A 144,179-nucleotide genomic window follows, 5' to 3' on the forward strand; every position below is an offset into this window, starting at 1 on the left:
AAGCTGTGGAATTGGCTAAGAAAATTCGCAAACTTTGTTGCGGTGGTAGAAGAAACCGTTTGGCGATTTTGAACTTGATTGAGCCATGGAGTGCAGATGATGAAACTGCAGCTGTTTTAATGTCTCATATGTCTGATGAAAGTGAAGCTGATGAAAGTGATTGGCCAGCTCATATTTTGTGCTCTATAGTCCTCCCTAAGTTTCTAGTCCTGAGCGAACCGTCTTCTCGTGTACTGGTGAATGCAACAATAGAGTACTGCAGGGCTCATCAAAGGGCTGCTGAATATGCCCTTTTGTTTCCATTAGTTCTACGAAAGGATGGTATGAACAACCCCGTCTGTGATGTGATCACTCGAGTAGTTAGAGAATGCATGCATCCTGCTCATGTTTCTGCGTTTTGCCAAAAACTCCTTACCCAAGATGAAGATGAGTGGAGATTCATCTGCCTTCCTTGTCACCGATGTTTGATTAGTGAGGAATTGGTGTGGACCGAGTCACTATTTAGCTTATGGCGAAACATTTTGGATCATAATGTTCATTTGATGCAAGATTCAGTCGATCAACTTGTTAACCAGGTTTGCAAGTATAGTAGTAGGTATTCAAAATCTTTAAAGTTTGCTAATTTTCTGTTATGCCTAGTTAACAAGTGTACTCCATTATTGAGGTCACACAAGCTTATTTTAACTGCGGCTGTTGAGAACTCTGACACCTTGGTTACCAAATCAATACTGTCAAAACTGTCTGCTTTGTAGTTCCTCTTGCTTTTGTCAAATGTTAAGTTACGTTCTTTGGGCTTATATACTCGTATAAAGTATGACAATTCACTGAGTTTAGAATTTGTGGTAAAAAATCTAAACTAAATTTGACTCAGTTTTAAACTATGTACTGTGCTTTTCCAACCTGCTTACCTGATGGAAACATCTTGGCGATTTTTCCTTTTGGTTCAGTTTGAATCCAATGCAGCCAAGTTTATTACGTAATCCAAACATGAATTGTGAAAGCCCATTATTTCTTCCATTATGAAAAATAGCCTTGCTACGGTTTTAGTTTTAAAGGGCAATTTTCTTCTTCTTGCTGAGGATCTGAAGAATTATTCCTCCACATTAGTTTAAAAAGTTCTATTAGTGGAGGTGGTGGTTGAGAATGGTCACAGGATAGCAAAAGGATAAACCTGGCAATTCATTTTCAGTAAACTCTTGCATATTTGTTTCTATGGAATGAAGATGTGTGGGTACCAATGAGAAGATAAGGAAGGATCCCTTAGTCAATACATTTCAAACTTCTTCTCTTGCATATAATCCATCATTAACTTTAGGAGCTGAAAGTTAAGGCATAGTGGAAGTAGCTTCTAGAACTTCGAGAGAGAGAGAAAATACAAAAATCTGATGCAAGGGAAATACAAGCTTGGGTTGTAAGTTACTCGACTGTATAATATGAGTAGCTATCAGTTTGGGCAGGGTTCCAAGTTCCCACTAGCCAAGCTCTTAAGGGACTGAAACCGGATGAGCTTGTCCTCAAACTTGTTGAGCTTTGGAGCGGGTGATATTATGGCATCTCCTGCGGGATTGTAAAAGGTTGCAACAGAAAGCCTGCTTATGTTCTTCATAGCCATACACGTGCAAGGTACTCTTATATTCTCCATTACTTAAATTTTTTTACCTAATTTTTAATTTATTGTAATATTTTTATTTATTGTATTTTATTTTAATTAATGTAATGTTGGAATTTAATTTTAATGAAATGTTGAATTTTAAAATTGAAGAGTAAAAATTAGATAAAATGAAAATGGAGATTATTATAGCGCGTCATTATAGAGTCAATGCACTGAAAATGGAAGGCGCTATGGTGGGGACCACCTTATAGCGCACCTTTCTAGCGTCTCCCACTGGAGATGCTCTAATGAGACATAAAAAACTAGGTGACAAATGATCCGAAACTCAACCTAACTGGCTAACACTGCACCCATAGTGGATGGGTGGTAGTGGTACTGTCACGTGGCTACGAATGCGACAAATATCGAAAGATAAGCTTATCTAATGTTGTTCGTCTTATTTATAACATACCAATCAAATATTATCACACACACACACACACACACACTTGCTTCTTCTGCTCTATATATCCGCAAAATCAATCAACGTATAACTTGTTCTCTAAAACCTATTTTGTGATTTTTTTTATGACTTATGTTGTATGCAAAATGTACCATAGCCTAGCTAGGGTCTAGAGCTCCAAGACCCTCCCAACATAAAAGGTCTAATTTATTGAATAACAAACATTATTCATTTTATAATTATTTGGTTTTGAGTGATAAGATATGGTTAATTTAATTTAAGTGTTTGATTTGCATGATCCAGACATGTGATGAATAATTCGGCCCCGCACCCTACTTATGCAATTGAGTTAATTATTTAATCATCCTCTACTCCTATTAATTTTATCGATCTTATCTGCATTATCCATTATTTTATGTATTACTCTCATGCATGTAGCTATTTTTGAAGTGATGAGACAGAACAGAAGGAATGCTATCACTCTATGTGTCCATTCATTTTAGGTGGAACGAAGGGATTGCTACTTTGCTTGGGCCCAGCTAATAGGCCTCGGACAAATATGATCTTATTGGAAAAAAAATATTAGAAGCTCTAGTGGCGCATGAATAGCCAATGAACATCTTTCTCTTTCGAGACTTAGAAAATTTAACATAAGTTTTTTTTTAAAAAAAATGAAATTTAACATGACTTAAAAGTGCTAGAAGCAAATGATGTTTTATTTCTTATTTTATATGTAAGAACTAGAAATAGAATCTATAAAATATTAGGAAGGTGGCTGATTGTGTGACCCTAGAAATTCTTTTTTGACATTGGGGGCGGGGAAGCGGTGGAGTTTGAACTCTAAACCTCACTGTTTGTTCGTAGACAGGAGTGCGCACCGCTTGGTGTCCCCTTGGAGAAATTAAAGACCTCAATCAATAAGAAATTGTAGTTAAACGGAGCTACTTATTAGCTTGCCTATATGTACGTGTGCAGCTAGAAAGAAACTGATCCCCCATCATGCAGCTCAAATTAAATGAGTTTAAGCCATCATTTATTAAGAAACTCGTACAAATACAAGTAAAATAATAGTTTCTCCGATCCCATGGCGCTGATAACATTTCCAAGAATAGTAGTAGACTAGTAGTTGCTCCAGCTAATAAATCTTCTTCATCATTTTATCCTGGTTTTCTTCAAATCCTGCCTCCTTCCTCCCTTTTACCTGCTCCATCAAACGGCAAATTACAGGTCATATATATATATATAGATTATATTTTATGATTATAACATTAGAATAGTAAATATTCTTACACGTGTGTTTGAACAGGATGTGATGAAGCTAGCAGAAGGGCTGCTGATGCAGCCGGAACAGTGACGAGGGATGGGAGCGTGAAGAAGATGCACAGAAATGGAACGTGGGAGAATTGGTGGCATATCGACAGTGATAGTTTGTTGGGGATAACTACTACTGCAAACGGTGATCTTATCGTTTACGATGCTCTTCAGGTAACTTGGGCTGGACCGGGCCAATGATCGATCACAAAGATACTATAGCTATAGGGCGTGTTTTGATCTGAAGCGTAGGGATATTGTTTCAGTTGATATTTCTTGAATGAATTTTTGATTTACCCCTAAAAAAAATACATTTTCTGCCCATATAGATCTCTTTCATGACTGAATTGCATTGCATGAAAATTGCGTGGGGATCTTTTTAATCTACTTGTGTGTTCTTTTTGTTGATAAATTTATCATGAGAAAATAAAGGATAACAAAAATTTCTCCTTTTAAATGTTTTATTTATTTTCCCTCATTTTCTACAAAAATGAATTTCACCATTTCTTATTCATGAACGATGGAAAAGAAAGATTGGATTTAAAAAAAAAATTAATACTCCCTCCGTCCCTGAAATAAGTTCATCTTTTTCCATTTTGGGACGTCCCCCAAATAAGTTCTTCTTTCTTTATTTCTATTTTTGGACAACTACCCCACCACTAATAATACTTTATTTATTCTTACTTTTCACTTTTTCACCACTCCCAATACTAATTATAACACTTTTTCACCTTTTCACCACTCCCAATACTAATTATAACATATTTTTCTCCACTATCAATACACTTTACCATTTTCCTTAAAACCCGTGCCGTCCCCAAAGAGGAACTTATTTTGGGGACGGAGGGAGTATCTTTTTTGTATGATAAATTTATCGATCGAAGAGAACGTATCTAAGTAAAAATTTATTTAAAAAGCTTCGCAGACGATGTGATCGGATCATCAGACGGCACATTATACTTTAGCGTTGGGAGCACGAAATTCGGGTTCCATAGTTGGCAGCTGGATCTGCTGGAGACGGAGCCTCATGGACGTCTCCTCAAATACGACTTCTATAATTCTCGACGGTCTTGCGTTTGCAAACGGCGTCGCGCTCTCTGCGGACCAACATTACTTGCTCGTCTACAAAACGTGGAAGTAAGTCTGCTTCATTTTCAAAAAATAACACACGCTAATTAGAACGTTTTCATAATTGGATCAGGTATAGATGTTTGAAATACTGGCTGGAAGGAGACAAGAAGGGAGAAACAGAGATTTTCATTGCGGAAGGCCAGGCAACATAAATTTTTCTCCATATGGCTCCTTTTGGATCGCATTGCTACAAGTTTAACTTAATTACTTTTTCTTTCTTTTTTTCTATAGTTGAAACCTTATTTATGCATTGCAGAGTAATCCCATGTGGTGTACAATTTGCCTGGGTTGCAATATTTAACAGAATTCCTTAGCTAATGAGTGATTAATTCAGTTGAGAAAGCAATGGTGGTGAATGTAAGAAGCAATGGGAAGATGATTAGATGGTTTGATGATCTAACAAGAAAGATGATGAGGTTTGTAACTTCAGCGGTACAGTTTTGTACTTTGGCACTCTCTACAATGACTTTGTTGGAAAATTACCCCTATAATTCTCTATTGCTACTCTTCAATAAACTATTTTCATACTCATATTTTGCACTTATCAATGAATGAGTTAATCGTACTTTATGTTTACAACTTTCGTCCTCTTTTGAAAAATGTCATCAATTTAGTTTTCATTTCAAAAACTCACAATTTTGAAATAAGTTTGCCCTTACAGAATGCAACAAAAGAATAAGTTATCTCGCCGGACTTTGAGATGGATATTAGGTTTAGGATTTTCTTTTTCATATAATTTTATTGAATAATTTGATTATGATGAGTTGATTCATTATTCCATCGTCAAATTATGTAGAGCGATATATAATTCAATTTTTTTCTTTATTTCAATTAACCGGAATTGTTTTTTATATTTATGTATTTATATAATATTGATACCAATTGTATTAACTATTATCATACTTATAAATATAAAAAAATAATTGAATATGTTTGAATTGAATATTGAAAAAAATAAAAAAAAATAAAGAAGAATTTAAAATTATAAAAATTGATATTGTGAAAAAGTAAAAAAAGTTAAAGAATTACAATAAAAACAAAGAATTGAAAAATAGATTTAGTTAAAAAAATGGGAGAGGAGATAGAAATTTTTAAAAATATACTTAATATTTACATTTCAAATCAAACACTTACATAAAATATATATCAAATCAAAAGCTCTTATCGTGATCTTTATTTTGATATACATATTAAATATTTTATAATTAGTCGAATTTCATAATTTTAGAAAAAATTAAACAAAAAAATAAAAAGAAAAAAAATATAATTTATAAGAAAATCTTCAATTTTAATATAATTTCATTATATATGCTATAAGTAATTTGTAGTATTAGTTTAACTAGTATGTGCCCGCTCGTGCGATGCACGATCATCATCGAAATTGAACGATAATTTAAATAAATAAATAAAAATGTTAAACATAATATATATATATATATATATATATATATATATATATATATATATAGAGAGAGAGAGAGAGAGAGAAGGGTTCAACAGAGAAGCTAAATATTGTGGAGAATAGAGAAGTCGTAAAATATAAACGAACAGATCTATAATTTTAATGAACAGATCAATGTACCGCATGAACAACAATTTGCCCCGGGTTCGAATCCTGCTGGTGGCGAGTTTTTCTATATTTTTACTAAATACGTCTGTTCATTACTTATGTTGATCTGTTCGTAAAATATATAGATTTATTCGTTCTCTCGAAAAAGATAATTCTTTGTTGAACTCAACCCTATATATATATAAGTAAATATAAACATAAATGATCTCAATAAAAAATAAATTATTCACAATATAATCTCAATAAAAATATCAATCTGAAAACATTCGAATTTTCAATTATTGAAATAGCAATTAATTGATTTAATTGATAATGTGTATAAATTTATAAATAAATAAATTATGAAATATCAAAAGCAAGTATAGATGATAATGAGTATCATTATGGATCATATAATATTCTAAGATGTACAAAACTATTTATTTACATATAGTATAACTGTAGTTTAATATAGTTTTCGAATGCATATTTATGAGGTCATTTTGTTTATGCTCAAATTTTAAAATAAAGTTACAATGTATACATTTTTTTTTCAATTGGAAAGTGAAAAAATAAAGGGTTTAACATGAGATATGTGTCGTTCATTTTCCAAAATAAAATGTATACAATTTACGTAAATTTAAATAAATGTGCTACTAAAAAATTAAACTCTTCAATTTACTTTTATTTTTTATTTTTAAAGAAAATCGATAATGGTTCTCTAATTACTGATTTTCCAATGAGTAATTTTGAAGCTTAAAAATTCGATTTTTAAGATATACTATATAGTTATTTATCTACAAATTTATATTAATATAAAGTTGACCTTTAAAAAAATATTTTTAAGCTAAAGATTTCTAAAATGAACAAATATAAGTTTCATCATTGTAATTGCATTAAACTGATATATTAAAAATATAAATAGTAAAATATAAAAAATACTGATCTATAGTAAAAACATAAAAAATAAAATAAAAAAATATGGAAAAAGGAATGAAAGAACCGTGAATTTTAAAAAATGAGAAATGAGAGAGGAGAGAAGAGAGAGGAGAGAGAAAAAAATTATTTGGTGACTTTAAACTATAATAACTTATTGGTTTTAAATTTATTTTTTATAATTTTTACATCAAATTAAAGATATCGTCATTATCTTTAATTTAACATCCATATTGAATATTTTTTTATAAATTAAAGTTGATGAATTTAAAAGAAAATCAAATTGAATAAATATATTTGAATAGTATTTGAATAGTATTTTAAAAGAGAGAAGAGAGAGGAGTAATATATTTTGTTGAATTAGTGTGAACGTGTGAAATGAGTTAGTGGTGTTAATAATTTTTTGTAACCTTCATATTAAAAGTATTATCAAAATTGTCATTCAAATCAATTTCAAATTGATTTGAAATCAATTTCTAATTGAAAACTGATGTTTTAATATAGTATAGATTTGTTCTAATTTTTTTTTGTAATACATCTTGAGGTTGACGATATGATGTAGATTTTAGTTTAGTGGGCCAATAACAAAGCAGTCCAGTAGTCGTCGAAGTATAATCTGCGCTTATAAGCCTCTGTGTGTCTTAAGCCTTAACTTCGCCTCCACCAAACTAGGGTTCTCTATATCATCGGCGCCTCTTCTCCACAACTCTAGATTTTCAGAGAGAAGACAGAAGAGATGGGTCACTCTAACATATGGAACTCGCATCCCAAGAACTACGGCCCTGGCTCACGCACTTGGTCCGTTCAATTTGCTTTCTAATTTAATTTCCCTTTTTCTGAGTTCCTAACCCTTATATTGTTGTGATGCAGCCGGGTTTGCGGAAACCCGCATGGAATTATTCGCAAGTATGGTCTCATGTGTTGCAGGCAGTGCTTCCGCAGCAACGCCAAGGAGATTGGCTTCATCAAGGTCGCTTCTTTACTTCCTTTCCCCCTTTGTTGTTGTTCTGGAATTTATATTCTGCTTTCATGATTTTTTTATTTTTTGTTAATATATTGTATCCGTGTCTGTCTTATGGTTTCTTAATGCCTAGTTTATCGATTTTTTGTTGAATGTTATCCCGTTTTAAAGTTATATTGATTTGAGTAGGTTGTTTAGATTTTCGGATTTAAGGATGAACATTCTATGACGATTGCCAAGATACTCTACCTGTTCTGTTCGACTATGAAAGAGTCTTTCATGCTTCTAAGCATTTGATCAAGTCCACATATAATATAATGATGGAAGTTGTAGCTTTTTCACAGCACAATTAGCATAATTTGATCAACATGCCAAAGTTTGTTAGGAACAGACCATATTGGTATGGATGTTTGTCAATGCTGATGTTTTGCATGATATTATTTTATATTTCAGGTGTTATGGAATTGTAATTGCCTAGGTTTCCTTGGCTCTGAAAACACTGCTTATTGGTTAAGCTGGCATTTGCCTAAAGTTTTTGTGGTGGAATGAATCTTATCTATGGATCTCATCTCCCCGGATAATAATGTTGTTACAACTATATTATCCAAGTGATATACTAATATCAACTCAAGAGTGTTTCTAACTGTGTTGTGTTGTCTTGTAAGTTGCATATATGTCGTCTGAAACGTGCTAACCATGACGCTTTCTCCTCCTGCAGTACCGTTGATGGTGCATGGATGTTGAGGGCTTGAAGAAAAATTGGAGGTTTTAGGAACTTGTTTGTTTAAGATAAGCATGGATTCTTCAATTTTTGGTTTTTGCTAGTTGAATTCTTCCAGACAAATTATGTTTCTATGTCAACTGTAACTTGTCACTTTTTTTATAGTACTTGCAGTCTTTATATTTATGGTCTTGTGAGATTGAATTCTTCTAGATAAATAAGGCGATTTTCAAGTGAGATTGCTTGTCTCTTGATATAAAAGAAATACTAACTTGGATGTTTCAAATGAGACGAGCGTTTAATAGGAGCAACGCAACTTAAAATATTATATCTTGAGGAAGTGTTTATAGACAATTGATGTGGTGATCCAGGTATTGAATTTTTATATATTCCGTCTTTAAAAAATGATCGTCTTTAAAAAATGATCTTATTAGGGGATGCTTATTTTGAAGGATATAGATAAAAATAGAAGATTAATCTTTTGTTTACTTTGATGTATTAAAATTTTGAGATATTTCATGGCCCTTGTATTTTTATCATTTGAGTTAATTTTGTTTGATTCTTATGAAAGATGTAGTATTGGAGAAATCTTATCCTTGAATGATAAAAATAAGATAAGAATTAAACAAAATTAGTTTAGAAATATTTAAGGATTTTGAGATATTCTAAAGTTTCAATTGATATAAATAAAAGATGGGCTAATTGCATGTAAATTTATAATGTTTTTCAGAAATTGGTTATTGATCTGAAAAATTGACTTTTAAATTCATAATGTTTCAAATTTGTTCGGTGATCGATTTTTTCTTACGCTGATGCTGGAAATGATATGGTGGCAGTCAGAATTGACACCTAGATACATTTTTGCCATGTAAAAAAAAATCCCCATCCCATCGTCCTCCCTTTCCCCCACCCCAAAACCCTAATATCCCTAACCTTCACCCGCCACCACCGCCGGTGTCGGTGCCCCCCTCCCACAGTTGCCCCTTGTTATTCACACATGGTGAGATGCACGACTTTATTGTTTCGACCATATCTTCCTTGTTTGAATTTCGATTTGCGATTCGTTTGCACTCATAAACTTGTATCGAGATGATATACAACTTTTATTTCAGACCATTCTTTCAAATTCAGACTCAATGTTTATGTAAATTCCATTAAAGTTCGAGAAAATATCATATTTCACAAGATAAAGCAATATAAGCACAAATCAATCATCCAACACTCAATTTCCTATAAAATTGATATCATATGAACATTAAAAATCATGGAAACATGAGTGTTATCAAAGAGTTTATAAATTTCATCATATTATAAGATATTATAACTTTCAAGAGATTATTAAAGTATTTGAATAATCGAGTTCATAAGCTCTATAAAAATGTACCCCTCTGTCCACCAAAGATATGCCACAATTTCTTTTTTTGTCCGTCCACAAAAAATATGTCACATCCATTTTTAGTAGTAGGGTCTACACCATTCCACTTACATTTAAAGTGGGACCCTTACTCTACTAACTTCACCCACATTTTATTAAAACTCGTGCCAAAAGTAAAGTGTCATATTTTTAGTGGACGGAGAGGAGAGTAACTCAATTGCCTCATTTAGCCTCAACATAGAGTATAGTACTTTTCTTTTTGGGACAATCCCATACTTGGTCCTTATAATTCAATCTCACAATCACTACTTCTTATAAAAAAATCATCCCTATCATGATCCACACTCAACCCTTACAGTATACAAGACGATATCATTTCTCTATTAAAAAGACATCTATAAATTATTTTATTAAAATTCGTGTAATTCACAAAGAAATACAATCTATATATTATATATAAAAGATGAGTTTAACGTAAATTTTTTCTCACCAAAATTTCTATCTCCTCACTTTTCTTTTCTTTTTATTTTGATTCTCTTTTAAAAATCATAAACTTCGATTCATAAAAAAATATTCAATATGGAAGTTAAATTATGACAAGATCTTTAATTTGATGTAAAAATGATAAAAAAATAAATTTAAAATAAATAAGTTATTATCGTTTAAAGTTACAAAATTATTTTTTTTCTCTCCTCTCTCCTATCTTCTTTCTTTAGATGATACGGTTCTTCATTTTTTTTTCTATTTCATTCATTTTTCTATTTTTATTTTATTTTATTTTTTTGTCAAAAAATATTTTTAATATTTTCTATTATAAAAATTTAAGGCAACTAAAAAGATTAAACTTATATTTGTTCATTTTTATCAATTATAAATAATTAATTGGTAGTTCAAAAATTGAAAATTCAAATGTTTTCAGATTTTTCATGTGTTTATTGAGATTATGTTGTTCATAACTTCGATTTTTTTATTGAGATTTATGTTTGCATTTATTTATATTTAAATTATATTTAATATATATATTTATTTATTTAAAATATGATTCAATTTCAACATTGGGCGTGCATCGCACTAGCGGGCATACTAGTTATGAGGAAGTGTGAATTTATAGTACATGCCACTGCTTTCATCCCTTAGGGTGTGTTTGATACACAACCTGAGATAAGGGATGATAAATAAAACCTAGATAAATAATATAGATTAGGTGAGACTGTTAATATTTTATAGGTGTTTGATAAATAAGATATAAATATTAAGATAACTAATATTATTGTTTGATACAAAAGATACAACTATAGATAAAAGAGTAAATTACAATTTTAACCTTATATTTAAATAAGTAAACTAAACAAATAAAAAATATAAAAATAATTATCCCAACCCCAACACCAGTACCCCCAACCCACGCCCCTTTCTTCTTATCTAGGTAGAGAGATAAGTTATCCCACCACTTTGGTGTAATTAGTAATCTCACAGTAACATTGAAAAACATGCGGGCCTGACCTTTATTGCGGGCTTGGACTACTATATAAAATGCCTATCAAACGGAAGGAAAAGGTAAGAAATACAATTTATCTAATCTAATAGCCCCTATCAAACGGACCCTTAATATGCAATTCATACATGTCATAGCTTTTATCCCTGAACTAAATAGTGAGTATTCGTCGAATTTCAACTGGTATTATTTAACGTGATAATTTTAAACTTATGATATAATATCAAATTCTTAAGCAATGTTATCTCTACCTTAATTCTATTAATCTCACAAAATAAAAATGAGCTCCATCATTTTTAATTTTTATATTCTTTAGTAATTCCCACCTAAATTCTCGCGTCGAAAAAAAATAGATGCTTATTAGGGGACCGAGGGAATAATTATTTATGTTATCTGAGTTTTCAATCCTATCTATCTAACACACAAAACATAATATTAATCTCATCATATTCACAATATTTATTTTAAATTTAGTTATTTAACTATATCCTTACACAGTGTGCGTATGTTGGCCAAGCGATAAAGGGTTAATATCTAAAGCAAAAGGTCTTGAGTTTGAGTTCTATGTGACGATCTTTAAATTTCTTTATTTAATATTATTAATTTATCATATATATATATATATATATCCTTACACGAATACAAGCACATCCCTTCCAATAAAGAAATTCAAGTCATAATGACATAATTTTGGCGAAATTCGATAGATTCTTCAACTAATAAATTTTGACAAAAGGCCGGGGGGGGGGGGGGGATGGTATATATATTATATTTATACAGACAAAAAAAACTCGCTCCAAGTTGGAACACTTTACGAGGCAACAAGCCACCTGGAGCAGCCACCGCACTAGACGGCGCGTCGCTCACACGCTCCGTGTCCCGCGTGGCCCCAACCTACTCTCTTTGGTAGATCTCAATCGCCGAGTATCTGGGATGAGTAAAGTTGAGAAACTCCTTTTATGCAATTCACTCCACCGCCACCGCCTCCACCTCCGCCGTCTCTGCTAACTTGCGCGGGGGCCTTATTTACCGCAATAATTTCCCCCTCTCCTTCCCGAAACGGTTTGAAAGTAAAGAGAAAAGATGCGAACATTTTTTGCTCTCGTGATTCTCTTCTATTTCATTCTGTCGCCGCTCATCGCCGGCGACTCGATGGCTGAAACCGGCGGAGTTAATGGTACGGCCTCAAACGATACGTCCTCGCGAAAGGAAAGCACTCTTGCCGATATGATTGATCACGCATTGGAGAAAGAGTTCAACGAGACTGATGAACTCGCCGACGGTTAGTGTAGATCTCTGATGATTGTACACTGTGCTTTGTCTTGTTGTACATTGTCAATTAATGCTAACTTTTTATGCGCTTTGCTTTTCCTTGAATTATGTGTCCTGTGTTGTATAGATTAGGCTTCTGTGATGCATGGACTAATAATGGAGTTTTTCCATTTGTGGCTTGTTTATTTTTATGCATTTATGTTTTTGCCATAATCTTCAAAGATTAAGTGTTTGTATATATTCTTTTGCAATAGAATTCATGTTAAAAGAATTGACACTTGAAAGATTCTTTGAGTCCTTAAGGTTCATAATATTTTGATGCCAACGTTATCAATCACCAAAAATGTATAGCATATCCTAAAGTTCAATTGAATATAGTTAGAATGATTTCGGGTGCACATTAATTAGCTTAAGGACGTGGCGATGAAATTAATACAAGATGGAGACATGACACAAGACTTCTCTTTGACAGACTGGTAAAATCTTGGTTAATTTGGTGATTGGGGAGAAGTGTATCCTTATATGATGTTGGGTTTCATGAAATGAGGCCTAACAACAGTTGCTTGATGTGTTTTAAATCGTTGGAGTTGATTAAACTTAGTATAGTAGGAATATGCATTTCTAGTTGGAAAGGAACATATAACTTGAGTTGTGATTGCACTCTATCTCTCTTGACATTTGCAGTCAAAGATCATGGAAGCTTCAACAACAGTGTTAACGAACAGCAGGTTTGTCTCTTGCCTTAGAAATTCTTCTTATGTTGGAACATGCTTATATTTATAAATGTAGACATATTTAGCTATCTGGAAAGGGAACGCTTTTAAAGATTTTAAGTGTTCTCTGGACTAATATTGGGTGAGCACTAATTTCTGGCATCCCAAGAATTACGTGTGCGTGTTGGCCTAGTGGTTAATGCTTGAGGTCAAAGGTCAAAATTATCACGCAGTCAAAATTATTTGTTTCTTCCCCCCTTCCCCCAACAAAAAAATAAAAATAAAATAAATAAATAGATAAATAAAATAGATTTGCTATTATAGAGCATTGAATTGCTCATGTTCTTCTAAAGCAAAATAATCACGGGTTCAATGGTGTTTCGGTCATATAAATTATTGTGTTATGTGTAAGAAGTAAAAATAACTTAAATCAAGTTCATTACTTCAAATATCTAAACTTCACTACACATTAAGGGCATTATTTAAAACATATTCTTTGCAACTATTCCGCCCCTTTTTTTGGTTTATTAGTTGGTTCTGAGCATGTAATGTCTGCACATGCGCCTTCAATTGCAATTTGGTTGTCTCTACTGTCCCTATTGAAACTCTTAAAATCTTCAGGCAGTTCTGGAAACTGTTGCCAGGGTTAAGCCCAAGAAGAATGAGACAAAAGATGAAAAGTATGCTTCCTAAACCTGTATCCTCAAAATTCAACAGTCTGCTGTGTTCTGTTACTTTGACTATTTATTATTTCTGTGACTGTAATAAATTCAGAGATGGATTTTGGTTGATACTTTTCCTGACTTTATATTAGGTCATTTCAGTTCCATGATGTTTTTAATCTTGATAATGAGAATCAACCTGAAGAAACTCCAACCTTGATAGATAGCAAGGTGCTTATTACTTCAGCCACTATTAGTTTCATTAGAAACTCCAACATTTGTTTTAGTTATGTTGCTCCAGGGATGCAATAAATTTATTTTCAATCATTGCAAGTTCTACTTTCTAGATATGTTTGAACTTTGAAGTAATTGATTCCAGCTATATAATATTATGCACAGGATAATGTCTTCATTATGTCCAATCGCAAGTCAAAATTTCCCATCTTACAGTTGGACCTAAGGTTAGACTTCTGAGTTTCTCTCCAAGGTACCAGTATTCGTCATTCAAATCTTATATAAGCAATCCAACATTATGATTTTTTGTTTCGCAGGTTCATATCTGATCTAGTTGTTGTAATTGTTTCTGCAACCTGTGGTGGAATTGCCTTTGCGTGTGCTGGACAACCAGTAAGCTTTCCAAGAGGCTATTTTCTATTTTTGCTGATTTTGTCAACTTTCTATTAATTGATTCTCCTTGTTTTGGTTATTCCTGAAGTACTGCTGTTGCTTTATTAAAAGTTGATATTGATGATCTCTGGATTTCTCTGATGATCCGCGATTTTATCTATGCAGGTTATAACTGGATATTTGCTAGCAGGATCCCTTATAGGACCTGGAGGTTTTAGTATTGTTAGTGAAATGGTTCAAGTATGTTACTTTTTGAATCACCTTTATGTTGTGAGAATGTGACCTCTTTCTTGTGAAATTTGTCATGTCTTAAAGATAATATTTGTGCCTAACTGCGCATAGTACGTGCCTGCAGGTTGAAACAGTGGCACAGTTTGGAGTTATTTTTCTTCTTTTTGCACTGGGACTAGAATTCTCTGTTGTGAAGGTTGGTCATGTTTATATCTAAATTTACATGCTCTGTTATCCTGTTATGTGATGTAAACGAAACATAAAGAAAGAAATTGAAAGCTTGAAAGATTGATAGTAAATTTAACTGATAATGCAGATTCGTGTTGTGCGAGCAGTTGCTTTCTTCGGCGGATTGCTTCAAATACTTCTGTTTATGTGTTTGTGTGGGATAACAGCCTTGGTATCCTCTCTATTCTCAGTTTCTTAGATTTGTGCACCTTTTTAATCACAATTCTGTTTTACAAAGTGTTGACTGAAGCTAGTTTCCTTTGATATTATTGACTTTCGTAATTGCCATCTTGCTATAAAACGTATTAATGTCAACTGGAAGTTTAATTGATTAATTCATCAGCTGTATGTTAAGAATTGAATTTGATCACTTTTTACGTTAGATGTCAAATATGTGGAGGGTCATTGAGCGATGCTAGGAGGTATATAAAAAATTCAGAATCGTCTTTCACCTTCTCCTGCCATATCTTTAGTGCTAAACTTGATCCTTTAGAGGATGGCATTCACCTGACCTCTAGGATTTCCTTTATGATCCATTGCTATTCACTAAATTATCTTTTCTCGTCTAGTTCTTTCATTTTGTTATATTATTGATATGTACAAGTAATATCTTTGCAGTTATGTGGCGGGGAAGCATCTGAAGGTGTCTTTGTTGGTGTGTTCCTCTCAATGTCTTCAACGGCAGTGGTACAATCTCCATCTGATTTTTTAATCTTAAGCCTAATCTAATTTGTGAGATTAAAGATGACTTGGCTATGAAGTGCCAATTTTGAGTTCTTTTTCCTCTCTGTGGTGGAGTATTTTTTTTCATGCTCTGTGAATTTCATAATAATTATTTCTTTACTCGCATGGAGCACCAACCTTGAAGTTATATTCAAGATAAAAGAACCGAATTTTCTATATGTAACCACAAACACAAAACTCCTCAAAGACAAGGGGTTAGATTCTCTCATGAGAAAATAATCAGAATGTGGATATAAAGAGATTAACTTTATTTTGGAGGAAGCTGAGCTATCACTAAGTTTTATGTCAGAAGTGAAGTTGACTTTTATGAAGTGGTTCAAGGAAACTTCATCACTGACAATAGGCGAGAGGAATTACAAATATTCAAGTACTTTCTTAGACACTGTAAGGAACCTTTAAAAGGGGTCTATGTTATTGTACATGGGTAATCCTCCTCACTGGTTGTTAGCTTCTTAGACACCATAAGGCACCTTTAAAAGGGACCACATTATTTTACAAAGGTAATCCCCTTAACTGGCGTTCCTTACAACACATCAAGACGCAGTTGTGTCAATCAGATTACATCTTCCTATCATAAAAATATTCAAAATATGCCTCTAGTTCCTTATGAAGATGAATTTTGTATTATTGTGTTCAAAGTATTGTGGCTGTTTATGATGAAAAAGGGATCTCTTGCATCACTAAAATTTGCCTACCAAACCACTTAGTACTTGCATTTACGAAAGAAGGCTTAACTTCTTACAAGTGTGGGTATGTGTATTAATAATGAGTGTGTGTGGTTGGTGTCTATTTTCACCTTAAAGAATCTGGACATTGTCTAACTCGTGCCATGAATATAACATAACTCATGTCTTTTTTCTGCTGATCGTTTAACGCAAGCTGATTCAATATCTTGCATGCAGGTTTTGAAATTCTTGATGGAAAAGAATAGTATCAACACATTATATGGGCAGGTCACTGTTGGAACCCTCGTTCTGCAGGTTTGTGTATACTTAAGATTGTTTCTTTGATATCTATGCATTTGAAAGTTGAAGTTTAATTACTCTGAAACCTGATCAGTTCTCACCAACATACAGATCTTCATATCAGTCTTGTACATTAAGTTTATATTTTGCACAAATTATGCTTTGTGAAAGTCTGAAGGACACCTCTGTTTGCCAGGACTGTACTGTGGGTTTGCTATTTGCCCTTCTTCCTATCCTTGGTGGTACTTCTGGTGCTCTTCAAGGAATGGTTTCCATGACAAAACTGTAAGACAGTAGACCTTACACTATGATTTCAACAAGTTTTGTTTATACTCAGAGACAGTGTTGCAACTAATTTTTATGCATTGATGCTACTAATCTTTTCCTGTTTACCTGACTTGTACTTACGACAACTTTTGTAACTGATGTGCTGAAAAGATATTGGTTGGTAACAAGTAGGAAATGATGAAACTACCAGCAGATGTTCTGTTGTTGCCACAATTATATACTTTTTTAATCACCAATATCAAATACTATCAGTTATCAGTGGTGAAATCTAATATTCTCTCTTACTTCTTTAGTGGCAAGGATATGTTATGTCTACTTTTTGTAATTCTTAGAAACATTTGAAGTCTTCTACTTCTTCCTGTATGAAACTGGGGTTTCTTTTCAATGATTTAGACTGTCATTTATGGGATCCTACTTTACTTTTACAGGTTGGTGGTGTTAGTTACATTCCTGACCATTTTGGCAATATTGTCCCGTACTCTTATACCTCGGTTACTGAAGTTGATGATTAGTCTATCCTCACAGGTGCCTTTGAGTTTAAGAAAATATGTTGCATGCACTTTGTTCTGATATTTGACTTAGTATTTTTTGCAGACTAATGAACTCTATCAATTGACATCTGTTGCGCTCTGCTTGCTTGTTGCTTGGGTTAGTTGCACATCCCAATTCGTCTTGTTTTACCACTTATTTGGCATTTGGAATTTTTATTTGATCAAGTTATCTACTTCTGTAATTTGCAGGAAATTCTAGTATATTGCGATTTTACTCCTTTCCCAATTCAGTTACTAGTCCAGACAATTTACCTTTTCAATGCAAACTTATTGAATATATATGTATGTAATGTAAACTATGCTGTTCCAGTGTAGCGATAAGTTGGGCCTGAGTCTTGAGTTAGGCTCCTTTGCTGCTGGACTGATGATATCAACAACTGATCTTGCTCATCATACTCTGGAACAGGTATGCTTTTTATATTGTTGCATGGTATTCTATTCTACCTTACATATCTTCCTGCATGTTTGCTTGTGTAGTGTGTGTGTCAGAGAGAGCTGATGTGGTATTGATTTATTACTGAACTGTAATTTCCTGTATGGTTGGTTCTATTGCAAATGTTTTTCTTATTTTTGTTGAGTCCCTTACCTTTTGCTTTTCATACCTTTTCTATTATCTGGGAGGAAGACGTGAATTTCAAATTTTAGTAAAGCATACATGGAGGGTTAGGTGTATGGTTGGTGGTTCTGGAATTTTTCTTCCGCTGCAAGTGATGAGTTCATCATTCTAATAAATTAGAGATATAAAGTTCTACCTCTTTTTTCGATAAATTGAGGTTTTAGATGGTTGGTTTTCTTCAAACAAGTGCAGTTACTGGCAGTTCAAGTAGATGATAAAGATGCACACATGCCTTTTGCCTAAGCTATGGCCAGATGACCTTCAGGGTAGCCAAAATTTGGAGTTCTTTTGTCTGGGCCTTTCTCTCTTTGAACTTTACTAAATGCTTTGATCTGTATGAAGATATTATTTTCTCTGTTTCCTGAAAGAAGAGTGCCAACAAGCTTGAGTGAGAGAATATCACATTTTTTTCCCTTTTGCAAGAACTGATTGAGGCCAATTAGGTTGTCTTGCACCTAATGTTTTTCTTAAAACTAATTATTGATCTGTTGATGCTCTTTTGTATTGGAGATCCTCCAATGGGTCTTTCTTTAAGTTACTTGAGATTTGCCTGCAAATTTAGACTGTTATCCTGGAAGAAAATAACTTTGCTATTAGAACTTTCAGTGTGTATGAACCCCTACCTTAGAGGTCATGTTAATTGGGTTCAAAGTGATGTCAAGTTGAGCTAATTTGTTCACACTTCGTCAGCTATAACATTTTCATCTAGGCTCTAGGTATCAAATTGTGCTCTTACATGTCACTAAGCAAAGGGTTCTTTAATCTGACTCTTTGTTTTGTAGGTGGAGCCAATCCGGAACTTTTTTGCTGCCCTTTTTCTAGCTAGCATTGGAATGCTTATTCATGTCCAGTTTCTCTGGAACCACATTGATATTTTGCTGGCAGCTGTTATCTTGGTGATTATTATCAAAACAATTGTGTTCAGTTTGGTCGTGAGAGGATTTGGCTACAACAACAAGACTTCCCTTCTTGTATGCAACTTTCCAATGCTATTTTCTGAAATGTTGGCAATCTTTGTTTGACCTGCAAAACTTGATTAAATGCACTTGCAGGTTGGAATGTCTCTTGCACAAATTGGAGAATTTGCTTTTGTTCTTCTTAGTCGAGCGTCAAACCTCAAGTTGATTGAGGTGTTTCTTTATTTCTGAGTTTTTATAAATTGTGAAGTGTCAATATATCCATTATGTTAACCTTGAACGATGGTATCTTTTCTCGATAAGAAATTGGTGATCTATTGCTCAATACTCTTGTTAAGTATGATCAACTTTCGGTAATGGTCCTGATTTTGTTATGTTGTCCTTTTCTGAGCCACCACTAACATAGGGTAATGAATTGCAGGGTAAATTGTATATGCTGCTTCTTGGGACAACAGCTCTCAGTCTGGTATGCTAGACTTTTTAGTTATGTGCCTTGGCAATATCCCGTTAACTATATTTCTTCTCATTCATCGACAAATGATCTTTATTAGGGTCTCTACTACTGTCTACTGTTTATTAAGCTTCATGTTAAATGTTCACGCATATGAATTATATTGGATAAATATAGACTACCTTTATTAATGTAAAGGTTTTAAGAAAAAAACCAAATTTATTAATACTCTGGAGAGAACTGTATCGTCACTTAGTTTTCAAGATCCATTGGTTTTCTTTTATTAGGTTTTCCAAATTTGTCTTCCATGCCTTTCTTCATCATATCTTGTGCAGTCAGATTTTCTCATCCTAGCTAATAAATATTATACACAGGTAACCACACCATTACTGTTTAAGCTAATACCCGCCGTGGTACATCTTGGAGTGCTATTACGGTGGTTTTCTCCCGACTCCACGTATGAGGTATTATATTACAGAAACTGTAATCTACGGATTCATCACGTCGTACGCAGTTTTTCTTTTCCATGTCTGTGTGCATAAAGTTTTATGGTTTGTTGGATATGATCTTTGTTCCAGATTAGAGGAGAGAGTTTGCGTGCGGACAGTGCTAAGCATATAAGTTTGATGGTCCACAGCTCTCATGATTCTTGATAATTAGTATATATATGAGCCAGAAGTGCAAATATCAGACTTGACCTGATGGATGGTCTTCTTGTTGGGGGACAGGTGATTAAGAGTGCAAAGGAGGTTGACTGACTCCACCCCTCGTATGCCATGCCGTTATCTGCCGGAACTTGTTGATGCGGCAGGTGCTACCTACAAGTATGTCCATATAGCAATTCGTTTATTATTTCACATTACAACTCAACTGGATGTCATTAATCAGCTTGTAAAGTGGATAGCTGTCTGTACATCTTGTACTATAGGTTGTTAAATGTACAGATTGCCAATTTTGTCTTTCAATCTTTTGATTTATTGTTATAGCTTGGATTTATGGTTGTTTGGGAACTAGTTGGAGCTGCTGATTGCATATTTCCACTAGATTTTCTTTTTGGCCTTAGATTCATAATTTATTCTCTCTCTCTCTCTCTCTCTCTTTCACACACACACACACACACTGCATTCATTAAAGGATAAGCCCCGAGCTCCCTGAGATTGTATTGTCCAATTCAAACTAAGCTAAAAAAAATGTGACGCGGCTTAGATCGTTGCGTTGGACCTACTTGATTAGGGCCCATGTTTGATTGGGTGTTTTTGGAGGTTGGAAAGATAATCAATTAATTGAATCCATTACTTATTGTTTGGTTTGAATAATAAGATAACCATTACCCTTACTTGGGGTTAATTCAATCATTCAATTTGTTACCCCTCAAAATAAAAGGAAAACAAAGAAAAAAGGAACCCCTTATTAAAGATTTATTTCCATTGTTAAATCAAACATTCAATAGAAGTAATGCTTATTGTTACCATTCCATCCCTTTATTTGATTCTAGGGTTAAGGTGCAGATAGGCCCCTGAAGTGTGAGCCCTTAGAGCGATTTGCTCCCTTTACTAACTGTGTGTGCAACTTACCCCCTAAACTACCAAAAATTGCACATTTAACCCCCTCCGCCCTAACTCCGTCAGTCCACCGTTAGTCAAACTTTTTTTTTTTTTTAATTCAATCCCTTCCTCCGGTGAGGCCAGCACCCTTTCTCCGGCGTCCGATGTCCCTCGAGAACGGCCAAGCAGCAGAACCGGTCGTCGAAGCTGCGCTGCCAGAATTCGGCCGTCGAAGCCGCGACACCAGGAGCAGCAGCTACTGTGACTCCCAAACCAACAGCAACATACAATCCAACCTCTCTCTCCTCACCCTCTCCTCCATCTCCCAAACCGGCCGCCGAAGCCGCGCTGCCAAAATTCGGCCGTCGAAGCCGCGACACCAGGAGCAGCAGCTACTCTGACTCCCAAACCAACAGCAACATGCCAACATACAATCCAACCTCTCTCTCCTCACCCGCCCCTCCATCTGCCTTCGTTTTCTCAGTTGGATTTGCAGCGGACTGGTTTGGAGATTCTTGCTCACCAGTTCTTGAATCTTGAGAGGGCAGATTGGATCTTAGTCCCAGTCCCCCATTGGCGTCATCTGCCTCTCCGACGCCCTCCTCCGCCGCATCCTCTCCCTCCCCACCCCGCGCCCATTCCACGCCCTAATCTTCTTCGACGTGCACCAGCTCTACTCCAAACCCGAGCTCTCCTTCCCCACAATCAAATCTGAATTCGCCCTTTCCAATCTAATAACCCTGATTTCAAATCCAAACTCTTCTTCTTCGAAATCGATTTCCAGGAATCTCAATCTTCCTTCGCCCTATTCGGCGTCAACTCCCTTCCCCACATCCGCCTCATCCCGTTGTCCGCATCCGACGCCAAGACGGATTCCGTTCAAATGGACGCCGCCGATTACTCGAGACTGGCCGACTCCATGGTCGAATTCATCAAATCCATAGCTAAGCTCACCGTCAGCCCCATTTTTGAAATTAAAATAAATTTCTATTAAAAAAAAAAGTTTGACTAACGGTGGACTAACGGAGTTAGGGCGGAGGGGGTTAAATGTGCGATTTTTGGTAGTTTAGGGGGTAAGTTGCACACACAGTTAGTAAAGGGAGCAAATCGCTCTAAAGGCTCACACTTCAGGGCCTATCTGCACCTTAACCCTTGATTCTATTTCCTTTCTATTCCTCTACTCCTACTCGAACCAAACACATGGATGAGATTTCTAAAATAAAGTGCTAACTTTGAGTAAAATAGAAAGGTCTGTATTTGTCATTTTGTGGCAAACGAGGAGTTTGAGAAGAGAGATATTTTGTCTCGTAAAAGACCCGTGTATGCTTATTAATTATGAGAGTGACGTAACAAGTATTTTCTAAAAGCCAGTCATTGAAGAATGCAGATAGTTACCGGCTCGTCACTTCTCTAAACATGAATTTTATCAAAAACACGTGAAATACAATTAAAATTTCATGCTTGGCTATATACTTTAGATACTTGAAATGTGCATTGTTGACGTTACACCAAATTACTCTACATTTTGTTATGTCTGCGGGAATAGAACCAATGCAAACGATACAACTAAATAATTTCAACTAACTGAAGAAACATGTACAAATCACAGACATATTTACATGAATAAAAAACCTTTGAACAGATCAACGTGTGGTTCAAACTAGGTCACACAACTAGCAAACTGCACATAATTTGGCCTTGATAGTCGAATCAGAGTGAGTCACTGATGCAGCTCAGAAGAGCTTTGAGATAACATCACATGAAGTCCAGAACGCAGTCGAGGCAACCCTAAATAGGGCTGGATTTTGATAGATTCTGTTCCACCAGCACAAAATCTCAGTTTGTGACAACTTATTATACTAGGAATTGTACAATAGAGACATGGAATCATAAACCTAAATCAATATTCTACAGCAAGACCAAAAAAGACTGTTAATCACCACGTACTTGTGGGGAGAAAACAAAAGGGGGTGAGAAAGAGGAGAACAATGTAAGAGCTAGTTTGACTGACCTTATAAGCTCTTTAAAACGGATTATAAGTTGTTTAGAAGCTTATAAGCTCTTGAAAAGTTTCTCATAAAGAGCTTATAAGTCATAAAAATAAGCTCAAAATTCAAATTAGAACACATGATCAGGAATTATGTTTGTGCAATTCAAATTAGATCAACTAGAATTGTTTAAGAGAGCTCACCCAATGGCAGTAGCTCCCCATGATGCTACATTATAGACGACTTTGCTTCCATCCCATGCCTTTCGAAGCTTACCCTTCTTCTTCTTTAAAGAGAAGGTCTTGCTCAGAGCTGAAACAATGTTTAATTATTAGAGCCCTTGTGTTCTATCCCAAACTAAAAGACCCAGTGAAGGCCACGAGTCGGAAACCAACAAACAGGTAAATTCTTCGGAGGGAATAAAGTATTTCTATTTTACTTGATCCTTTTAATACAATAGAAAGAATAAAATGTGACAGACGGATAGAAATAGTTGAACTAACCTGCTTGGAGTTGGTTGGGTGACAAATCCTGCAAAACAGATTAACACATCTCAATGGAATCAATATATACGTCAAATCATTTAGTTTATGCCTAACTTATTTGAAATTTATGCATGGAAAAAACCAGCAACTATTTGTCTTAACTAGCTAGATTAGGAGCTTATTTTGCACATTTAAAAAGCATTCCCTCTAGATGCTTATACTACATAATTGCTGGAAGTCCAGCACCATATCCCTTTACATTAGTCCAGTCAGGGATCATGAATCGCACCACATCTCGAGTCTCTACGACAAAGACAACAAAGAGTTGTGGTACCTGGGCTTGCATCATGTCAAGTTGTCAACCCTCTTGCTCTTCATCTCATTGTCAGCCACATAGGTCCCAACCTGGCTGGACATATACCCCACACAGGGAAAACCTCTGATTTTCACAACCCTAATTCCATCGAAAATACTAATTCATAACTCTAGTTTTTCACTTACTTCAATCAATTAGAAGCTATCATAATTTGCAATTAAGAGATGCAAGCTTATTTTGGATTAATTTGATCTGAGAATTAGTGCAAGTTATTGTATATGCAACATAAATTATGACATGCACATCAAAATACATTTATTCTTTTTCGGACTCGGAATGCTTTGTTTCTTTGATGTTTCTTAGTTGAGATTGGCAGTTCGTGAGTTTGAGTTGAAAATCTTAACTATCCAGTTTTAGCACGGCATGTGCTGAACGACCCAAATACTACTTTGTCAAGGATATATGGGCACAATCTTTTTGATTCAATTAAAGCAAATAATTTTTTATATACTAATTTGGCCCACTATCCCAAACAACCAAACCATGTAGAATTTCAACTTCAAGTACAACTTTACTGAATGGACATCCCTAGTTTCCCTATCTCAAATAAGTACAACTTTACTGAATCATCCGAATGAAACAGATTTAAAATTATGGAAGCAAAATAACATCTGACTCGCTCAATAATTGTAGGACACATGACAGATATCAAACAATGTGGGGCATGTATGCAGGAAAATGAACATTAAGGAAAACAGGTTTCAGCAGGTACCTAGCAGGGGTCAAACAGTAATGAGCTTCAACTGACAAAGAATCATTACCTTAGTTTGCTTAAGGGACAACAGATATGCAGCCATGAATGATGCTATACCATCCATTATATCTTCTTGCCCAACTAAAACATAGTCTTCTGAGTCCAACTCAACATTTCCACCATCCCAAAGGTCATTTTCATTGACCATGTCCCAGGAACTGTGTTCCTCTGCATCCTTTCATATGTTAAAAACAATGGTGATAGTACCAACTGTATTTGTTGAGAGAATATACAAAAATTTCTTAATAGTGAAATGCTAGTTTTCTTTTCAGCAATTTGTCATAGCAAATATCCAATTGAATGTACTAGAGGCAAAACATGTATATAGTTTTCAAAATCCACACCATCAATGTACATTTAACATGTGAGAGAACTAAACCTCTTCAGTCTATTTGTATTGCAATTCTTTCTTCCATATATGCTTAATTTCTTTACCTTATATAAAAGGGATTTATGAGTTTTCTGACCATATATTAGAAGCATATATATGTCGGTAGAATTTTTTTTATATATGCTTACAATATAGGATCTTGCTAAAACATAGATTTTTATATTGTTTATTAAGATGCATCACATGCCCTATACTTATAAGTTTCTAGTCACCAGTACTTATAAAATCATACCAGCCATGTTTCCTGGAAGAGATGCCTTGGCATTTTCTAGTTTCTTGATGAAATCAGCACATTCAACTCCGGATTTCAAGAGGCCATAGAACTGTAACAAACGAATCAAATGAGATTTCGCAAGTTCGAAGATTTATCTGAACTCCTTTTACCCACTAAGGCATGAAAAAATAAAAAATCATTAAGGTAGTCAATTCTCTCAAAGATCATTACCATAAATTTAGAGCACAAGTTTAGCTAGATAGAGCATCCAATTTATGCTTGCTGTTATTAGCCTATTTTGAACAAGCTATCTAACAGTATTCCTTTAAAGAAAAGAAAGGAAAATAAAATCTACCTCATGTATGAGCAGCATTTGCACACTTGATAATAATAAATACTGGAAACCATAAACATATATAATGCAGTGAGCAAAATTTTCACCTCAGTTGTGTCGGTATCATAATTGGTGGGAGCAGACGTTTCCGCAGAGTCTTGGTGAACCTCTTGTTCACCATCAACACTATCATCATTGTCGTCACCATCATCACATCCAGAGGCAAGCTGCTGAAGGGCCCATTGGCATTGTTGCAATACTGCTTCCAAGGTTCTCCTCTTCACCCGAACCTTATCTTTCTGGGCACCCATCACCTCTGCTGACTCCATTAGTTCTAGCGATCCTTCAAAATTATGTGTAAAAGCAGAAACCAGCAGGTGTCTCTTTTACAGTAAAATTTACCGACTTTGGGTTATAGAAGTCTGAAACACAGCACTACGAGCTTATAAGTGAAAATGGATTTGAGTTCCCAAGAAAATGCATAATTAGCTTGAAGTAATTAAAAATTATAAAAAGTTGTTTGATTGGATAGCAAACTTTTCTCGAACTAAATAAAAAACTCCAGTCAATTTCTGCCAACTTCACTATCAATGTCACTCTTCTTAGCCATCATCAATTCCCAATTTGAAACACTTGTCTTTTGTTCCCCTCCCCAATATTACTTAATACTTATAGTACTGAAATAGCAAAAAGTACAAGCTAATGAAGAAGGACCATTCTGAAGATTGCCCCTATAAATATGGGCGGAAAAACTAAAGTGACATTCCAAACAAATAGTGTATAATCAGCGTGACTAAACAAAGTGAAATTATTACTACCAAAAACCCAGTTTTAACTGAATCAACAGACACGGACTAGACAAGATTAGAAGTTGCAAAAAACTATTCACATTCAAACTGGAAAAGCTTGATAAGCTTTTCTAGAATGCATTAAGCTTTCTGAATGCATACATTATCAACATCAACTTTTATGGTCCTTCAAAATTTCCATCCCCGTAATGCAATCCAGAGCTCAAGCAATTTCATCTTAAGGATCCGTAAAATTCTCTTTGTAGGGAGCTCAGAAATCATCACTTGCAGCAACAGGAAGAAGTGGAGCTACCTTGACCAGGGTATTTATTTCTCGCCTTCCGGTTTTACAAATTGGGTTTGAAAATTCTTTCTTTTTTTTTTCTTTTTTTCTTTTTAATTGTACTTATATGACCCGATGAGTCAAATCTAAATATGACTATAAACTTAAGCTTGCAGGTTCATTTTGTATCGACAACCAAGATTTTGTTCAAACTAGCTCTAATCAGCAAAACTAGCAACTTCTTAATTGAATTGGCATTCAACAGCTGCTCTATTCGAATATTTCAGATAAAATGGAATACATTACTGTGTCCACGGATGAAGCATTATCACCCATTTTTGTACCGATCATGATAGCCAAAACCATATCTTTTCCACCATCCACGACTTCCAAACCAATATGACACAACAAACAATTCCTACGATCAAATCAAGCTGCAGAACTCAGAGGGCATGCGCATCATCCAAAAACCACAGCAACCTCAACAGATTGTCTAGATGAGAGAAAATAATATCAAACAGTCATGGCACATAGTCCCGCCCGTGGTAACATATTCAGTCTAATTCACAAATTTCTCAGCTAAAATTCAACGCTTTCGCCGTCGGATAAAGCCTTGAGTTCAGTTCACCATAAGCTTGAGCAGCTAATGAAAACTAAATTGAAAAAGAAGAAAAGCGGCAAAATTCTCATAAAAACTTACCCAAACCGCACCCTGATTCTCATACCAATATACAATTTTCAAGCTCTCGGGTAGAAAAAAGCAAGTTCCAACCATAATTTACAGCAAATAAAAAAACAAAAATATCTAAGCTTTACAATAAAGTAAATCCAACATACCGACAGCTGAAAAAAGTTGTCCGTGAAGATTGTGAAACAATTACCTGTCGGTGGGCGGCGGAGGCAGGGCGGCGATGGCGAGTTGTGCGTCCAAGTGGGGTTTGGAGGCGATCGGGCCTCGAATTACCGGCTTTCTTCCGTCATGAATATCGGGCCGGGCCGGTTTGGAGGCCGGGCTAAGAGTACGATATTTGGGGATTTCAATGAAGAGAAGATGCGACAGCTTTTAACTTATAGATAGATATATATATATTGTGGGTGTTTGCGTGCGACTATAAAATAACACTATGTTGTAGTAATATAGTTGGAAAATATTCAGTTTTTTAATTACATGGCACGCCCCCAAATATACGATTTTGTATTCTAAATTATTTCAGCTGCACGTTTCGTATTGGGATTAGTTTGTTAAAAGAATATTCTATGAAGATACATCAACGTATATCAGCAAAATAATTAAAATTTTAAATTTAAAAAATTCGATTAGGCTCGATGTTGTATTCGACTCGATTAAAACTTGATCGATAATTAAACAAACAACTCGTTTAACTAAACAAGCTAAGCTTGAGTAAGACAATATTCGACTCGGCTCGATTACACCTTTAGGTGGGATATGCATAGCCATTTTTGATAAAAATATGAATTGTACAATTACTTAGGGTTATTAGCCTATAAATACACGAACTTTTTATATTTTCTGAAATTTAACATGACTTTTATTTTTAGCCCACAAATACACGAACTTAGTATTTTTTCTGATTTTTGACATCGACAAGAAAAAATTCTAATTTACTATTAACGTGAAGGCTGATATACCATATCATTCACTCTCTAACCAAAATAATGAATCAAAATTTTCGATTCAATTGCATATTTCGTAGTCCACGTCATGTATTCTGACTTCCACCTCAACAATAAATAGAGTTTTTTTATGTCGATGTCAAAAATCAGAAAAAAAATGCTAAATTCGTGTATTTGTGGGCTAAAAATAAAAATCATGTTAAATTTCAGAAAATATAAAAAGTTTGTGTATTTACATGCTAATAACCGAATTACTTACATAAAATTACTCCCTCCGTCTCAGCTTTTTGTATCCACTTTTAGTAGTATTTAATACTAAAAGTGGATACAAAAAGCTGGGACGGAGGGAGTATATGTTTTCTAGTTACTTTTTTACCAAAAAAAAAGAGGTTGTTTCTGAAATAAAAAATAAAATAAAAATTATGACTCTCCCTATCCTATTTTACTAACATATTCTCATTCCGTTTACGAAAGAACTTCCTACTTTCAATATACTCAACAATATTTTCTCCACTCTCAATACACCCAATAATATTTTTTCTTAAAACTTGTGTTACACCCTTCTAGGAAGTTCTTTTGTGGAAGGAGGGAGTATTTCTTTTTGAGTTGTCCTAATTAACTTGACTTATTTATTTTTCAGGCAATTATTTTACACAAAAACTTGGGTACAATCGAGTGTTTTTTGAGTTGTCCTAATTAACTTGACTTATTTATATTTCAGGCAATTATTTTACACAAAAACTTGGGTACAATCGAGTGTATTGTACAATCAGGTTGACCCACATTCAGAATAGTGTCATTTACACGATTCCAGTCGGAATGCAAGTTGGAATCATGATGCGGATTAAGGTCTGAGTGTGAGTGCAATCCAATTGTACCGTACACTCAATTGTACCCAAAACTACCTCATTATTTTACACTACATTAAATATGAGTCTACATACATTTATGCTATAAATAAATATACTAAAAAGAAATAGATAAGTCGACTGAGACTGAGGGACTTCTTTATTTCGTTTATTGTGTTATTCGAGATAAACACCAATTGTGAGAAGTGTAGAGGCTAAAATCTACAATTGAAGATGACGTCTGGATGTCCGGATTGATCGGGCACTAGCAACCTGTCAACACAAGAACACATAAGAGCCCTAGGTTGAGCATCGAGAGGGGGTGTCGACCGTAGAGCCTCCGACGCTCAAGTCAGTAACGGAATAGCGAAGTGAAATAAAGAACATGATGAAATAAAAGAGGAAGACAGACTGGAATGCGTGGTTAATCCAGGCTGTAAGCGGCGTCGGAGGGTGGAAACGGTGACAGTGAGTTGTGATAATGAAACTTGTGAGGCGGCGGTAGGCCAAGCTGGCTATTTCCGGTTTGGAAGAGCGATTAGCGTAGTGGCGGAGTAGAGAATTCAAGGAGTAGAGAGCAAGTAGAATTTTTCGTGTCCATTTGATGACCTAGTCGGGCTGTTTATATAGTGGACATCCAGCCGCTAGGGTTTCTACAGTTTGGCCTCGTCAAGGCCCTTATCTCCCGGGTTGTTGCGATTTGGACGGGATCACAAAGATTTACCCGTCTGATCGTGTCAGCTTGGTGGGAAACATGTTTTAGGGTTTGACGGCTGGGCCTTGTAACTTTGTCTTTCTATGTTGTCAATAACCATTGGGCCGCATGCAATATATTCAACTTGGTTGTGGACTCAAGTCGGTCTATAGCTTTCCGGACTAGTTGGACCAATCTGTTGGGCCAATTTGACTTTTTAGGGTCATGCCAGGTTGGCGAACTAACTTGATGGGTTTGGGCTAAGTGTGAATTATTCAACCGGACTATTGAGACAAGTTGGACTTAAAGTGGGATAATCATCCTGGGTCGATTCAGGTTGATCTCGAGATAAGTATAACTTGACTTATCAGGCTGGGCAAACAAGTTTTCTTAAGTAAATGGGTCAGCCTCGTTATTGATCCAAGTTGGTTCGAAGTTTGTCGGGCTGGACTGATCGGGCTGTTTAGCTCATTGATCCAACTTGGAAGGTTAATTAGGCTTTAGCCAAGTTGACGAATTTTGCCCACTACAAGAAGAAATTAAAATTTCAATTCAATGTGACATATGCTTTGATTTGATGAATTATAGGCTTAAATTACATGTTATTATTGTTTAATATAATTAGGAATTCGTTCGGATGTATAAGTGATTAGGATGTATTCAGGATGTATAATACTTTATGTCACTTTAATATTTTATTTGATACATACATCAAAAATTCAAAAATATTATAAATTTGTGTTATTTTGTATACCACCTCTAATGGTACACTCAATCCAAATCAAAATTATTACAAATATTAATTATATACTCCCTTCGTCCCAATAATCAAGTCTCGTATTCCTTTTTTAGCCGTCCCATGTAACAAGTCTTCTTTCCCTTTTTAGCATTAATTAGGCAAGACTTAGTAAATTAATCACCCCCAATTTCATCCCTCTCTCTCTCTCTCTCTCTCTCTCTCTAGTCTTCCTCCCGTCGCCGAGGTCTAGGGGTGAGCAGAAATCGAACCGACACTGAAAATCGAACCGAACCGAACTGGATTGGTGCGGTTCGATTCCAATTCTATTGGTTCAGTTTTCGGTTCGATTTTGAAAAATAAAAATCGAAAATTTTCGGTTTGGTGTCGGTTTTCATTTTTTGGTTCGGTTTTAAGCCGAACCGAACCGATACATATTAATATTTTATTATATATAATTATTTTATAATATATAATTATTTTTCTAATTTTTTAACCTAAAACTAAAACCCTAATTCACAGTTATAATAAATAATTATTTATCATGTTCATGTTGTGGAGATTTGACATTTGAAATTTGTGTATTTTACATTATTTTAAAAATTTTAATTGGTATTTTGGAAAAAAATAAAATAAAAAAATTTGCATTGTGAACCGAACCGAAACCGATGGTTTTATCGGTTCGGTTCCGAACCCCCAATTGGTGCGGTTCGGTTCCAATTTTAACCATCGGTTCAATTTTCGGTTTTGAATTTTTGGTTCAGTTTTGCACCGAACCGAACCGATGCTCACCCCTACCGAGGTCCTTCCCTCCGCCCTCTTCCTCCCACCGCCGCCACCACCAACCTCGCGCCTCCACCGCGACGCCGACCTCTCCCTCTTCTCACCGCGATGCCAACCTAACAGCTCTGTTGCAGATTTGGGGGAAAATGGTGGCCTTGCCGGCAGTGCAAAGATGGTGGATTTTGGTTGCAGATTTGGTGCAGTGGATTTCTGAGCTTGATTTTGGGTAGCGCGGTGGTGCGGTGGATTTCTGAGCTTGATTTTGCAGATTTGGGGGGAAATGGTGGCCTTGCCGGCAGTGCAAAGATGAGACGAAGGGTGGTGGCTCCGGCGGCGGCTCTGAGATGAGACGAAGGGAGTTTAGGGATATGAGTATGTAGCTCTGACGACGGCTCTGAGATGAGACGAATGGAGTTTAGGGATCTGAGTATGCCGCTGCCGATAATGCTGGAGTTGGTGGAGCTGGAGCGATTACAGCCAGTGGATGAAGTGGAGGTGGTGACGGTCGGCTGTAAATTGGGGAAGCCGGTGGCGGTGGAATTTGTGGAACTGGAGGAGGAGCTTCTGATTTCTGGCTGCCGGTGGAATTTGGGGAAGAAGGTGACGGCCGACTTCTGATTTCTGGCGGTGGAACAGCTGGTCCACTGTTCCTAGGTAGCATTATTAGTTAATTTAATTAAGAAATAAAATAACATTAATTAAAGCACTAATTATGTGGTCCCTACAATTTTTACATCTACTTTAACTCTCCTAAATACTCGCATCCAAAAGAAATGAGACTTCAATATTGGGACGGAGGGAGTATAAATCTAATACATTCCGACAAATAATGAATTATATATTATAAATATTTTAATATATTATATCAAATATGAGATTGATACGTTATATAGTAAAAAATATATCAATCAAACATATAACGCCTTATCATATATTCCCTCCATCTTTAAATAAGTGTCATAACGTAGAGTTTTTTTTTTTTTTTTTGTCCTCTTTTAAATATCATATTGTGAAATTTTAGAATAAAATTGAGCTAAACTTCTAATTTTATCCATGTCTTAATATTACAATTAAATGAAATTTTGAAGTTAGGAAATATAATTAAGGGTATGCATGTAAAATTATACTCCTCCTTTGTATGCATAATTTTATGTCATATGACACTTATTTAAAGATGGAGGGAGTATTATGTACTAAACGAGCTTAAAAGCAGAAAATTTTAGGGGTAATTGCCTATAAATCCATAATGTTTGCACGGAATTGGTTTTTGCACCTATTTTTATTTTTCTTCTTTTAAATACCTAACCTTTAGTTTTTGTCTGAAATTTGTCCGGTCACCGATTTTTTCCTACGCCGGCGCCGGAAATACCACTGTAGCAGCCGGAATTGATGAAGTGGCAGCCATAATTGACACCTAAATATATTTTTTTACATGTGGCAAAGAAATAATAAAAAAAAAACAATTTTTTTTTTTTCCAAATCATCATCTTCCCCAACCTAATTCACCTCCCTCTCCTTTCTCCCCCCTTCCCCCAAACCCTAATTCCCTTGCCAGCGCCGCCCTCTGCCGCCACCATCGCCGGCCCCGCCCTTTGCCGCCGCCACCACCGATGCCACACACACACATGATCACACACACCACACGCCGACGACGGCCCCTGCCCTCCCTTCCAACACAGCTCTGGGATCGCCATAAGAAAGAAACGAGAACACACCGATGCCATCCTTGCCCTCCCACAAATAATTCTCAAACGGCAGCGCCGCCCTCCACAATTCCCCTGTCGGCCTTCCCCTATCACCTCCCACAAACAATTCCAATGAAGAATACATAAAACTCAATCTCAGCAAAATCAATAGACCAAAGTGCAAAATCAACAGACAATTCCAAACGCCACAAATTCAACCAAAATGCAACAAAAAAATCCAATCTTTATCTCTTCAAAGCTTCGAAGCTTCGTCCCCTCCATGAGCGTTCTGAAGCCCAGATCCGCCCAGAGATTTGCAGAGATCGGTGTTTTGGGGCTGGGGTTGCGTGGCTGATTTGCAGAGATCGGCGCGATCGCTGGGGAGGCGGTTCGTTCGCAAAATTTAGGAGCGTTCGCGGGTTTTGCACTCGGCCGCTGCAAATCGGGCACCGACACTATGAGCTCGACTTGACTGCTGAATAGGCCTCGATCGCCGGAGGAAAGAGAGCTATGGCTCGGCCGCAGAGCTACTCATGCGACGGCTGACCGGTGGGGGAGGAAGAAGACGATTGGGGGGGGGGTTAATTCCAATTTCCACATGTCAAGTTTTTTTTTTCAATTATATTCCACATGTCAAATATATACTTAGGTGTCAATTCCGGCTACCGCAGTGTAATTTCCGGCGCCGGCGTAGGAAAAAACCGGTGACCGGATAAATTTAAGACAAAAACTAAAGGTTAGGTATTTAAAAGAAGAAAAATAAAAATAGGTGCAAAAACCAATTCCGTGTAAACGTTATGAATGTACAGTTAATTACCCCAAAATTTTAAAATATAATGTTTGTTTTATGCAATTAGCATGGTTGCTCGATTGACAATTGTTTTTAATAATTACTTCCGCAGTCCACGAAATGAGTACACATATTTCCTTTTTCGTCCGTCCATGAAATAAATACTCATTTTTCTTTTTGGCAAGTGTACCCCACAAAACTCTTTAATTAATACATTCAAAAAGGTGAAATCTTTATTCTATTCACACTACACTCAATACATTTCTTAAAACTCGTGCCGTGCACAAATGAGTACTCATTTCGTGGACGGAGGGAGTATAAGCTTAAATTATATATTGTGTTAATAGTGCGGATTGGCTAAAGAAGAAAGTAAAAATCAATACTTGTTAACTTAATTTTAATAAAACATAGCCAACTTTCTGCTGAAGAAATCGAATCGTCCTTACCTCACAACTTTTGAATCAAAATTCTTTTGCTCTCTTCTTGATCTCCCGGTTTATCTCTATCCTCTCACTTTATATGTACATTATTTTCTGGCACGATGATTTTTTCTGGTGGTAGCCAGGGTGGGTGATTTTCTCTGTCGAAGATGACATTATGGATGGTGTCATTGTACACAGTACCATAATCCATTCTTTAAGTTTCAAGATCTATTGCGCAATATCGTCATCCATTCTTTAAGTTTCAAGATTTGTTGCACATATATGTGGCACGAACATATCATTCATGCCAAGTGCGGAGACAGAGACTTATTAGGGTGAAGAAGACAATAATCTCCAACCATCCCAAGATTCACCTCCACCGTCAGACGACACCTTCTTCTTCTCTTCTCCAGTGAAGCAAAGTGTAGAAATTTATGAAAATGAAGATTTAGTTTAGGGATTTAGTTAGATTTGTGAAATTATGTGCCATTTTGTGCTGATTTGGTCATTTTATTAGTAATTAGATTTAATGAAAAATGAAGAAAATGAAAAAAAAATTGATTCAAATTTTTATTCATCTATCGTACTTGGATTTGTTGGAAGAAACTGCAAGGCTACATTTTTTTTTGGGAACAAATTGCGGAATTTTAGTGTGACGAAGGATGTGAACGGATTATTTCATACAGTTCGTTCGAAACATTGGTGTGACATATCTTGAGACAAATGGTAACAATGTTATTATGTACCATTCGTTTCAAGCGTTGGCGCGACATATCTTGAGACGAATGGTACGAATAGGACCTTTCGTATCATTCGTTCCAAGTGCGGCGCTACAAATATTGGGATGAATGGATTCTTTCGTACCAGTCATCCCAAAGTCTTTATCGGCAATACTTGGAACAAATGGTATGAATAAGTCACTTCTTACCATTAGTTACAAGCGCAATAATGACATATCGTGGCACGATTGGTATGAATAACCTATGTTCATACTGGATCTAAAATACAGCTGCAAAAATAATTTTTTTAAATATATTCAGAGAAGATGATAGGAAATTCTTAGAAGATGACAAGAAATTAGAAGAAAATAAACAGAGAAAACTACGTCGCCGATACCACATAGTCATATTTAAATGGAGATATGATGGGTAAAATAGATATATATATATATATATATATATATATATATATGATAAATAAACACATCATAAAATTATTCCTCCAGTTGGTACGACAGATCTTGCAACGAATGGTATGAATTCGTACCATTGCTCGTAGATCTAGAACTCATAGATCTCGTAAAGATCTGGCAATGACGGCAAGGTGGTGGAATTCACTGAATTCTTGAGAAAATGATGGCGACGACAGCGTTCGATTGAATTTAGAGAAGATGACTAGATTTGTTGTTGGTGGAGTTCACCGAATTATTGAGAAAATGATGGCGACGACGACGTTCGAATGAATTTAGAGAAGAGGACTAGATCTGTTGTCAACGACGATGTACAGATAGTCGTCGAGAAGAGAGAGAGGAGGAAGTCGCCAGCGACTGAGAGAGAAGAAGAGAGGTGTTAGCGATTTAGGGTTTGAGAGAGAGATAGTGAAAAAGTTATACTCTATAATTGGATTAAATCTATGAAATATTGACTTTTAAGTCTTAGTTTTTTTGTTCTTAACTTGTTCCTTTATTCAAAACAGATGTAACTCATCTATAAACAACCATGGCTAGTGAGTGACCTACTAGTTGTAGGTCACGAACGTATTATAGTCCTGTGTCAGGAGGATTCAAAACATTGGCTGCTTGGAAGGAAGCATGCGCACTTATCCGTTGAACCAACCCATCTTTTATGTTTAAATACAACACAAAATTAATTTATAAAAAAATATAATTTTAAATTATTATAATTTAGTTAATTAATTTTAATTGATTAAACGAATTTTAACCGAATCTAATGCGGATAATCGATAGACAGCAACAGCGAGCCCGTCTTCACATTGAAGTAAGCAAAAATGGTTAATAAAATCAAATTTCTTTTGGAGCAAATTATAGATGAATTGTCATCATCTAGAATCAATCGAGCGAACACAGACATTTAAATTAGTCCAATATAAAAAAAATATAAATAAGTAGAAAACAATTAAATACTACGTAGCTATATGGTCCCAATTCCCAAATTCGATAGCATAGAGATCCCAAAGTTGTTTCTTTTTGCCTACGAAGTGTCATCTGTCCTTAAAAATATTAATTCAGCCTTAAAGAAATATGGACCCCTAATTTTATGCTACGAATAGGTTCGAGTAATTACTTTTCAGTTTATGTTTGTTTAATTTAATTTAATACGAACATGACTTAATCTCCAAAATCGAAACTCAAGACCGAAACTTCCGTTGATTCTTGGGTTAAGTCACTGCAATCCAGACCCAAAGTGAGTTGGTGAGATTTCGTCTCCGACAGTTGTGTAGGGATCCGACGCTACCACCGTCGGAGTTTGGCCGAGGGAGAAGGCCATGAGGCCAGTGGCGTTGAGGGCGGAGGCGTAGGGGAAGAGAAAATGAGAGGTGTATTTTCCAACGAGTTTTCGGCGACTTAGACGAAATTAAAAAAAAAAAAAAAAGACTCTTAACGGTGTTAAACAACCGTTAGGTCGGAGGGCCCAATTGTAAAAAATTAGGTACTTTGAGGGTTTAGTTGGCCCAACTTCAACTATAGGGATTTAAACGTGATAAGGGTCACTATAATAGGAGTTTATTTTATACCTAACCCATAAATTTCTGAGCATGATGGGCTAGCCTGAAACCCAAACATTTAGAATTAGGGTTGGAAATTTATAACTCAAATTTTTTTTCAATCCGATTAGCTCGCACTCAAATAATCCGTAACTGAATAGGGCTAACCCGAAACCCAATTGATTGACCCGATTGACATCCTTACTCATGATCAACTACAAATTACTTTTGTCTCTTTCAGAATGGCAACCACAAGAGGAATCAAACTTTGCAGAGTGATTGTTAAAGACTATATCTCAAATATTTGTATGGTTTTAAGGTTCTAACAATCAATCAATCAACAAATTAAGATAATTTTTCAACAACTTCGTTGGGATTCAAGGTGTGGTAAGAAATATTGGTGGGTCACCATCTTCATCATGCAAACAAGGCTTTGATTGCCGAAAGGCGAAGAAGGGAGTGAATCAACGCCCCCACTTGCCTAACTCTTGGAATTATCAAGTTTTTTAATTTTTGTGTGGGTAATGTTCTCACGTTGTGTGGTAGTGATTCCGTCTGCGTGTAATTATTTTTTCATCTTTATATGGTGTAAAGGTCTCGTTTGCGTGTGAATTACTTATTTGATTATATTTAGATATCTCTTGTAATTCTAATTCAGAAAAAAAAAAATCATTCATAATTTTTAATTTGAAATTATGTATCATAGAGTAAATTGGTAAATTTCTATTTATTTTGTATCATTATTTTAAGGGTAAATATCATATTAAACCTTGAACTATGACCGCTTTATCAAAAATACTGTGGAACTTTCGAAATGCTCTCTAAACCCTCAAAGTATCAAGGTTTTATCAAATATATCCCGCATTTCTTTTCCGACCACCAGAAATGTGACGTGACTTGCCGGATGCCACAGTGTAGTTTAAATTCTATTTTTTTAATGCATGTCATTCTATAAATTAAAATCCATCCTGAAAATTAAAACCTATTCTACTCTTTTTAAAATACACGACAATGTTCCCTTTTTAAAATCTCAAGCCCTAATTAAAGAAAAAAAAAAAAACACGCTGACCTCTCTCTACCAGCTCAAATTCCCGATCTCTACCAGAGAAGAAAAATCAGCGATTACAAAGAAAAAAATCATCGGCAATTACAGAAAACAAAATTCTGCAATTACAGACCTTCGATCTCCATTTATTTAACAAACTGGTTACCACAACCTATAGCTTAGAATCCCACACCAAAATGAAGCAATTAGAAATGTTGACAAACCTACCATCACACATCATCATCGACATCCTCTCCAGACTCCCCATCCCAAACATCATCCGATGCAAGTTCGTCTGCAAGCCATGACTCCATCTTCTCCGATCCCACCAATTCGCCACCCACCATCTCTCCATATCTGCACCAGCCCTCGCCGTTTTCAGTACAAGATCACCTCAGAGTTGTACGAAATCTACGAATTCGAAGCTTCTCCCAGCTTTTTGCGGAACACCCAATTTCCCTCGTCTTCTTTCCCCCAAAACCTTAAATTTCCTTCATTGCACAATCCGCCTCCTATCTCGGACGCCACAGACCAAAATTATCCTGAAAACACCAATAACATGTCGAATTTGCAAGTAATTCCGAATGGGTTTCCGACGAATTTGACGAACGAATCGGACGGGAGTGTTTTCATTTGGGTTTTAATTTTGGGAGGGTTTTCATTTGGGTTTTAATTTTTAGGATGGATTTTGATTTATAGAATGACATGGATTAAAAAAGAGAATATAAAATGACATGGATTAAAAAAAAAATTCAAATTACACTGTGGCATCCGGCGAGCCACATCACATTTCTGGTGGCCGGAAAAGAGATGTGAGATATATTTGATAAAACCCTGATACTTTGAGGATTTAGAGAGCATTTCGAAAGTTCCAGGGTATTTTTGATAAAGCAGGTATAGTTCAAGGTTTATTATGATATTTACCCTTATTTTAAATAGAAGATATAGTGGGTAAAATAGAAGTTATGATTATAATTTTCTTTAACTTTATTATTTTTATCTACCAAAATTACCCTCCTTTCAAAAAAGAATTCTTCAATTGTTTAGGATTGACGGAGCAAAATTGATTGAGAACTCATACCTAATTAACACAAAAACTTGGGTAAAACTGGATGTATCGCACAATCGGGTTGACTTACACCTAAAATATTGTTATTTATAAAGTTCGGATCATGATACATGTTCGAATCAAAGTATGGGTTAGAGTCTAAGTGAGAGTACAATTTAATTGTACGATACACCCTATTGTACCTAAGAGTCTAAGACCACCTCCCTAATTAAATCTAGATGGTCGCACAACAGAGAGGAGATTATGGCCGGACTCCATTTGATGAGTTCTATAATCAATCTTAAATTTTGGAATTAAAGTGATGCCTAAATCATGCAATTTAAAAATTCTAACCGCATTCCCAACGCTATTACTCTGCCTCCACTCATAATGAACTTTAAAAGCCCTTACATAAGTTTGAGACTCAAGTTTGAATCAAGGTTGATATTTAGACTTGAAGCTCAAGCTCAAAATCAATCAATATCTTCTAATTGCAAATTATTGAAAATGTCATCAAAACTCTGTGCACCCTTACAGATATGTATCGTCACTTGTTACATTACAAATTTACAAGCTTTTCAGCAAATCTTCGCTTACGCATATCCAAATACAACATATCCATCAATGAGACGCTCACAAAATTATAAATACATATCTGAATATGGAGTTGTATGAATTCAATCCCATCAACTTTGACCACACAGACAGTCTACAACTCTACACAATTTTTTGTTAAAAAAATATAGTATCAAATTCTTAACAAATGAAATAAAACGTTTTTCAGTAATTCATCAAATAATTAATAAAAAATAGAAATACCTCATCACGAGTAGCGGCAACGTCATTCCTAGAAAAACAATTTACATATTAAAGCCTACACTAACACTCCTAGAAGAAGCACCAACAGAATCAACCATATTCTAATTAAAAAAAAAAGTTGTAAGGCTATTTACCAAATTCCAATCAAATAAAGGAAAATGGCCTTTGAACATAGATCATAGTCTATTTTAACACTAAGCTTCTTTCTGTCTTCAATCATCAATAAATCCTCATTCCAACACATTTTATGCCATTGAAATGTCACCTTCCAACAACCTAAGTAGCTGCAGCACACAAGCAAAGCATTATAAATAAGAGCAACTCTGTTTATCAGAAAACGGAAAGGATAAGTTGAGCAACTAAACCAGATTAGTTAAGCACTTGAAATCTGAAAACTAAATCTAGTAAAAGTTTTGCATAAACAGCTCCACAAATGATGTAAGAAAAAGGAAAGAAAGGTGCATGAGTAATGTTTGTACCTGAGACATAGAAGGCCTCAAGTGAGGGTCTCGTTGCAAGCAGAGCGAGGCGCAGTGCAGCATCCCCTCCACCTCCCTCTCCGAGTAGCACTGCTTCAACCACGGATCCACATGCTTGGCGAGGCCATTGTCTTCCAGCAGCGGACGCGCCTGCTCCATCATACCATACAATGTAATCAAATATAATTATACAAACAAAGTTCCCAAAAATATGGATAGATTAGATGTGTACCCATTCTGTAAGGCACTGCTCGCCCTTAGGCCGGCATATATCCACAGCTTTCCTTCCAGTGAGCAGCTCCACCAACACCACCCCAAAGGCATAGACGTCGGCCTTTTCACTGACTTGCCCTGTCTGAGCATATTCTGGAGCTATGTATCCGAATGTTCCGATTATTCTACTCTCTCCACTACTTGAATCCGACTGCACCCTTGCTAGTCCGAAGTCTCCAACCTTTTCCCATCCAACACACTTACTTACTTAGTGTCTCATATATGTTGAATTCAAGAACATGACCAACCATAACATTAACATACCAATGCCTCAAAATCATGTGTGAGCAGGATGTTGTTCGGCCTCAAATCGCGATGGACTATGCATCCAACTCTACACTCCTCGTGGAGGTACCTCAGCCCTCGAGCTGCTCCAACTGCAATTTTTTGGCGTGCACCCCAATCCAGTGGAATTTTATTCCTTCCTGCAATTTTTGTTACTATCATTTTCAAGAATACAATGTTTTTTTGAAGATAGAAAGTTGCAGAAATATATATATTTCACCATATAGATGGTAGTCCAGAGAGCCATTGCAGATGTACTCGTAAACCAGCAGGCGTCTCCTATCCTCCACGCAGTATCCGATCAGCATCACAACATTCCGGTGCTGTGCACAACTCAAGGCCTGCACCTCAGAGCAGAACTCCCGGTCGCCTTGACTGCTAGCCAACTTATGCTGCTTCACAGCTATAACCTGGCCATCAGGCAACACACCGCGGTGCACTGAGCCATATCCCCCCTCAGCCAAAAAGTTTGCCTGCTGAAACCCCCCCGTGGCTCGTTCCAGCTCTGCATATGTGAACAGCCTAGGAGGTTTCCCAACGGATGGTGACTTGTGGCGACACACAGAGCAGAGTGGAGGGGGATCCGGAGGTGCATTCCTGTCGAGTGATATCATCTCTCTCACATTCACATCCCTCGAGCCACTAGGTTGGCGCATTACAGCCTTGCTGTTAGATCTTTGCAGACATTCTTTCAAGAGCTTCCCACCTTCATCAGCTGAGCTAAGGTTGTCTTCCATCCATTGCTGGGAGCCTATGCTTGTCGACACAGAGCTGAGGTTGTCACTGTCTGACTCAGAATCAGATCCATCATCATAACAGTACTCCCCTAGCATTAATGGTGAAGCCTGCTTCACCTTTGGCTCCCAATCAATGTCGGACATGAATGATGGAGAGGCAAACATGTCTAAGCTTGACATCGAGGAGAGCCTATCAGGGCTGCTCGTTGGAGTCACGTTTGGGACCTTAAAGCAACGTTTCTTAGTTGATTTTGAATGGCTAAGCATCTCAGGTTGCACCCTTCTTTGCTCAATCAAGTTCAATCGAAGGACCTTTGTCTCCGAGTTCTTAACAAGTACAACGTTGCAGTCGAGCTGATCAGTGCAAGAGCTAGCTTCTTTCTCCATTCTCCTGTCAAATGAATCATATCAATGGTACTGAAACAGAGCACATGATCAAGAATGCATTCAAATTTTCAATGACAAGAAGCAAAAACTAAAAAGTGCATTAAATGTATTACTTGTCCAATACAACCCAATGTGCTTGAGTTCTCTTTGCCTCAGCAGCCACTACTCCATCTTTGGATTCAAAAACGACTTTCATCTTCACCGTTACCTACAGAAGCAGCGCGTCTCAAATGTGAGGCACAACCTCATGCAGCAAAGAGAGAATGACAAGACTACAGAGGAAATTAAGCATAGAAGAAACACCTTTTCAGGATCATAGATATGGTGTAACTGCTGCATCATCTGGTTGCATATGCCTGTAATATACTCCTTCTGTTCTAGAATAGTTCCCGACATGAATCTCCAATATCTGGTGGCGCAATCACTATGAAAATTTGGGAATCCCCATAGTCTTTTACCTATATCAAAAAGAGCTCAATGATTGAGATAACAATAACACTGTGAACAAATGCCATTATGGGCTGTTTTATTTGATGACAACTTCTTTGAATTCCAACACTCTAATTAAGAGGAGCTTGCAGACTTGCAGTGCAATGATCCCAATGGATGGATGATTCAACTTTAACGAAAAAATATTCATTCTTAGATATAACGAACATTCGTACATGTTATCTACTATACTACATTGACTACACACATCTCTCACACCTCAAATTAATGCAGTCTTGAACTGATAAATGCACATTGATTTCCAACTCAATCATAAACACACTCCCAAAAATTGAGCATTTAGTTATAGAAAAGAACATGGTAAAATGCTAAAAAAGGAAATATTACTTGGGGTATGAATTGGAATGACGACGAGGAGCCTAACACAGTCCCCTGGTTGCACTACATTTGTCAAAGCCCAGGTTAAAGCAGTTCTTGAAATTTCCTTAGCAGCCCTAACAACAACAACCACAACACCACTGCTTCTACCTATCCCACTCTTTTGCCTCACACTCATCTCAATCACAGCAACAAATTCATCAAGTTTTGATTTTTCTTGCTCGAGAGGGACTTTGCAGCATCAAGAATCTTGATGGCCTCTCTCTTTCAGTGTCTCAGAGTAAAATAAAAGTCAAGGCTCCAGCTTTGAGATTGTTCAATGATTATAAGAGAAGATAAGTAGGCAGAAGTAGGGCCAACTACCAGCAAAAAAATTCAACCTTTCTGGGACTAAGAGAGAGAGATGGTAACATAAATCAGTATGATGAAGAAAGTCAATAACTGAAAGTGATTTTTATGGAAGAGTTGTTGATGTTCATGTAGGAAATGTGACAGTAAGGGAAAAAGTGAGTTTGGATTATAGTTAAAAAGATGCGAAATTGGCGCAGAGGCCTGCAGTTTTGGTTTTGCAGGGTTGTTTTAACGTAGCACTACAATTATTTGAATTGAGATTGCAGTTATAGCTGAATTTGATGTGGAGAAACCCCAAACTCGGATAAGACATAATTATCTAATTAACAAAGCCCACAAAAGCGCATAACAACAAATACATTCACTAATCATGAAAGCTTTCTCTCACCTACTCAAGAATTTGTGATGATTTATTGACTCTACATACATGGGGAGAGAGAGAAGTTTGATAAGTCCACATCGGATGACATGTATTTAATCCTATTAATTCAAATGTCTGATTTCAATAATACGCTGATAATTTCTACCCATGGCCCATCATTAGCTGTATCGTATATATTGAATCGGAACACCTACACTGCTGATAAAGAAATCTTCCATGTTTCAAATTTTGACAATTGTCAATAATGTTTACTATATTCGATTACAAATCATTTTCTTTAACATTATTAAAGATTCCTTAGGAGAATTTTGTGTTACAAGATTTCAATCCAAATAATTAATATTTAGCTTCGAATTTTGACCAATCTCATGAAGAAACGCTTTACATACGTTTAAGTTTTTGTGTTATTAATTACTAATTTATAAGAACACTTGAATAATTTATCTTAGAATGATAATTTCAATATACTATTTATTTATTTTAGCATAGGTTGATGGATGAGATTTAAGTATATCCATTCTTTTTTTTTTGAGAAAGATTCATTTCTAATTTGTATTCAAACTTTCCCTTTTTCTTGTAATGGTTGAAAAAGAATGGCTCAAACTTGCTTGTTGAATTTGTCTTGGCTGCAAAATCGACGACTCCAATGGAATTTCTTTTTGGCACTTCAATTTCTTGTTGATATATAAATGGTTCAAACTTGCATTGAAACGTGTCTTGTCTGCAAAGACTGACTTCTAATGGAATTGGGTTGGTCTCCTTGAACAACAGTTGCAGCTAGTGCTTGCTGTCTTAGTGACTCCTCTTCGGACCACATTGGAATTCAACTTGACAAATTAAAATAAAAATCAAAATTAAATAACACAATTTCACAAAAAATCTATATCTAAAATGATTAGACAAATGACAAAATACGTCTTATTCTTCCTTTTATTTTCTTTTTTCTTAATTTGGTTGGGTTGGGGGTTGTACTTGTATATATTAGTGGGAAACGTGGGAAGTCTTTTAAGGAAATTAAAGCACTTGGAAATTTGTTTCGTACGTAAAATGTAAGTATAAAAAAAAAACAAAGAAAATAAAACAAAAACCGCCCGCCAGAATCTCCCTTTGGACGGTTGTTTTTCTTCAAAGCATTTTCATTCCTCATCCTAACCATTTTGCAAATCTTTCCCCCATTATTCTCTCTTCCCTTTCTTTCTCCATCAAACACAATCTTTCTGTTTTTTTTTCTTTTTTTTTCCTGTCTTTTTCAAGATTTAAATCTCCATTTTCACCACATTATCGTGTTGATTGATGATTTATATATGGTACTTTTCTAGGGTCACTTTTTCTTTGAAATCTCGAAATTAAATATATACTCCATTACTTAACTAGTATATAATTTGACCGAATATTATTGAAGTAAACGTACACGAGATTTACACCTTGCTGCATATTGATGATGAGTCTGTTTGTTTCTAACATATTGTGATATTGTTTGCATATTTTATGTGAAACTTTATTTGTAGGTAAAGTAAGAAATATATAGATGTATGTATATAGGAGATGAGTAGTTTGAAAATGATGGGAGCGTATGTAGTTAAGAAAGGGTGCAGGAAATGGTATGGGCAGGGATGTATGTTGAGCTTCACATGCAAGAGGCTTCTCTCATCTTCTTCTATTCCAAGGATCAATAGAGAAGACATCAAATCTATCTCATATGACTCCTCTTTCTCTCCATGGAAGGTCAGCATCTCGCTCTCTCTCTCTCTCACACACACACATTTGTTTTTTCTGTTACTAGGGCATGCATATAAGTTTTGTCATAACTAACTCATTAATTAGGGCATGCATATAAATTTTGTCATAATTTTCTTTATTTGTAAAATTGAAAGTTGTTTAGTGATGATATAATTAATTCAAAGTTAGGGTATATAATTTTTTAAAATTACAATTTTTAGTGATAAATATTAGTTAGAGTTCATTATCTAATAATATTTTTTATTTTTATACTAAACAATTATAACATAGAAAAATTAAAAATAAGAAGGGATAAGAATCCATCCGAGCCAAAACACTAGCCAAATAATGGAATGAGATTCAGTGTACCACACTTAATTTATGTCCCACTTTGTGTTCCACTTTCAATTTTGTTTATTTTCTTATATATTTTTTTCTTCAATTACAACTTTGTATGCTTTAGTTTAATTTTGTGATTATTAACTAGGGTTTATTCCATCAATTTAGAGTGTATAATTATTTTTTATCATTTAATTTCACTTTTATTAGCTAACTAGCACACGCCCACTCGTGCGATGCACGATCAATATCGAAACTGAACGATATTTTAAATAAATAAATATGCATATTAAATATATACTATAATTTAAATATAAATATAAATCTAAATAAAAAATTTAAATTATCCACGATATAATTTCAATAAAAAACACGAATTTGAAAATATATAAATTTTCAATTTTGTATTTTTAATTACCAATTAATTGATTTTTATTGATAATTAAAAGAAATTATAAAAGAGAAAGGAGAGATAAAAGATGAGATAGAGAAAAAATAATTTTGTAACTTTAATTGATAATAACTTATTCGTTTTAAATTTATTTTTTATAATTTTTATATCAAATTAAAGATCTTTTCGTTATCTTTAATTTAACATGCATGTTGAATATCTTTTTATTAATCAAAATTGACGATTTTTATAAAAGAATCAAAATAAAAAAAGAAAAATGAGGAGAGAGAAATTTTGGTGGGAAAAATTAGCCGTTATACTGCTCTTTTATATAATCTATATAATATATAAAAGAGGAGTTTTTCCCTCCGTCTTTTCCCTCTCTTTTTCTCTCTCTTCTTCCATCAATTTTTTCATTCTTTTTTTCTTTTAGTTTTTCATAATTTAATTCTTTTGTAAATATTGTCAAATTTAATTCATGAATTTTTTTCAATATGCATCTTAAATATAATACTATTGTATAAAAACATCAAAAATAAATTTAAAATGAATAAGTTATGAAAATTTTAAAATATTTTATTTTCTCTCTTTTCATTAAAATTTTATAACTTTTTATTTATGTTTGTATATGAAAATATTTATTACAACGTGTAACTCTATAATAATAATGTATAAATGCTAATTTTTGTTATTGAATAATTTTTATTACACTTTATACAAAGTTGTTAATATAATTTTTAAATTCAAGATTTTATTGAATAATTGACATGAATTATTTTATTTTATTTTTAAAATATATTTTATATTTATTTAAATATATCGTTAATTTCGATGTTCGTCGTGCATCGCACGAATGGACGTTCTAGTATATAGATAATAGGTTGATAAATTCAAAGTCATGGTATATATTTAAAAAAAAAAATTGAAATAAAAATTAAATATAATTCATAGTATTATAATAAATTTTATTTTTATTAAATTGTGGTACACTGTTACCATTCAAAATCATCACTCCTATTTTGATGGTGTTAGTTTCATTACTTTTTAACGCCACAACTATGACAGTTTTACATCCAAAAAATAAAAATGAAATAAATGAACTTATCGCCAGCAGGGCAGCACCTACCGTACCAATAAGGCAATAATGCATTAATCCAAATTTCTTACTCAATTTGAAAGTTGAAACAATTAAAAGAAAAGCTACACTAAGTGTCACACATCCTCTATTACCGATCATATCATATTTTATATTTCCGCATTATCTATATATTTCACATGCATTGCACAACATTATAATTTTACTCTCGTCGATCAGTTAATTATCATGACATTTAATGCACTTGAAGTTGGAATGTGGTATTTGCCCAATGATACTAACAAAATAATTTAATGCACATAAAGTAAAAGTGTGGTATTTCCCAATAAGATATCATATTAATATTTAGGGATGTTAATCGATCCATCGAATTTTGGGCCAATTAATTTATCAAGTTGTGTATAGTATATGAGTTGTGGGTTATTTGAGTTATAAATTTTTAGTGTTAACTCTAAACTTTCAGTATATATAGGTTAATCCGTCGAATTAGTCGGGCTCCAAAATTTAATTAAAAAAAAATAACTATCACTCTTTCCGTTGATAAAATTTAATACTTTTTCTTTTTGAAATGTCTGCAAAAATCCATGTCAGTACCTTCTAGAAAGTTTTATCATGGATGAATGAAATATATTTTTCTTAATAATTTTATATTTAATAACAAATAAATACACACATAAATAAGTGATATTTTAACATTGACTTACATAAAAATTAATATGTAATTCTTAGAGGGATTGTGATGTATGTACGCACTTTTTTCTTAAATGATTATTACTCCCTCCGTCCACGAAAGAACTTCCTATTTTTCTATTTCGGGACGTTCACGAAAGAACTTCATACTTTTTCCTATTTTGGGACAATACCCCACCAAAGACAATTCCCACCACTCAAATAACATTAATTAAAACAACACAATAAATTATTAATACTTTTTCACAATTCCCAATACACTTTACATCCTTTTCTCCACTCTCAATACACTATACAACATTTTATTAAAACCCGTGCCACTCCCTCCTAGGAAGTTCTTTCATGGACGGAGGGAGTATTTTCTAACTTTTACATCTAAAACACAGAAAAGTAAAATGATGAGTATAACTTTTGAATATTGAATCAAAATACATTTCACTAACCTTTGTACAAAAAAACTTATTATACTAACATTCAAAGTAATGAAATTGGAAAATAAAAAAATAGATAGTCCTACTAATACATTGCTTTCGGGTCAGTCTTATAAGACCCGGGTTATTTTAAGTTGCCAGATTATTTGGGTTCGAATATTTTTGAAGCCTCTTTTAATTTTATTATCAATGCATTCGGGTGAGGTCACGGGTTTGAAGCTGAATTGGCATGTATTACTCCCTCTGTCCCGCTTCAAATGTCTCCTTTCTTTTGAACACATAGATTAAGAAATGTGTATAAAGTAGATAAAGTGAGTATAAAATAGATAAAGTGAGTTGGTGGAAATTGTTTAAATATTAAATATAGAGAGAGAGTGTATTGCAAAAAAAAAAAAAATGAGACATTTGAAGTCGGAGAACCCAAAATAGAAAATGAGACATTTGGAATGGGAGGGAGTAATAATTAATAATATCAATATAGAAAATGATAAGAATGGAATTATATAAAGGAAGCGATAGTGGTGATATATATGGTGCATGGCAGATTCTAATAGGAGGTCGGGATTGGAGAGAGCATTCATCCGGAAAAGAAGGAGCAGAAAGATACAGAACTCAAAACCTCCCAACCCACACCACCCCAGGAGCCTACGAGCTCGGCATCGCCACCTCAGCTGCGCCAGCCCGCAACCTTGAGGCGGCCTCGGTGATCCCCGTGTATCTCGGCCATGCCGGCGACGTTAGGGCTAGGCTTCAGAGGTACGGCCGCAGCGGCGCTCATTTAGGGCATCACCTCTTCTCCGGCGTATTCTCCACAGACTTGCCGATCGTATACCGATGGGCTCGTGTGAGTATCACGTGCTCGTCTTCGTGTTGGTGTTGGTGTGATTGAATTTTGGTAGGTATGTATAATAGATGGAAAGCAAAGAGCGCGCAGAGAGGATGGAGGATGAGCTGCTGGGGTTGTACGACTACGCCTGGAATAAGAGAAACAACGCGCATCGTCGCCCTCACCATATACTATCAATGCTCACCCACAAACAATCACAATTTCATTTTTCCACTTTTCTTCTCCTATATTTAAAAACAATCAAATGCTCTATGCTTACATTTTGCACGCCTCCTAAATGAATTCAATACTTCCTCCACTCATCATCATCATCATCATCATCATATAGGATAGGATGATGTGTTGTAATTTTATAACCATATATACATAATTATTTTCTAATCCTAAATATCGTTCCTTCCTTGCGATCTTCTAATAATTAGTGCATTAATTAATACTCCTACTTGAATTCCCCCGATTTATTTATATTTGAATCTCATCATTTCGATGGTTACAGCCCAACTAACAGTTGAAGCCATCCCATTTATTTATATTTGAATCTGATTTCGATAGTTACAGCCCAATTCAACAGTTGAATTCCTGTGATCTTATCCATTTCATACTTCATCTATATAATATACTACTGTATTACATATTCATTTTCTAAGAACAAGCTCCAAAAAATAAAATATAAATTACTAGGAACCAATATATATACATTTTGCCTTTAATTCCAGAATGATAGACATGTATATATAGGATAAATCATAAATGTACAATACTTTTTTTTTTTTTTTGAGAACCTTCTCGTAAATGTACAACACACTTTATTATATATATAAGAATAATTAGACAAATTTCACTCAAAACAATCGTGAAATTAATACAAAATATGCATGACAAAAAGTAATACATATGCAGAAAAAAGGTAGGTACAAGTGTGTGTTTGTGCAAGTCTATGCAAACATGAAAGCAAACAAGAGGGAGAAAATGTGGATGGAATAAGCAGATAGTAGTGGTGAGGAATTGGATCCGGCGCCGCCTGCACCACGAGCTCTCCTCTTTATTTCGACATTAATCATCTTTCTCCCAACGCACATTTGTTCCCTACAGATTGCCACCACGTGACTTTCGTCAGCGTGGGTTTTCAATGGAAAATCGGATACCAACAAAAGCACTAGTAGTATTGCTACACAGACTGCGCGTTTCATTCTATCAAGCCTGCCTAAGGTATCTAACTAGGAAATCATAGCCTTATATATAAGGACACCAATTAATGCTTTTTATTTAATATTGTAGACGTATTCAACATTATGTAGAGATCATCAAGAGCTGGCGTATACAACTATATATCACTATAAGTGTACATGATGTGACACAAAGTAATAATGTTACTTCATACATTTAGGTTGACTGGGAAATCCAGCTGCATAAAATAAGGAAATAAGGTTGATCATATATATACGTGCGAACCGCCTTGGAAAACTACCAGGATTACATTAATGTCATTTTATACGCTCGACAGCCCTCGGCTCGATTCAGTCTAAAATGAAACGCTGTCGCGTCTGAAACTAGGGCAAAGCTGAGATGATTGAATAGCATATAAGAGAAAGGAGAAAAAGACGTTCCAAACGCTGCCGTTCTGCCCCTATTTTCAATTGCATATAAAATATAATTCCAGCTAGATTAAAAGAGTCCACATGAATTTGTCATATTGTAACTCCGACAATCCATGTCAGTTTCTAATTATCGAAAAAAAATTGCAGGACACGGACGATATTTTTGTGATAGGTTGGATACCGTTTTGATATTATCATCAGGTTAGGACATTTTTGAGAATTCGTTAAAACGATGGGACAGAAAGTGACATTTACCCTAAAATTATTAATGAATAAATCAAAATATAATAAACTAGTATTAATAATATATGTCTAAATAAACCTATGAAAAATGTCATAAATTATTTAAGTACGAAGAAAAACGAACTTTATATTTTTTCTTGTTTGATTTTTTTGACGATTAGGGAACTTGTCTTCTTATTTTTGGTTTGCGACAGAATGTTGTTCAGTGGGTCATCAAATTTTTTCTTGACTATTATTTTTTTCTTTTGCAGTTTAGTAGGTTGCAAAAGCTTAAAATTAAAAAAAAAAAAGATCAGTAATGGTTCCCCATTCCCCCGTGATGATTTGAACCCTCGATGATTAGAAGAGAAGCTTCTTACCAACTGAGCTGCGCTTCATTTAATAATTTTTTAATAACTCACGCTCATAATTTCTATCTCCGAATTCCCATTTCCGATGGCCGACCAGCCGCTCAAACCCCCAAAACGACCCCGACCGACCTCCGAAAAGAAATGGTCTCTCTCTGATTTCGACGTCGGCAAACCCCTCGGCAAAGGTAAATTCGGCAGGGTGTATGTCGCTCGCGAAATCAAGGTGAATTTTCATGGCCCACTTTCACCTTTAATCACGACCATCACCTTCAAGAATTCCAAATTCTCCAACAAGCACCCTCATAGGTTTTGCAGTTACAAGTTAGGAGGCTGAGAAAAGAAGAATTAGTGATTTCAAATTTGCTATGCAGTTTTGCATCAGAATTTCTAAATGGAGATCTGGATTTGCTTCTGTCTTTCAATGCAGTGGTTTTGTCTTGGAATTTCAATAAATGCAGTTTCTGAATCTTGCTGGTAGTATATCTTTAATGCTGTCTTTCCTTTCATGGTTTGCTACATTATATGTCTTTCTTATTCTATCAACTAAGATAAAGGGCCATTTTTTAAGATTTTGATTCGTCTTTCTTGTGTTGCATTGTTTTCAGTAAGCGGTTTCAGCCCTGAGAAGTCTGATCATAGCAGTGTGATGGATTCTGAACCAGGAAGATGTAGGAGAACTGATGGAAGAAAGTGGAGATGCAGCAAGAATGTGGTTCCACTCCAGAAATACTGCCAACGGCACATGCACCGGGGTCGTCAATGTTCAAGAAAGCACGTGGAACCTGTTCAGAGAGTACCGATTCCTAATAATCATCGAACCTCGGATGCCTATAATGTCTTTAGTTGCATCTGATGTAGATGATAGAGTTTCTGTTTCTATCCAGAGTGATCTCGGTCCCAGCCAACCCCGTTACACCTATAGAAGTGGTTTCCCAGCTGTTTATGGGAGTCATGATGCAATATTAGCCAACAATAGCATCGGTCTCAACTATGCCCCGAGCACCTGTTCTAGTTCGAGGGCTAACTGCTTGATCAGTGGGGTGATCATGGTGATGGCAAGTTTATTCTTGATGATGCCGATCCTATAAACTTGAGTTACAGGAAGCAGAATGTAGTCGGAAACAACTACGTGGGCTTCAATTCTCTGAGATATGGTTTGTCTCCCAAGAGTGTTCTTAATGCTGCAGGTTTGTTTAGAATGAGAAGTAGATACTTACTTTACACTTCACATAAGATTGCTCCAATCTTAGGCTTCTTGTTGTCTGTCCAAACAAACTGTGTTGGTGGTTGTTGTAGTCATGCTAAGTTTGGGATCCTTTCCTTGCTAGGCAAAATCGGGCTGGGGTCGGGAACCATGGAAGGCGGAGTACAGAGATGCCGGAGAACAGATGGCAAGAAATGGCAATGCAGGCGAAACGCCCTCCACAACCACAAGTACTGTGAGGCACACATGCACAGAGGGGCGAAGAGGCTCGTGGTGAAGCCTGAATATTCGAGGTGTTCTAAACCGACTCCTGCTTCGAAAGCTCAAGCATCCTGTCTCATAACTAGAAATCTTGACAGCGGCATCAACTTGAACACAGTACCAGCAAGCCCTCAGCGTGGCACGAGCAATGATTCTAATAGCAGCACCAGCGACGCCACAACCATCACAGACGAAAACATTAGCTATTGTCTCAGCAACAACTCCCTTCACCATGGCTAGAGATCAGTGGAAAATTTGCAGTAACAGGACATTATATCAACCCTAGTATTGAGAAACTGGCTGATTTAGATTGAATAAGGTTTTGGTGTATGTATTTTGGTAGTGCTTATTGGGATCCAAGGATAACTTATACCTGACTTGCTGGGTTTTTTTGTGTTACTTTGTGAATAAGTAGAAACGCACTGTGGCCTGTGGTTGTTACATGGAGTATTTCATTTCCATAACTCTTGTCAATAGATTTAATACAGAGAGAGAGAGAGAGTTAATGAAACCTTTTAGTAGCAACTGATGTATTGAAGCATTGAAGGCAAAGACTAGCGCTTTATGTACATAGCAAAAAGTGAAACTGAATCCAGACTTTACAATGTCACATTCAAAATAGATAATACAAGCCAAACATTAAAGAGTGTCATATCCTATCTCTTCAATTCAATGAGTACGAAGATGACAGGTTGGTGATTTTATATCTTCTCATTGAACTTGGAATTATGTCAGTTGAGTCAAAATAGCAAAAAGATTATTGCATAATGCTAATTTGGGCAGATCCCCAAAGGATTGGCATTCTTCGTGATCCAAGGATGTTCCATGATCTTCTCAAGAGACAGCCTTTTTGATGACTCCTTCACAAGAAGCTGCACGAAAAGGCTGTGCAATCAAGAAGCGAAGAAAAATAAAGAAACCATCGTCCTATGTGAAAGTGAGAAACAATATTACCTTGCTAATGAGATCTTTAGCTTCTTCTGAAACCTCAGGGGTGGAAGGAAAGGTTAAATCAACCTTCAATATCCTACAGGGTTGAATATAGTTCATTACTAAGTTTTGAATGAAATCTGCTGAGGGTAAGAAAAGACAGAAACTGTTCCATACCTTTTGAATGTATCCCTCTGGCTTTCAGCCTCAAATGGAGGGACACCATATAAGAACTCGTAGCAGAGAACGCCCAATGTCCAGTTATCAACAGAATAATCATGCGCTTTGTTCTCCACCATTTCTGGTGCTAAGTAGTCCAAGGTTCCACACATAGTGTGTCTTTTGCTTCTGGACTGTACAGACCAACCAAAATCTGCTATTTTCAGCCGACCCTACAAGTGATACAGAATTAGGTATAATTTCAAAGACATAATTTAATTTGTTTATTGAGATATTTTTTTTCGTAAGCTCATTTTTCAAGTTGTTTTACTTCTCTCACAAACATATCATGCAACTCTACACTTTCCATCACCACATGGAACAGAGAGGAAGGAGCAGTTCAAAGAACTCAACTTTTTCTGCTTGGATGAAATAAATACTAGTTTTCTCACAGCCATGAAGCAGGATATTATGATTTTCTTGCACTGTATAAGGCTACATTATCCTCTTTTATGTATATACGACTTCAGAATATGATTCAACCCATGAGAAAGCTTCACAAGCAGCTAGAAAATCGACCAAGCCAAAACCGATTTTCATTATAACCTCTGGATTGCGCTTAAAGACATAAGAATATTATGATCAGTTTGTTTAAGAACTAAGCAAGGCACGGTTTCGAATGGGTGAAGTGGTAAAGTAACAAACAAACTCACAGTAAATAGATTAACTTAACATAATCGTGATGATTTAGCTTAGTAAATGCCAATTCATGCATCCATCTTTGAGAGCAAGCCATACCTCATGATCAAGCAACAAATTTTCTGGCTTGATGTCTCTGTGAATAACATGCTTTTCATGACAGTACGCCAGAGCGTTTGTGAGACTAACTATGTACTGATTTAACAGAATTAAAACACCAAGAACAAAAGGCAGATTAGTCAACAAAGCTTCAAAAAAGTAATAGAATATGAGCAGCATAAATGCAGATGCGCACAAAAACAGCAGAGCAGGGAGCGATAGTTTTACCGTAGCAGCCTGTGTCTCGGAGAGGTGCCCCAATTTTCGAAGCTCTCTGTAGAGCTCGCCGCCGTGAGCGTACCCCAAAATCAAGAAAATCCGCTCGTCGTCGTGAAACCATCCGTGAAGCCTCAGCACATTGGGGTGGCGCAGGGCGGTTTGGATCTCCATCTCCCTCCGTAACTGGTGCTGCAAGTTATACTTCTGAATTTGCTCCTTGAATATCACTTTTAACGCCACGATGTACTTGCTCTACCCAAAAAAACAAACACAGAAGCTAAATTCTCACGCACGATGAGGTGATGGTCATGGTTAAAGGTGAAAGTGGGCCATGAAAATTCACCTTGATTTCGCGAGCGACATACACCCTGCCGAATTTACCTTTGCCGAGGGGTTTGCCGACGTCGAAATCGGAGAGAGACCATTTCCTTTCGGAGGTCGGTCGGGGTCGTTTTGGGGGTTTGAGCGGCTGGTCGGCCATCGGAAATGGGAATTCGGAGATAGAATTAGGGATGGGGGAATGGGAGGGAACTGGGGGGATAGAATTCTCAGGCGCACGCGACGCGAGGGCCGGCCCTGCTGTGTATTTGGTGGGGCAATTGCCCTGGCCTCCAATTTTTGGGGCCCCATAATATTGGCCCAATAGTGTTAATACCTAGTAAAAAAAAATTACGAATCCGATATGCTGCCAGCAATTAGAGAGTGAGAAAGAGGAGGGATTACTGTCTGTACGTTTTTTTGATGTAGATGACAGGTGTGTCGAAGCAGAAGGAGAAATGCTTGTGCTTTAATGGATAAATTGTTTTGAGTGTTTGTGGAATCCAAGTAAGCTTATTTTGGTTGAATGTATTTATATAACTAGTGTATAACCCGTCGAATTTCGACGGGATTTTAAATTATAATTTAAATTGTTTATATTTTTGTATATAATATAATTAATTTTTAATCAATTTAGTTTGATGTAATAAAATTTACATTATACTAATCTTAATTATATTCGTCAATTAAATATTAGTAATTTTTTGTTAGAATAGTAAAAATACCCGTTTATATAAATTTTGTACATTTTTAATATATTGATGGATAAGAAATAATTTAAGATCTCATTTTTTATCTAAGCATCATCTCATCTCATGATCATCAAGAACTCGAAAGACGATATCTGACTTTTGAGCATTATCTCGTCTAGACCCTAAAATACTATGCTTGACTTAATGCGTCAGTCATTTGAACATCACTATCTAATGCTTTAAATATCATAATTCACTTCTAAACATCATTTTCATTATGAGCTTGAAAGACCAAGGCTGACTTGTGAGATTATAACTAACTTCTAAACATCATCTTGTATAGAGCTTAAAAAATCACCATTTGTGCATCATCTTATTTAGAGCTTAAAATATCATAACTGAGTTTCAAGCATCATTTCGTTTGGAGTTTGAAAGAATAAAACTAATTCGTGAGAATCATCTTGTTTGAAGTTTGAAAGACTATAACTAAGTTATGAGAATCATCTCGTCTAAGGCTTGAGAAAATTGATGTGATATTCAAATTATATAATCAATGTGCTTATTTATGTTTTTTTTCATGGCAAAGTTCAATAAAGATCAATGTGAGAATGATAAAATATCAATGTGGGAACGATGATAAGCTAATGTATGAATGAAGATTAAATATTTTATTTAGATATATCATTATGTGATTAATGTGGAAATGAAGATTTATTTCAAATTATTTTATACGACCTAATTAAATTGAAGAATTTATTTATTTTATATATATCTTGGTATCATTTTCTTTATTTTATATGATCAAATTAAATTGAATAACTTATTTATTTAAAATATATGTAAGTATTATTTTATATGATCAAATTCAATTGAAGAACATATTTATTTCAAAAACATCTATACTTTTATTTAGGTTAGCAAATATTGAAATCTAATTACAATTTTTTTAGACCTTGAAAATTACGAAGTTTAACATAAATATAAATTTAATGTGAAATACTATTGCAACTATAAAAAATGTGGTAAACTATTTTTTATCTGAAATACATATTATAAGTATTTCTTTATCAAGATTTTCTCATGATTAAATTTAATAGAATATCAATGTGGGAAAGATAGATGATCTAATATATTCACGAAGATTGAGCCTTTTATTTAGGTACTGAATTGATGAAGTTTAGTAGAAATTCAATGTGGGATATATGAAAACAAATGTAAAAATATCATAAAGTGTAGAATTGAGAGTGAACAATACTAAATTGTGAAAGTGCCACTTATGATAGAGAATAGTGAAGAGCTCTTCAATGTGTAGCTCTTTATATAATCAATAGATTATTTATTTAAAATACATCTAAGCCTTCAATTTTCCTACTCATCTCTTCTATGCGGATGACATCATTATCTTCTGCAAAGCTACGGTTCGGAATGCCCGAAAAGTCCAGGAAATTCTTAGATATTATGGTTCGATTTCGGGCCAGTACTGCAGTCAAGAGAAGTCGAACCTTTTCTTTGCTAGGCGTGTTCCAACGGATAGAAGGAGAGCTATCCGTCGTGAGCTGGGGTTTTCTCTTGGCAGTTTACCGATGACTTATTTGGGGGTTCCTATCTTTGTTGGGCGCCCACGGTCTTCGTACTTTATGCCGATCTTTGATAAGATTGTGAACAAGTTTGCTAGATGGAAGGGGCTCCAACTTTCTATGGCAGGAAGACTTTGTCTTGTGCAATCGGTTATTCAGAGTTCGATTGTTCATTCTATGATGGTGTACAAATGGCCGAAGAATCTGCTCCATTCGCTTGACAGGAAATGTAGGAATTTTGTATGGACTGGGAGCACTGATTTAAAACCCAATTGTTCTGTCAGCTGGGGTCGAGTGTGTTCACCGAAGGAGGAAGGGGGTCTCGGTGTTCGTTCTTTCACTCTGATGAACCAGTCCTATCTTATGAAGTTGGCTTGGCGTATGATTATTGGTCAGGATTGGGCTCACAAGATTATTCGGTCTAGATATCTTAATAACTTCGGTTATGCTAAGCATTCTATTGCGAACTCTGCTATTTGGATTGGTGTTAAAAGGGAAGTGAATAAACTGGTGGATAATACTTACTCTTGCATTGATAGGGGCGAAAATACCTATTTTTGGAAGGATGACTGGCTTGGGTATAAGTTAGTTGATAAGCTTAAAATTCCGCATTACATGCATGATTTTCTTAATTATTCGATACAAGATTATTTCTATGACGGGTTGTGGCATTTCTCGGCTTCTTTTGCCAATCGCTTCTCGGAGGTTGTTGCCGATATCCTTTTGCTTCCTATGACGGGAGATTCTGACCGTAGATTTTGGAAGCCTTCGGTTAGGGGGGAGGTGACTGCGGCTCTGGCTTTTTCGAGTATTTGTCATCGGTTTCCTCAGGTTACATGGGGTAAATGGATTTGGGATTCTTATATACCGGTTCGGCGCTCTATCCTGTGTTGGAGAGTCATTCATGGACGTCTTCCCACTTTGGACACTTTGATTCGGTGTGGCATGATTGTTCCTAATGGTTGTCCCATTTGTCTTTCGGATGAAGAATCGATTGCTCATATTATGTGGCATTGTGAGAAGGTGAAATTTATCTGGAAAGAGTTTCTTTCTTGGTTCGACATGGGACCTCTTGGGGAGTGCATGGATATTTACGCTTTTCTCGTTGCGGCTTGGAACTCTTCTTTTAGCTCGCAACTTCAGGCTTTCTGGAAAGCGGGTATTATCACTATTATGTGGAAAATTTGGGATTGTCGAAATTCGGCGGTGTTTGACAGTTCTCGGTTTGAGCCTCGTGCGATTCTTGCCTTTGTGAAATCGTTCTTTAGAGAGATTGATGGCAATTTCAGTACTCTGGGAAATAGCAGAAACACTTGGTCTGATTATGTTATCACTAGAAATATTGGAGTCTCTACGCGTCCGGCTCCTCCTCCTCGTATGGTTGAAGTTCACTGGTGGCCACCAGTGAATCACTGGATTAAAGTCAACACCGACGACTCTGCTCGGGGTGCTCCTGGCGCCATTGCGGCCAGCGGTGTTTTCAGGGATAAATGGTCTGTTGTGAGAGGTTGTTTTCACATTAAAGGTGGCGTTGGTTTTGCTTTTGAAGCTGAGCTTTTGGCGGTGATTACTGCTATTAACCTCGCGCATGATCGTAATTGGTTACACTTGTGGATTGAGGTTGATTCAATGTATGTGGTGCATCTTTTGCAGTCGAAATCTTTAGATGTCCCGTGGCGTTTTATGGCGTTATGGAAAGGTGTTATCGATCGGCTTCGAGATTTCAATTTAATTGTCAGCCACATTTATAGAGAGGGCAATAGACCGGCGGATATTATGGCCAATGGTGATAGGAATGAGGGTTGGTGGCCCTTTCCGATTTCTGAGATTGAGCATGCTGTGGCTACTGACATGCACACGCATAGCCACGTTCGTGTGGCTTGATTGCCGTTGGTGGGCTGTTTCGATTTTGACGTGTTGGTGGTTGGGTTTTTCGGATGTTTATCTCGGTGCATGGTTTTTGGGTGAAGAGGGTTTTTGGTTGGCTGTTGTTGGAGTCGAGGTGTTTATAAAGTTTGCGTTGTCTTGGAGATCGGGGTATGTTGCTGATGATCTAGACGACGTGTTTTCCAGCAGGGAGGTCCTCGTTCTTGGCCTTTGCGGGTGGTGCGTGCTGTTTGGGAGTCTCGGCGTCACTCTTCCCATGTTTTTGGCTTTGTTTCGCTTTTCTGTTATGCTTTTTAATTGATAGGTTTCTTCTGTTTTCTTTTAGTTGGAAGGTCTCTTTTTCGATTTTTGTTGGTGCCTTTTGGAACCGTTTTCCCAAAGCATTGAAGCCGAGCAACTTAAGGGTGATGGTCAGGCCGGAATCCTTGAAGTTGTCTCACTTCCGCTTTGATGCTGGGGTTTGGTTTTCTTTTCCTTATAGACGAGCACTCTTTTTCCTTTTAAGGTTTCTCCCTCGCGGGTTTACTTAAAAGGTTTTAACGAGGCTCGGCCCGTAGTTTGCTCTCTTGTGCTCTCACGGGTTTCTTTGGTTCCTTTTTTCCTTTCTTTTTAATAAAAGCTTCATTTAATAAATAAAATACATCTAAGCATCATTTTATTTATTTTATATGACCAAATTTATTTGAATTTATTTTTATTTGCATTTTGAATTGTGAGATTTAATATAGATTCAATATATGTTAGAATGTTTTAGATCAATTGGGGAATGATAATGTATTTGAAGTAATTTTTCATGAGTAAACTAAATAGAAGAATCTATTTATTTTCCATACCCGTATTTGTTTGAAAATTAATAAAGAATTATTTACTATACATTTTGATTGAGGACCAATTTATAGTGATGCCTACTACTACTCATACTTATTTAAGTTATTGAAATATATAGATAATGAAATATAATTTGTTACATTAACTGATCATCCGTCTCAACAAAAACTCGAAAAATGAAAGGCTAATATATGAATGAAGATTATGCCTTTTATTTAGATATATCTTTATGAGATTAGTGGGGGAGTGAAATTTATTTCAAATTATTTTACTTGATCAAAATTAAATTGAAGAAATTATTTATTTTGTATATATCTTAGTATCATTTTCTTTATTTATATGACCAAATTAAATTGAATAACTTATTTATTTAAAATACATTTAAGTATTATTTTTTTATACGACCAAATTCATTTGAATAACCTATTTATTTCGAAAATATCTATACTTTTATTTAGGTTTCCAAATATTGAAATCTAATTATAATTTTCTTAGACTCGAATTATGAAGTTTAGTATAAATCTAATATGAAAAACTATTGCAACTATAAAAAAAATATGGAATACTATTTATTTGAAATACATATCATAAGTACTTCTTTATCAAGATTTTCCCATAATTAAATTTTATAGAATATCAATGTGGAAACGATAGATGAGCTAATATATTCATGGAGATTGACCCTTTTATTTAGGTTATGAATTGATGCAGTTTAGTATAAATTCAATGTGGGATAGATGAAAACAAATGTATAAATGTCATATGGTGTAGAATTGAGAGTGAAACAAATATAAATTGTGTGAGTGCCACATAAGATAAAGAATAGTGGAGACCTCTCAGTATGTAGATAATTGATATAGTACATAAATAAATAACAAAATATAAAAAAACAAAAACCAAATTTAAGGTACATATTTGGATATTATACAATTGATTAAACTCATTTTGAATTTATAAATTCACACCTGTATTCGTTTGAAAATTAATAAAGAATGATTTACTATACATTTTGATTGAGGACCAATTTATAGTAATACCCATGTTATTATGAGATTATTTGGAAATAAGGATTTATTTCAAATTAATTTGAAGAATTTATTTATTTAATATATATCTTAGTATCATTTTCTTTATTTCATATGACCAAATTAAATTGAATAACTTATTTATTTAAAATATATTCAAGTATCATTTTATTTATTTTATATATTCAAATTCAATTGAATGTGGAAAACTATTGCAATTATAAAAAAATATATATGAAAAACTATGTGCTTGAAATAACATAATTTAAGTATTTCTTTATCTAGATCTTCAGTGATTAAGTTCAATAGAATATTAATGTGAGAATGATGAAAAGCTAAAATATGAATGAAAATTAAGTTTTTTATTTAGATTACGAGTTTAATGTGAAAATGAGGACTATTTCAAATTATATACATGATCAAATTAAATTGAAGAACTTATTTATTTAATATATATCTTACTATCATTTTCTTTATTTTATATGACCAAATTAAATTAAATTACTTATTTATTTAAAATATATCTAACGGTCATTTTATTTACTTTAACCAAGTTCAGTTTAAGAACTTATTTATTTCAGAAACATCTATACTTTTATTTAGGTTTGCAAATATTGAAATTTAATTTTGACTTTTTACATTTTGAATTATGAAGTTTATTATAAATTCAATGTGAAAATCTATTGGAGTTATAAAAATACGTGAAAAACTATTTATTTGAAATACATGTTATTTCTTTATCTATATTTTTCAATGATTAAATATAATATCAATGTAGAAAAAATAGATGGCCTGATGTCTACATGAAGATTGAGCCTTTTATATACATTATGAATTGATGAAGTTTATGATAATTTCAATGTGGGATGGAGGAAGAAAAGATATAAAATGCCATATAATATAGAATTGAGAATGATCAAAATACTCACTTGTGGGAGTGCCACATAGGATAGAGAATAAAGGAGAGGTCTTCAATATGTATTCTATTTAATAATAGATAGATTGACTAAATTGTGGCTACTACACAAATGGCTGCATTATAATCTGACTACTACACCAGCAGTTCATTATTTGCTTTAGAAAATAGTATGTACTGTTGAATTCATTCAAAAGAAATGGCTAAATCCGAGGTGATAATAGTATTTTGGCGGGTTCCTGGGTCGGTTCTCCCTTATAATTTGGTCCGGGTCGGTCCATGATTTGAAAATTTTCGGGTCGTCGGTTCTAGCGGGTCGGTCCGGGTTGGTCCGGGTCCAACCCGATGCTCACCCCTAGATATTTGAATTTGTGAGGTATGATTGTTCAATTCAAACCGGGTCGCAATCCAGATCCGGACCCCGACACATTCAAGCTTCAAAACTGAAGATGGTCAACCCAATTGCTATAAATATAAGACCCGTATGCACTATTTTTTTTTTTCATTTTTTTCATTTTAATTGCTTAATGTTCATTGTCAACTAGCATGTTGACTCGTGCCATGTACAGTGCAATATAAATAGTCTTCACTAACTTGATTAATATTCCTTTTTAAACCGTCTTAATTACGCTGATCAATTTGCTTATAAGAAATTACTTTTTTACTTTATTCATTTTATTATCAAACACACTTAAAATACTAAGGCAATGTTTGATACCCTGGATAAAGGTATACATTACAAGAAAAGGTGTCAGACACAGACAAAATTTACGACGAACAAGAGTCTGTCGTAGATCACCGACGACATTAACGACGAAACAACGATGGAAAGTAAAATCTCAATCGGCTGACTATTTTACCGATGGAATGCCGATAGGTGGCTTATCGACGGACGAAAATCGTCAACCTATTTTTTTAATTATTAATCAATTATTTTAATTTAAATCACCAACGGATTGTGTTCGTAGGTACTACCGACGAAAATATTTCGTTGTTAATTTTTTTAAATTAATAATTAATTATTTTAATTTAATTTACTGACGGAACAGACTTGTTACTGTCGTTATTTCATTTTAAAATCAGTAAATGAATTTATTTATTTAAATTTACCGACGGACTCTGTTCTATCGGTGAGCCGTAGGTTGAGGAGATTAATTAATCGGGCTCCTTTGATTTTTAGATTTTCAGAACTCCCTTTATTCCATTTTCTGAACTCCCTTAATTGGATTCTCAATCTTCGTCGGTAATCGGCCCGTCCCCCCGCCCGACGTTGTCTTTTCTGCCGTCGAAATTGCCTCCACCGTGAAGAGCCCCCACCGCACAGGCCGCCTTGAAGAGTCATATATGGTACTTTTCTAGAGTCACTTGAAGAGTCATATATGGTAGTACTTTTCTAGAGTCACTTTTTCTTTGAAATCTCGAAATTAAATATATATTACTTAACTAGTATATAATTTGACCGAATATTATTGAAGTAAACGTACACGAGATTTACACCTTGCTGCATATTGATGATGAGTCTGTTTGTTTCTAACATATTGTGATATTGTTTGCATATTTTATGTGGAACTTTATTTGTAGGTGAAGTAAGAAATATATATATGTATGTATATAGGGAGATGAGTAGTTTGAAAATGATGGGAGCGTATGTAGTTAAGAAAGGGTGCGGAAAATGGTATGGGCAGGGATGTATGTTGAGCTTCACATGCAAGAGGCTTCTCTCATCTTCTTCTATTCCAACACATCAAATCTATCTCATACGACTCCTCTTTCTCTCTATGGAAGGTCAACATCTCTCTCTCTCACACACACACACATTTTTTTCTGTTACTGGGGCATGCATATAAGTTTTGTCATAACTAACTCATTAATTAGGGCATGCATATAAATTTTGTCATAATTTTCTTTATTTGTAAAATTGAAAGTTGTTCAGTGATGATATAATTAATTCAAAGTTAGGGTAATTTTTTAAAATTACAATTTTTAGTGATAAATATTAGTTAGAGTTCATTATCTAATACTCCCGTCGTCTCACGAATGTTGACACGTTTTTCTTTTTGGGCCGTCCCATGAATCTTGACACATTTTCAAATAAGGTAATAATTATTATATATTCTCTCTCTCCTACTTTATCACTTTTATTATTTTATCTCTCCTACTTTATCACCTTTATTACCTTCTCTCTCATACTTTATCAATTTTATATTTTATTAATTATACACTTAAAACACTAATCTACAACTCCTTAATTCTCGTGCCGAAACCAAACGTGTCAAGATTCGTGGGACGGAGGGAGTAATATTTTTTATTTTTATACTAAACAATTATAACATAGAAAAATTAAAAATAAGAAGGGATATGAATCTATCCGGGCCAAAACACTATCCAAATAAGGGAACGAGATTCAGTGTACCACACTTTATGTCCCACTTTCAATTTTGTTTATTTTCTTATACATATATATTTTTGGGATCCTTTCCTTGCTAGGCAAAATCGGGCTGGGGTCGGGAACCATGGAAGGCGGAGTACAGAGATGCCGGAGAACAGATGGCAAGAAATGGCAATGCAGGCGAAACGCCCTCCACAACCACAAGTACTGTGAGGCACACATGCACAGAGGGGTCGGGAAACCATCCGTGAAGCCTCAGCACATTGGGGTGGCGGAGGGCGGTTTGGATCTCCATCTCCCTCCGTAACTGGTGCTGCAAGTTATACTTCTGAATTTGCTCCTTGAATATCACTTTTAACGCCACGATGTACTTGCTCTACCCAAAAAAACAAACACAGAAGCTAAATTCTCACGCACGATGAGGTGATGGTCATGGTTAAAGGTGAAAGTGGGCCAGGAAAATTCACCTTGATTTCGCGAGCGACATACACCCTGCCGAATTTAAACGGACATAAACATAAAGCACACACAATCATACGGGATAACTCACTCCCAACCTTCGTATTACTCACAACTTCGTACAAAGGAATCAAGGCTACACACACGAATCTCTATGTTAGATTCGTCCCAAAATTGCCTATCTATGTGATGGACAATCCCCCATCACTAGGATAACCGTCGGGTCAGCCAATCGAGAGCATCCACGTCGTGGGTAGTTTTCCCCAGCCAAAACTACCCACTAACTCCAGCCTTCAGCCCACAAACCGCCTCATAACCGTAGGGACCATGATCCGCATGTTTGCTTTGTTGGCGCGCATCGCCAACTTTCGGCCGCGTGTCTGCCAGGTGGATTGGCGCCATCTATGTGTCGTGGCGGGAGTTCGTGCGCCCGGCCTGCGCGCCCATCACTTGGCGCGCGCGCGCGCACTCGTCACCCCGCGCACGTACTTGCCCCATCGGGTACTCGGGCTGGCATCACCCATCGCCCGTGCTCGCCCGACACGCCTCGCTCGCCCAACACGCCTCGCGCTCGCCCGACACTTGCGCTCGGCGCCCCGCACACCCGACGTGCGGCGCCCGGCATCACCCGGCGCGCCCACTCGGCAGTGTGCGTGCCCGACGCACAACACATCCGATGCCCACCACCGAACCAGCCAAGTTGCCTAGGGCGGGACAACTCGACACCATTATGCCGAGGCGTGCCTCTGACTCGACACGTCTCGGCGCCAACCATCAAGGGGCTAACAAACCACCCCCACCGAAGCTCGACGACGCCCTCGTCGTTGTAGAGTGATCTCCTCCCTTAGACCTCCAATACTCAGCAATTTCTTTCTCAAACTGCCACAAGCCAACAGCCTTTTCCCAAGTTGCATCAGCCTCTGATTCTCCGCCCCATTGCACCAAGTAATCTGTCCGTCGACTTTTCTTACTCTGCCCCATGGTGCGGTGATCAAGGACTCTCTCCACAGACTTGGAATACTGCTGCCTAATCACGGGTGGCGCTGTTTTCTTGAAGCATCAAGTAAATCAGCATTGAACTTCTTCAAGAATGACACGTGAAATGTTGGGTGTATCTTCAACCGATCCGGCAACTTCAATCGATAAGCAACTCTCCCAACCCGTTTCACGATTTCAAATGGCCCATCATACTTTGGAATCAACCCACGATGCACGGACTTGGAAGAAATCTTCTTCCAAATTTGTGGTGTCATCTTCAACATCACTTGATCACCCACATCAAATTCTACATCACGCCGATGACGATCTGCATACTTCTTCATACGGCGCTGGGCTTTGGCAAGGTTGTCTCTTGCCTCATCCATCAATTCTTGCTTCTCACGAGCAAATCTGTAAGCGGCTGGACAATTTCCCCCACTCCGTTGCACTGCAATCTCGTGTGGGGCTAACGGTTGTTGCCCATACACTATCTCGAACGGACTCTTCCCCGTAGCCGAGGAACGATGTAGATTGTAGCTAAACTGAGCTACATCCAGCAAATCGACCCAATCCTTCCGACTCGCTGATACATAGTGTCTCAAATAATCTTCCAACAGTTGGTTCATCCTCTCCGTCTGCCCATCGGTCTGAGGATGATTGGCTGTAGAGAACTTAAGATCCGTTCCCAACATGTTGAACAAGCTGGTTCAGAACCGCCCCGTGAACCGAGTATCCCGATCACTAATAATGTCTTCAGGAATACCAAAGTATTTGATCACATTCCTCACGAACAAGTCAGCAGCTACATCAGTGGGACAAGCTTTTGGGCAAGCAATAAAAATCCCATACTTAGAAAATCTGTCCACCACCACAAATATAGAAGCCATTCCATCGACTTTCGGGAAGCCCGAAATGAAGTCCATCGATATAGATTGGAACGGCCGTTCTGGAATAGGTAGGGGCTGCAACAACCCGGCCTCCTTCTTCCTTTCCAGCTTGTCTTGTTGGCACACAAGGCAAGTTTTAACATACGCCTCAACGTCATCCTCCATCTTTGGCCAATAATATCGTCGGGACAGCAAGGCATACATGCGCTCAATGCCGGGATGACCAGCCCAGTGTGGGTCGTGGGTCTCCCTTAATAGCTCGCGTCTCAACGCTCCCGCTGGCACATAAGCTCGGCCTCCACGAGCAAATAATACACCATCAGTTAGCCAATATTTCCTCACTTCCCCATCATTCACCTGCAAAACAAGTTTTTGATAAAGGGGGTCAGATTTGGAAGAATCCCGGATTCTCCCAATGAAATCGGACTCCACAAGAGTCAGTGCTGCCACGTATTCATCCACGATCTTCCGGCTCAATGCATCAGCAACATCATTATGCTTTCCGGGACGATGCACCCAATCGAAATCAAACTCCCCCAAATACTCTTGCCAACGTGCTTGCTTTGGTGAGAGCTTTTTCTAGGTTTTGAAATAAGTGTTGGCAACATTATCCGTTACCACTGTGAACTTGGTACCCAACAGATAATGTTTCCACACCTCCAGACAATGGATCACGACAGTCATCTCCTTCTCGTGAGTACTATAACGATACTCACAATCCTTCAGTTTCCGACTTTCATAAGCAAGAGGGTGCTTATTCTGAACTAGCACGCCCCCAATGGCACGGTCCGAGGCATCAACCTGTATTTCAAAAGGCTCATCAAATATGGGCATCCTTAGAACGGGCTCCGTGGACAACTTGTGCTTCAACTCATCGAACGCACTTTGACATGCCTCGGTCCACTTCCACACAACATCCTTCTTGAGCAAGTCCGTTAAGGGGTTGGCAATTTTTGAGTACCCCTCAATGAACCGCCTATAATAGTTTGCCAAGCCAAGGAAGGATCTCATCTCAGCAACTTTGGACGGCGCGGGCCAATCTAGCACAGCCTGTACCTTCTTTCGATCCATCTTGATCTGCCTTTGGCCGATGACATGGCCAAGGAAAGTAATTGAGTTCCTGCAAAACTCACATTTCTCCTTCTTTGCATATAACTTATTCTCACGCAATTTCAAGAATACAGCCTGCATATGCAACAAATGCTCATTCAATGACTCCGAATATATCACAATATCATCAAGATATACCACCACAAATCGATCCAAAAACTCATAAAACACGTCATTATGAGATTGCAGAATGTAGCAGGGGCATTAGTAAGACCAAACGACATCACCAAGAACTCAAATGATCCATATCTCGTCACACAAGTGGTCTTAGCTTCATCACCCGGCGCAATTCTGACTTGCCAATATCCAGACCGTAAGTCGATTTTGGTGTACAAACTTGCCCTCGACAGCTTGTCAAATAGATCAAAGGCATTTGGAATAGGATACTTATTTTTGATAGTAACCTTATTCAAAGCCCGATAATCTATACAGAACCGCAATGATCCATCTTGCTCCCTTTTGAATAACACCGGCGACCCGTAGGGGGCCTTAGATGGCTGCACGAGACCTGCAAGAAACAACTCGTCAAGCTGCTTCCTTAGCTCCGCCAACTCGGAAGGCGGCATGCGGTAGGGGGCTTGTGCAGGAGGTCTCGCACCCGGCTCCAACTCAATCCGATGATCCGTTGCACGCCTCGGCGGCAATTCCTTGGACAATTCCGCAGGCATCACATCTTTGAACTCATCCAACAATTCTGCCACAGCATCAGGGACTTCTTGGGACACACCGGGTTTGATTTCAACCATCGCAGCAAGATAAGTAGGCACACCCTGCTTCAAGCCTTTCTTCAATTGAAGGGCTGAAATCAACCCGTAGGATTTCCTCTCGGCCAAAAACTCACCCTTAACGAACGTTGGGCAGCGTTCATCAAGGATCATGATCCCACCCACATGGGGCATCACAACAACTTTCGCCATCTTCAATAATTCCATCCCAAGTATAATCTCGAAGTCATCCAAAGGAACCGCCATCAACGAGCACGATCCCTTCCAAGCATCGATCCGAAGATCAACATCTCCCACGCCTAGAACAGGCTTCGCCTCCGAATTCACGGCGTTGATTCGGCTAGCATAAGGCTCCAACTTAATACCGAACTTACTCACAAGCCGATCGGACACAAAGTTATGGGTGGCTCCGCAATCCAACATGGCCAACACATTATGACCATTCACAACACATTTCACATACATTAATCCATAATCGGACTTAGCATCCCCTTGAATTGCAGATAGCAATTGCAATGGGTTCATCCGAGGGGCTCCAGTATCACTCTCTTTATCGCTTTCCGCCACAAACGCATTCAACTTGCCTTTCTTTGGACAATCCCGCATACGGTGGTCGCCATTGCATATGAAACATCCACGCCTCTTCTCACCACCATTCTGTTGGAACGAGTCCTTCGAACCACCGGCATTGCCATTGTTGGCTTTCTTCTTTTTCCAGCCATCTTTGCCTTTCTTTTCCTTCTCCTTCCCTTTGCCCGTCTCTTTCTTTTTCTGACCGGACTCGGTGGAACTCATAGTCTTGTAATCAACGAGACTATTAGCAGCAGCAATGGCGGACGGCAAATCTTTGACCCCTTGCCTCCTCAATTCAGTTTGGGCCCAAGTTTGCAATCCCGCTAAGAAGTTGAATAGCTTATCTTCCTCGGACATCTCACGTATATCCAACATCAAGGAACTGAACTCCTTGACATACTCACGAACGGATCCACTATGCTTGAGTTTCCTCAATGCATCCCTTGCAAGCCACGACGTATTGCAAGGAAGGAATTGTTCTTTCAATTCCCTCTTCAAATCTTCCCACGTTTCGATCCGATTCCGGGCATGGTTCTCCCCGGACTGTCGGGAGCGCCACCACAATTTTACATCACCCGACAAGTACATAGTGGTGATCGAAACTTTCTCCTCATCAGCAACATGAGCCGCTTGAAAATACGACTCCATATCCCAAAGGAAGTTCTCTAACTCCTTGGAACTTCGAGTTCCCTCAAACGGTTTCGGGTCAGGGATCCAGACCTTTGATGTAGAACGCATCGCTTGCTTCATCACGTGCATCTCATCAAGGAGGCGTTCCACTTTCAAGGACAACTCATCCACCTAATTATTCACGTCTTCCTCGCAAGACACAACTCGGCTTTCCATAAATCCGGGTAAATCCTCCACAGACTTCCGCACATCCACAACCGATGCTTGAATGGTGTCAAGCACGATCTCCGCTTCTCGCATCCGCTCAAAGACATCAACCCGTGCGGAAGTTTCAGGAGGCGTCCCCAACAAGCTTTCCAACCGATTCACCCGCTCCTCAAGAGCGATGAACTCTCGATTTTGAACCATCTCGGTCACAGCAACGCAGCAAATCCGATAAGACCAAAGCCAACCTGGCTCTGATACCAAATGTCACAAGTAGGGCTGTAAACGAGCCGAGCCGAGCCGAATACAAGCAGGCTCGAGCTCGGCTCGTTTAAATATTCGGGTGTTCGAGCTCGGCTCGAGCTCGATTCGAGCTTTTATCTTGATGATCGAGCTCGGCTCGTCACCCACATACCAAGCTCGAGCTCGGTTCGAGTTCGGCTCGGGTGATGCTCGATAATGTCGAATTCGAGTTTGAGCTCGAGCTCGGCTCGTTAGATGTTCGTATATATGATGTTCAAGCTCGAATTTGTTATAAATTTAAGAAAATCTTCTTAATTAATATGTTATTCGAGTTCGTGTTCGACTCGTTTAAGGCTCGTGTACTAACTCGATTGAAGGCTCGACTGAAGGTTCGTGAACAGGCTCGCGAACATGTTCGCGAACAATCGAATTCGAACATGTTCGCGAGCTCAACGAGCCGAGCACTGTCAGGCTCGAGCTCGGCTCGATAAAAATTTCGAGCTCGAAATCAGGCTCGAGCTCGGCTCGTTTATTATCGAATCGAGCTCCGAACGAGCTTTTTTCGAGCCGAATCTCGAATAGCTCGCGAGTAGCTCTGTTCATTTACAGCCCTAGTCACAAGGTTTTCTTTCGAGCCTGAATTTTTCGTCTTGTGCGGCGCCGTTCACGCACAAACGACCAGCCACTCTCCATCACCTACACTCGTGTATAGTTTTTAGGTGAGTATTCGTGTACTCGTGCAAGCCAACAAGATCACAGAACGCACAGCGGACATAAACATAAAGCACACACAATCATACAGGATAACTCACTCCCAACCTTCGTATTACTCACAACTTCGTACAAAGGAATCAAGGCTACACACACGAATCTCTATGTCAGATTCGTCCCAAAATTGCCTATCTATGTGATGGACAATCCCCCATCACTAGGATAACCGTCGGGTCAGCCAATCGAGAGCATCCACGTCGTGGGTAGTTTTCCCCAGCCAAAACTACCCGCTAACTCCAGCCTTCAGCCCACAAACCGCCTCATAACCGTAGGGACCATGATCCGCATGTTTGCTTTGTTGGCGCGCATCGCCAACTGTCAGCCGCGTGTCTGCCGGGTGGATTGGCGCCAGCTACGTGTCGTGGCGGGAGTTCGCGCGCCCATCACTTGGCGCGCGCGCGTACTTGCCCCATCGAGTACTCGGGCTGGCATTACCCATCGCCCGTGCTCGCCCGACACGCCTCACTCGCCCAACACGCCTCGCGCTCGCCCGACACTTGCGCTCGGCGCCCCGCACACCTGACGTGCGGCGCCCGGCATCACCCGGCGCGCCCACTCGGCAGTGTGCGTGCCCGACGCACAACACATCCGATGCCCACCACCGAACCAGCCAAGTTACCTAGGGCGGGACAACTCGACACCATTATGCAGAGGCGTGTCTCTGACTCGACACGTCTCGGCGCCAACCATCAAGGGGCTAACAGTAGGGGTGAGCAAACCCAAACCTAACCCGCTAAACCGATCCGGACCAACGGGTTCGGTCCGGACCGGACTGACCCAATAGACACATACGGTCCGGTCCGGGTATGATTTCTAGGACCGAATAATTTTCGGGTCGGTCCGGGTCTTAACCCGCTCGAACCCAATGAACCCGGACCTATAATATAATTATTTAATTTATATTTTTATAATAAATAAATAAAATTTTATCTAATAAAATTAATATCAAACCCTAATATCTAATATTCCCTCCGTCCACGAATCAACTTCCTGTTTGCCTCTAAAATTTTGTCCACCAATTAACTTCGTACTCTGCTTTTTGGACATATATATACCCTCCATTACTTTTTAAATTACTACACTTTACCAATTGGACCCACCACACTTTACCATTACTTGTCTAATTAATCCAATTTTGAAGTTAATTAAATGGAGTAGGATCTTTCGAATTTTTCAGTTTATTTATTTATTTTCTGAATTTTCAATTTATTTCTTTTCTGAAAATTTTATTTCCAATTTATTTATTTATTTTTGAATTTTAAAGTCTATTTATTTATTTATTTTTGAATTTTCAATTTATTTATTTATTTATTTCCAGTTTATTTATTTATTTTCGAATTTTCAGTTTAATTATTTTCCAGTTTATTTATTTATTTATTTATTTTCTGAATTTTCAGTTTATTTATTTATTTTCTGAATTTCAAGTTTATTTATTTATTTATTTTTGTATTTTCAGTTTATTTATTTCCAGTTTGTTTAATTATTTATTTATTTCCAATTTATTTATTTATTTTCCTAATTTCAAGTTTATTTATTTATTTATTTATTTTTTTATTTTTGAATTTTCAGTTTATTTATTTCCAGTTTATTTATTTATTTAATTAATTATTTCCAGTTAATTTATTTATTTTCTGAATTTTCATTTTATTTATTTATTTATTTTCGAATTTTCAGTTTATTTATTTTCTGAAAATTTATTTCCATTTTATTTATTTGTTTATTTATTTATTTTTGAAATTTCAGTTTATTTATTTCCAATTTATTTATTTATTTTCAGTTTATTTATTTATTTCCTGTTTATTTATTTATTTTCTGAATTTCAAGTTTATTTATTTATTTATTTTTGAATTTTCTGTTTATTTATTTTCCAGTTTATTTATTTCCAGTTTGTTTACTTATTTATTTATTTATTTCCAGTTTATTTATTTATTTTCTCAATTTTCTGTTTATTTATTTATTTATTTTCGAATTTTCAGTTTATTTATTTTTTGAAAAATTTATTTCTAATTTATTTATTTTCCAGTTTATTTATGTATTTATTATTTATTTTCTGAATTTTCAGTTTATTTATTTATTTATTTTCTGAATTTCGAGTTTATTTATTTATTTTCTGAATTTTCAGTTTATTTATTTATTTATTTTTGAATTTTCAGTTTATTTATTTTCTGAAAAAATTATTTCTAGTTCATTTATTTTTCAGTTTATTTGTTTATTTATTTATTTATTTTTGAATTTTCAGTTTATTTATTTATTTATTTATTTATTTAATTTCTGAATTTCAAGTTTATTTATTTTTTGAAAAATTTATTTCTAATTTATTTATTTCCAGTTTATTTATGTATTTATTTATTTATTTTCTGAAATTTCAGTTTATTTATTTATTTATTTTCTGAATTTCAAGTTTATTTATTTATTGAATCGGCAGTTTTGTTTTCATGTTTTCTCATTTAAATGCTTTCATTTAATTCACCTAATAAAATAATGCCAAATAGTTAGTGCAAGATTAGTAAAAGTAACCACAATACATTAACACTACCCTTTTAGTCTTTTACACCACATTTACACTACCTTTTTCAGCTTTCTTAAAACTCGTGCCGAACACCAAATAGGAAGATGATTCGTGGACGAAGGGAGTAACTAATATCTCAAAACTCAAATCGGTACCCTAGTTCCTAGCGCCGCTCACCCTTCAAAGTTCAAACCCGCCGCACAGCTCACCCCCTCTATCTAGCGCCGCACGGCCCGATTCCGGACTGGACCGCCGCCCAGCAAGGCAGCAACAACTTTCTCGCTGGAACGTCCTCCGCCTTCGGCATTCTCAGGCGCACGCGACGCGAGGCGCAGGCACAGCAGCCTCGACGCCCGAAGTTTAAAAGTTTTGGTTTTCTGAATGTTTCATATTTGGATTAAGTTTGATAATGGATAAATTGTTTTGAGTGTTTGTGGAATCCAAGTAAGCTTATTTTGGTTGAATGTATTTATTTAATTGACTAAATTGTGGCTACTACACAAATGGCTGCATTATAATCTGACTACTACAGCAGCAGTTCATTATTTGCTTTAGAAAATAGTATGTACTGTTGAATTCATTCAAAAGAAATGGCTAAATCCGAGGTGATAATAGTATTTTGGCGGGTTGGACCCGGACCGAACCGAACCCGATGTTTGGGTTCGGTTCGGTCCTGGGTCGGTTCTCCCTTATAATTCGGTCCGGGTCGGTCCATGATTTGAAAATTTTCGGGTCGTCGGTTCTAGCGGGTTGGTCCAGGTTGGTCCGGGTCCGACCCGATGCTCACCCCTAGATATTTGAATTTGTGAGGTATGATTGTTCAATTCAAACCGGGTCGCAATCCAGATCCGGACCCCGACACATTCAAGCTTCAAAACTGAAGATGGTCAACCCAATTGCTATAAATATAAGACCCGTATGCACTATTTTTTTTTTCATTTTTTTCATTTTAATTGCTTAATGTTCATTGTCAACTAGCATGTTGACTCGTGCCATGTACGATGCAATATAAATAGTCTCCACTAACTTGATTAATATTCCTTTTTAAACCGTCCTAATTACGGTGATCAATTTTCTTATAAGAAATGACTTTTTTACTTTATTCATTTTATTATCAAACACACTTAAAATACTAAGGCAATGTTTGATACCCTGGATAAAGGTATACATTACAAGAAAAGGTGTCAGACACAGACAAAATTTACGACGAACAAGAGTCTGTCGTAGATCACCGACGACATTAACGACGAAACAACGATGGAAAGTAAAATCTCGATCGGCTGACTATTTTACCGACGGAATGCCGATAGGTGGCTTATCGACAGACGGAAATCGTCAACCTATTGTTTTAATTATTAATCAATTATTTTAATTTAAATCACCAACGGATTGCATTCGTAGGTACTACCGACGAAAATATTCCGTTGTTAATTTTTTTAAATTAATAATTAATTATTTTAATTTAATTTACCGATGGAACAGACTTGTTACTGTCGTTATTTCATTTTAAAATCAGTAAATGAATTTATTTATTTAAATTTACCGACGGACTCTGTTCTATCGGTGAGCCATAGGTTGAGGAGATTAATTAATCGGGCTCCTTTGATTTTTAGATTTTCAGAACTCCCTTCATTCCATTTTCTGAACTCCCTTAATTGGATTCTCAATCGTCGTCGGTAATCGGCCCGTCCCCCCGCCCGACGTCATCTTTTCTGCCGTCGAAATTGCCTCCACCGTGAAGAGCCCCCACCGCACAGGCCGCCTTGAAGAGTCATATATGGTACTTTTCTAGAGTCACTTTTTCTTTGAAATCTCGAAATTAAATATATATTACTTAACTAGTATATAATTTGACCGAATATTATTGAAGTAAACGTACACGAGATTTACACCTTGCTGCATATTGATGATGAGTCTGTTTGTTTCTAACATATTGTGATATTGTTTGCATATTTTATGTGGAACTTTATTTGTAGGTAAAGTAAGAAATATATATATGTATGTATATAGGGAGATGAGTAGTTTGAAAATGATGGGAGCGTATGTAGTTAAGAAAGGGTGCGGGAAATGGTATGGGCAGGGATGTATGTTGAGCTTCACATGCAAAAGGCTTCTCTCATCCTCTTCTATTCCAAGGATCAATAGAGAACACATCAAATCTATCTCATATGACTCCTCTTTCTCTCCATGGAAGGTCAGCATTTCTCTCTCTCACACACACACACACATTTTTTTCTGTTACTGGGGCATGCATATAAGTTTTGTCATAACTAACTCATTAATTAGGGCATGCATATAAATTTTGTCATAATTTTCTTTATTTGTAAAATTGAAAGTTGTTTAGTGATGATATAATTTATTCAAAGTTAGGGTATATAATTTTTTAAAATTACAATTTTTAGTGATAAATATTAGTTTGCAGAAGCAATGACTCTCTCCAAAAAACCCTAGCCGCCGTCTTCTTCATGGCTACGACGACAATTGTTTACTCCGGCAAAACTATCATGACTCCGACCAGCACAGCCTCTCCCACCCTTCCGAAGGTCTCCACCAATTTTGATCCACCTATGCCACGAAAGCAAACTTCCAGCACTGTTAAGGATAACACTAGGGTTTCTGAAAACCCTAAAGCAGCCATGACACCTTCGAAGATACATACGATTGTGGAGGCTACTGATGTCGCCGGAACTTCCTCCACGACTGACAATCCTACGTCGACTCTTAAACCAACATATGTTGCTGTTATGGGTCCACGTCCGGCACGCAAACCAGATATTCCAGCGCATACTTTTTTCACGTTAAAACCAGAGCAGCAAGGGAATGAGGTTGCTTTTAATATCCCTTCGTCGCTGTACCAGAAGCAGGTTTCTGAATTTCAACACGCCCTCATTGGACGGCTTCTTTTGCGCAAAGGGGATAAGCCGAGGCCAAACTTGGTGCTCAAGCAAGAGTTGCAGCATACTTGGAATATTCAGAAGCCTTGGAGCCTTATTCCCATGGGAAAGGGATACTTCACTCTAAAATTCTCATGCGAGGAAGACAAAATCAAGGTGAAAAAATAGATGATTTGGGATCTTACGACAGGTACTATTCGGATACGTGAATGGGTCAAGATGTTTGATCCTTATAGGGAAATTTCATCGCTTTGCCATGTGTGGGTCAGAATCTATTATCTTCCTGTAGAATGCTGGTATCCGGAGATTATCACGGGAATCGCACGGCATATCTGTCTTCCGTTAAAACTGGACGCTGCCTCTGCTTATGGGGAATTTGGCCATTTCGCTAGAATTCTTATAGAAGTCGATCTAGCTTTACCTCTCCCTGAGACTCTCTTAATCAACTGTGATGAAGGATCTTTTTACGTGGAGTTTAGTTATGAACAGCTGCCCCTTTTCTGCTCCCGATGCAAGATTACGGGCCATACTATATCTAAATGTAAGAAAGGAGAAACCAAGGAACATGGCGATAAAGCTACTATTGTCAGGAATAATGAAAAGGAGAATAAGAAGGCAAAGCAACAACAAGTTAAGAAAGACAATCAGTGGAAGGCCAAAGATATCGAAGTGGAGGGTCAGAATAATAATTCTTTTGGTTGTTTATCCCAGGGATGCAGAGATCAACAGGATCACGATGACATATATGGTCCGGATTTTTAAAAGTCTGAAACGAATACCTCTGGATTTTTATAGACTTTTAAAAGCCTTGAACGAATACCTCTAGATTTTCATAGACTTTTAAAAGTCTTGAACGAATACACCCACATTTTAAAAGTCTGCAGAAATCTATTAAAGTCCTGAACTAATACACCCCCCTTAAACGGGGGATATCTAATCTCAACTAACCATGCAAAAAATATAGATATAATACTTGCCATATTTAATTTTTTAATTAATAATTTGATCTATTTAATTCTATAATTATAGTAAAATATCTTTAAAATAATACTAATATTAATAAACTCTATAATATACATAATAATGATTTATTGTTATTTTTATTTATCTAATTAAGTAACTAGATTATATAGGATATTTATCTTTTTCATAATTTTAAAAAGAATTTCAAATATATACCAAATAAATTTGGATAAGATAATGTAATTAATTAATATATTTTATAGTATTTTAATATCTAATGAATCAGTATATTCTTCTAATTATATAAATATAATATACAATTTACATAAGTACCCCTAAAATTAAATATGTAATATAGATATAATAGCAATTTATATTTTGTACAAATAACTTTTTATATTAGTAGACTTTTAAGCCCAAATTCTATCACCTCCTTTTAGTAATTTTCGTATTTTTCTATTTATAATTTTAAATATTTTTTCAAGCTTTTTTTTTTTTTGACTTCGGGGTGGAGAAGCGGTTGGGTTTAAACCCTAGACCTCACTATTCATAGACAGAAAATCGCACCGCTTGGTGTCCCTTAGAGACAATTTTTTTCAAGCTAGGATTCGCTTTTAAATCCTTATTAATCTTTTGAGGATTAAACTTTGATAGTATTATATTGAGTTTTCAATAAATAAAAAATTCGTTCAAGGTTTGTATTCTGCATTTATCCCATGTCAATTTGTGGGCGGTTGTTTCAAACTTTCAACCATATAAATAAAACAAAAAACAATAACAAAAAAAAAAAAAAAAAACTCTGGATAGGGAATAACAGAACCAGTCCAGCCTGTACATCCAACTATCTAACTGCTCAAATTCTTTAAACTAATATTTACAAGCAAATCCTATTATCAAGAAAACGTTAAATTACCAAAATGGGTTTACAGTTAATTTTGGGCCAAATAGACTTGCAGCCGTAGTAGTTACCTTGGATCAAAATTTACAAGTGAACTGACTATCCATGCATAATTGAATCCATTGACATCACAAATATTTGTTTGCAATTATAAGTATAATATCTATCATATAAAAGGTATGCAGTAGCTATCAAATAACAGTTGCCCACAAAAACTCAAAAAAAGCATACTGCCAGCCCAGCTCCATGTGCTTGCGAACCTAAGGGAATAAGATCAAATCTCTATTCTATCTAAAAAACAAATACATGACAGATAATTTGAGCAACTAGAGTCACACACTCTCCATTCTTTATTGCTCGTGTCGTGGTAGTCGCAGTCATCTATGGATCTAACAGATCAGGTGATGAGTGTTCATAACTAACTACAATCGAATGAATAATCCAAACAATCCCAACCCTATGTTCAATCAAGAATTCCTACCATCTAAAACAATATCTACCCTCCTCAAACGCCCCAACAACGATGGCCTGACAAAAATCGGGAAAACAGAATGAGTGTGTTATACGGACCTTTCAATTTACAAATGGCAATTAATCAAGTGGTACTATCTTTGTGATGAGACCGAGTCCTGATTGGTTTTAGCTTTAATCCCATGCTTTCCGGAGAGAGGAGTTCCGGCGCAATACACGTATGGCAAAGTGGACTCCTGGGGCTGCCATTGAAATGATTCGGTTTGTGTATACCATACCCTAGGAGAAAATATTCCATTGGGACTAACATTGCATATGGCTGCTCCTCGGTCACCACTGACCCACAAGCTTGAACCTGTGCAGCAAGTAGTAATATTCTTCCATTAAGACATCATTTGAACCTTTTACAAGCATTTATATGTAAGACACGTCATTGTACAATAGAGACGATGATAATGATATATAAGATGCAATAATGTGAAATACATCACATCTTCCAATATATTCATCGTTAGTGCATTCTCCACAAACATGAGAAACAAGAGCAAACATTTCACAGTCGGTCATAAAACTCAGATCTTGACAAGCAGCAGATGATGTATAAGGCAGATGTGATACTACGTCAAATCCACAAGCACGAACAACCTTCTATCTTTTTATCATCCACTTTTTAGGGTTCATAGCAGATTTTTCCATATACTTATTTACAGAGGGGACAATGTTGCATTTGGTCCTTATATTTGAACATGTTCATTGCATACCTCAACCAAGGCACTGTATCTTCTGTCTAAGTTAGCAGCCATGTGAAGAGCTTCTGAATGGAAAGGAGAATCATCTCCAACAAATATTAAAGTTCGACACTTCAGTGTCCTCAGCCCATCAGTAATGTCAGGTCTTCTGTTCATCGGCAGAAAAATAAAAAATAAAAAATAAAAAAATGAGTAAGATTCTTGAATTACCAAAAGTGAGGAAGCCATCAAGAAACTTGGGCTGCATATTCTCATATTCTCAGCCTTTTATACCTATTTATTGCTTGAAGGAACCGCAAAACATTTGTGCTCTTCCTCTCATCAAGAAGCTAGAAAACTTAACGAATTAATAACATTTTAAGCATAGAAAACTATACTAGTATGAAAACAAATAGCAGTGATTTGGCCTAGATAGTGGTAACTGCATGTATTAAAGCACTAACTTTTCTGCATGCTTGAACTATGTCTGATTCTGGAACTTCAGCGCTGCCACGAACTTCCTGAAACACAAAAAAACTTTCCGCGTAAGATTTTCCAAGCAATTTCTCAATCAATATCAACAAAGATGACATCTACAAAATGGGGCAGGATCAAGGATTTCACTAATCAAAGAGATATTAAATACCTTGCTAAAGTACCGATAAAGTAAACAATCCTTAAGCAGACTACATATGCCATAGTAATACAGCAAGTTGGACATCACCTGCAAATTTCATATCACGGTATCACCTTTTTTTATCAGTAGATATTACTCTGCATTCAATACTGATTGAGAATCTGAGAATGATACCTTATTGCATAGCCATTCTGTCCAAGATGGGGCTTTACACAAAGGAGAAACAAGTATCAAACCAAGAACCCGCTCCCTAAATTTCATCTGTAACATATATTTGTAGATTATATTATAAAAAAGGGGCAAAAGGAGGATGACTGTGAAACAGATCCAAGAACAACATACAGCGAATAAGGTGAGAATATAGGCACCAGCCATTACACCCATGCACATAACCGCACCAAGCCTGAACAAAATTAGAAGTCATGCTATTCAGGGACATATGACTAATGACACTTCTAATTAGTAGCAGCCCAAGTGTAGAAGTCTAATCATAACTTAAAACAGACTGCGAAGTCAACATAGGAAAATACAGTAGACATACTTAAAATAGTTGAGCACTTCAAGAATTTGATCGGCTAAGTCACTGAGAGAAGGCACAGGGTTATCTGCACAAATTGCCGCAGCTCCCAACTGCAAGAACTCTTACCAGAGTCCAAGTTAAATATTAAGTGAGCTATATTATTCAGTATAAGTATAAACATGTAATAATAGTTGGAGAATGTACAAGGCAAAGGGTAAGTTTACTAATTTACGGACCTCATGTCCTGGAGGACTAATATGGTATACACAGAAATTGTGAAGCAGCAAAGTTGCAGCTTCTGGACAAAAGAACAACCCTTGGAAACAAGACATGTCTGCAAGACAGAGAAGACAGATAATGGGCTAGTAAAATTTGGCAAAGCAGTGAAGCACGCATCTAAATGAACAAAAAGTGACTACCCAAGTTGATTCAGGACTCACGATTTAAAGCTAAATCAGGATAAGTGACTAAAGCTGGCTTGTCGGGATCTCCGTACACTATAACGGAAACAGAGCCACTCCCAGTCCGTACAATATGTTCCTGATCAAAGAATATGAATAATGGATAATAAGAAATTGCCAAAATCAAAATTTATCAAATACTTTGAAAACTGTAAACTAAATGTTTGATATCATTATTATGTTCTCCATACAGAAACAATGTTGCTAACAAGTCGAAAAGATTGCTTAAATGATCATCCTTCTGGTAAAGGCAAATACCATTGTTTGCTATCCTTATGAAAAGCGATGACATGTGAATTCATCCACTTGTGTATCCGGATTGCACAATTGATCAAAACAAAAAGATTGAAACAGATAAATTTAGCAGTAACTATTTCAAATTTTCAAAAAAATTATTTCAAAATCGAAAAGAGCATGGCACTTAATGAAAGTCTTACAATGCTGATAATTATGAAAAGTATTAATGTTGACAACTTCTAACTACTAGCAAAAGAAACAGACAGAATAGCAACAGCCTGTATTCAGCCATAATTTCAACAACGAAAATGACATCTTTCACAAGATGCCTTGGATGTTCAGTTTTTACCAATGGCATTGAAACAGCAAAAACAAACAAGAAAGATCTTTAGAACCAATATAATAGAATATCTATGGATAACATCTAACAAACCTAGTGTTCAAGCAGCAGTCACGGAAGAATATTAATACGTGTCAAACTTTTATTGATATAAAAAAAACAAATTCGTCATTCTTTGAAGTGTTTAACGGCATCCGCATTCAGCAATGCTACTCAGTTTTGTCTCACAATTTTCTAAGAAATATATGCAATGAACAAACGACGAGATTCATTGCCCAGAAATCTAAATTAGTACTGAAAAACCTATTTGATAGAAAAAGAAAATGGACTTGTATTTTTTTTAAAACAAAGAATGTCAAGAAAATTACTACCCGAATAATGCTAGCGTCGACAAGCAGATTAGATACAGAAACAAGAAGGTGATTACTAAAACCAGTAAGAAAACATCAAATTCTGACCAAAATACAAGCTGTATCTCTCTCCAGACCACTAATATTCACACACACACGCGTAATAGCAGAAAATGAGTGGAAATTGGAAATAATAAATACCAGTTCAAACAATAATAGGAAGAAATAGATAAAATACAACCTTTCCGCCGAGATAAATCGTCTCAACGTCTAGGCAAAGAGAACCGCCGCTGAGTTCAGCCATGGCTGCGGCCTCTTCTTGACACACAAACTATTTGTTCGCTCCTTTGAATGTCTCCTCCATAGACACGAAGAAGGGTATTCGAGCAACCATACGCAAAATATTGAGAGAGAGAATCAGAGAATGGAGATTAGTTTTTTTTGCCAACTCCTTTTCCACTGTATTTCTGTGTCTATCTCATACAAGAAAATAGGAATTGAAGAAAGCGGGGGCATTTGTGTCATTTGAGGGCACCAACGGATCCGTGATTGACTGCGGTGAAAGAATCTAACCATAGTTAACGCCCGACAGCTCTGATGGAATATTTCTGCCACCTGCATTCCTATTTTGTCTTCTCCGTTTCACATGTAAATCTAATTTACTACTACGTGAGGAGGGCTCGTGTGACCCCAAATATTTTCAATATTAAAACGCAATCGTTTCTTTTACTTGAATGATTAATGTTTATGGTTAATTATGCACTTAATATTGCATGCATTACCTTTTTGTCTCTCGACGATCAGGTGATTGAATATTTTTATTCTTAATATTAGAATTTACTTAATCTCATTATTTTGATGGAATAAGAATCAAGTAAAATAAACTTAAATGATAAAAATAATCAAGAGTCTTAGAATACCCCTATATGATAAAACCGTTATGTACCGTTATGATAAATAAGCTTAGATGATAATCGTTATAAAAAGTACAATTATTATACATAATGGTACGATAAAAAAACTGTTATGTATAGTAGTATAGATAAATGATCTTATTCTATACCGCAGTACTATTGGAGCACTGCAATATCACAAGGCCAGACATTGCATTTTCTGTCAATAAACTCAGTCAGTTTTTGACAAATCCAACCACTGTTCACTGGAATGCGTGTAAACGCTTACTTCGTTATTTGAAGGGCACTGCTTCTCTCAGGTTAGCATTTCATTCTTCCTCTTCATCTCACATTGTTGGATTTTTATATGCAGATTAGGCCAGCTGCCCAGATGATAGACGATCCACCGGAGGGCATTGTGTCTTCTTAGGGCCTATTCTTATTACATGGTCTGCCAAAAAGCAAGAGGTTGTGTCAAAAAGTAGTGCATAGTCCGAATATCGGAGCATGGCCAATGCCACTACAGAAATTGTCTGGCTGCAAGCTTTAAGTCGAGAACTTGGCCTCTCTATCACAGCTCCTCACAAGCTTTGGTGTGATAATGTGAGTGCCATCGCTTTGGCCAGGAATCCAGTTTTTCATGCCCGCACCAAGCATATCGAAGTAGATGTTCACTACGTTCGAGACAAAGTCAAGGATGGCACTGTGGAAGTAGGGTATGTGCCCTCAACGGACCAATTAGCTGACATATTCACCAAACCGTTAGCTGATACAAGATTTTGTATGTTATGTGAAATGTTAAATCTTGTTGAGCTTCGCACATGATGAAGGTCTGGTTTCATATATAGGGGAGTATTGAAGTATAATTGGATTGATGCATCAAAGTTTTATTTTGTTGCCTAGTTTCTATTAGTTAGTTACAGCAGAGGTTATTTAGTTACAGTAGACGGTAGTTAGCAAGTTAGTTGTAACCATCTTCTTGAAGCTTCTATTTCATTGTATAAATAGAGCAGCTTCTACATCTTGTAAATCCGATTTTCATATTCAATAAACATGAGTTCTTCGTCTACAATCTACAGCCTAGTCTATATATTCAATACTCCATAATTTAAAATAGCATGAAATAAGGTCGAGTTTACACAAATATTGGTTAGTCGGAATTCGGGCTTGAGCCTACAAGTCACTATCGAATCTGGGCTTTTTTCTCTCTTATGTATAGTGTTGTGTGTGTGTGTGTGTGTTTATCCAATCTTGCTAGAGATGGCTCAGATTGGACTTCATCTGCTGCATCACCGTTTTAAAATGCATGATCATAGACTAATAATAATGAGATTACTCAAATCAATTGATATTGTGGTTACAAAGTTTGTTCAGTTGAAAATAGATCACGGAATAAAGCACATAATCATGTTGCCTTGTTTTCGAGTTGATGCATGAATAATTATAAGAAGTTTGATAGATATATCGACATATAGTAATTTTTTAGGTAATTAATGCAAAAAAAAAAAAAACATGAAAATGTTTTCTCCACAAAGTAGAAACCCTTTTAAATATTTGTAAGCTATAATTCCAATATATTGTAACGTTAAAATAAATGTGTAAACCGTGGAAAATTGAAAAACTAATGAAAAGTAATGTTATTGAGATTTTACACATGAAAGGCTTTTAATTATTTATCACACACACAACAATAATTTGATCCAATCCATCTTTTTCATGCACACAACAACAATAATAATAACAATAATAAGTGATTAATAATAATATGATGGATGGAATTCAAGGTTTGGGAAGGTGATGATCCTCGATGTCTTTGGTGAGGTGTATGAAGAAAGAGAGGATTGAAATGGGATGTTCAACATCCTCATTCAGCATCTCATACTCTATTGTCCACGTCACCAAATCCACGCTGTCGTTATTTTCCACGTGGATGGTCACAACAAAGCTTTGTAGAGCTGCATTACGTCTCCCTCGAGTGTGTTGAATTTAATTAGCTGCTTCTCCTCGTCAATGCCTTGGATCTCCTGCTTTCCCCACTTCTCTTTCCCATCTACATTCACATCACCAACTCAATAACATTTGCCCTCATTTTTTCTTTTAATTTCAATACATTAGCGACTACTTAAGTTTTAATAAAATAAGTAACTTCTACAACCTTCAAATTAACAATTAATAATTTTTTTTTTCACTTTTTGTTGTTTGTACTTTTTGAACTGCTTTTTTCATTTTTTTTTACTTGTTGTCCTTTCAATCCAGATGAGGACCTTTATTCCAATTTCCAAAAGCCTATTCTATCTTTGTTTGGATCCTCAGAGTATTGTACCCCTTTATTATTGGAGTTTAGTATTTTATTGATATTTATTATACAAATAAAAATTACTCCATCCGTCCCATGAAGCATGACACACTTCTTTTCGGCAGGAGAATTAAAAAATTGTTATTTTGTGTGTTAAGTGTGGTAGGTGGAAAAGTGAAAATGTGAATAAAGGGTAAATTTTTTACTATTTTTAGAAACGTGTCATGCTTCGTGGGACAGACCAAAAAGAAAACGGTGTCATGCTTCGTGGGACGGAGGGAGTATATAGTACTCCATATAGAAAATCCTAATTAACATTCACTACTTAAAATTCCAGTTAAAAAAAATCTATATATGTACCTTAATTATGAAATAATCTATTATTAACTAAAAACAGCATATTAAAGGAAAAAGAAGTAATTGTAAAACCTAATTGGACTTAAGCACTAGAGACTGAAATTGAAGGAAAAATAATGATTGTAAGATATAAAATTGCGATACCAAAAAAATGAGATAGATGATTTCAAATGTGATCTATTTTCTGTTAATTCCAACTGTCATTATTCTGTTAAAACATACACATCTATGATCTATAATCTATAACATAATATTAAAAAAAAAAAAAAACTTTCAATTTGGAATCAATTTTAAATTGACTGACAATTTTGTAGTTCTAATAAAATTAAAAAAATTATTAATAAATTATATATATATATATATATATATATATATTATTTCATTTTTCTTAATCTTCTTAATCTTTTTGTTTCATTTCTTTCTAAAATTGTAAAATTCGACTAATTATAAAATATTTAATATGCATATCAAATTAAAGATCACCATACGAGCTGTAATTTGATATATTTCAAGTAAATATTTGATTTAAAATATAAAAGTTATATTTATTTAATGGTTAAAATTTTAAGAAATTCTTTCTCATCTCTCAATTTTTTTAGAATAAATCTATTTTTTAATTCATTTATTTTATTTTCAATTTTAACTTTTTTTTTGCCTTTCCATAATATTATTGTGAATTCTTCTTTATTTTTTTATACTCAAATATATTCAGTTAAAATTATTTTTGTATATATATATATATTCATATGTTAATTGAACTTGTATCAATTTTATATAAATATAAAAAATATAAAAACGTTTCTCGTGCATTAAACTGGGTGCAAATGCTAGTGACGTGTACGTTGCAACTCATCAATTATGAAAATTTTGAAATACACATAACAGCAAAAACAGGAGATTGCATGTCCTCTTAGAATAGACTAGTGCGCAACCCGTCGAAATTCGACGAAAAATTATGTTAACTTATTATATAAATTATTTTTAAATTTATTTAATTTAAGATAATATAGTTGAAATTATATTAATTTGAATCATATTCCTCAATTAAATGTTAACCTTTTGTTAGAATAATAAATATTCTTTTTATGTAGATTTTTATTTAATATTCCCTCCGTCCCGCCCAAGACGCTACATATTCATTTTCGGGCCGTCCCAACGAAGATGCTACATTTCTATATTTGGCAAAAATAAGAAATTTTAAACACTTAATTAACACTAATTAAGTATTTTTTTATTAACTTCTCTCTCCTACTTTATCACTTTATTACATTCTCTTTCTTACTTTATCACTTTATTACTTTCTCTCTCTTACTTTATCACTTTATTATTACACACTTAAAACATTAATCTACAACTCCTTAAATCCCGTGCCGAAAAGCAAATGTAGCGTCTTGGCCGGGACGGAGGGAGTAATATTTTGAAAAATGTATCGATATTGAAAATTTTATTTCATCTGAGCATCATCTCGTCTGAACCTTGTAGGATCATATCATAATCTAAATTTCGGAAGACGACAACTAACGTTTGAACATCAGACTTTTGAGTATCATCTCGTCTAGACCTTAAAATACAAAAAATGAACTTTTATGCGTCAAGTTTTTTTAACATCACTATCTGGAGCTTTAAAAATCAAAGTTGACTTGTGAGATTGTATGATTTGGAGCTTCTAACATCATAACTAACTTGTAAACATCATTTTGTATGGAACTTGAAAAAATATTGACAAACTTTTATGCATTATTAGTTCTAAATATTATAATTGGGTTCCAAGAATCATCTTGTTTGGAGTTAAAAAAAAATAAATTTAACTTGTGAGTATCATCTCATTTGAACTTTGAATAACCACAATTAAGTTACAAGAATTATCTTGTGTGTAGCTTTAAAGATCATTATCATCTTTAGCTTGTAAGATCATAACTAATTTCTAAACATCATCTTGTATGCAACTTGAAAAATCTTAACAATTTTTTGTGCATTATTTCATGTGGAGTTTGAAATATCATAATTGAGTTTCGAGCATCATTTCGTTTGAAATTTGAAAGAATAAAATGGACTCGTGAACATTAATTATCTTCAAATCTTGAGTTTCGAGCATCATTCCATCTGAAAATTGAAAGAATAAAATTGATTCGTGAACATTATCTTGTTTGAAGTTTGAAAGACCATAACTAAGTTTTGAAAATCATCTCATGTGTAGCTTAAGAAAGTTGACACGAGATTCAAATTGTATTAATTTATTTAGTAATTTAATTGATAAATTTTCATAAAAAATCTATGTTGAATCCAAATTTTATACAAAATATATTATTTTATAATCAAATTAAATTGAAGAAATAATTTACTTAATCAAACTTTATTTTTTCAAATTAAATTAATTAGACCATGTATTTAATTAAATAAATTTTGTCAAATTAAATTGATAAAACAATTGAAATTGTATTAGTCTCAATCATTCCGCCAATTAAATGTAAATTTTTAATTTGGAGAGCAAGAGCTTATTCTTGTATAAGTTTTATTTTGGTGAAATCTTATAAAAATACTCAATGTGAAATGAGGTAATTTATATGAATTCTTCACTCGATTGAGATTATTATAAATTTGATACATGATTAAAGATTTCTAATATATTTTAACATCATATCCTCTATTGTTCTTTATCTAAATTCTTCATTTATGCATTACTAATTTCATAATTTATCTATTATTATTATTATTATTATTATTATTATTATTATTATTATTATTATTATTATTATTGTTGTTGTTGTTGTTGTTGTTGTTGTTGTTGTTGTTGTTGTTGTTGTTGTTGTTGTTGTTGTTGTTGTTGTAGTTGTAGTAATGGACGAACAGAAACAAATAAAGTTTGCAGAAATGAAAAATATATTTTTCTTCCCTATATAAATAAAATGTATGGATTTATTTTATCAAAAATAAAAAAAAAATTAATTATTTTGATAGACATAAAATAAGATTTTGTTTTAAAGTAATCAGTTTATAGAATTTGTGCCTTATTATGCAAACATGTAAATCAATGACCGGACCCGTTTTGTAATGCCCCGCTCTTTTAAATACATATTAGATTAAATATGTGCATTAGTTATAAAATTCTTTTAATTATTTATTGTGATTATTTTGTTCAGATAATATTATTTCAGCAAAAGTCTGTATAAGAAATACAGAGCTGCGATTTAATATTCAGTCATGAATCAAACCAATAATTAAATTTTTGGTTTAGCTACACATTTGAAACTTTGCATTACCAGTTGATTGAATCACTAGCATTAGAAATTTTACATTTATAACCGATTTCATAAATCGTGTTATTTAAATCAAATTGCTGGAATTATAATTTGAGATCATATGCATAATAATTTCATTATTTCGCGTTATATGTGTTAAGGTATTAAGTCGCGAATTAATTCCGACTTTCACGTATTAAATCTCAAGATTGAGGATTTAATTTATATAAATACGACGAGTATTTAATCATCGAGAATTGGAGAATTATTACAGAAACAAGTACGAACTATGAGAAATTAGATCACGATAAATAGTCGAATCACTACACTATTACACCAACCCCTCCAACATATATCATTTTTTTTTTTTGAATTGAGAAAAAAGAGAGAAACTTTTAAATATAGCTTAAATAAGATCTTACAAAAAAAACATAACATGAACATATGCAAATAAAATAAGAAATGCTTTGCAGATTTGTACAAATCACGAGACAACAAAAGTTGAATTCTTATCTAAGTCTAACTGTCTAAGATAGATAACTGCGAAATGAACTTCGACTCCACGACTTAGTTTAGTATCATTATCACAACTATTCATCTTCAAAAACTGCATTTTTCCGCAGTTAATTCCATCCAAATAGTCAAGATTTCAGCAAGAGAAAATCATGCCAATAACCACAATTTTCAAAGCTGCAATATCTTCCATGCAATCCATCACACCCAAAAAGCCCCAATTTCAGGAGAAGATGATCACGCCGAGAGCAAAGTTTTCAAAGATGGCAGGAGAAGATGATCACGCCGAGACCAAAGTGTTCAAAAATGGCAGCAATATTTCTTCAACATTTGCTGCCACCAACCACCTCAACCTCTCTATAAATTGAGGTGAGTTCTGCAGAAGGAAGAAGTGCAGAAGTGCGAGAGGTGTGAGGTAAAACAAGAGAAAATTTTAAATTTCTTACTTGCAAGAGCTCAAGTGAGCTCCCTTCGCCGGGCCGTTTATTCGCCGACCGGCCACTAGGCTCTGAACCGAGAACGTGTACTCGTTCCTCCATCTTCAGGCTACCAAACCCAACAATCGAAAGGCCGAAACCTTCTCTATATTTTCCCGACCAAAGGCCACAATATCCTTCGGAGGCCAACGTCGAATTCCCGACTTAGCCACCGGCCAACTTACGGCCTTCGTTTCTCACTATCCTTACGACGAAAAAGGATCGAGAAACCACCGTTGTGTAGCCTGATCTACCTCGCACGAGGAAGACTAAGTCGTAGACCTTCGCGGCTAAACACCATAGCGGAACGACGACCAGAAAAACCCCCGGCGAACAACTTCCATTAGTGCTCACTTGGACAAGGGTAAGTTGACGCCCTTATTTCGATGCATTCCCGTTTCTATTATATTATGGGAAATTTCTGGGGTATAGATGGGAGTGTGGTGAATATTTGTACAAAGTTTCATGTTATTTGAACTTCGTTTACTACCCTTTTAAAATTTGAGAAGTCTACTGCCCGTATCTATTGAAACTGTCGTGAGGCAGATGATTAAGTTAACTATTTCAGTAACCATATGTTGATATTTAGCTCTCAAATTTTTATGGTATAAATTTATATGCGTTATCTATCTGCATATAAAATTTGAGGTCATTCCGGAAACGTTTGCTATTTTTCAAAGATCTGGACTTTCAGTTGGCAGAAACTGCCGAATCTGGTAGGCGATGGGAAAATCGCTATATCTCTTAAACTACTTGGAGTTTTTCAACATACTTTTTTTTCAATTAAACTAGACTCAAAGAGGTTTCTATTGATATAAAATTCGACTCCATACGAGTTCGGAGTAAAAGCAGTTTATTAGTTGAAGTTGAATCTATACAGTTTTGTTGAGATGGAAATGATTCAAAATAATTCCTATTAAGAATTTTAAAGTTTTATTGTTGATAAAATATCACTTTTAGTTTATAAATGAGCTATTGATGTGTGTATATATATATATATATATATATATATATTGGTGATTGACATTATTAAATGGGGAAAAGGAAAACGTTTTATGTTTATAGAATTATTCTTTATTTATAATAGATAAATAAAAGAATAATATAAAATGGAATTTCCTACATCCTCAAAGGTACATGAAGTATTTTGATAAAGGAAGAACGATTGTATATGAGTTAGATATAGTCGTTTAAGGAAATATGGGTAGTTAGAGAAATGAGTGAATAGTGATTCACTGCATTTGTTGTTATCTTTTCTATTATTCACTCGAACACATGTTTTCGTGTTATTAAAGGTTCAAATAAACAAAAGCGCCTGAGTAACCTATCGCGCTAAGGAAAGAGAATCATTGTCTTAAGTAGCAAAACACTGCAATCAGGTAGGCATTACTTTTACTATACGTATACAGAGATCCCCTGCGTGTCGTAGGCCTCTTATACGAATGAATGCATGAGATGATCTAACTGTTAATTTCAGTTTCATATATATATCAAATGAGTTTAAATGTTACGTTCAAGCAAGTTATTTCATGACAAAAATCTTTGAGTTAAAGTTATTTCAAGTATTGTCTTGCCATAAAATGTTTAAATTTTAGTATGATATCTATCTGCTTTGGCTTTGCCAATGATGCAATCGAATTCGGGTCTTGAGCAGTTGATAGCTATCCTGCCAGGGCTAGTGTACACCAGTGACCGTGAGTCATCTAGCGGGTTGGCCGGTCAAGTGACCGTGAGAGGTGGCCACCTCTCCGGCACACAGTTCCAGATATGATAGATTACAAGAGAACTTAGTCTGCAGACGAACTTTAAGAATCACAAATGAACTTAGTAAGCTTGGGCCTTTTTAGCGAAAAAAAACTCCCTTGCTGTACTGTTTATGATGGCATGACAATTTACAGTTTTGAAGCATGTATTTTTATACCTAGGCATACGTGCCCACTGAGTACTTTTGTACTCAGCCCTGCATATGTTTTCTAAATGTGCAGGTTGAGCTGATGTGATGATGGTGCTGCAATGAGCGGAGTCTCCAGGGTTGTTAATAAATAGTTAACCTGTCTAGAATATGTCTTCATACATATGTCTAGCTACTTTCCGCTGCAAGATGTTGTTGATGTTATAGTATGTTATGTCATACTTTGAGTCTTAAGAGAATGGTTTCATATGATGTATAACTTGATTAATGATATTAATTAAGTTTTATGCTGTCTTTCATAGACTATTTTCAATTGAGTATTCATTAATAAAAATGACGAGTTTTATTAAGATGAGTAAGTTTTACGGCTATAAATGACGCCCCTTTTCTTCCCCATCTTCTTTAACCCCATCCCTAGTCGTAGATCACTCGGCTTAACTATCCTTAGTTAGGGCGGGCTGTGACAAAGTGGTATCAGAGCCAGGTTAAGCTCTGAATTATAAGTCTTGAGTTTAGTATAGAATGAGTCACTAGACTAATAGTTATTAACAACCGTGAGCTCAGCGCACCATCACACCAGACTCAACGAGGTATGTAAAATTTCAAAGTTTATTTGACATTAAATTTTGAAGAGCATGATGTTGAGGTTATATGATGAGTTATGATGTTACACTTTGAAGGTGCATAGTTTGAGTTTGAGGATGACAACATGATTAATAATGAGTTATTATGTTGTAAGAGCATATGTTGACGTTACATGATGAATCATGAGAGCGTTTATATCATATGATGTTATATGATTGAGGATGCATAATTATGAGTTATGATGTGATGTATTTGAGATGTTTTGTGATGAGAATTGTTTGAGCAGTTGTGATAAGTCACGATGATTTAGATGAAGGAATCTAATGTCATTGTTAAGAGAGATTTTTTTTACTAAGTAGAAGGATGAAATGAGAACTTAGAGCTAAAGCTTGAGAGAATTAGCAATTGCTTTAAGTACTTGTTGGTTTGAGTTATGAGTTTGAGTTATGAGCTTGAGTATAATAGCATGATTAATGATGAGTTATTAGCATGCTGCAATGAGATATTGTACGATATGTTGAGTTGTTTTGTGACGCGAGTTTTGCTCACGCAACCTTAATGGTACTTGAGAAGGTATCATGAGCCATAGTCTTTGGAGATGGCTTTGAGAGAAAATTGTTGAGTTGTCTTACTGAGTCACGATGATTTAGATTAAGGGATCTAATATCATTGTTTAGAGAGATTCCCTACTGAGTAAAGATGGGACGAGATGAGAATTTAGATGTTTTGAGCTTGAGTTTTAAGATAACAGTACTACTTAGTAGGAGTTTTGCTAAGTTATGTTTTGTTTATTTCTGTTGCTGGAGCCAAGTAGAGTTAGTTCCTAGAGTCACCTTTAAGTTCTCCTTATAGGTTGGTCAGGACTGTTGGCACTGTACGAAAGTGGACTGTTGTGAGATCGAACTCAGGGAAGATCGGATACGAGGACGAGGCGTACAGTATGTGGTACAGAGATACCCTAACAGATTTTCAAACACATGTTCATAGACTATGAAAGGATGAGAAAGAGCCAAGGAAGGCTAGGGTTGAAAGGATGAGAAGTAGCCGAGGAGGGCTAGAGTTGATGAGAATGAGAAGAGAAGCCGATGTAGGCTAGAGCTAAGGATGATCTTGAGAGTATGAGCAGTACACCCTTGTTTTTGATTAGTTTCAATTATATTGCGATGTATATAACTTACTTAGGAGATATTGATACTTGAGCTTTTGACATGTTGATAGATAAGCATGCGAATATAGTACCCTACTGATGTTAAATAGATGGATGTTCCTAGTGTGCTAAAGTAGCAACTAGATGAGTTAACCGGTAACAATTACCGTAGGAAGTCCAAACCGAGACATAGCACCATTAATGGTGTCGGTTTAGAAGGGACATTACGATAGATACTATGGTTTTTGTAGGGTTTATATAACCCCTTTATGTAAGTCCTCTAAAAAGAGGCATTCTACTGATGGATATATTAGGTTGACCAGAGTGGTCTTTTTGTTAGCATTTCGTGAGTGCTTATTGCCTTACAGATGAATGTTAAGGTGACCGTGAGGGTTTCCTTAAAGTTGAGTTAGTAAATTGCACTTGAGTTTCGAGGATGCTTAGAGCGTTGGTCGAGTTGAGTTTTCCTTTTGTGATTTCAAAAATGCCTCAAAGATATCATCAAGAGTGTGATGTGAAGGATAGGCGGGATAATACTCCGCCACCACCACCGCAACATGAGAGGAGAGTCGAAAAATATTGAATTTTCGAAACAAGAGTCTAGAACATAGGACCCTGAATTTAAGCTTTTAGCCTGCTGGTATCAACTTAAGTTTTGTTATGTATAGTAGTATGAGGGTTTAGAAGACACAGAATTTCCAAGTTCGGGATAGTATATCCCGTGTGACTGGGGAGTGATTATGTTGGACCTGGCCAGTCCGCATGATCCAAATCTCAGTAGACGTGTTTTGGGTTTATAAACCCATGTGTTTCAACTTTCGGTTGAAAAGCCAGATGGGTTCTTACTCTAGGTCATTTTTGTTCGACCTGGTAGTTACTTCATTATACCCTCTGGTCATTCATTTGAGTCTCTTGAAACAATTTGTTTTGATGTCATTCTAGGGTTGAACTCTTACAACTTTTGAGTTATCCTAGTAGATTCTCTTGATGTATAAGACTAGTGAGAGGCACGTCAGAGGACTTTAACACCCGAGCAACTAGTAAACTACACCTGAGAACAATTCAAGGCTACTCTTGAGAAATATGTACCGAGGAGTACAGTAAGCAGCGAGAGACTTATTATCGAAGTTTGATTCAAGGAAAGAAATCGATTGTAGAATATAATTAAGAACTCTGTGAGCTATCACGTTCGCTCATCAGAAGATGGATACTGATGAAGAGATGTTTGAGTTTTAAGTGCTGGTTTAAGGCAGGACTTTAAGGTAGTATGGGCAAGATATTGGATGCACCAGTTAGAATCCTGTTTAATACAGGAGCCTTGCATTCTTTAAGTGTTTGAAGCATGTTACCTTCAAACTCGAACCAAAACGAGCTAGTCCCAAGTTGAGAGTAATCACTCCTGTAGGAAGAGCTACTACAGTTTCTCACATGATTTCTAAATTAGAATTTGAGTTAGGACCACTAAAGATGAAAACAAGAACCTTGCACTTAATGCCTATGTGGAACGTAGACATTATTCTAAGGATGGAGTACATTGAGTATATGATGTCAATTGATGATTTTGATATGAGTTAGTTTAATAAAATTAGGGATATGTGTATCTATGCTCTAATTTGTAAATTGATGGGTTATATGTGAGATTAATTGGCTAAGATTGATAGATCTATGAATGGATTAAGGTATCATGTGTGTTTATTAAATTTCAAAGAGTTTACTTTAATAAAAATCAGGACTTTTTGCCTATGTGTTATTTAAGTGATTTTGGCTTAAGATATATGTATTTGAGCATGATATTAGTGTATAATTATGTTTGAGTAAGTCTTTTGTTGGCTAAGAAATTTTTGACTTAGTTTAGTTTGTATGAGTTTTTGAGTTTTCATATTTTGAGAAGTCGATGATTGATAAAATGAGGTCTAATTGCTTTATGACCATTATGTGAAAGTTTGTCATGTTTTATTAAGAGTTTTATGATGATACATGAAGTTTCATTAGAGTTTAGTTTACATGATAAAAAGGAATCTATATGTGTATAATGATTTATATGATAAATGAGATCATGTTTGAGTATTTGAGTAATTTTGAGCACGAAAATGAGAAGAGAATTTTAATGATGCGTTCGTTGAAATGTTTTACTTAAGATTTGAGGTTATGATGTAAGAAGAGAGTCAAGATTGAGTATGATGAGTATTATAATGTGCTTGAATGTTTTCAAGTGCTATATGTGTTTAAAATGAGCTTTGATTGGTTTTCATTGAAGGGATGTTGGGTTGAGCATTTAAGAGTTTGAGATGAGATTTTGGTGAATTTCATAGGCCTACTGACCTACTGTGATCGACGGTTTTTAGATGTCTAATAGCTTTGAAAATTTTATAGGAAATCCCTACATGAGTCTTAAGCACACCGGTAAAATTTCAAGTCATTTGGACTTCGTTTACTATTTTTATAAAATACAAAACCTAAACTGCACATTACTACCGAGAATTTCAGAGAACAGGAGAAAGAGTCCTTCATTTCAGTAGCTTCCTGTGTGATCTAGATTTCAACATTTTTATGGTATTAACCTTATTGTGTTAGCTAGATATCCACCAAAGTTGAGCCCAGTTTGACAACGTTTACTAATTTTCAAAAATCCAAGTTTTCGATTGCTCAAAACTGCCGAATATGGTAGACTGTAGTAAAACAGTCATATTTCCTACAATACTTGGAGTTTTTGACTCTACTTTTTTTTTATGAAACTAGACTCGAAGACCTTTCGTTTGGTATGAGTCTCGAGTCCAAAAGGTGTCGGAGTCAGAACAGGTTAGATTTGGAAGTTGAGTCAGTGTAAACACAGAGCATGTTTTGATAATGTTTGATTGTGTTTTCTTATGGGCCTTAGGTGATTGTGTTGTCTATGTGTTTGAATGAGATTAGAAGAGCCTTATATGAGAGACAAATCGAGACTTAGAACCATGATTTTCTTGAAACTTATCCTTGAACTTAAGGATTTGAGATGAGTGGAGAGTTTATATAGAGTTAAGTAAGGAGATAGATGAGATAGAGCATAAGTTTCCTTTCATGTCTCTGATAACCATAAGTTTTTGATGTCGAGTCTAGAATAGTATCTCTAGACTTCTAAGAATGTCAGTAACCCTCAGCTCGCAGTCACACTGCCGCAACAAAGGTACAATAATAGTTTCAAAAATATACATATATGTATTTCAGACGTTATGAAAGTTTTTCAAGAAAATGTGCGCCTTATGTTTACGATGCTATGTGAATGCTTTTTGTCGTGTTTGGGACTACCCGAACCCATAACGACTCAATGAATGTATTTCGTGTTTGGGACAACCCGAGCCCTTAACGAATCAATGTATGTATGTATGTATGGTCGAGTTAGATTCCTTGAATCTTTCCGGCATAAGCAAAGTTTTCATGAAAGGGACATTAAATGTCCATATATGTTAAGGTTTCAAAAGAAACAGAAGTATGTATGTATGAAAGAATGAGAAAGCTTTATGTTGTCGTTTTAGGCTAGAATGATGGGTCCTCTTACAAACCGTTTGAGTACCACCCAAGAATGCTTTGAGAATGTTAATCGTGATAGCACCGCTTGATCGATTTAAGTAAAGACTGGTAAGATAGAAATGTTTAACATAGAGATGTTACAACATAGAGGCAATGCTTTAAGACTAAGGATTCACTTGAGCTATTTCAATAGCGGTGAGATTAAGTTTTTCACATAAGAACTTATGTTGCTTATGATTATGATGTTAGTCGTGATAGCTTGGCTAGAACAACATAGAATGGACTTTCATGGTATCAGTAACTTATGATGAAGTACTTATTAGTAAGTGCTTTAAGTTAGAAGTTGACTTAGAGCTTTATAAGAGATAAGAAGTTGACATGATTGGGGGCGAAGCTCCCATTTGACTGAGTGATTCATCGTGCTGGGTCTGGTCAGCCCATATAACTAAGATCTCGGTGATTGTCAATTAGGATTTTGACCTTGAGTAGGGCGTCATCCCAATGTATAGACTCACACTATGTAGTTGTCACAATAAGATCTTATTTTACCACGATAAGCACAGTAATGACTAGAATGACTTAGTTTGCTGTCAGTTCTCGAAGTACTAGAAGGTGATATTCTCACAGTTAGAAAGATACACTAAGCATCAACCTATCTTTTGACCGATAGTCGGTAGAAACAAAGCAACTTCTGGAATCCCAAGTGGAGAACCAGGGCAGATAACTAGTATGATAGAGTTTTCAACAAAATGTCAGGACGTGCTCCAAATATGGTGGACACTTATGAGAAACGCGTGAAGGAGTTCGCAAACGAATGGCGTCATGAGATATTCAATTCCCCTACCAAGCCAAAGAAATATTACGTAGGAACAACCAACGAGCAAGACTCTCACCATCGAATCACTGCTACCAAGGGAGAATGGGAAGACTCCGACACAATCTGGATATACACCACCTCAAGATGTGGTGAAGGAAAGAAAATGGAATGAAGAAAACAACAGAAAATTCGAGAATAGAAAAAGAACTTTAGAATAAGACTTAAGATCTAACCCAGCCTCAGAGCCAACAACCTCACGCTAGAAGGGTGATTGTTTCGGCTAAAGTGTCAAAAGCTCCATCAATAGGAAGCAAGTAATTGTTTTAAACTTCAGAGAACTTGAGCACTATATCTCATTAGCCCCAAAGTTGAATTACTTGACTTATGACTTAGAACTCGTTGTGGTTGTGCACGTGTTGGAAATTTGGAGATACTATCTCTACGGAGTTAAGTGTGAGGTCCTTATAGCTGACAAGAATTTGAAATGCTTTTCGAGCAAAGAGATTTCAATGTAAGACAACAGAGACGATTCGAATTAGTGAAGAATTATGATGGTACCATCAATTGGAAATTAAGATAAGATGTTTCACCACTAAATATAAAGTACTGATTGGTGATTGCCTTATTCGGTTTAGTAATTGTTCACCATCCGGAGACAATATCAAGCTGTGTAGTTGCATCAATAGTTAAGTGTGAATTTCAAGAAAGGATTATGAAAGCACGAAATGAAAATGGATATTGGTGAGAAAATGTGTCTCGCCTCAAGAATAAGAAAAACGAAAGGATTCACGAAAGTCAGGAATAGTGCACTAATGGTTAGTGGAGGATTGTGGATGTATACACTGAATATTACGTCTCGCAGTTAAGAAAGTATGTGATTAAAAAAGATGAGATAGTCCAAGCTCAGGGCTTAAGTTATGAAGAGAAATCAGTTTAGTGACTAGATTGCAAGGTTCAAGTGTTACGAGGCAATAATGTTGTTCTCGTCATGTAGTGGAACCATCACAGGATGGAAAAGGCTACAAAAGAGATGAATGAAACGAATGACTAGTATCACAAGCTAGAATACCAGGTATGCAAATTTCGGGACGAAATTTATTTTAAGGGGGGTAGTATGTAATGCCCCGCTCTTTTAAATACATATTAGATTAAATATGTGCATTAGTTATAAAATTCTTTTAATTATTTATTGTGATTATTTTGTTCAGATAATATTATTTCAGCAAAAGTCTGTATAAGAAATACAGAGCTGCGATTTAATATTCAGTCATGAATCAAACCAATAATTAAATTTTTGGTTTAGCTACACATTTGAAACTTTGCATTACCAGTTGATTGAATCACTAGCATTAGAAATTTTACATTTATAACCGATTTCATAAATCGTGTTATTTAAATCAAATTGCTGGAATTATAATTTGAGATCATATGCATAATAATTTCATTATTTCGCGTTATATGTGTTAAGGTATTAAGTCGCGAATTAATTCCGACTTTCACGTATTAAATCTCAAGATTGAGGATTTAATTTATATAAATACGACGAGTATTTAATCATCGAGAATTGGAGAATTATTACAGAAACAAGTACGAACTATGAGAAATTAGATCACGATAAATAGTCGAATCACTACACTATTACACCAACCCCTCCAACATATATCATTTTTTTTTTTGAATTGAGAAAAAAGAGAGAAACTTTTAAATATAGCTTAAATAAGATCTTACAAAAAAAACATAACATGAACATATGCAAATAAAATAAGAAATGCTTTGCAGATTTGTACAAATCACGAGACAACAAAAGTTGAATTCTTATCTAAGTCTAACTGTCTAAGATAGATAACTGCGAAATGAACTTCGACTCCACGACTTAGTTTAGTATCATTATCACAACTATTCATCTTCAAAAACTGCATTTTTCCGCAGTTAATTCCATCCAAATAGTCAAGATTTCAGCAAGAGAAAATCATGCCAATAACCACAATTTTCAAAGCTGCAATATCTTCCATGCAATCCATCACACCCAAAAAGCCCCAATTTCAGGAGAAGATGATCACGCCGAGAGCAAAGTTTTCAAAGATGGCAGGAGAAGATGATCACGCCGAGACCAAAGTGTTCAAAAATGGCAGCAATATTTCTTCAACATTTGCTGCCACCAACCACCTCAACCTCTCTATAAATTGAGGTGAGTTCTGCAGAAGGAAGAAGTGCAGAAGTGCGAGAGGTGTGAGGTAAAACAAGAGAAAATTTTAAATTTCTTACTTGCAAGAGCTCAAGTGAGCTCCCTTCGCCGGGCCGTTTATTCGCCGACCGGCCACTAGGCTCTGAACCGAGAACGTGTACTCGTTCCTCCATCTTCAGGCTACCAAACCCAACAATCGAAAGGCCGAAACCTTCTCTATATTTTCCCGACCAAAGGCCACAATATCCTTCGGAGGCCAACGTCGAATTCCCGACTTAGCCACCGGCCAACTTACGGCCTTCGTTTCTCACTATCCTTACGACGAAAAAGGATCGAGAAACCACCGTTGTGTAGCCTGATCTACCTCGCACGAGGAAGACTAAGTCGTAGACCTTCGCGGCTAAACACCATAGCGGAACGACGACCAGAAAAACCCCCGGCGAACAACTTCCATTAGTGCTCACTTGGACAAGGGTAAGTTGACGCCCTTATTTCGATGCATTCCCGTTTCTATTATATTATGGGAAATTTCTGGGGTATATATGGGAGTGTGGTGAATATTTGTACAAAGTTTCATGTTATTTGAACTTCGTTTACTACCCTTTTAAAATTTGAGAAGTCTACTGCCCGTATCTGTTGAAACTGTCGTGAGGCAGATGATTAAGTTAACTATTTCAGTAACCATATGTTGATATTTAGCTCTCAAATTTTTATGGTATAAATTTATATGCGTTATCTATCTGCATATAAAATTTGAGGTCATTCCGGAAACGTTTGCTATTTTTCAAAGATCTGGACTTTCAGTTGGCAGAAACTGCCGAATCTGGTAGGCGATGGGAAAATCGCTATATCTCTTAAACTACTTGGAGTTTTTCAACATACTTTTTTTTCAATTAAACTAGACTCAAAGAGGTTTCTATTGATATAAAATTCGACTCCATACGAGTTCGGAGTAAAAGCAGTTTATTAGTTGAAGTTGAATCTATACAGTTTTGTTGAGATGGAAATGATTCAAAATAATTCCTATTAAGAATTTTAAAGTTTTATTGTTGATAAAATATCACTTTTAGTTTATAAATGAGCTATTGATGTGTATATATATATATATATATATATATATATATATATATTGGTGATTGACATTATTAAATGGGGAAAAGGAAAACGTTTTATGTTTATAGAATTATTCTTTATTTATAATAGATAAATAAAAGAATAATATAAAATGGAATTTCCTACATCCTCAAAGGTACATGAAGTATTTTGATAAAGGAAGAACGATTGTATATGAGTTAGATATAGTCGTTTAAGGAAATATGGGTAGTTAGAGAAATGAGTGAATAGTGATTCACTGCATTTGTTGTTATCTTTTCTATTATTCACTCGAACACATGTTTTCGTGTTATTAAAGGTTCAAATAAACAAAAGCGCCTGAGTAACCTATCGCGCTAAGGAAAGAGAATCATTGTCTTAAGTAGCAAAACACTGCAATCAGGTAGGCACTACTTTTACTATACGTATACAGAGATCCCCTGCGTGTCGTAGGCCTCTTATACGAATGAATGCATGAGATGATCTAACTGTTAATTTCAGTTTCATATATATATCAAATGAGTTTAAATGTTACGTTCAAGCAAGTTATTTCATGACAAAAATCTTTGAGTTAAAGTTATTTCAAGTATTGTCTTGCCATAAAATGTTTAAATTTTAGTATGATATCTATCTGCTTTGGCTTTGCCAATGATGCAATCGAATTCGGGTCTTGAGCAGTTGATAGCTATCCTGCCAGGGCTAGTGTACACCAGTGACCGTGAGTCATCTAGCGGGTTGGCCGGTCAAGTGACCGTGAGAGGTGGCCACCTCTCCGGCACACAGTTCCAGATATGATAGATTACAAGAGAACTTAGTCTGCAGACGAACTTTAAGAATCACAAATGAACTTAGTAAGCTTGGGCCTTTTTAGCGAAAAAAAACTCCCTTGCTGTACTGTTTATGATGGCATGACAATTTACAGTTTTGAAGCATGTATTTTTATACCTAGGCATACGTGCCCACTGAGTACTTTTGTACTCAGCCCTGCATATGTTTTCTAAATGTGCAGGTTGAGCTGATGTGATGATGGTGCTGCAATGAGCGGAGTCTCCAGGGTTGTTAATAAATAGTTAACCTGTCTAGAATATGTCTTCATACATATGTCTAGCTACTTTCCGCTGCAAGATGTTGTTGATGTTATAGTATGTTATGTCATACTTTGAGTCTTAAGAGAATGGTTTCATATGATGTATAACTTGATTAATGATATTAATTAAGTTTTATGCTGTCTTTCATAGACTATTTTCAATTGAGTATTCATTAATAAAAATGACGAGTTTTATTAAGATGAGTAAGTTTTACGGCTATAAATGACGCCCCTTTTCTTCCCCTTCTTCTTTAACCCCATCCCTAGTCGTAGATCACTCGGCTTAACTATCCTTAGTTAGGGCGGGCTGTGACACGTTTATAATTTACATATACGTGCATGTCTCAATTCAAACTTAATTTTATTGAAAATTAAGAATATAAATATTATATATATATATATATTAAATTCATATAATATAATATATTGCAACATATACATATAATATGTACGCTTTAAGAAATATAAAATTAATAACAAATATACATCTAATCACTAACATTCAATCAAAATAATTTATCGTATATAGATTATAATTTTTTTCTTATCAAACATGTAAATCTAATTTTTATCTAGAAAAAATAAATAATAAAATTTATTAATTTAGATTATATGTAATGTTAATATTATTATATATATATATATATATATATATATATATATATACATCTATTATATAATACGATTAAGCCTTAACCTATGTGGCATATCTAAAATCTCACCATTTCAAAATTTACCATATATAATCTTCATCATTTATTAATTAATTAACTATTACATTCTATATAAAGATTCATTAATCATAATAAATATAATTAATAATAAATGTATATATATATATATATAATAATATTAATATTACATATAATCTAAATTAATAAATTTTATTATTTATTATGATTAATGAATCTTTATATAGAATGTAATAGTTAATTAATTAATAAATGATGAAGATTATACATGGTAAATTTTGAAATGGTGAGATTTTAGATATGCCACATAGGTTAAGACTTAATCGTATTATATAATAGATGATCTTATTTGCTTTCAATCCAGGCAGCAAAGTGAAAACAGATAAATTTGTAAAAAAGTGAAAAATAAGTTTGTACAAGGTAAATCATATATATATATATATATATATATATATATATACAGTATAATTTTGTCGAAGTTACTCATATTGCGACAGTTCTTTGATTCCTTCAGTTTAAAAATATAATTCATTTTATTCTACAAATTAAAAAAATATATATTTAATTTTCGCATTATCTAGCATCAACAATAAATTAAACTTTCTGAAAAAAATGTATAAACAGTAAAACAATTTACATATATATATATATATATATATATATATATATATATATATATATATATACGTACCATGAGTATACCTCCAAGCGATGATGGAGCCAACATGTCCATATTGACCCTCATGCAAATCACAGCCTTGCACTTTATGAGGGCTAATTGTGGAAAGATCGTCAGGATTGTGCCTCAGCAGTTCATGAAATACATCTCCACCAGCCTTGAATTCTATTGCTGCAATCAACTTACCAACCAAACCCATCTCAAAATTTATCAAAGTTTATACTATAAATATTTTTCTATAAGATTTAAGAAACTCTACAATTTTCTCTCCTTTATATAGGCAAGCTTACCAGCTCATCGCACACCCACGTTCTATTTCATATAGCCCACATTATGCATCTGGGTTTGACATTTTTATTTTATGCCTTACTTATCCAATTTTGACATAAAATTATTTTATGTTATAATTATATATAAGTTAAAGTTATAAAAATAAGTTTACATTTGAACAGAGTTATGCCATCTGGATTGTTAATCGTTCGTGATGGGACATGACAATAGACCAAAATGATGAGACTAAATATAATTCAACAATCCACACCCTTCAAACATCTATGTATCGATCCCAAATACAATTAAAAAGTAATTTTATCATTCGTTCTAGTTTCAATCATTTATAACACTGTTTGCTAATTACTCATATTCGTTTGAAATAATTGGACATCCGTTGCAATAACAATGTTCGAACATTTTTAGGTCAATTAACATGAATAATAAATAGAATAAGATTAAAAAATAAAGAAAAGTTTGTCTAGGCACGTCGATTAATGTTTAGACCCTTTTTTCAAAAAAAATTAGAATCAATTTTTGTCCCAAACTTGTATAGTAATACACACTAATTGCTCAAACTCATTTAAATTTATAAGCTATCTAATTAGCCAAATATTAGTGTTACAATTATATATATATATGATATGTCTCAATAAATTTTGAACATTACAAAGTAAGCATTAATAATACTGGTGGACGTCGTATACCACCAAATAATTCCTGCAATTCTACCAAGAGTTAGTTTAGTATATGTAACAACCCGCTCTTTTATATTTATTTAAGTCCAGTATTGCGTGTTTATTAAATCTTTTTTTTAGTAAATGAAACGCTTTATGAATTCCAACTATGATTCTGAATTACGTAATTTGGAAACAGAGTCGCTACACTAGCAGTATGCATTTATTTATCTTCGCGTGTTTAAAATCGCGACGTTAATCTTTGAATCAATGAATAATTATTATTCAAGGTTATAACCAACTTAGCAAAGTTGTGTTATCTATTAATCAAGATGGAGGTTATTTATAATTTTCATATTGTTCCTTAAGTCGTGAATTATTTCCGACTTTGTAGCTAATTAAATCTATGGATTTAATTTAATGATGATCGAATTAAATCTATGGATTTAATTTAGCAATCTACAGTTTTAATTTAGATTTTTACAAGACAATATAGATATCAGATACAAGAATTATTCGATTAATCTGTATCTGAATACAAGTGCTCGACATTAGAAAAAACTCGATACCAAAGTTCTAATACAGAACGACCAACACTGAAGGATTTTAGTTAAATCACTTCACAACTTTTAATCCCTTACCATTACAACCTTACAACCCTACATGTATACTACAACTCTATTCTACCACCTGCAACAAAAAGAAATAATATAAGGAGAGAGGGGAGAATAAGATCAGCTGCGTCCCCTCCCCTTTTTCTGCAGCAACTGTAGCGGCAGTAAACACTTCACCCCTGCCACAACACCCAAGTTTAAGAAAATGGGAAAAAGGAAAAGGGTGTGGAGACATGTGCTGCAGCAGCTGCACACTCCCCTATTTTCCCCTTCTCTTGAGCCTGCTGCACTTCTCACACTCCAACAATACAACCTTCTAGTTTAAACTCCACACTTCACTCCTCAAACCACCACTCTCTCCATTCAACACTCAGCAGCAACAGCAGGAATCTGCACTCCTTCTCTGCCAAGCATTCTCAAGGTAAGCTTGACTTCAATGCTCTACCTTCTTCCATGTTTCCACCTGCATTAATGCAAAGACCCATTCCATTATTTCAGAAACACCTGCTGTTTGTTCAATTCAACTGCAATCTCCAACCAAAGCAAACTCTCAAGGTATTTTACAGTTCACTACTCTCGTATATACATTTCACACCCAACAGAGCATGCTTCATACATTAGGAAATCACAGTTCACAACCAACAACACATTTAAGTTCAACTCCATTAGGAATACAGAAAATGCGGCGCATAACTTGATCAGTTTCACAGATGATAAGAGAAACATTATATGCATACTTCACTGCACTCTAGAACACAAACATGAGAGAACCCCAAACTTCAAACCACATGTCATAATCACAATAGAAAGTTCAGTGCTTGGTGATATTTATTGCATAACCATTATGAAAAACGAGACTTTACAGTAGAGATAGATTGACTTAGCGTTTAGAGGGGGCGGGGCTACTGCCCTGTTCAGTCGGACCGAGAGACGTCAAGTGGCGGCGACTCGCGAGGCTACCAGAGGGACGCGAGGACGATGGTGCTGCTCACCGGTCTCACTGCGGCGACTGCAGAATTGTGGCAGCAGAAGCTCGACCGAAGGCGGATCGAGACCCAGAGGCGAGAGAAGACTTTAGGGCTCCTCGTCGTTTCTGGAGGAAGAGAGATAGTTCGACGCAAGGGGACGAACGAGGGAGCAGACCGGCTATTCGTCGGCCTCCCTACAGCAGCAGCGGCGTCGCGGAGGAAGACGGCGGCCGCTCACCGGTCTTTCCGTTGCATCGGCGACACTCACGGAGGAAGAAACCAGGGCTCCTCCATTCGCCTTCTTCGGTGGACCATTGAGAGGGGAATCAAGGAAGGAGGGACGGCCTCGGAACGGAGCAACGGCCGCCAGCCATTCGCCGGGAGTTACAGCGGCGGCGGCGATTTCGATTTCAGGGAGATTTAAGGCTCGCCCCTTTCGCCTCGAACGCACCATCAGCAAGTGTGAGGAGATGCAAGCAGAAGGCAGCCACGGCTTCGCCGGATTTAGGCTCGGCGGCAGCCGACGTCGGCCAGAATTAGGTCGAAGGAGAGAGGAGCGCCGTGAGTTGATAGAGCGAGAGAGGGAGATGTTGAACGGCGTCCGACTTTGATAAAGGGAGAGGTAGCGGAGTGATTTGTGAGAGAAGATAGAGAGAGAACCGAGATTGAGGTCTTGAGGGAGGAATTGGGCTTCTAGATATTATTTCTTTGGGCTTGGTGTATTAATTTATTCCTTGGGCCTTGCTTATTTTATTTCCATTGGGCTAATATATATATATATATATATATATTGTTTGGACTCTATTATTTATATAAATGGGCACCTACTAATTATTTATTTAACCCAATAAGAATTATTAATTTAGGCCCCCATTATTAATCCTAATTATATTTAATTAGTGATTAATTTTAATACTTACTAATTATTAGTTGGTAAGTGAGTTAGATTAATTCAAGATGAGTAGATTATTAAGATTAATAATCCGACCTCATAAGACGAGCCTTAATTCCTTAAATAGGATTAGCATCTCATAATTTAATTAGAGGAATATGAGCCTTGCATAATTACATTACGCATCCTCATTCATTTGAGATTTTCCTTGTATTAAAATCTTGCTTTATTTTCTCGTATTAAAGGTCAGGCACCAGAGTTTAAGGCTTAGTCGTGAGTCTCTACTACCAGGTGGGCTTTCTTACGTATAAACTAAAACCATATAGTAGAATTGTTAAGACTTTATGCTTATGAATTTTGAATGATATTGTCAATGCCTAAATGCTTTATGTTTTGTTATTAATTGCCTATCTGATGTTAATCGAATTCGGATTCTGGATGGGACCGCAAATCCCTTCGGAATTAGTGTACACCTTGTGATCGTGAGTCATCTAGCGGGTTGGCCGATCATAGTGTCCGTAGAGGGAGGCCTCCCTCTCGGCACGAGTTACTGATATGGTGATTAATGATATTAAAATGCCTGCGCGGGTTATTGATGAAAGAAATGATATTATGTTTGGTAAATACGAGTCTTTAAAGGAAAACTCTCGTATCTTACTACTGTTAAAGGCTTGACAATAAAATATTATGCATGTATGTAAATTTCGGCAAGTGTCCACTAAGTACTCTCGTACTTAGCCCTGTATGTATTTATAAATGTGCAGGTTGAGCTGTGATCGAGGATGTAGTGTGCAAGCGGAGCTTTTGTCAATCTAGGATGATTACCTCAGAGTAGAGTATATGTCTTCATACATATACTCAAACTGTTATTCCGCTGCGAACACTGATTTCGTTATGATATTATGTCATTTGTCAAACAATATGTATTATTTAATAATGTACTCAAACTCGTTGAGTACCTCTTTCGGATAATATTATGTACGTTTCCTTTTGACCTTCGTTAAATTCTAGTTAATTTCAATTGTTTCCCTTATACAAGTCGAGTCATCAAGAAGCTAAACATGCCCCTTTTCTAATCCCGCTCCTAATTCCCCTCCCCTAGTCGCGTTTTCCCCGAATTTGCTATCCTTAGCAAGTGCGGTCGTGACAGTATAATAGCAAGCATGGTCGAACCACAGAGATAGAACAGGTAAAAGAATTCAATTTCCTAAAGAAGTGTAGCCACCAAGCCTTAATTTTGAGAGAAAATATTAACCAACTAAGGAAACAAATAAATCAAATAAACAATTACTAAAATTCAACCAAAGGAAGGTAACTCGTCTCGAATAAATTCATACTAATTTAATAACTTCGTTCATCGACGCAAAGATAAATTAATCCCTATCAACCAACTAGTTATAGGATACCGTGAACGCAACGGACGTACCTCAATTCCTACTTACTGTGTCGATAGACAGCTGGAGACGCCAAATCTGCCTATTTCCCTTATTAAACTATAAAATAGGTGGAGACGTCAGACCTAGATTTAATATTCTAATAGCATTAAAATGAAGAAACCCGATTTAGACAAATTACCCAAGAACGCAAAGTAATAATTCGTCTACCAATTTATTCCTACTACGAACATGGTAGCTTTCACTAATCAGCCATATTCCAACAATTACGGATTGGAGGAACCAATAGACTTTAATCCAATTAAACCTAAGTTGGCCAGACTTAAATAAAATCGGAATTGTCGTTAAACACAAGGAATACATCGAAATCAATAGGAATAAATTATATGAACAATTAGGTCTCACAAATATTAAATAAGTATTTCATTATTCTCGCCGAATTAAGAATTTAGTTACTCATAATTAAACTAGAAATAATCAAATTAATAAAAGCAAGCATAAAATCAAGAAAAATAAATTGCAATATATATATATATATATATATATATATATATATATATATATTAAAACAAAATAAAACTCTATCATACGTGGCGTCGTATAATCACTCCATTCCCATTTTCCTCAATTCTCATTCATTCTTATTTTTTCTAAATTTTTAATCAACAAATTTCGAGATCTAATAGTAAATAATATATATGCTAGAACTCCAACCCAACCATTCTTCTTTTTGAAAAATTTGAAACTATCAAATGATAAACTCCAATAACTCCAACTCAACTAGGGATGGCAACGGGCCGGATCTGGACCGGGTCTGGCCAATACCAGATCCAGATCCGTTTTCATATACCAGATCTAGATCCGGATCCAGATCTGCGGATCTAAAAATTTTGGATCCAGATCCAGATCCGTCAGTGTAATGACCCGACTTTTTATTAAGGATTATATACTTTTAATTACTGATTTAAGGATGTATTATGGTAATTAGAGTTCAGCATCCATTAATAAAATACGAACTTATATGAATTTGATAATTTATATATGTGATGATTTATTTTTTTATTTTCAATAGATGATGCACTCAAAATATATTTTGAGTCCATTAATTTATTGTGGAGAATTTAACACTGAAGTGTTAAATGTGAATCTTTTATCGATTGTTTACTTAAGCCCATGAGTAATTTAATTTATGTTAGAAGCAAGCTCAAATGGATTTTATGCTTCAATAAGAATTAGGCTTATATGTCTTAATGTATTTAAATGAGTTTGGAACCATATAATTAATATATTAATCTCTTAGATTTTTTTTTAATGATTAAAAGTTGAATAATCCTAAGCATGCTGAATCCTAAGCATGCTGAAGAAATTCTTACTACGCATGCTGAAGGAAATTCTTCAGTCTTACATGCCAGCTGAAGAGTTCATACCTGTAAGTTGAAAAAAATTCCACAATCCTCATCCATCCAAACCACCCCATTTTTCTTTAAAACCACAGCCATTTTCACCATTCTCACACCACCATTATCAACTACTGCAGCCCAATTTCACAGCCAATTTTAAGGTAATGCAACAAAGAAATTTCTGCATCTTTCCATTCTCTTCCCAAATTGATTTCTAATTTTTGTGATATACAATATCTGCAGAGACTATTATCCACCTACTCAAGGTATCATCACCCTCAGGGAACCACCAATTCATACCAATTCATACGGCTGTTCAGAAATTTCACAACATGTTTACATATGCACATATGAACTGAAATTTATAGACTAGTTCAGTTTCAAGAAAAGAATTTCAGATTTCAATAAGCATTTACAGTATTTGATTTCTGCTCAAAATCCTATGCTATTTTGTGAACTAAATTGTGGTTTGAACCTACTGTGTGTGTGAGTCGAAATCAGAAGGGACGGCAGCCGCGGTGGCTGCCGGCGGTCGACGGTCGGCGACGGAGCCGAGGTGGTCTCCGATCTGCCAAAGAGAAAAAAAAAGAGATGAGTATTTCAGATTTTTAATTTAGAAAATGAAAAAAAAAGGGGGAAAATAGAAAAGGAAGAAATTAGGGCTTACCTTAGGCTACCCGTCGATCCAGAGAGAAAGGCGAGAGAGCCGAGGGTGGCGCGGCCTATCGCCGCTGCTCCTCCGGCGAATTCCGTGGCGGCGACGGCTGGATCGAGCAAGAGAGGGAGATGATGAACAGTGTTCCGATCTAGAGATCTAGAAACCGAGAGAGAGAATCAGGGCGGCAGGCGGCGGCCGTGCTCTTCCACGGCCAGGCGATGGCCGTGAACATCCGTGGCGTTGAACGGCGGTGGCGGATCTGCCATGGAGGAGGAGCGGAGGCGACGGAGCGGCGGCGTGGCTGCGCTTGCTGCGCCTTTCCAGCGGCCGAGATTGAGCGAGAGAGATAGAGGAGAAGGCGACGGCGAAGGCGAAGGCGACGGCGAGGCGGCGCCGCCCTCAGCCGAGCAGAGAGAGGGTCGGGAGAGAGAGAGGTCCGAGAGATAGAGAGAGAGGTCCGAGAGATAGAGAGAGAGGTCCGAGAGATAGAGAGAGAGAGAAACTTGTGTGTGTGTTGGGAGGTGTTTGTGTGTGTATATTTAGGTTAGAAAAGGGAGCCGGGTTTGGGCCGGGTTTCAGCCGGGTTTGGGCCGGGTTTGAGCTGGGTTTGGGCCGAAAATATTGGGCTCCCTCTTGGGCCGATTTTATTAATTGTTTGGGCCGAGACTTGGGTCGATTTTTAATTAAATTGTTTGGGCCCTTATTTAATTAACAGATGGGCTTCGATTTAAATGTTTGGGCTCGGCCCTTTACAAATAAAATCTGATGGGCTTCTTTTAATTAAAGGATTTGGACCTATTTTAATTAAATTGTTTGGGCCTTATTCAAAGAAAAACATGATAGACTTAATTTATCTAATTAATTTGGGCTTATATCTATTTAAATTATTTGAGCTCTTAATAATTAATTTAAATTGAGCTTGATTAATTTAATTATATATTGACCTTTAAATTAATTATTTAAATGGAGTTCTTTATTTCAAGTATTTATAAATGGATTATAAAATGAAATTTTTCGAGTTAAACTCTCATTTAAATTAATTCTTTTCAAACGACTTATTAATATGGATTATTTGAAAAGGATTAAATTGTTTTATGTATGAGAAAGCATGATCTATGATGATATAATTTATCTATGTAATATTATAGGTTTTGTTTTTTTTAAAATGACGGAATATTTGACTTGATGACATAAATAGAACGAGTTATGATTAATGCGCATGTTGATGTTCGAATAAATAGTTTCGAACCTAAATGATAGTTATGTGATAATGTTTTGAGTCTAAGGTTTTGACGAGATAAGATTAATATTAAAATTTACTAATTACTTTAAGGGTGATGATGGGCTCACTTATTGGGCTTCATGATTTTATTATCTTGGGCCTCATTTGTTGGGCTCTAGAATTTAATTGATGTTGGGCCTAATATTATTAATGCACTGGGCTTCGAATTTGTTCATTTGGGCTCGAATTAAATTCCTTTTGGGCCTAGTTTATTTTATTGGGCCGGAGATTAATTCAATTGGGCTTTGCTTATTTTATTTCCATTGGGCTAATATATATATTGTTTGGACTCTATTATTTTTATAAATGGGCTCTTATTATTTATTTTGATTGGGCTTCTATTAATTATTAATAATGAATTTATTATTTTTATTAATTGAACTCCTACTATTTTAATTGATTAAGTTCAATGAAATTTATTAGTTAAGACCAATGAGATTTATTAATTTAGGCCCATTATTTAATCCTAATTATTTTAATTAGTGATAAATTTTAAGACTTACTAATTATTAATTAGTAAGTGAATTAGATTATTTTAAGATGAGTAGATTATTAAAGATTAATAATCCGACCTCATAAGACGAGATTTAATTCCTTAGATAGGATTAGCATCTCATAATTTAATTAAAGGAATATGAGTCATGCATAATCATTTCACGCATCCTCATTTATTGAGATTTTTCGAGAATTAGAATCTTATTTTATTTTCTCGAATTAAAGGTCAAGCACCAGAGTTAGAGCTAAACCGTGAGTCTGCTATTCAGGTAGACTTTCTACGTATAAACTAAAATTATATATTAGAATTGTTAAGACTTTATGCTTATGAATTTAAATGATATTGTCAATGCCTAAATGCTTTATGTTTTATTATTAATTGCCTATCTGATGTTAATCGAATTCGGATTCTGGATGGGACCGCAAATCCCTTCGGAATTAGTGTACACCTTGTGATCGTGAGTCATCTAGCGGGTTGGCCGATCATAGTGTCCGTAGAGGGAGGCCTCCCTCTCGGCACGAGTTACTGATATGGTGATTAATGATATAAAATACCTGCGCGGGTTATTGATAAAAGAAATGATATTATGTTTGGTAAATACGAGTCTTTAAAGGAAAACCCTCGTATCTTACTACTGTTGAAAGGCTTGACAATAAAATATTATGCATGTATGTAAATTTCGGCAAGTGTCCACTAAGTACTTTTGTACTTAGCCCTGCATGTATTTTTAAATGTGCAGGTTGAGCGGTGATCGAGGATGTAGTGTGCAAGCGGAGCTTTGTCAAACTAGGATGATTACCTCAGAGTAGAGTATATGTCTTCATACATATACTCAAATTGTTATTCCGCTGCGAACACTGATTATGTTAAGATATTATATCAAACAATATGTATTATTTAATAATGTACTAAAAATATTGAGTACCCCGTTTTGGGATAATATTATGTACGGTCCCCTTGTGGCCTTCATTGATATCTAGATATTTCGATTGATTTCCTTATACAAGTCGAGTCGTCAAGAAACCAAATATGCCCCTTTCTTACTCCCGCTCCTAAATTCCCTCCCTTAGTCGCGGTTTCCCCGAATTTGCTATCCTTAGCAAGTGCGGTCGTGACAGAATGGTATCAGAGCATTTCTTTTGCTCTGAGTACTACTCATTCCTTCTAAGTTGAGTATAGATTAAGTAAGTTAATACACGTTTGAACTAGTTGACAAAAGCTTGGCACTACATCTCGTCACGCTCAACGGAGGTTATGGTAAGTACTTTCAAGTTTTAATTAAGTTAATTTCTTGAAGTGTATGAAGCATGAATAAGTATGACTATGGTATGAATCACAAGAACTTAGAACTGTTAAGTTATATATGCTCACTCTCACGACGGAACATAGAAGAGAACTTAGGGAGATGCCTTAACTTTTTCTTCATGTTACGATGACATCGACAATGACGGTCGAAATAGAGAAAGAAGAATCACACGAAGGGTCGCATGATGAAACCACGAGCATGAAGATTGAGCAGCATAACGAACGCCAATAGTACGTTGATGGCATGGGCATAGCTTAAATATTCGAGTGTTTTTCTACGATGAGATCTCGAATTAGCTTGGCCTTTTGAATTTATTTTGTTGAAACTTTTAGTGCTCGTTGCTAGATTTAAGAAAATATCATCATCACATAACAAGCCCTAAGTTCGGGAAACAACGACACTAGAACTATATGATAGTCGAATTGGTAATCTGTGATTAAGTATTAAGAACCTGTATGGCTTGTGTAAATGCTAGATTTAGATGATGAGGTGTTTTTGCACGTTATGGTTATTGAACGAACTTGTTTTCCGATTTTAGATATTTAGAACCTTATCCCCTTAAGTTACTTGTCGTGTGCTACTTTGACGATAGAATTTCCTTTGTTAGATGGCGAGAACTGTTTTCACCCGACGACGACCACTGCCCCCATGGGCTAGTCCAGAGGAGGTCAAGCGGTCCTACCGCACCTATGCTCCATGTCACGGGGATAATCTCGGACAGTTCCTCGCAGGTTTTCACAAACACTGGGTCGAGGCGAGTGCACATGGAGTATCAGGTTATGACGGTATCCAGAGGTTGATCTTACTGTTACCTTCCGAGTGGCAGGGATGGGCTAGGCAGATCTCTGCCCACTACATCTTTCGCCGAGAAGATTACTACGACCTCATGGGAGACTTCCCTAGCTTTATTGCGGAGCTTCAGATCTGCTTCACTTTGTGGGGCCGCGCCCCTCTAGGGCCCTACATCCTTCCGGGAGACTACGTACAAGTGGGGACGCCTTTGCCAGCGGAGACACCCGCTACTGCCCCTGAGTCTCCGATGGCCTTGCCACGAGATTCTCCACCACGTGCCTCAGTTCTAGGGCGCCGTGGTAGGCACGATGACGAGACAGGCCCTTCTCGTCCACGGGCTCGTAGGGATTTCCCATCGCCTCCTGACTCAGCAATCCGAGCTACTACTACTCCACCACCACTGATACCTACGATAGACGCAAGGTTTGAGGCTTCCATGGCAAATGTCGACAGGGTCATGGCCAACATGAGGGAGTTTCTAGATAGGGGTAAATACCCTATGCAGGAGGATGACGATACAGCACAGTGTGGTACGATGAGAATTACTCGTCCCGAGCCCGTGCCACCTCCAGCTCCGATCAAGCCTCGTGCCACGGCCAGGATCAGCACCAGAGACGATCCGATCCGTGAGATTGTGGACGATATCTTCCGCTCAGCCCAGATCATGCAGAAGACAGGCGAGGGCCAGGGAGAGACTCCGTTGCCCAGCTGGGAGCCGGGCGAGGATGAGGAGGAGGACCCCGAGGAGGATCCAGAAGAGGACCCCCTGGCGTCACCGAGGAGCAGTCATACCGCGACTCAGAGTTCACAGATTTGATAGTTTTAGCTTGTGGATGTACTCCGGAAATGATAATTCGTTCCAATGACTATGTTTTTAATTATGTTGTTTCTAGCTAGCATTAGTACGGAAATGTTGGTCTCTAGGACATTCCGCGAATAAAAACCCTTTTGTGATTGCTTAACTAGTAAGCCGATACATCATAGGGAGTACTAGATAGACTTTACTTACATTTTGGGTTGACAATGTAAAAGCCCTCGATGAGACAATTTTCCATGAGATATAAATGACCCTAGCATGGGTTTTCTACGACGATCTCGTGTATGTTTTATGTTTCTCTACGGGTTTTATTCTTCACGAGTCAGTTAAGAATGTAGTAACTTTGAATAATGTGACTTGTATATACAACGGTTCCTGTTAATGTCTTAGTTTTGGAGTTATGATAAGTTAAAATTAACAAACAGTTCTTTCTTAATTGCCTTAGAGATTCCTGTATAGAATGTATTAAAAAGGGTGTTTGTAATTTGCAGAATGCCGCCTAAACGAGGTCGCCCCCCTAGGAGAAACGTTAACAATGATGGAAATCGCGATGAAATACCTGAAGGGCGGCGAAACGACAGGGAACCTACCCCACCCCCTCCACCCCCTGCTAGAAGGACTGAAGAACTGTTTCTTCGACAGAATCCGCCTACATTTACTGGGACAGGCGACCCAGCCGAGGCCGAAGCTTGGATACGCGCCTTGGAGCGTATCTTCACTTTCCTACACTGCACAGAAGAGGAGCGACTCTCGTGTATGTCTTTCCAACTAGCCGGATCGGCTGACTTTTGGTGGGAAGCCCGCCGAAAGACTCTGACTCCCGAACAATGGGCAGCATACTCTTGGGAAGACTTTAAGACGGGATTATATGATAAGTATATTCCCAAGAGCTACAGAAAGAAGAAGGAGGCTGAGTTTTATAGCCTGAAACAAGGGAAGAAGACGGTGACCGAGTATGACAGAGAGTTCTGCGATCTATCGCGTTATGCTCCACAACAGGTGGATACTGATGAGAAAATGGCGGAGAAATTTTGTGCTGGTCTGAGGCACGAGATTCGGATGACTCTAGCTAGTCATGGTGGACTCTCATACACTGAGTCTTTGAACATGGCACTGGACATCGAAGCTGCGATGCCAGTAGAAAGGTTGGCTCCATCACAGACCCCAGCGCCAGCCAACCCACCTGCACGCCCTCAGAACTTTAAAGGGAAGCGCAACTGGAACGACCATAGAGGAAATGAAAACCAGACTAACAAGAGGCCATGGCAAGGAAATGCGCCGTTTGGACAATATCAGCAACAAGGACAGGGGAAACAACAGGGTCCTGCCCCAGCTGGAGGCAGCCAAAGACAAAATGAAGTTCCCCTTTGTCCAAAATGCCACAAACCACATCGTGGTGTCTGTAAGGCTGGAACTGACAGTTGCTACACGTGTGGCCAGAAGGGCCACTACTCCTCACAATGCCCCAACAAACAGCAGGGCGCGGCAATCAGGGCCACTTATGCCCAGCCCCTGCAAGCAGTTCAAGGGCAACACCAGCCCCGCCAACAACAGTCATACCAGCAGCAATACCAATACCAGCCCCGCCAACAACAGCCATACCACCAGCAATACCAACACAGGAACCAACAACGCCAACAGCAACAGAGGCGGCAACAACCATTGCCGCAGCAGGCGAGAGCCTTTGCTCTCACCCAAAACCAGCCCGAGAAAAACCAAGGAAACCTGGCAGGTATGGGCAAGCTTAAAGGTTTTTCCATAATGATTCTGTTCGATACTGGTGCCTCGCATTCTTTTATATCTGCCCCTTGCGTAGATACCTTAGAAATCGAATCAGAACGAGCTAAGTGTGCCTTAATAATCACTACACCCTCAGGAGAAAGATCTACCACCACACATGTTTGCTCGAACGTAGAATTTGAAATAGGAGAACTTAAGATGGTAGCGAACAATCTTAATATTCTGCTCATGTGGGACGTAGATATGATCTTAGGAATGGACTGGCTAGCTGAGAATCACGCCACCATCCTTTGTAGTGAACGAAAAATTTCTATTCGACCACCTGGAAAGGAACCAACGGAATTTCACGGCATAGGTATGAAGAAAAGAGTACCAGTGATATCCGCATTACAAGCCAGAAAAGAGATGATGAAGGAAGGAAGCACAGCTTATCTCGTCTACCTAAACGGGGAAGCTAGTGAAGACAAGAAGGTGGAAGATGTGGCAATAGTACGAGACTTTCCAGAAGTTTTTCCTGAAATATTGCCAGGACTACCTCCAGACAGGCAACTAGATTTCACCATTGATCTAGAACCTGGATCTGCCCCAGTATCAAAGGCACCGTACAGGATGGCCCCAAAGGAACTACAAGAATTAAAGGTGCAACTACAGGAACTCTTGGACTTGGGTTTCATCAGACCCAGTGTCTCGCCTTGGGGAGCGCCTGTACTCTTTGTCAAGAAGAAAGATGGAACCATGAGAATGTGCATTGATTATCGAGAGTTGAACAAACTGACGCTTAAAAACAAATACCCTCTTCCAAGGATAGATGATTTGTTCGATCAACTCAAAGGAGCCAGTGTATTCTCAAAAATAGATTTAAGGTCTGGTTATCATCAACTGAAGATCAGACCAGAGGATATATCTAAGACCGCTTTCCGCACAAGATATGGTCACTATGAATTCATTGTCATGCCATTTGGTCTAACCAATGCACCGGCAGTATTCATGGACCTCATGAATCGAGTTTTCCATCCATACTTAGACAAATTTGTCTTAGTGTTTATAGATGATATCCTCATCTATTCTAAGAATGACCAAGAGCATGAAAATCATTTAAGAATCATCCTGGAGACATTAAAAACGGAGAAGTTGTTCGCCAAATTCAGCAAGTGCGAATTTTGGTTGAAAGAAGTAATGTTTCTAGGGCACATCGTATCAGCAGATGGAATCAAGGTGGACCCCGCCAAGGTGCAAGCAGTGCGCGAGTGGAAATCACCAACCACACCTAATGAAATCCGAAGTTTCTTAGGTTTGGCAGGATACTACCGGAGATTCATCGAAGGATTCTCTAAAATAGCGAGACCAATGACGCAATTACTTCGTAAAGGAATCAAGTACAAATGGGACGAAGTGTGTGAAGCCAGCTTCCAAGAGCTGAAGAGGAAATTGACAACTGCGCCAGTGCTAGCAGTTCCAGCAGCCGATAAAGAATACGTGATCTTCACAGACGCGTCCAAAAATGGGCTAGGTTGTGTGTTGATGCAAGAAGGAAAAGTCATTGCCTACGCCTCGCGACAACTAAGGCCACATGAATTGAACTACCCCACTCATGATCTGGAACTAGCAGCAATTGTGCATGCTTTGAAAATTTGGAGACACCATCTATACGGAGTTAGATGTGAAATCTTCACTGATCACAAAAGCCTTAAGTATTTTTTCGAGCAGAAAGACTTGAACATGAGACAGAGAAGATGGCTCGAGCTCGTGAAGGATTACGATTGCGGTATCAACTACCACCCGGGAAAAGCTAATGTTGTAGCTGATGCTTTAAGTCGTAAAACTCAATCCGAGTTAGGACTTCTTCTCACTCAAGAAGACACGCTTGTAAGGGATTTTGACAAATTGAAGATAGAAGTGGTTCAGCCACCGGCAACGACAAGAGCAATTATTGCAACTCTAGTAGCCGTCCCAGACCTCAGAGAAAGGATCGTCAGTGCCCAGAGAGCGGATGAGAGCTTGGAAAAAGTTCGTCTCAAGATCCGAACAGGCACGCCAGGAGGCTACCAAGAGGCAACGGATAACGCAGTTCTTTTTGAAGGAAGATTGTGTGTTCCCCATAACGAGGAACTCAGAAACGAGATCATGAGTGAAGCTCATGACACGCCCTATACCGCTCATCCCGGAAGTACCAAAATGTACCAAGATCTAAAACAGAAGTTTTGGTGGGACGGGATGAAACGAGATATAGCCTCGTTTGTAGAGCGTTGCCTTGCATGCCAGCAAGTGAAAGCTTTACATCAACGACCATATGGGAAATTACAGCCATTGGAAATCCCAGAATGGAAGTGGGAGCACATAGCGATGGATTTCGTGACGGGTTTACCCAAGACAAATAGGGGCAACACAGCTATTTGGGTAATAGTAGACCGTCTCACGAAGAGCGCTCATTTTATACCGATTCCAATTACCCATGGATCGGAAAAACTAGCCCAACTGTACATTCGTGAGATTGTACGGCTACATGGAATACCAATATCCATTACTTCAGATAGAGATTCAAAATTTACTTCTAGATTTTGGATCAGTTTACAGAAAGAGTTGGGAACGAGATTAAACTTTAGCACCGCCTTTCACCCTCAAACAGATGGACAATCAGAAAGGACAATTCAGACCCTTGAAGATATGTTGAGGACAGTGGTGCTAGACCGAGGAGGAAGTTGGGAATCAGTGCTGCCATTAATCGAATTCGCCTACAACAATAGTTACCAGGCAACCATTGATATGGCACCTTATGAGGCGCTGTATGGAAGGAAGTGTAGATCACCACTTTACTGGGATGAAGTGGGTGAAAGAAAAATCCTTGGGCCAGATGCAGTAAGCGAGATGATTGAGACCATCCGCCAGATTAGAGCAAGAATTAAAGAGGCCCAGGACAGACAGAAGTCTTATGCTGATACCCGACGAACTGAACTACAATTTCATATTGGAGACAAGGTTTTCCTTAAAATATCACCCTCGAAAGGGATCGTTAGATTCGGTGTTAAGGGTAAGTTGAGACCCCGTTTTGTAGGACCTTATGAGATCTTTGAAAGAATAGGTCCCGTAGGGTATAGGTTGGCACTGCCACCTAGCTTTGGAAACGTCCACAATGTGTTCCACGTGTCACAGCTGAGACGGTACGTGTTTGACCCCAAACACGTGATTCACCAAGATGAAATGATTCTTAACCCAGACTTGACGTACGAAGAAAAACCTGAAGCCATTTTGGACCGAAAGGTGCAAGAGTTAAGGAATAAATCGATCGCGTCAGTCAAAATACTGTGGAGACACCATGGACCAGAAGAAGCAACGTGGGAACTTGAGGACCAGATGAAAGAAAAATACCCAGAACTTTTCACATAGGTATGCAAATTTCGGGACGAAATTTCTTTTAAGGGGGATAGTATGTAATGACCCGACTTTTTATTAAGGATTATATACTTTTAATTACTGATTTAAGGATGTATTATGGTAATTAGAGTTCAGCATCCATTAATAAAATACGAACTTATATGAATTTGATAATTTATATATGTGATGATTTATTTTTTTATTTTCAATAGATGATGCACTCAAAATATATTTTGAGTCCATTAATTTATTGTGGAGAATTTAACACTGAAGTGTTAAATGTGAATCTTTTATCGATTGTTTACTTAAGCCCATGAGTAATTTAATTTATGTTAGAAGCAAGCTCAAATGGATTTTATGCTTCAATAAGAATTAGGCTTATATGTCTTAATGTATTTAAATGAGTTTGGAACCATATAATTAATATATTAATCTCTTAGATTTTTTTTTAATGATTAAAAGTTGAATAATCCTAAGCATGCTGAATCCTAAGCATGCTGAAGAAATTCTTACTACGCATGCTGAAGGAAATTCTTCAGTCTTACATGCCAGCTGAAGAGTTCATACCTGTAAGTTGAAAAAAATTCCACAATCCTCATCCATCCAAACCACCCCATTTTTCTTTAAAACCACAGCCATTTTCACCATTCTCACACCACCATTATCAACTACTGCAGCCCAATTTCACAGCCAATTTTAAGGTAATGCAACAAAGAAATTTCTGCATCTTTCCATTCTCTTCCCAAATTGATTTCTAATTTTTGTGATATACAATATCTGCAGAGACTATTATCCACCTACTCAAGGTATCATCACCCTCAGGGAACCACCAATTCATACCAATTCATACGGCTGTTCAGAAATTTCACAACATGTTTACATATGCACATATGAACTGAAATTTATAGACTAGTTCAGTTTCAAGAAAAGAATTTCAGATTTCAATAAGCATTTACAGTATTTGATTTCTGCTCAAAATCCTATGCTATTTTGTGAACTAAATTGTGGTTTGAACCTACTGTGTGTGTGAGTCGAAATCAGAAGGGACGGCAGCCGCGGTGGCTGCCGGCGGTCGACGGTCGGCGACGGAGCCGAGGTGGTCTCCGATCTGCCAAAGAGAAAAAAAAAGAGATGAGTATTTCAGATTTTTAATTTAGAAAATGAAAAAAAAAGGGGGAAAATAGAAAAGGAAGAAATTAGGGCTTACCTTAGGCTACCCGTCGATCCAGAGAGAAAGGCGAGAGAGCCGAGGGTGGCGCGGCCTATCGCCGCTGCTCCTCCGGCGAATTCCGTGGCGGCGACGGCTGGATCGAGCAAGAGAGGGAGATGATGAACAGTGTTCCGATCTAGAGATCTAGAAACCGAGAGAGAGAATCAGGGCGGCAGGCGGCGGCCGTGCTCTTCCACGGCCAGGCGATGGCCGTGAACATCCGTGGCGTTGAACGGCGGTGGCGGATCTGCCATGGAGGAGGAGCGGAGGCGACGGAGCGGCGGCGTGGCTGCGCTTGCTGCGCCTTTCCAGCGGCCGAGATTGAGCGAGAGAGATAGAGGAGAAGGCGACGGCGAAGGCGAAGGCGACGGCGAGGCGGCGCCGCCCTCAGCCGAGCAGAGAGAGGGTCGGGAGAGAGAGAGGTCCGAGAGATAGAGAGAGAGGTCCGAGAGATAGAGAGAGAGGTCCGAGAGATAGAGAGAGAGAGAAACTTGTGTGTGTGTTGGGAGGTGTTTGTGTGTGTGTATATTTAGGTTAGAAAAGGGAGCCGGGTTTGGGCCGGGTTTCAGCCGGGTTTGGGCCGGGTTTGAGCTGGGTTTGGGCCGAAAATATTGGGCTCCCTCTTGGGCCGATTTTATTAATTGTTTGGGCCGAGACTTGGGTCGATTTTTAATTAAATTGTTTGGGCCCTTATTTAATTAACAGATGGGCTTCGATTTAAATGTTTGGGCTCGGCCCTTTACAAATAAAATCTGATGGGCTTCTTTTAATTAAAGGATTTGGACCTATTTTAATTAAATTGTTTGGGCCTTATTCAAAGAAAAACATGATAGACTTAATTTATCTAATTAATTTGGGCTTATATCTATTTAAATTATTTGAGCTCTTAATAATTAATTTAAATTGAGCTTGATTAATTTAATTATATATTGACCTTTAAATTAATTATTTAAATGGAGTTCTTTATTTCAAGTATTTATAAATGGATTATAAAATGAAATTTTTCGAGTTAAACTCTCATTTAAATTAATTCTTTTCAAACGACTTATTAATATGGATTATTTGAAAAGGATTAAATTGTTTTATGTATGAGAAAGCATGATCTATGATGATATAATTTATCTATGTAATATTATAGGTTTTGTTTTTTTTAAAATGACGGAATATTTGACTTGATGACATAAATAGAACGAGTTATGATTAATGCGCATGTTGATGTTCGAATAAATAGTTTCGAACCTAAATGATAGTTATGTGATAATGTTTTGAGTCTAAGGTTTTGACGAGATAAGATTAATATTAAAATTTACTAATTACTTTAAGGGTGATGATGGGCTCACTTATTGGGCTTCATGATTTTATTATCTTGGGCCTCATTTGTTGGGCTCTAGAATTTAATTGATGTTGGGCCTAATATTATTAATGCACTGGGCTTCGAATTTGTTCATTTGGGCTCGAATTAAATTCCTTTTGGGCCTAGTTTATTTTATTGGGCCGGAGATTAATTCAATTGGGCTTTGCTTATTTTATTTCCATTGGGCTAATATATATATTGTTTGGACTCTATTATTTTTATAAATGGGCTCTTATTATTTATTTTGATTGGGCTTCTATTAATTATTAATAATGAATTTATTATTTTTATTAATTGAACTCCTACTATTTTAATTGATTAAGTTCAATGAAATTTATTAGTTAAGACCAATGAGATTTATTAATTTAGGCCCATTATTTAATCCTAATTATTTTAATTAGTGATAAATTTTAAGACTTACTAATTATTAATTAGTAAGTGAATTAGATTATTTTAAGATGAGTAGATTATTAAAGATTAATAATCCGACCTCATAAGACGAGATTTAATTCCTTAGATAGGATTAGCATCTCATAATTTAATTAAAGGAATATGAGTCATGCATAATCATTTCACGCATCCTCATTTATTGAGATTTTTCGAGAATTAGAATCTTATTTTATTTTCTCGAATTAAAGGTCAAGCACCAGAGTTAGAGCTAAACCGTGAGTCTGCTATTCAGGTAGGCTTTCTACGTATAAACTAAAATTATATATTAGAATTGTTAAGACTTTATGCTTATGAATTTAAATGATATTGTCAATGCCTAAATGCTTTATGTTTTATTATTAATTGCCTATCTGATGTTAATCGAATTCGGATTCTGGATGGGACCGCAAATCCCTTCGGAATTAGTGTACACCTTGTGATCGTGAGTCATCTAGCGGGTTGGCCGATCATAGTGTCCGTAGAGGGAGGCCTCCCTCTCGGCACGAGTTACTGATATGGTGATTAATGATATAAAATACCTGCGCGGGTTATTGATAAAAGAAATGATATTATGTTTGGTAAATACGAGTCTTTAAAGGAAAACCCTCGTATCTTACTACTGTTGAAAGGCTTGACAATAAAATATTATGCATGTATGTAAATTTCGGCAAGTGTCCACTAAGTACTTTTGTACTTAGCCCTGCATGTATTTTTAAATGTGCAGGTTGAGCGGTGATCGAGGATGTAGTGTGCAAGCGGAGCTTTGTCAAACTAGGATGATTACCTCAGAGTAGAGTATATGTCTTCATACATATACTCAAATTGTTATTCCGCTGCGAACACTGATTATGTTAAGATATTATATCAAACAATATGTATTATTTAATAATGTACTAAAAATATTGAGTACCCCGTTTTGGGATAATATTATGTACGGTCCCCTTGTGGCCTTCATTGATATCTAGATATTTCGATTGATTTCCTTATACAAGTCGAGTCGTCAAGAAACCAAATATGCCCCTTTCTTACTCCCGCTCCTAAATTCCCTCCCTTAGTCGCGGTTTCCCCGAATTTGCTATCCTTAGCAAGTGCGGTCGTGACAGTCAGATCCGCGGATCCGCGGGTCCAGATCCATGGATCTAGTGTTTTCAAATTAAATTCACAAATAAATTCACAAAATCAACAACATTTAATATCCATCATGAAAAATATTGTACAAAATCAACAATATTTAATATCCATCATGAAAATCAAGTCATCAAAATATCAAAATAAATAAATCTCAATGCATGAGTCTACGACAACAAGTCTTCCCCAATCCAAATTACATTTCCTACGAATAAAAGTCATCATCCATGGCACAGCTACTTTCAACATCATCGACATCCTAAAAAAATGAAGAAAAAAATATTTAGAGCAAAACAAAATGATCTCAATAATAGAAGTTTAAAACATATGTAAATTAATTACCATATCAATAATATCAATTTGTTCTTCTCCATCTTCATCATAATCTTCATTAACTGTGGAACAAGCACTTGTGTCATCCAATTCACCTAAGCCAAAAAATGAAAAATATTATGAATAAGGAATATTGACAAATGAAATGTAAAGTTGTTCAACAAACTCTTCTTCATTCAACTTATTTTCACTCTCCTACAAAAACAAAACAAATCATAAATCTCTAACTTCATAATCATAAAATATGTAAGCATACTCCTCTCTGATATAAAACAAAAGCAAACAGCAAACAAGTATAGCAACATTTGGCTTAGTCTAGGTGCATCAAACAAGTACAGCAGACAGCAAACAAGAAATACAGTTAATTTTCGACTCCAAGTGCATCAAAATCAGCAGACAGCAAACAAGAGATATCCAGTTAAACCTATAATTTTCGAATACAGCAAGAATCCAGCAAACAAGAGATATCCAGCAAACAAGAGATATCCAAGTGCATCAAAATCCCACAAGAATCAACTCCAAGTGACAGAACGACGGCTGAACATGCTCAAATCAGAATCAGAATCAATCTCAAATCAGAATATAATTTTCGAATTTAAACATGCTCAAAATCAAAATCTAACCTTTGATTTAGAGCATCCTGTGGTAGACAAGCTCATGGCTGAACGACGGCGGCGGTGGAGTGCGGCGAGCCGGACTGAAGTGACAGAGGCGGCGACGGCGGTGGAGTGCGGCGAGCCGAACTGGAACGACGGCGGGCGATGGAGTGCGGCGAGCCGAACTGGAACTGGAGGCTGCACTGCCGCTGCTGCTGGCGGGCGAGCGAGCGCGGCGTGACTCCAGGCGGCGGGCGATGGAGGGAGAGAAGCAGGGAGCGAGGCAGGGACGGCGAGCGAAAAAGGGACGGCGAGCGAAGCAGAGATCGAGCGGCGAGCGTGACTCCAGCGGCGGGCGGGTGAATCGGAGAAGATGACCGGCGATGGAGGTGAGGCACGACGCCGACTGAGGGAGATGGGAGAGTCTAGGGATGGCAGATGGAGGTGCGGCGGGGGAGTGAGAGTGAGAAGACCGAGAGGGAGAAAGAGATGAATTAGGTTTTCAAATTTTAATTCTATTTTTTTTTATTTTTTAATATATCTAATATTATTAATAAAATAAATATAAAAAATAAATAATATATTTTTAATTAAATCGGATCCACGGGTCGGATCTGGGCCGGATCCGGATCTCAAATGTCAAGATCCAGATCCAGATCCGTTTTAGATAATGAGATCCAGATCCGGATCCAGATCCGCGGATCCAAAAAATTGAGATCCAGATCCGTCAAATCGGATCTGAATCCACGGATCTGGACCGGGTCCAGGATCCACTGCCATCCCTAAACTCAACCATTCTTCTTATTGTGCGTTTAATTTTAAACAAAAAAAAATACATACTACTATTAAACAAAGATATGTATATATATATATATATATATATATATATATATATATAGGGAGAGGTTCAAATAAGAACCACTAAATAAAATTAGAACGGAGAACCATTTTAAGTCATTCGATCATCAAGATCTACGGTGGATGCATCATCTTGGTGGATGAATGCAGATCCTGGGTTCGAATCCTAAAGGGAGCAAAATTCTTATTATTTTCGGATGCATTAAATTTAATAGCGAATGCATTAATTTATATAGCAGATGCATTGATTTTAATGGTTCTTATGTTCTCACGATAAGTGTGGTTCTCATTATAACCACACCCTATATATATATATATATATATATATATATATATATATATACACACACACACACTACAATATTGGCCATCAATATGCATAAAATAAAATTCTAAAACATATTTTTCCGTATATATATATATATATATATATATATATATATATAAAAGCAAAATAAACTCTATCCCACGTGGCATCATATAAACACTTCATTCCAATTTTCCTCAATTCTCATTCATTCTTATTTTTTTTCTAAATTTTTAATCAACAAATTTTGATATCTAATAAATAATATATATGCTAGAACTCCAACTCAACCATTCTTCTTTTTGAAAAATTCGAAACTATCAAATGATAAACTCCAATAACTCATAATCATACAAACCTATAGATAACTTACAACATGTTCAAATCTTTACGTTTGTTAAACATAAAATTAATTTATGAAATTCAAATCTAAAACATATAAATAGAATTAATAACATCAAAGTCACATATATTAAAGTAAATCATGTACGTTTTTAAATTGAAATTGCAAAGTTGGATATCATGAAGCATAATATTACAAATTATTACAACCTCAAAATTACAAATACTTGTGTATTTTCTATTTTTCGTGTATGGATATAAATAAAATTTTATTGATCAGTGAAATATTAATATAATGATTTTTAGATATTTAATAGTTTTTGGATATGGAAATTGATTAAAAATTAAAAAAAAAAAGAATGAATGAGAATTGAGGAAAATTAGAATGAAGTGATTATACGACGCCACGTAGGATATAATTTGTTTTAGGGATTATAGCCAAAAAATACACGAACTTTGATAAAAGTTGCAATTTTCACCTGAACTTTCAAATTAGCCAAAATATACCTGGACTTATATTTTTTGTTGTAAATTTCACCTGAACTTGCAATGATTGAACTCCGTCGAGGTGAAATTTACAACAAAAAATATAAGTTTAGGTATATTTTGGCCAATTTGAAAATTCAGGTGAAAATTGCAACTTTTATCAAAGTTCGTGTATTTTTTGGCTATAATCCCTTTGTTTTATTAGAATATTTATATAATGATTTTTTAGATATTTAATTTTTAAATATATCATGAAGGAAAAATTACTTATTGCTAGATGAATGCTTCGATAATTTATAGTGGACTGATACACCATGATGAAAATGCAAAGGTTACAATTGATCTGTTACATCCAGCCTACCCTTAGATAATAAAAATACGAAAAACTAAATAATTTGAAAAGCAAGAAAAATATTACTAACAAAAAACAAAAACAAAAAACACCTTGCATGGTGAATTCAAAGTGCTTAAAAAGATACCCAAAAAATCATGTTAGTCATACAAAGCTTTATAATAATGCATTTTCAATCTATAGTATGAGAGATACACGTGTCACAAGAAAATAAAATTTATTATTTGGGATAAGGCACCGATGACTCACAGATATTGCTTTGAATAACTTGAAAGAATGGTCATACGCATTACACAACAACTAACGTGTGTATGATAAAATTTTCGATAAATACATACATCTAATTTAAGTAAAATTCAAATAAATGTAGTAGACTAACAGATTATCTCTTAACCAGGGGGCTTAGCCCACTGGCCACCGGGTCCTCACTTAAGTGAAGTGACCCGGGTTCGATCCCTCTTGGGAACGAATTGGTGATTGGAGATATAAGGTTGGAGTTTGGTGAATGGAGAGATAAGGTGGTTCTTGGAGTGGATGGGGAACTAACTACTAACATCTAACATGACTTTGACCGACCAAAAAAAAAAAAGACTAACAGATTATCTCTTAATATTTTGTAGGTCAATAATAAGATATCTAATTAAGTAAACTTTAAATAAATATCATATATTTTTTATTTTAAAATAATTTATTTAATATTTTATTTTAATAAAATAAAACATCACCAAATTATATAATAATAATAAATTTCAGTCGAATTTCGACTGCCCACTCGCTAGTTAAAACTAAAAGGAATCACCAAAAGTTGAAACTAAAATTGTCGCTGCCCAAGTTGGGGAACTCCGGCCGCAAATTCAAAGAACCAAAAACAAAACCAAAAAAATAACTCTTAGTCTAGGAAATAAAAAAACAAACGTGTGTCTTGCCAAAGAAAAGTAAAATCTAATAATAATATCTCTAATGATGCGTGTGTATATTTAATATATAAATTGAGATAAATGGTGATAAATAAAATTTAGACAAATAAAACTTAGTTAAATAATATCAGGGGAGGAGATATTAAATTTCTCAGTGGAACAATGATATAAGAGCGAACCTCTCACTTAATGTGGGTCTTCTTGTTAATCAATATTGCTATCAAACGCTTAAATAAGATATGATTATTTATCTATCTTGCTTTATTTAGGACTATCAAATATGTTAAACAGATTTTGTAGATGGTCAATTTTCAAATTTATGCTTGGACTTTAATATAAATTAGGAGATTAAATATCCCTAAGTAGCCGTCCCTTGCCCATTAAATGAGCCAATCGGCTCCTTCCCAAAAAATAAGCTCAAAATAAATAAAAACAAGAGTTTAAGAATTAACTCCAAGTCCAATCTCTAATCATCTTCAAAATTCCACGATCACTTCATCAAATCTCGTCTTTCTCAAGCTCTCGGCATCCACCACCTTTCATTCACGAACCATGCCAATCCTGCACCAAAATACCAACAAACTTGGGTAATATTAAATAAAACACACAGTAAACTACACAAATTTAGACAACCAAATCATACACATTAAATACGTATTATAAATATATGTTAAAAATTAATTAATGTGAGATTTCTAAACATCTTTATATTAGTAATATAAAATAATATATTAAAGTCCAAGCATAAATTTGAAAATATTGAAATCTGTTTAGAATATTTATGTATACGAACTCATATCCCAAACACTATTAAAATTAACAAAAGTGATTTTTCTATTCATTAATGTCTCAAACTCACTTTTTCTATTCATTAATGTCTCAAACTCACCTATAATAATACTTACTAATTATTCGAATCTGTTTAAATTTATTATTCAAACCTGTTTAAATTTGTTAGCCGGATTAGACTTTTCAAATAAACTTCTCATTAAAAAAGTATAATTGTTTTTGGCCAATTAAGTAATTAGTTGGCCAGATTAAATTAACTGTACAAAATAACTATGGAGTGGAAAAAAGTCAATTGGTTTTAATTATTTATTTAGGTTCTCTTCAGACTTCAATAAAGGCAATTTGTATATATTAAAATAAGAAGATGATTTGAGAAAAATGAGAATGATGAAATATTACACATCATATAATAGAGATTATAAGGTGATCCGCTTTTTATTAATACATATATAAGATTTTGTGAAGATGATCAGATTTGGCACACATCCATTTGGCCCTACCATATCCCACATTGGCAAGCAAAAGATTGCTCTCTCCCTCTCGTGGAGATGAATTTAAATAAAATTTAACAGATAAGATGTTCTCATCAGTGACGATGGAGATGAATTAAAAATAAAATTTGGACTTCGACCCACATCAAAAAATTTGGGACTTGACACTTTTCAAATACAAATAAGTATAGTGTGCGTGTGTAAATGGGAATGGGTTAATGTCTAAGTACAAAGTTCTTGGGTTTGAGTCTCTGTGACGCAATTTTTAAATTTCTTTATTTAATAATGTTAAGTTATATATATAAAAAAAATACAAATAAGTATAGGATGATAGCCTAGTGAAACATACTTCCCGTGAAATGCACGAAAAATATTTTTATATTTTTATATTTATATAAAATTAATATCAATTTAATTATTATATTTATAAATATAACAAACAAATATTTTAACTGAATATATTTGAATTGAATTTAAAAAGATAAAAAATAATCCATAATAATAAAATTTGATATTATGAAAAGATAAAAAAAATTAAAAAATGAACATGAAAATAAAAATAGATTTATTCAAAAAAAGATGAGGGTGGAGAAAGATTTTTTTAATTTTAATATTTAAATAAATGTAACTTTTACATTTTAAATCAAATATTTACATAAAATAGTATTAAATTAAAGCTTTAATCTTGATCTTTAATTTCATATGTATATTAAATATTTTATAATTAGTCGAATTTCATAATATTAGAAAGAAAAAAATAAAAGGAAAAAAAATATTATTTCCTCTGTCCCCCAAATAACTTCATACATTTCCTTTTTGGATCGTCCCCCCAAATAACTTTCTATCCATTTTGGGACAATATCCACCACTAATAATATATTTTTTTTTATCAATTAAAAATCTATTAAAAAACTGGGGCGGTACCAGGAGTACCAAAAACATCATACAAGTGGTGCATACTCGTTAGAGCACCACAAGGTAAAAGGAACATTGGACTCGACCACATGGAAGATTTTGTTCCAGCTCCAAAGCCTCCCTTTGACCTCATTAACAAGATTGGACACCTCCCAATTCTTGTTCTCAAACCTACTCTCATTCCTATACTTCCAGATCAGCCAAACAGTCCCGATCCAAAGAGCTTTAAGGAAGTTCTTGTTTCTCTTACCTCTTCCTCCTCCAATGAAAGACATGAAATGATGTTCGACTTTTTGTGGTTTAGCCGTTTTCATTCCGATCCATTGATTGATTTTGTCCCACACGCGGTCGACTTTCGGACAATGGAGAAAAGAATGTTCAGTTGTTTCCTCCCTCCACACACACGCATTGCACCACTGTTCTTCGGCTGGGATGAGGACATTCCTTTTGAGAAGGTTTTCGCATGTTGGCAGCCTGTTACAAATGCTTCTCCAAGCTGTCACTCTGGCTTTGTTAGGGGCCGGTGCCGTCCACAGTTGTGCGCTAGCTTCAATGTGTCTCCCAAAATGATCACCTTCCGCCTTTGCGCACTCCTCATAGGCCGCTTTAGTCGAGAATTTTCCCCCCGCTGCGTCCTTCCAGCTCCAGCCGTCCTTGAGGTCTGGGCAAGGAGAAAGCGCCCCAATGACTGACCGCAAATTTTCCTCCATCTCTTTCTCCCTCTCCCTCAGCTCCCTTCGCCACTTGAGATCCCACACCCACCCTTCCTCCGTCCATTTCCCAGCCTCCTCCACATTACCATCTTTAAAGAGGCTAAGATTAAAAAGTCTAGGGAAGAGGATCTTGAGGTTGCTGTTCCCCACCCACGTCTCACCCCAAAAACTAACCTCTCTACCATTCCCCATAATCCTTTGAATATTGCCACTAAACCACTTTTCTTCCTCCCTCCCCACCCTCCCAACAATTTTCGACCACCATCCCTTCATCCCGCCCCTTTTCTCCACCCTCCACTCCCCCCCCCCTCCCCTCTTGACAAATCCCCGTACAAGGATTTAATCACCCTGACCCACAACGCCTCTCTCTCGACCAAGTACCTCCACACCCATTTAAACACCAAGACCTTGTTAAACCATTCAATGTTTCGAAAGCCCAATCCCCCTTGAAGCTTGTCGACACACATGTCTTTCCATTTGAACCAAGCAATAGACCTAGACACGCCACTTCCCCCCCACAAAAATTTTCCAAAAACGGAGTTGAGGTCGTGAATTACCGATTTAGGAATGAAGGAAAAAGACAATTGAAACACTGGGATGGCTTGAAGGACCGACTTCACAAGAACGATGCGCCCTGCCAAAGAAAGAGATTTCTTCTTCCAACCTCTGATTTTCCTCAACACTTTTTCCACCACGCAACTCCATTCCACACTGCTATTCATCCGTCCCCCAACCTTGATACCGAGATAATTGAAAGGAAGAGATCCCTCCTTACAGTTGAGATAACCTGCCCACCTCCTTAAACACGTATTTTCGTGTCACAGCCGCCCTAACTAAGGATAGTTAAGCCGAGTGATCTACGACTAGGGATGGGGTTAAAGAAGAAGGGGAAGAAAAGGGGCGTCATTTATAGCCGTAACACTTACTCATCTTAATAAAACTCGTCATTTTTATTCATGAATACTCAATTGAAAATAGTCTATGAAAGACAGCATAAAACTTAATTAATATCATTAATCAAGTTATACATCATATGAAACCATTCTCTTAAGACTCAAAGTATGACATAACATACTATAACATCAACAACATCTTGCAGCGGAAAGTAGCTAGACATATGTATGAAGACATATTCTAGACAGGTTAACTATTTATTAACAACCCTGGAGACTCCGCTCATTGCAGCACCATCATCACATCAGCTCAACCTGCACATTTAGAAAACATATGCAGGGCTGAGTACAAAAGCACTCAGTGGGCACGTATGCCTAGGTATAAAAATACATGCTTCAAAACTGTAAATTGTCATGCCATCATAAACAGTACAACAAGGGAGTTTTTCGCTAAAAAGGCCCAAGCTTACTAAGTTCATTTGTGATTCTTAAAGTTCGTCTGCAGACTAAGTTCTCTTGTAATCTATCATATCTGGAACTTTGTGCCGGAGAGGTGGCCACCTCTCACGGTCACTTGACCGGCCAACCCGCTAGATGACTCACGGTCACTGGTGTACACTAGTCCTGGCAGGATAGCTATCAACTGCTCAGGACCCGAATTCGATTGCATCATTGGCAAAGCCAAAGCAGATAGATATCATACTAAAATTGAAACATTTTATGGCAAGACAATACTTGAAATAACTTTAACTCAAAGATTTTGTCATGAAATAACTTGCTTGAATGTATCATTTAAACTCATTTGATATATATGAAACTGAAATTAACAGTTAGATCATCTCATGCATTCATTCGTATAAGAGGCCTACGATACGTAGGGGATCTCTATATACGTATAGTAAAAGTAATGCCCACCTGATTGCAGTGTTTTGCTACTTAAGACAATGATTCTCTTTCCTTAGCGCGATAGGTTACTCAGACGCTTTTGTTTATTTGAACTTTTAATAACACGAAAACATGTGTTCGAGTGAATAATAGAAAAGATAACAACAAATGCAGTGAATCACTATTCACTCATTTCTCTAACTACCCATATTTCCTTAAACGACTATATCTAACTCATATACAATCGTTCTTCCTTTATCAAAATACTTCATGTACCTTTGAGGATGTAGGAAATTCCATTTTATATTATTAATTTATTTATCTATTATAAATAAAGAATAATTCTATAAACATAAAACGTTTTCCTTTTCCCCATTTAATAATGCCAATCACCAATATATATATATACACATCAATAGCTCATTTATAAACTAAAAGTGATATTTTATCAACAATAAAACTTTAAAATCCTTAATAGGAATTATTTTGAATCATTTCCATCTCAACAAAACTGTATAGATTCAACTTCAACTAATAAACTGCTTTTACTCCGAACTCGTATGGAGTCGAATTTTATATCAATAGAAACCTCTTTGAGTCTAGTTTAATTGAAAAAAAAGTATGTTGAAAAACTCCAAGTAGTTTAAGAGATATAGCGATTTTCCCATCGCCTACCAGATTCGGCAGTTTCTGCCAACTGAAAGTCCAGATTTTTGAAAAAATAGCAAACGTTACCTGAATGAGCTCAAATTTTATATGTAGATAGCTAACACATATATCTTCATAGAATAAAAATTTGAGAGCTAAATATCAACATATGGTTACTGAAATAATTAACCTAATCATCTGCCTCACGACAGTTTTAGCAGATACGGCAGTAGACTTCTCGAATTTTAAAAGGGTAGTAAACGAAGTTCAAATGATATGAAACTTTGTACGAATATTTACCACACTCCCATCTATACCCCAGAAATTTCCCATAATATAATAGAAACGGGAATGCATCGAAATAAGGGCGTCAACTTACCCTTGTCCAAGTGAGCACTAATGGAAGTTGTTCGCCGGGGGTTTTTCTGGTCGTCGTTCCGCGATGGGGTTTAGCCGCGAAGGTCTACGACTTAGTTTTCCTCGTGCGAGATAGATCAGGCTACACAACGGTGGTTTCTTGATCCTTTTTCGTCGTAAGGATAGTGAGAAACGAAGGCCGTAAGTTGGCCGATGGCTAAGTCGGGAATTCGACGTTGGCCTCCGAAGGATATTGTGGCCTTTGGTCGGGAAAATATAGAGAAGGTTTCAGCCTTTCGATTGTTGGGTTTGGTAACCTGAAGATGGAGGAACGAGTACACGTTCTCGGTTCAGAGCCTAGTGATCGGTCGGCGAATAAACGGTCCGGCGAAGGGAGCTCACTTGAGCTCTTGCAATGAAGAAATTAAGGTTTTCACTACAATGCTTTTGCGGGAGTGATGAGTACTGAAATGATAATTGAAGTTTATTGATTTGAAGCTGAATCAATCGAGTGAATTTATAGATGAATTTATGCGACAATTGGGGTAATGATAATGGAATTTTTGGCGTAGGGAGTTGGAAGGAAAGTCAGCTGCAAATCTACACTTTTGAAAAAAATAAGATTTGCTAGAAATCTGCAAATCTTTGAAGTCAGAAATCTTGAATTGGAGGGGAAGGTTGAGCATGCCATCTTTGAAAATTTTGTTTCTTTCGTGATCTTCTTTTCCTCATATCTTGGCTTTTTGGATTGCATGGAAGATATTGAGACCTTGAAAAACTTGTTGCAGTATGATGTTGCGTTGAAGGAGAAGGTGGAATAGTGTAGGAATTGATGTGTTGGATGAAAAATCGAGACATACGTGTAGTAGGATTTTGATTTTCCGTGATCTAGTTTCTCCTAGTTCTTATTCGTTTCTGTAATAATTTTCCAATTCCTGCTAATTAAATACTTGTCGTATTTATATAAATTAAATCCTCAATCTTGAGATTTAATACGTGAAAGTCGGAATTAATTCGCGACTTAATACCTTAACACATATAACGCGAAATAATAAAATTATTATGCATATGATCTCAAGTTATAATTCTAGCAATTTGATTTAAATAACACGATTTATAAAATCGGTTATAAATCTAAATTTTCTAATAATATTGATTAAATCAATAAACTGGTAAAACAAAGTCTCAAACGTATAGTTAAACCAATAAATTTAATTATTGGTTTCATTCATGACTGAATATTAAATCGCAGCTCTGTATCTCTTATACAGACTTTTGCTGAAATAATATTATCTGAACAAAATAATCACCATAAATAATTAAAAGAATTTTATAACTAATGCACATATTTAATCTAATATGTATTTAAAAGAGCGGGGCATTACATACTACCCCCCTTAAAATAAATTTCGTCCCGAAATTTGCACACCTGGTATTCTAGCTTGTGATACTAGTCATTCGTTTCATTCATCTCTTTTGTAGCCTTTTCCATCCTGTGATGGTTCCACTACATGACGAGAACAGCATTATTGCCTCGTAACACTTGAACCTTACAATCTAGTCACTAAACTGATTTCTCTTCATAACTTACGCCTTGAGCTTGGACTATCTCATATTTCTTAATCACATACTTTCTTAACTGCGAGACTTAATATTCAGTGTATACATCCACAATCCTCCACTAACCATTAGTGCACTATTCCTGACTTTCGTGAATCCCTTCGTTTTTCTTATTCTTGAGGCGAGACACATTTTCTCACCAATATCCATTTTCATTTCGTGCTTTCATAATCCTTTCTTGCAATTCACACTTAACTCTTGATGCAACTACACAGCTTGATATTGTCTCCGGATGGTGAACAATTACTAAACCGAATAAGGCAATCACCAATCAGTACTTCATATTTAGTGGTGAAACATCTTATCTTAATTTCCAATTGATGGTACCATCATAAATCTTCACTAATTTGAATCGTCTCTGTTGTCTTACATTGAAATCTCTTTGCTCGAAAAAGCACTTCAAATTCTTGTCAGCTATAAGGACCTCACACTTAACTCCGTAGAGATAGTATCTCCAAATTTTCAACACGTGCACAACCACAACGAGTTCTAAGTCATAAGTCAAGTAATTCAACTTTGGGGCTAATGAGACATAGTGCTCAAGTTCTCTGAAGTTTAAAACAAATACTTGCTTCCTATTGATGGAGCTTTTGACACTTTAGCCGAAACAATCACCCTTCTAGTGTGAGGTTGTTGGCTTTGAGGTTGGGTTGGATCTTAAGTCTTATTCTAAAGTTCTTTTTCTATTCTCGAATTTTTCTGTTGTTTTCTTCATTCCATTTTCTTTCCTTCACCACATCTTGAGGTGGTGTATATCCAGATTGTGTCGGAGTCTTCCCATTCTCCCTTGGTAGCAGTGATTCGATGGTGAGAGTCTTGCTCGTTGGTTGCTCCTACGTAATATTTCTTTGGCTTGGTAGGGGAATTGAATATCTCATGACGCCATTCGTTTGCGAACTCCTTCACGCGTTTCTCATAAGTGTCCACCACATTTGGAGCACGTCCTGAAATTTTGTTGAAAACTCTATCATACTAGTTATCTGTCCTGGTTCTCCACTTGGGATTCCAGAAGTTGCTTTGTTTCTACCGACTATCGGTCAAAAGATAGGTTGATGCTTAGTGTATCTTTCTAACTGTGAGAATATCACCTTCTAGTACTTCGAGAACTGACAGCAAACTAAGTCATTCTAGTCATTTCTGTGCTTATCGTGGTAAAATAAGATCTTATTGTGACAACTACATAGTGTGAGTCTATACATTGGGATGACGCCCTACTCAAGGTCAAAATCCTAATTGACAATCACCGAGATCTTAGTTATATGGGCTGACCAGACCCAGCACAATGAATCACTCAGTCAAATGGGAGCTTCGCCCCCAATCATGTCAACTTCTTATCTCTTATAAAGCTCTAAGTCAACTTCTAACTTAAAGCACTTACTAATAAGTTTTCATCATAAGTTATTGATACCATGAAAGTCCATTCTATGTTGTTCTAGCCAAGCTATCATGACTAACATCATAATCATAAGCAACATAAGTTCTTATGTGAAAAACTTAATCTCACCGCTATTGAAATAGCTCAAGTGAATCCTTAGTCTTAAAGCATTGCCTCTATGTTGTAACATCTCTATGTTAAACATTTCTATCTTACCAGTCTTTACTTAAATCGATCAAGCGGTGCTATCACGATTAACATTCTCAAAGCATTCTTGGGTGGTACTCAAACGGTTTGTAAGAGGACCCATTATTCTAATCGTATAGGCAGCTAGCCTAAAACGACAACATAAAGCTTTTTCATTCATTCATACATACATACTTCTGTTTCTTTTGAAACCTTAACATATATGGACATTTAATGTCCCTTTCATGAAAACTTTGCTTATGCCGGAAAGATTCAAGGAATCTAACTCGACCATACATACATACATACATTGATTCGTTAAGGGCTCGGGTTGTCCCAAACACGAAATACATTCATTGAGTCGTTATGGGTTCGGGTAGTCCCAAACACGACAAAAAGCATTCACATAGCATCGTAAACATAAGGCGCACATTTTCTTGAAAAACTTTCATAACATCTGAAATACATATATGTATATTTTTGAAACTATTATCGTACCTTTGTTGCGGCAGTGTGACGGCGAGCTGAGGGTTACTGACATTCTTAGAAGTCTAGAGATACTATTCTAGACTCGACATCAAAACTTATGATTATCAGAGACATGAAAGGAAACTTATGCTCTATCTCATATTCTATCTCCTTACTCAACTCTATATAAACTCTCCACTCATCTCAAATCCTTAAGTTCAAGGATAGGTTTCAAGAAAATCATGGTTCCAAGTCTCGATTTGTCTCTCATATAAGGCTCGTCTAATCTCATTCAAACACATAGACAATACAATCACCTAAGGCCCATAAGAAAAACACAATCAAACATTATCAAAACATGCTTTGTTTTTACATTGACTCAACTTCAAAATCTAACCTGTTCTGACTCCGACACCTCCTGGACTCGAGACTCATACCAAAAGAAAGATCTTCGAGTCTAGTTTCATATAAAAAAGTAGAGTCAAAAACTCCAAGTATTGTAGGAGATATGACTGTTTTACTACAGTCTACCATATTCGGTAGTTTTGAGCAATCGAAAACTTGGATTTTTGAAAAAATAGTAAACGTTGTCAAACTGGGCTCAACTTTGGTGGATATCTAGCTGATGTGTGTATTTTAGCTACCTAGTTTAGTGTGCGTTTTGTCGTGGTTTCATGTGATATTACATGTTTTGCTATGTTTTGGCGCAGGAATGAGAAGAATTGGAGATGGAGCTGCTAATTGGAAGAAAGTGGAGAAAGACGAATTTGCAATGGGATTTGACGTGAAGATGGAAGAAAATAGAGATTGGGTTTTTAATTTAATTGTTATATTTTTATAAAGCTCAAAACTCTTAGTTTTATTTTATTTTGGGTTTAATATTATGTAAGGGCCGCAAGCCCAATTATTTGGAGTAGGCGGCTACTTAAGGGATAATCCCTTAAGTTTATTTGATTCCCACTCAGCCGCATAGTTAGAATTCTAATTAGGTTATAATTCTTATTCTATTACTATTAGATAGAGCCGCGTAGATAGTTAGTTTAAATTAGGTCATCTTCTTATTTTTATTATGGGTTAATTGCATGTAATATCATGAACTTAACGCGAAATCCAAATTTAGTACGAATTTAAAAAGTTCCAATTAATATCACTACCTATGCCCCGTGTCCAATTTTAGCACCGTTTTTTGACGTGGCTTGTCGGAACATGCTTCAATCCTACGTGGCTTGCCGGTAGAAGCTTCCGACCGGCGAGCCAAGCTCTCTCTCTCTCTTCCGCCGCCTTCACCCTCACCTCCTCCTCTTCCACAGCCCACGCCTCTCACCTCCTCCTCGCGATTCCGGCGACGAGTGCCGCCGCCTCCACCCTCACCTCCTCCTCTTCCACCGCCCACGCCTCTCACCTCCTCCTCGCGATTTCGGCAACGAGTGCCGCCGCCTCCACCCTCACCTCCTCCTCTTCCACCGCCCATGCCTCTCACCTCCTCCTCGCGATTCCGGCGACGAGTGCCGCCGCCTCCGCCTCTCACCTCCTTCTCGCGATTCCGGCGACGAGTGCCGCCGCCTCCACCTCTCACCTCCTCCTCGCGATTCCGACGACATGTGCCGCCAATTCCAGAATTTTCAGAATTTTCAAACCCTGCCCCCAATTCCAGAATTTTCAGTCGCGCCGCCGCCGCCCTCTGCGCGATTCCCCTTCTCGGCGACTCCCCTCCTCGCGACGCCGCCACCCTCATTATTCTGGTAGGCTGAGGTGGGGGGAGGGGGGGTCGTCGCGCCGCCCTCTGCAAACCCGCCGATTTTAGCCCCCCCCTCTCTCTCTCTCTTCGGAGTACGTGGCAATGACGTGTCTATCGGAAGACACGTCATTGCCACGTGGTTCTGTCGGAAAATAAAACGGTGCTAAAATTGGACACGGGGCATAGGTAGTGATATTAATTGGAACTTTTTAAATTCGTGCTAAATTTGGATTTCGCGTTAAGTTCATGATATTACATGCAATTAACCCTTTTATTATCATTGAAGCAGCCGCACTTTAAGACCTTTAGACATGCGAGTTGACTTTGTTAGAAACAATTTTTGAATTCCTTTCAATTTGATAGTTCACGTTTTTTGCTTAGTTTTAGGTTGATTAAACATTGTTAAGCTTTATATTAGTTAGTTTTCTCTTGCTTTTGGAATTTTACATTGAAGTTGGCGGCTGGATATTCAAGAATTGACAGAAGACTTGTTTTGATTTGTGGTTTTATTTATTTTACTTTCAATTTAATTGCTTCGTATAATTATAGTTAGTTCTTTAATTGCAATTATTCGTTTAATTAATGTTTGTTAATTCTATGTTTGCTTTAATTTATTTGCTTGTTTCTATTTCAATTATGAGTAGCTAAACTTTTAATTCGGCGAGAATAATGAAACTTTAATTTAATGATCTGTGAGACCCAATTGGTTTAAAATTGATTCCTATTGATTCCGATTAATTCCTAGGTTCCAAGATAATTCTGATTTTATTTAAGCCTGATCAACTTAAGTTTAATTGGATTACAGTCAATTAGTTCCTGCCAATCCGTAATTGTTGGAATTGGACTAATTAGTGATACAACTACCATGTTCGTAGGGGGAATTAATTGGTATATTAATTATTACTAGCGTCTCTAGGATAATTGATATAAATTGGGTTCCTTCATCTTAATGCTATTAGAATATTAAATCTAGGTCTGGCGTCTCCAGCTAGGTTATATTTTAATAAGGAAAATAAGCAGGTCTGGCGTCTCCAGCTGTTTATCGACACAGTAAGTAGGAATTGGGGTACGTCCGTTGCGTTTCACGGTATCCTATAACTGGTTGGTTGATAGGGATTGATTAATTATTGCGTCGAGGATCAGAGTTGAATTAGAGTGGATTTATTTGAGCCGAATTACCCTTTTTCATATATTTACTTCAAGCTTATTTTATTTGATTTAATTCTGCGTTTTTAGTTAATTAATTCCTCTTAAAATTAAGGCGTGGTGGCATCACCGATTTTCTAGATTTAGGGAATTGAATGATTTTATCTGCTCTCTGTGGGATCGACCCTGCTTATCACGATACTAATATATTTTGATAATTCTGCAGGAATTATTTTGGTGGGATACGACGTCCACCAAATTGGCGCCGTTGCCGGGGAGCGGTGTTAATTAATTCTTTTCCCTTTGTCTATTTTTTTTTTCCTTGTTTATGAGCAGATCGTCCAAGCCGAACCTTCTCTACGATAGTGAAATTGAGAAGACAGCGAAGAAGCTAAGGAAGGAGGCGAAGGCGAGGAAGCTACTGGATCTGCTGGATTCGCAGGCTGACCTTCCCGTTCGACCAGAACAGTTCGTCGAGGAGAAGCCCGTTGCTGTCGCTGCTGCAGAGGATCCGTTTGCCCAAACAGACCCCGATTCAGAGGCAGACACAGACTTTGAAGAAGAAACCGACTCGATTTCGGTTGCAAGTACTGAGAGTGACATGGCTGACGATCCGAGACTGTGCGATCTCTCCAGCCACGAGGCCGATGACCCACCCACTCCCATTCAGATGCCGGCAGCTGCTACCGGTATTGAGATCAAGCTTGGACTGCTTAATGTTCTCCCGAAATACTATGGCAAGAAGGGAGAAGATCCGTACAATTTTTTGAGCGAATTCATCAAGATTTGCAAAGTCCAGAAACGCCCCACGGGGATTACGGAGGAGCACTTTAGATTGGCGGCATTCCCCTTCACCATGACAGCAGAGGCGAATTCTTGGTTCGCGAGTCTTCCTCCCAATTCTATCACTACGTGGGCAGAGATGAAAAAGCTATTCTTGGAACATTTTTTTCCGCCCACCAAGACGAATGCGCTGAAGAAAGAAATTAGTGGAGTGAAGCAGGAGTACGACGAGTCATTGAGCATATACTGGACTCGATTCAGGAGATTGGTGGACAGTTGCCCCAACCATAAGTTTTCGGATGGGGATTTGCTGCAGTACTTCTATCAGGGGATGACCGTGGATACTAAAAACCTTGTGAATTCATCAAGTGGAGGAGGGTTTTCCCAAAACAAGGTGAGTGAAGCCAAAAGATTAATTCAACACTTGGTGGAAGCTACGAGGGAATATGATGAGCCACGCATTCAAATGCTCAAGAAAGCTGCGCAAGCAAGCTCCTCAAATTTGGATGACAAGTTAGAAGAGAGATTGGGAAGGATGGAGAGAATGCTAAGCACTGTGGTGGAGAAAGTAGCGAGCGCTGGACAACCGACGGAAAAACTATGTGGAGCGTGTGGAAACTTTGGCCATACGAGCTTGCAGTGCACAGGGGGTGAGGAAGAGTATCAAGCCCAAGCGAATTCTTCCCATAATTTTTACAGCTGTGACGCGCCACTGCCCCATTTGCCCAAACGGGACCAGTACGCGAACAATCATAATGCTCCATGGAGAAACCATCCCAATTTCCGATGGAGAGATCCCGAGCCGAAGCAGCCGCCAGCGATGCAGCAGCCACAACAGCAAAACTACCGGCCTCCACATCAAAGGACGAGGTATCAAGCTCCACAAGCTCAGCAACATCCTCCCGAGAAGCAAGGCAAGTCGCTTGAGGAGATGATGGCGGATTTGATCGGCAACCAGCAATTTCTGCAAAATAATGTGCAACAGCTTCAACAATCCCAAGCCGAGCAAAAGGTGCAGATTGAGGGGCTAGCCCGTCAGATGTCTCAGCTTGCGACATCCGTGAACCAACTCAAGGGCTATCAAGGTAAATTACCATCACAAGTCCAATTGAATCCAATGGAGAACGTTAGCATGATTACTTTGAGGAGTGGAAAGGAGTTGAGTGAGCCCACAACCCAGAATTCAAAGGGGTGTCCGAGCAAGGATTCTGGAGTCGAATTCAGCTTGGAAAAATTCGAAAATTCTGGAGCCAAGGTGGATTCTGCAATCCAGAATGCAGAACAGTCCGGTTTGGCCAAACAGAACAGTGAGCCGACAGTTGAGCAGAAAGGAAAGGGAGCAGCAATTGAATCCAACGAAGAGGAGCAGACCAAGGTCTCTAAACCGTTGAGCTTACATGATCCCAAGGTTGCAACATCATTCCCTTTTCCAGGAAGATTGGCGAGGAAGAAGCCGGAAGAGGAACTCATCGATTTTGTGAAGATCTTCGGCAAACTTGAAGTGAATCTTCCATTCTTGCAAACACTGAAAATTCCTCCCTTTGGGAAATTTGTGAAGGACTTCATAGCTGGAAAGTCCAAGGCAACTGGAAAGATTGTGATGGGCGAGAACGTTTCAGCTGCACTCAAGAAGGAGTTACCAGCCAAGTGCAAAGATCCTGGTATGTTTTCTCTTCCCATTTACATTGGTGATACTAGGATCGAGCATGCTATGTGTGACTTAGGAGCGTCTATCAATGTTATGCCTCTAACTGTTTATAATAGATTGTCGGGTGTAGAATTGGTAGACACTAGAGTGGTCATTCAGTTAGCTGATGGGTCATATGTTCATCCTGTGGGTCTTCTAGAGAACGTTCTTGTAAAGGTGCATGATTTTGTTTATCCTGCTGACTTTTATGTGGTGAAGATGAGTGGTATGCAATCGAAAGAGTCAGCTGGTGTTCTGTTAGGCCGTCCTTTCTTAAGGACCACTAGGGCACTCATTGATGTTTATAGTGGTACTATTTGTTTGGATTATCATGGAGAGAAGTTCACTTTCAATATTGATGATACCATGAAAAATCCTCTTGTTGTTAAAACTGTTTGTGCCACTAACATTACTGACCCTTCTGTCCAAGAACATCTTGAGACTAAATCTGTGCAGGACAAGTTGGAACCGACCTTGATCAAAAGAGCAACTGGTCTTGATGCTCGTGGGATGAACAATGAAGAAGTCAAAGAATCTACCAAGTCTCTTCATGCTCACTCGAAATTGGCAGATTCTGGAAATACGTTCTGTTTGCCCAAACAGGACAAAATTCTTCA

The 144,179-nt window shown here is 36.4% G+C and overlaps 10 protein-coding genes and 1 pseudogene across 22 annotated transcripts in view; 6 read left to right on the plus strand and 5 right to left on the minus strand.

The window, feature by feature from the left end:
* The window catches only part of LOC130988458 (uncharacterized), a 6,010-nt gene extending 966 nt beyond the window's left edge, over positions 1–5,044 (plus strand). The window contains exons 2-5 of one of the 8 annotated variants that reach the window (XR_009090111.1): positions 1–3,281; positions 3,361–3,539; positions 4,283–4,502; positions 4,567–5,044. The exon at positions 1–3,281 is cut by the window's left edge and continues 542 nt beyond it. Coding sequence is in view for 1 of the 8 variants with exons in the window: in XM_057912313.1 (XP_057768296.1) it covers positions 1–752 (752 nt within the window). In the remaining 7 variants the exon portion in view is untranslated. The other 7 variants (XR_009090107.1, XR_009090108.1, XR_009090112.1 and 4 more) reach the window with 7 other exon arrangements.
* A 2,369-nt stretch (positions 5,045–7,413) lies between these two features.
* LOC130988459 (40S ribosomal protein S29-like) lies at positions 7,414–8,849 on the plus strand. The gene is made up of 3 exons (XM_057912315.1): positions 7,414–7,779; positions 7,852–7,951; positions 8,661–8,849. The coding sequence occupies exons 1-3, from the start codon at positions 7,718–7,720 to the stop codon at positions 8,667–8,669; spliced, it is 171 nt and encodes a 56-aa protein (XP_057768298.1). The 5' UTR covers positions 7,414–7,717; the 3' UTR covers positions 8,670–8,849.
* Positions 8,850–12,225: 3,376 nt separating this feature from the next.
* LOC130988460 (K(+) efflux antiporter 4-like) lies at positions 12,226–20,763 on the plus strand. Of its 4 annotated transcripts, XM_057912316.1 has the most exons (22): positions 12,226–12,815; positions 13,490–13,533; positions 14,140–14,198; positions 14,333–14,411; positions 14,580–14,641; positions 14,732–14,807; positions 14,973–15,047; positions 15,163–15,234; positions 15,355–15,438; positions 15,885–15,953; positions 16,913–16,990; positions 17,172–17,260; positions 17,692–17,788; positions 17,858–17,911; positions 18,004–18,044; positions 18,130–18,220; positions 19,213–19,401; positions 19,483–19,560; positions 19,769–19,813; positions 20,173–20,262; positions 20,377–20,427; positions 20,527–20,763. In XM_057912316.1, exons 1-22 carry the CDS (start codon positions 12,617–12,619, stop codon positions 20,554–20,556), a joined length of 1,752 nt encoding a protein of 583 aa, XP_057768299.1. In that variant the 5' UTR covers positions 12,226–12,616; the 3' UTR covers positions 20,557–20,763. The 4 variants fall into 4 exon arrangements, with proteins under 4 accessions (XP_057768299.1, XP_057768301.1, XP_057768300.1 ...); XM_057912318.1 differs by lacking the exon at positions 20,377–20,427 and having other exon boundaries at positions 12,299–12,815; XM_057912317.1 differs by lacking the exon at positions 18,004–18,044 and having other exon boundaries at positions 12,300–12,815; positions 18,125–18,220.
* Positions 20,764–22,784: 2,021 nt separating this feature from the next.
* LOC130988461 (uncharacterized) lies at positions 22,785–28,117 on the minus strand. 2 transcript variants are annotated; one of them, XM_057912321.1, is made up of 7 exons: positions 27,837–28,117; positions 25,992–26,306; positions 25,569–25,659; positions 24,953–25,113; positions 23,834–23,861; positions 23,534–23,642; positions 22,785–23,157 (listed from the first exon to the last, which is right to left on the minus strand). In XM_057912321.1, the coding sequence occupies exons 2-7, from the start codon at positions 26,211–26,213 to the stop codon at positions 23,076–23,078; spliced, it is 693 nt and encodes a 230-aa protein (XP_057768304.1). In that variant the 5' UTR covers positions 26,214–26,306; positions 27,837–28,117; the 3' UTR covers positions 22,785–23,075. The 2 variants fall into 2 exon arrangements, with proteins under 2 accessions (XP_057768304.1, XP_057768303.1); XM_057912320.1 differs by having other exon boundaries at positions 25,992–26,319; positions 27,837–28,055.
* Positions 28,118–40,141: 12,024 nt separating this feature from the next.
* On the minus strand, positions 40,142–43,832 carry LOC130988463 (inactive protein kinase SELMODRAFT_444075-like). The gene is made up of 8 exons (XM_057912322.1): positions 43,183–43,832; positions 42,649–42,803; positions 42,459–42,553; positions 41,442–42,349; positions 41,201–41,361; positions 40,896–41,117; positions 40,664–40,813; positions 40,142–40,468 (listed from the first exon to the last, which is right to left on the minus strand). Exons 1-8 carry the CDS (start codon positions 43,349–43,351, stop codon positions 40,430–40,432), a joined length of 1,899 nt encoding a protein of 632 aa, XP_057768305.1. The 5' UTR covers positions 43,352–43,832; the 3' UTR covers positions 40,142–40,429.
* A 1,147-nt stretch (positions 43,833–44,979) lies between these two features.
* LOC130988465 (protein EFFECTOR OF TRANSCRIPTION 2-like) lies at positions 44,980–49,807 on the plus strand. The gene is made up of 3 exons (XM_057912324.1): positions 44,980–45,631; positions 49,117–49,416; positions 49,485–49,807. The coding sequence occupies exons 1-3, from the start codon at positions 45,452–45,454 to the stop codon at positions 49,698–49,700; spliced, it is 696 nt and encodes a 231-aa protein (XP_057768307.1). The 5' UTR covers positions 44,980–45,451; the 3' UTR covers positions 49,701–49,807.
* Positions 49,808–51,695: 1,888 nt separating this feature from the next.
* On the plus strand, positions 51,696–53,452 carry LOC130990452 (uncharacterized). The gene is made up of 4 exons (XM_057914685.1): positions 51,696–51,833; positions 52,273–52,548; positions 52,647–52,797; positions 52,939–53,452. The coding sequence occupies exons 1-4, from the start codon at positions 51,696–51,698 to the stop codon at positions 53,313–53,315; spliced, it is 942 nt and encodes a 313-aa protein (XP_057770668.1). The 3' UTR covers positions 53,316–53,452.
* A 164-nt stretch (positions 53,453–53,616) lies between these two features.
* On the minus strand, positions 53,617–56,039 carry LOC130988464 (serine/threonine-protein kinase Aurora-3-like). The gene is made up of 6 exons (XM_057912323.1): positions 55,525–56,039; positions 55,191–55,433; positions 54,963–55,058; positions 54,183–54,397; positions 54,030–54,102; positions 53,617–53,947 (listed from the first exon to the last, which is right to left on the minus strand). The coding sequence occupies exons 1-6, from the start codon at positions 55,660–55,662 to the stop codon at positions 53,846–53,848; spliced, it is 867 nt and encodes a 288-aa protein (XP_057768306.1). The 5' UTR covers positions 55,663–56,039; the 3' UTR covers positions 53,617–53,845.
* Positions 56,040–76,406: 20,367 nt separating this feature from the next.
* Positions 76,407–77,558, plus strand: LOC130990453 (uncharacterized). Its single transcript, XM_057914687.1, has 2 exons — positions 76,407–76,952; positions 77,016–77,558. Exons 1-2 carry the CDS (start codon positions 76,407–76,409, stop codon positions 77,556–77,558), a joined length of 1,089 nt encoding a protein of 362 aa, XP_057770670.1.
* Positions 77,559–78,794: 1,236 nt separating this feature from the next.
* Positions 78,795–82,906, minus strand: LOC130988466 (protein NDL1-like). 2 transcript variants are annotated; one of them, XM_057912327.1, is made up of 11 exons: positions 81,733–82,906; positions 81,454–81,553; positions 81,250–81,347; positions 81,035–81,123; positions 80,836–80,896; positions 80,668–80,754; positions 80,503–80,580; positions 80,321–80,377; positions 80,151–80,206; positions 79,890–80,025; positions 78,795–79,483 (listed from the first exon to the last, which is right to left on the minus strand). In XM_057912327.1, exons 1-11 carry the CDS (start codon positions 81,733–81,735, stop codon positions 79,253–79,255), a joined length of 996 nt encoding a protein of 331 aa, XP_057768310.1. In that variant the 5' UTR covers positions 81,736–82,906; the 3' UTR covers positions 78,795–79,252. The 2 variants fall into 2 exon arrangements, with proteins under 2 accessions (XP_057768310.1, XP_057768309.1); XM_057912326.1 differs by having other exon boundaries at positions 82,643–82,904.
* A 2,027-nt stretch (positions 82,907–84,933) lies between these two features.
* On the minus strand, positions 84,934–104,103 carry LOC130988467 (kirola-like; annotated as a pseudogene).
* Positions 104,104–144,179: the final 40,076 nt, after the last annotated feature.

Source organism: Salvia miltiorrhiza, chromosome 6 (genome assembly GCF_028751815.1).
Source record: "Salvia miltiorrhiza cultivar Shanhuang (shh) chromosome 6, IMPLAD_Smil_shh, whole genome shotgun sequence".
NCBI classification, from domain to species: Eukaryota; Viridiplantae; Streptophyta; class Magnoliopsida; order Lamiales; family Lamiaceae; genus Salvia; species Salvia miltiorrhiza.

Excerpts from the sequence above, each read along its gene's own strand:
- LOC130988461 (XM_057912321.1), bottom strand. The coding sequence starts at position 26,213 with ATGGAGTCAGCAGAGGTGATGGGTGCCCAGAAAGATAAGGTTCGGGTG. Across the intron at positions 25,660-25,991 it reads ATGATACCGACACAACTGAG|TTCTATGGCCTCTTGAAATC; the intron begins GTGAAAATTTTG and ends CGTTTGTTACAG. Across the intron at positions 25,114-25,568 it reads TCTTCCAGGAAACATGGCTG|AGGAACACAGTTCCTGGGAC; the intron begins GTATGATTTTAT and ends GAAAGGATGCAG.
- LOC130988463 (XM_057912322.1), bottom strand. The coding sequence starts at position 43,351 with ATGAGTGTGAGGCAAAAGAGTGGGATAGGTAGAAGCAGTGGTGTTGTG. Across the intron at positions 42,554-42,648 it reads ATATCTATGATCCTGAAAAG|GTAACGGTGAAGATGAAAGT; the intron begins GTGTTTCTTCTA and ends CTGCTTCTGTAG. Across the intron at positions 40,814-40,895 it reads AGCAGTGCCTTACAGAATGG|GCGCGTCCGCTGCTGGAAGA; the intron begins GTACACATCTAA and ends ATGATGGAGCAG.
- LOC130988466 (XM_057912326.1), bottom strand. The coding sequence starts at position 82,705 with ATGGCTGAACTCAGCGGCGGTTCTCTTTGCCTAGACGTTGAGACGATT. Across the intron at positions 80,581-80,667 it reads CAGAATGGCTATGCAATAAG|GTGATGTCCAACTTGCTGTA; the intron begins GTATCATTCTCA and ends TGAAATTTGCAG. Across the intron at positions 79,484-79,889 it reads GATACAGTGCCTTGGTTGAG|GTTCAAGCTTGTGGGTCAGT; the intron begins GTATGCAATGAA and ends CTTGCTGCACAG.
- LOC130988465 (XM_057912324.1), top strand. The coding sequence starts at position 45,452 with ATGAGTAGTTTGAAAATGATGGGAGCGTATGTAGTTAAGAAAGGGTGC. Across the intron at positions 45,632-49,116 it reads CCTCTTTCTCTCCATGGAAG|ATTCTAATAGGAGGTCGGGA; the intron begins GTCAGCATCTCG and ends GGTGCATGGCAG. Across the intron at positions 49,417-49,484 it reads TCGTATACCGATGGGCTCGT|ATGGAAAGCAAAGAGCGCGC; the intron begins GTGAGTATCACG and ends TATGTATAATAG.
- LOC130988460 (XM_057912316.1), top strand. The coding sequence starts at position 12,617 with ATGCGAACATTTTTTGCTCTCGTGATTCTCTTCTATTTCATTCTGTCG. Across the intron at positions 15,235-15,354 it reads TAGAATTCTCTGTTGTGAAG|ATTCGTGTTGTGCGAGCAGT; the intron begins GTTGGTCATGTT and ends CTGATAATGCAG. Across the intron at positions 19,814-20,172 it reads GGACAACAGCTCTCAGTCTG|GTAACCACACCATTACTGTT; the intron begins GTATGCTAGACT and ends TATTATACACAG.
- LOC130990452 (XM_057914685.1), top strand. The coding sequence starts at position 51,696 with ATGGCCGACCAGCCGCTCAAACCCCCAAAACGACCCCGACCGACCTCC. Across the intron at positions 51,834-52,272 it reads ATGTCGCTCGCGAAATCAAG|GAAGATGTAGGAGAACTGAT; the intron begins GTGAATTTTCAT and ends ATTCTGAACCAG. Across the intron at positions 52,549-52,646 it reads ATAGAAGTGGTTTCCCAGCT|TGGGGTGATCATGGTGATGG; the intron begins GTTTATGGGAGT and ends CTGCTTGATCAG.
- LOC130988459 (XM_057912315.1), top strand. The coding sequence starts at position 7,718 with ATGGGTCACTCTAACATATGGAACTCGCATCCCAAGAACTACGGCCCT. Across the intron at positions 7,780-7,851 it reads GGCCCTGGCTCACGCACTTG|CCGGGTTTGCGGAAACCCGC; the intron begins GTCCGTTCAATT and ends GTTGTGATGCAG.
- LOC130990453 (XM_057914687.1), top strand. The coding sequence starts at position 76,407 with ATGACTCCGACCAGCACAGCCTCTCCCACCCTTCCGAAGGTCTCCACC. Across the intron at positions 76,953-77,015 it reads GCGAGGAAGACAAAATCAAG|ATGTTTGATCCTTATAGGGA; the intron begins GTGAAAAAATAG and ends GAATGGGTCAAG.
- LOC130988464 (XM_057912323.1), bottom strand. The coding sequence starts at position 55,662 with ATGGCCGACCAGCCGCTCAAACCCCCAAAACGACCCCGACCGACCTCC. Across the intron at positions 54,103-54,182 it reads CAGAGGGATACATTCAAAAG|GATATTGAAGGTTGATTTAA; the intron begins GTATGGAACAGT and ends TCAACCCTGTAG. Across the intron at positions 53,948-54,029 it reads CTAAAGATCTCATTAGCAAG|CTTCTTGTGAAGGAGTCATC; the intron begins GTAATATTGTTT and ends CTTTTCGTGCAG.